This window comes from Pyrgilauda ruficollis, unplaced genomic scaffold (genome assembly GCF_017590135.1).
Source record: "Pyrgilauda ruficollis isolate IOZ18807 unplaced genomic scaffold, ASM1759013v1 scaffold37, whole genome shotgun sequence".
NCBI classification, from domain to species: domain Eukaryota; kingdom Metazoa; phylum Chordata; class Aves; order Passeriformes; family Passeridae; genus Pyrgilauda; species Pyrgilauda ruficollis.
Window position 1 is genome coordinate 15,069,875 of NW_024525156.1, and position 144,179 is coordinate 15,214,053.

Consider the following 144,179-nt stretch of genomic DNA (forward strand, 5'->3'; position numbering starts at 1 on the left):
ACAAACGGGTCAGGATTTTTGGCTCTTTTATTTATGTGACAGTCCACCAAGCTCCAGGGCCACCTGGGCAGCCTGTGGGTCTCTGGGTTGTGACCAGCATGACCCTCCTGCTGCCAACAGTGAAGATGCAGCTGCCAGCAGAGCCTGCAGAGCTGCTGCCACTGATGGCAAGTGAAAACAACACAATTTCCCACTTCCAGCTGATGTGCTCAGCTCAACAGAGACAGTCATGTATTTAAAATTAATCTCAGTATAAGGATTGTAGGATGATGACCACTAAAATTTTAGGGACTGGAAAACAGATGAAGCTGTTGGTTGATGTTCTATAAAACATCTCAGGTGTAAAACATCTCAGGCGTGTAAAACATCATCACTTCTGTACTAATCCTGAGGAATTTGTTTAGCTAAAATCGATTCTAGAATTAGATTGGGAGCCCAAAATCAATTAAGATTTGGGGACAATTTCTGAAGAAACTGGTTGTTCATACAGAGACCAATAAAGTGGCATATCTCTCAAGGAATACATTTTGAGGCAATATTCCCCCCAGTGTATCCAAATTAATTTTTTTTCTACTTTTACAGATAAGTCCATTCTAAAACTCATACTGAAAATTCAAGATTAGTATTCCCCAAGAAAGCACATCAATACATTGTAAAAATAGGAATTTTCAAAAGAACTTTGAATTTTTCTTTGCCATTGGACATCATTTATTACAAGGATGTTCTTCAAATTTAGACAGTCTCTAACATATGACTAAGTCTGAAGTCACTTTTTCTCTCAAAAGGTAAAGGGCAAATGAGTTATCAGGGCAGCTGGGTCATCAGAATTCATTCTCTTTGGACCCGATGTAGTAAAAAATATCCTCAGTCTTCCAAACAACTGAAGTCCCAAAAGGCCACAAATCCAACAGGCCAACTTATCCAACACAAAGGTCAGCATCATTAAACAGAATAAACAAACCAATCCGAGAGCCAGAAATGACAGATCTGCCTGGGAGGGGAAGGAGTCATGCAGCTGTCTCTCTGGGCCTCCTTCACTTCCACACTTGCACAGTCCCAAACCCCTTTGCACACACCCACACTTGCTCTCCTGTTTCACTCCATACACATGTGCACGCATATGCCTGTACAATGGATGCACGCATGGGACCAGACAAAAATCCCTTCAAAACATGGGAATCCATGAGATAGGTCATTACCAAACAGTAAAGAAAAAGCAGCTGATGGAACTGATCCCTTCTGATCACGTACAAACCTCTCTGGCCCTCTAGCCTTACTCCTCACTGTCTTGCAGGAAATAAGTGTTTTGGTCAGGGGTTAACAACAGCTTGTAGAGTGGAGAACCTGTTTCTACTTCCAGCTCTCACTACCATCTCACCAGTTTCTGCCAGTCAAGGCTGGGCTAAAACCCATTCTCATTCCTCTGCTTGCCTTCTCACCAGCTGAAAAGGCACAGGATGTGTTCCCCCCAGCCCTGGCACTGGCACACAACACTCCCAGCCCGGGATCATGCTCCAGCCCACACCTCCGCCTTCCATTAGTGCCCTGGAGCCAGCAGCCACCAATCCTCCTGCAGCAGCCTGAAATATGGTGTTTTCTGCTGGGCTGTTGGGGTCCTCTGGCTAGCTATGGACCCTTGCCCACATGATATTTCATAGACAAAGGTAACAGATTGAGAAGCGCTCTTCTCCACGTGGGAAACGTTTCCTTTATTCCAAGAGACACACCAAGTGGACAAACCCATGGGAGGAAAAAGAGGGCGTTCCCTGGCGGCAGGGAGCTTTTATACCCCCTGGGATGGGGACAGAGGGAGAGGTCCACAGCCAATGGGACACCAGTGAGGAGTGGCGAGGGGAGGGGTAACCCAGGGGAGAGACCACCAGGGGGGTACTGGGGTGGGTGAGGGAAAGACCAAGTGATGGGGAAACGGGGTAACAAACCACCTGATATAAGCTATACAGTGCAATATAAAACTATTCTGTGCAAATTCCCAATCACCCAGTGCAAAAGAACAACTAGATAAACTAGTGCACCACAACAGCAACCAGCACGCACGGCAGCACAAGACTAAGAAGAGGGGATGCTTCTCTCTTTTTGTGATGTTTACTCACAGCTCTCTCTACCTATCTACAACCCAAAAATCTCTCAAACAATTAATTTTCAAGGAACCAAGGAAATAACTTAGGCACTTTGCAGCCAAGTACTTTTCACAGATGAGAGCACAGCTGTTTGCATGCTTATTTCCTTCTGTCACCACCCTGGAAATATATCCTGTGCTTAGAGTCATACTAACCTCTAATGAATTTGGTGAGGATACAGACTTAAAAAAACTACAGGCATTAGCAGCAGGCTGTGAATCCAGAAGGGAGACCTGCTTTCTCCTGTGTGTAAGTGTAACAGGGCCAAACCTCAGCTCCAACACAAGGTGACAATGCTGCTTGTTCCTACCAGAGTGACGCCTGTCACACACTGTCCCGAGGTGCTGAGCAGTGGCCTTGGAGCTGTGAGCTCAAGCTGCCACAGCAGGAGCTCAGCAGCAAATGTGAGCTGCCTGTGGAGAGAAGCTCCCACTATGCAGGACCAGCCACCTGCGTTTTCTTTCACTTTTTAAAATTGCTTTTATAAGCTTTGTTTGAAAGAGATTAGGTAAAGACCCATTCTAGGCTGCTGTGCATGACATTTAAAATACCCGTATTGATGCAGAAATAAACCAACTGCAACATCTAAAGCTAAATGCTGTAAATAAGTAGCTGTGCAGTACGAGGAGAGGACAAATCTCAGCTGGGACTCAACAGATTCAGGTTTTGTTCTCATTTCTACCCTTGACCTGTTCAGTGACTTTGAGTAAGTCATTGCTTCCTTTCTATTTCTTTCTGGGTCAGGGATTGCCTGTCATTTTGTGTTCATAGCAGCTGGCATGAAAAGCCCCTGTTACAGTGAAGATGTCTGGACACTACTTCAATAAAACCAATATCTAAATACCTGTTAAAAAAAGAACACAGGGAAGCCTTTTGCTTTCCTTGATAAAAAGGTGTCATGTTGCAATGAGAGAAAATTTCAGATGTTACATTAAGTAAATAAATATATACATGCATAACTGCATTTATACCAAACACACATATATTCAACTATGTTCCTAATTAAAATCTAGAAAACTATCTAGTTGTGAAGCTTTACTAGATTACTTCCCACCTCTGTATCTCTAAGATTCTAAAGTTTTATTGTCTCATTTCTAATAGATTTGCTATAACATACCAATAAGATTTATTTTCTAGCTTTTCATGAAACTCAACTCTGAATGCATTTTTTAAAGCCATCATTATCCCAAGCACACGGCACAGAATTGTATTTATGTTACAATGAAACCTCATATTTTTCAGTCTGTATTTGAGAGTAGTTAACATTTTTCTATCCAAATCAATCTGCTTCTCAGCAGCCAGTGCTGAAATAGGCTTTTTTTCTAGTGTTTTCAGCATCTGTTCTGCCTTTTCTTACCTCTCTCTCCTCACTTACACATATAAATGTCCATTTATAAGCTTCCAGCTGAAATAGATGCCAAACTTAATCCAATTGCATAAATCCACAACATAAGCTGCAAAAAGTGCATCACTGCATGCCTCAAGAATTCACAGCCTCTTTTAAAACATCTGACAGAATCCCTGAAATTGTACTGGAAAGATTCGGTACTTTATTTCCACAGAAGTGCAGCAAGGTTTTTGTTCTTGCTGTGGGCACTTGATTTCTGATATAAGTGTTGAGGTGTGACTTGCAAGAGCAAAGAGTTCAAGATCATTTATTTTCTAGTCTCAGTGAACAAGGAATTGATGCCCTACCTGCTAAGCAGAAGTAAGGTCAGGGAACCTTGAAAGAGAAGACAGTAGTGCTGTCGCATTAAGATCACATTAAGATCACATTAAGAACAAATAAACAATGAAAACACTGAAAAAATAATAATAATTAAAATAAAAGTAATGGGAGCAAAGGTAATGGGAAGCTTTGAAAACCTGTTTTTGGCTAAAGCCATGGAGTTCTCTGAAAGTTCTGAGGTCTTATAAGGTAGGAAGTGTCACACTATTTTGGATGTCTGGTCAAGCCCTGGTTCAAAAATTAGAAAGCAATAACTTAGAGATTGATTTTGATTGTTAATGTACAGACATCAACTGAGATGGGATATTGGTTGTAAAATCTGACACCTTCTGACAGGTGGAACACACATTTAAAGTGTTTGGGTTTTGGAAGAAGGAAGCAGACAGCAGCATTGAATGACAGAAATTTTAAACATTGAGGATAAGGAAAAGAAATATTTTTTTCCTTCAGATGGTATATTTATTTTTTTCTTAATGATAAAGTTTAAAGACAAGTGTATTTTGACAATGTTTCTCATCACAAGAACAAAAGGTAAGAGCAACAATTTTGAATTACTTATTCAATAAGATCATTAAAAATTCTTACCTTACAGAATTTTAATTTTTTTAATATAAAAAGGAAATTTATAATTTGATACCGCATAGTATTAGCATTTTCAAATGCTTCTGGATTGAGAAATGGCTTCTTTTTGTTTGTCAGTTCAAGTATCCGTCTGGAAACAGCTGCAATACCTGAATTGTAATTCTAGTTGGCAGCAAGAACTGGTCACCATGTCAGAACTGTTCTGACAGAGTAAATGACTGAAGAAGGAAACCTGCAGGGAAGTAACTTTATATTTTTTTTAGAGAGAAGTAACTTTATTTTTTTTTAGAAATGTTGGCTGAGCTTGCGTCAGTGGGGTCCCATGGGTTCCCCTGCCCACCATCCCTATCTTTAAATAAGTAACAAGCTACCTCCAGTGACAAACACTTACCCACCCATCACTGCAGCAGCACTTCTGGACCACTGATGCTTCTGCCACCAGCGAAAGTTCACAATTTGTCAGCTCAAGAGCCTGTCCTTTGCTAATGGATGACTTTTGAAATGTCTGCTCAAAGTGGAAGGTTTTATTTATTTATTTATTCTAAAGAGGTGTACAGGCAACACACTGTTTGGACTCTGATTCCTTATAGTAGAGTCCCCAGTATTCTTGATCATTGCTTTCCAAGTCTCCACAGGAAAAGGCAATGAGGGTGTCAGTGCCCAGCCTGCACAGCCAAGCTCTTTTTTCTCCCTTGAAGACCCCCTCAGGCCTGGCAAGAGAACCATAGCAGGCTTGCAAGGACAATACTAAAGCCACAGACTAAAGCATTCACTGGATAAGACATCACTGCCCTCCCACAGACATCCTGAGCCCTGGCCCCCCCAGTGACAATCTCATCCTTTTCATCTCTTAGTAACAGAATAAATACTCCCTCCACAAAGGCGCTGTGAAGAGCAACAAAACGACACGACTGACACTTTCAGGTACGACTGTATTGTAAGTCACAGGCAAATCACTTATACCCTTGTTCAGGAAAGGCTTTGAAATTCTTTTGAGGAATGCAGTGATGACTGAGGCAAAGGGAAATATACTTAGTTAGCAAGACTCTGGGTGCAAGTTGGTGCTCCCTTTGTCACCTGTAGCAGGCAGATGAAGAAAAGGGCCTCTAAGCTAAGCCTGCTCCCTGATGGATAGAGAAATATGCACAGCTGGAGCATGCAGCTGATTTAATCTTAGGGCCCCAGAAAAAATGTGAATCTGTGATGTGGGGAGTGGGTAGGAGGGAGAAGCAGGGTGGATGTACGGGTCACAGAAATGTCTGTTGCAACACCATCCTCATCAAAGACAATGCACAGTGGTAAATGATGCAGATGAACAACTCCCTGAGCTCTTACAGGGCTTTACAAACTTCCACCAAAAAGAAACTTTTTACAAGTGTACAAGTGAACCACTTATTTAATTTAAATATGTAGCCTGTATAATCAGAGTCTTTGAAGTAGGGAGACAGATGATCAGGATTTGCCTTTTGATCTTTCCAAATTGTTTTAGCAAGTAACAACTATGCCTGAAGTCTTTTCTGGGAAACTTTATTAGCAACGATGTTTACAACAATCTTAGAGACCAAGGTTCTCTTAGTACTGCTGTTAAATAATCTTCCAGAAACTGAAATCTTACAAAGCAAACTTAGGGTCTACAAATAACATCATGAATTTTATGTTAATTCGATTGAAATCCCCAATCAAATCAGCTACAATTCTATTCAGTGCTCTGTACATATTCACAATAAAAATATTCTCAGGATCTTTTGGATTCACACAGATCCCAGTCTTGTTCTCTATTCATCACTTGTACCCAGCTCAAGTCAGTGGATCTTGCAAGAAAACCTCTAGCTCAGAGAACAGGTTCTGAAGCAAAAAGACTGACTTTATCAGTAAACCAGAGACCCCCTCACACCTACAAAGGAGCAGCACAAGCTGCCTAGTTATAAGCTACAGCTGTTCCACTGATTAGCATGAGTGCAAGGATAATTTTTACCAAGGCAACTTGAAGAGGCTTCCCCTCCTTGGCGGTTGTTGTAAAGGACTGTGCTCACATTTCACATTCTGCACAACTCCTGAAATCAACAGGAACATTCACAGCCACTGCTTTTAGACAGTCCATACACAGAAAGACACTGTGGTTTTAATAAGGAAACAGGATTTTTTTTTACTTTTTGTTTTTTGTTCTGAAGACAAGGAAAACAAAATTGCTTCAGGCAATCTTCCTAGCCCACACTTATACAGCAAAAAAGGGAAAATAGCCCACTTGTAAAAACACAGTTATCACCAACACTTTATTGAGGAAAGCCTAAAACTCATTATCTGCAGTAACTGGAATGCAGGAATTATTTTAAAAGTTTGTTTTTTCCAAACAAAGAAGGGTCAAAGAAGAAAAAAAGAACAGTCCTGGGTTCCTCCCCCAAAACAGCCTATCTGATAAATTCAATCTAATTTAATGAAAATGTTTATTAATAAGACTGCAGTCTTCTTACAGCTGGAAAGTGAAATTGTATATAGGAATAATGAAAGTAATGTTAAACCTATGAGCTAACAATTCCACTGGGGTTCTTTGGTGATGTCAAATATGCTAAAATTTGCTAAGCAATTGTACACCTGAAAATGAAGTAATTTTCTATTCATTAAACATATGAAACTGGTCACAGTTAAGAGGGAAAAATAAAATAATGGTTTACACAATTACACTTGACCCTCTAGCACCACACCATTTAATCTTACTGCTAGAAGCAGATGGGTAATAATACAAAAGAAATACATTTTTGAAATACATTTTTGAAATACAAAAGCCTTGTGGACAGCTTGGAAAGCTGGTGCTTTCCAAGCTTCCTACTCATGAGAAGCGTTTCAGCTTTTTATTTACTGACTGAGGCTAAAAGAAGTTACAATCACTTCTCAAAAGTCAAATGGCAGCAGCATTCAGCAGAGAGCAGCTCCTTGCCTTTACCTTGTTTTTATTCCCTCCATTATTATCACTCTCTAGATTAGAGAATGTGTTTGTTTTTTTCTTTTCTCTCATCCTCTGAAAGGGATTTTAAGCATCAATCCATTAGGAAAAGGCAAATCATAGAGCTGGAAGAAGTGAGGTAGTGATGTGGGCTCAAGTGTAAAAAAACCCCCCTTATTTAAGTGCATCTCACATTGCAAGTGTAGAAAGGTATGCTTCTGAAAATACACATATTGATTAGCTCAGAAGTGAAACTTTGGGAAGACATTTGTGTAGCCTGAATTTTTCAGCTTCATTTGGTGTCTACTTTGGCACCTGCAATGAAGTGCTTCTCCTGATGTCCATCCCACACCTAGAGAGAAGTGCTTCAATCGCTGAAGAAGCCGCTCAGTGCAGAGAGGCCGTCAGGCAGAAGTTTTCTTCCATGAGGTGGCATGAATTCCTTGGGCCAAACTTGTGCATCCATGCTGCCCCATATTTTAACACATACAACTGTGGGACAAGTGGACATGCTTAAATGACTGGCCAAAAAGGATCTTTTCTTCTTCCAGGAAGAAAACACACAGCTAAGGAAAACAGGGGTTCAATCTGTTTTGCTTATCAGAAAATAAAGATGAAAAATCACAATACCTACCAAGGGACTGTATTAACCAGAATTAAGAGAACCAGCTTAATGGAAATGAATGGCTTGAAGCAGCAAAATTAAAAGAACAAACAACATCGATAACCAGTGGGAAAAAATACCAACAGACACAATGGATTTTTAATTTCTGGTGCTGTTCAGAGCTTTTATAGAAGAAACATCTGTCTAACACAAGCCACAGACACCAAAAAAACCCAAGGAAACTGGGCTTAAAACTGCACACCACTTTGGGGATAAATTTTGCCCTTCTTTTGACAAAAACAGTTTTCAATGAACCTCTCTGGAACAGCACCTATATAGAGTTTCTAATTCACCATTTCATAGTAATGGCCACACTGGTATCTTCCTGTCAAAGAAATCCATTAAAGTAGACACCAGTCTGACAGAACAAGAAGCTCAGAAAGAAACTAAACTTGTTAATGTAAACTACATGTACATCCTCTACAAAACCTGCCATTCTCTTGCTTCATAATTATCTTCTCCTTCAAGTCTTATAACAGTGATTTAAAAAAAAAAAACTACTCAATCTTCCACACACAACTGCACCACATTTCAGATGTGACATCCACTGTTCAAAGCAAAACTGAGTATCTCCTTTTAATTACTGCACCATTTTCTGTAAAACGAGCCTGAACTTTAAAGCTCTGGTTTATCAGACTCAAGAAGTAAATTTAGCTGCAAAACTTAAGTTAGGTACATGCCTAAGTGCTCAGCTGAATCAGTTTTTCATAATACTTTCCTCCCCCTCACAGCAGAATTCATGCAATAACTTGGCTGGTCACTGACAACACAGCACTTAGACATAGGAGACAACTGTTAAACAGCTTCTCTTCCTATTAGTTCTTGAAATTAATACTTTATTACTTCATACAAGACAGTAAAAAGAATAAAAATAATCAACAACTTTTCATAAAAATTAAACCCAAATCTTATTAAAAAGTCAAACTTAAAACCAAACTAAAGAAGTACTGTATTTGCACACACTTTTAAAGGAAGATATTACAATTTTCTTTTTGATATCAACAGGCACTCTTCATTCATCTGCAAGAAACTAGGTTAGGTCTCCATAGGCCACAGTCAGAGTTATTAAGTAAGTAAATATGCCACTGCTTCTGTGCCCTCCTTTTATTTCCTTGCTTCTTCAGTCTCCTCTGACTCTCTCTCTTGATGCTCTCTTTCCCACCTCAATTCCTTCAACTCTTGTCTGTACTTCCGTTCAATGAACCGTTTCTGATGGGCCATCTGGGGAAAGTTATCTGACAAAAGGAGAAATATTTTACATTAATAAACAAACTGGTAACAGAGAAAGCCTCAGCTCGTTTTGTTTTAAACTTTGATGTTATTAGAGGTAGGGGGGAACAATGTTGTTCCCATTTTTACTCATTTATTTCTTATAATACATAGTAAACCAGGACTGTTTCATAAGACTTTGGTTTCTTCATGATTTCTTTACATCTCTTTTCTCCTGCTACAAAGCACTGCTAAATCTAATATACTCACAAAAACAAAATATAAAATCCCAGTACAGCGACATGGCCAGGTATTACCTGGATTTTACATTCTGTTCCCTTAGCAACATGTGGTCGATACTGAAAAATGAATGTGAAATTACTGTAAATGCTGTCAGGGTTTTTTGTCTTGCTCTCACTCCAAAAAGTATGAGCCACTGGTTTCCAATAATGGAAACATTGCACAGATGTTTCCATTATTTTTATTATTGTTTTAGACCGTGCAGAATCAACTATATGCCCCACACTATGGCAGGGATCCTAATGGGAATGTAATAGTGCAGCAAAATGGAATGCAGTTGAGTCTGTTCCTGAAAAAGTTAATGCTTGGCTATGTACCAGAAGGCAGCCTTAGCGTAGTCTAAGAGCATGGATGAGTGAAGACTGCCTGAAACAGACTGGACAAGGCTGAGGTGATGGAGAAATAGCTGGGGAGATGGATGCTTCTGCTTTCAGGCATTTGTCCATTGGCTGATGTGTAGGTACACATTAGTACTGAGACTGCAAGAACAGCTTATGTAAGTGAACGGAATTGCTCTCACTTTAGCTCACAGCTCACAGAATGTGATGTTTTCTGCATGACCAGGGTGCTGACATCCACATGTGTCTGTGCTGTGGAGACCTGCATCCAGTCAGAAAGAAAAGGGGTGGCAGAGTATGTGACAGGCTGCAGCTGGTGGTGAATCCTGCTGGGATCACACAGCTCTGGGATCAGCACTGGCTACCTAACCAGTCTGAGATGAATGCAAAAGGTTACTACACTGACCTTTAAAGCGATAAATTTGGTAGATGTCTCTGCAAAGGACTGCTCTCTCTCTCTCGCTGGCTATTGAGAGAGAATTCAGCTGAGGCTTCTCAGGGAGGAGTACCTTGGCATCAAGCTTTTTCCTCCTTGGCACCAAGCTTTTTCCTCCTTTTTCTGGGTCCCAGGCAGCACAGATTCTCAGCTAGAGAATGCGGTGCAGAAGCCACATAAACTGCAGGAGTTTGTGATATAGCAGAATAACTTCCTACTGCTTTGTTTTATTGGCCAGTGAAATTTGTGCCCTTTATTATACATACTACAGGAATAAAAGGTTTACTCATCAGTTATTTACAACTTGAGCATAGGAGAGTATATTTATTTAAACCAGAAAGCAATCTAAACAAAATTGGTTTTAAATTGCTGCTGTTTTTAAAAGCACTATGCTTTGTTTAATGGAGTTCTGGGATATTTTGTTGTTCATGTGCCCCATAAAATGAAAATCAGATTTTCAGCAGTGCCTGTAACATGATTCTTTAAGAACTCAGCTTGGTAGCAACCTGTTCTAATATGTTTAGGATAGTAAGAAGGAAACTCATATAACAAATTCATCACGGCTATCATATAGATATATGAAAACTACTTTCACTTGAAGTTAACGACTTATGCATTGAAAAGCCCAACAAACAAACCAAACCAAACAACTCTACTGCATCACCATATACATAATACAACAGGGCCCTTAAGGGCTTTGTAACCTCCATCCCAAAAGACAATTAAAACTTGAGTGGGAAGGCACAGAGAAACTAACTTCAAAGTTGCCTCTGTTTTGAATTGAAGGGCAGCAGGAGCACAGACCCCTAGAGTTCTATGGTATTTAAACATACAAAATATGTATGTCAGAAGATAGCTTGGATTGATAGGCCATGAAACTCACAGCTCTCTTGAGTGGTGATACTGTCACAAGAAAATTCACTCAAAGAAAACTTCAGTAACATCTTGCAGATACTCAGCAGAGAAGGGAAGTTACATTCTTCTACTTGTCAAATCTACTGGTGCTGAGAATTATATGTTTAGTAGATGGATATAAAAACATATCTGAACTACACAGATTCATTGCCTTCTGAAATATTTAAGCTCTTGAATTTCCAGATGAAGAGATAACCTTTGACATCTGAGGAACTGCATGTGTTTCCTTTGAATGAAATGCAAAAAATGGACTTCTCATGTTCTTCTCAATAGACAATTTCTGCTGCACAAAATGCTTGTAATCTATTTGCTTACAGGTCACCCACATCTGGCACCTTAACCCAACTGGCCAAAGTTATTTAATATAAGAAGCTTGCCCACACTCATTCATATCACAGACTACATTTCAATGAAGGACTGCTCCCATGCTGGCTATGCAGCATGTAATTTAGAGATGTATACACAGATTCCTGGATCTGCAGCTGATATTAGCCCTTCTTGACAGATAAATATCAATTTAAATTGTTGGGGATCTGCCTCTTAGATTTTAACCTAGTCTACTGATAATCTGGGATCAAATTTTATTTTCTAAGTTTGCACTTTCCTCCTCCCTTGAATTAAAGGGTGAGACAACCCGAGCATCAGAGACTGTGCAGTCTTATCCCACTGCATGCATAAGCATGGAAAACCTCAATGAAACTTTACTGCACAGGGTTCCCTTGAAGTTGCACCCTCTGTACCTGATCAGCTCCCGTTAACAAATACCTGTTGGGATCATATTAACTTCAACTGCTACAAAACTGTCGTGAAAGTAGTAAGAGAAAAACCTGCTGCTTAGAAGCTGACAAGCACTTAGCATATGTATTCTGTTCAAAACTTATCCCCCACAAAATCTGCACCTTGTCTTACTAAAGAACAAGGAAATACATTACAAATTCTCTGTTGCCCAAATATCTTACATTTTTCAAGTGCGTCCATTGCAGCTCCCATTTCTGCTTGCTGAATACTGTGAAAGCCAAACAAAAACATGTTACAAGAGATCTAAGCTGTACAGAATAAACTAAAGTTTCTGACAAAGTGGAGCACTAGTTACTCTTTTGTAATGAAACTTTTTGGATAACCAGCAGCTTGTAAGTCCCAGAGTGTATGATATATCAGCCATTCCATAAATATGTGAGCAATAATACTACAGCTCCAGTAGAGTATTTCTTAACTTAGACCAGTAACAATAACAAAATATTCCAGTCCATTCTTCACTATTTACATTTGCTTTTCTTTCAAATTCAAATAAATCAAAATAAAATCCACACATTTGCTTTTACTTGAGAGAAGAAAAGGAACAAAATCACAGTTGCGTGAATGTTAAAAAAAGCAATGATATTTTAGAATACCACCACTAGATTTGATAGCATAAAATGAGGTTTTTGGGGCTCACAGTTGAAGTCTTTGAACTCTTAGAACCATTCCAAAATGCCTAGAAGTAGTAACCTCAGGAAAAGAAAAAAGCATAATAGTGTGGCACTCTTAACCTGCCAGTGTAAGTTGCATAGTAATCCAAGAGCAAATACCACGATAAAAATACTATTTCCTGAAAGCTGTTCTGCAGTTACTACTCCAAAAGCCACAAATAGTTAGCACTGCCAGCCACCTTGAAGGCAAGTTCACCAAAAAAGCTTAAGATCCAAAATTAAACCAACATTGAACCCTTTAGGTATTCCTAAAGCAGAGAAGTTTGAAGAAGGCTCTTCAGCTTTCCTTTCCTACAGCAGACCATACTAACAGTCTATCTCCACGGCTAGTAATTTTGAACACCACCACACTCCAACACCATGTGATTAATTTTTTACTATACCTTGGACCTTTACCACATCCTATTCTTTCCCCTTTGAAGTAGACAGCTACTGTGTATGTCCTGGCATGAGAAGGTCCCACTGTCTGCAGGGTCCTGAAAGAAGAAATATTTTATTAAATCAGGGAGGATTAAAACACAGAATTTGTTTGTGGCACATAGCTCACCAAGCTTTCAGTCTGGTCAATACAAATAGTGCAATTAATGCAAAGCATAGAGCGAGGGTTGAAGGATATCTGTATAGATCACATGAACCCAGAGATTACTGGAACAGTATTTCTATCAATCACCTTTTTTACTCCAGGCTCACTCAGGAGCACCACATGAAAACTAAAACTTTATTTAACCTAAAGGCAAAAATGCAAACTGTAACATGAAGTGTTCAAACACTGTGAAAACACTTGTAATAAAGTAATAAATTATGCATAGCTGTGCAATTGCAAGTAAACACACCCATGCAATTATGTGTGCACTAGAACTTCAGTCCCTGAGAGTTTTGCAGGTAGCAAGGTTTTACAAGGACTTTGTATTAGACAGGGTAGTTCTCTACACTGAATTATCACAGTGCAAAGAAATTTTCCATCAGCTTTGAAAAGTTAGTTTGTCACAAACCAAACTTTCCATTTGACCTAGAGTCTAGGACATACATCAACAACCATCTAAAAGGGAAAAGGTAATTCCCTAGATGTGCAATGAATTGCTTCTTTTGCAGTTTCTTACCGCTGTCCCAAATCTCTCCCCACTTTCAGATCAAGTTCTGTCTGCTACCTTGTTTCTTTTTAGAAGGAGCACAAATTTCACATCAATTTTTAAAGTATCTAACTAAAGTACTCTATCTCTCCATGCACTGTGACAAGAGCAAATAAAACCTACCCTGAATTTAAAAGCAATAGTACTGACTGTAGTGAAACAGATAACCCCAAGAAAAGGAATTTAACAAGATAATAGGAAGATAACAGCGTATTACTAGGTCTGAGCTGTACTATAAAAATCAATTTATCATCACAGCAAAACAAAACAAACATTTGGTACTTGATATTAAGTGTTTTTTACAAAAATGGGAAATTGTTTTTTATTGAATTCATCCCTCTCAGCCAAGATAAAGCCCTGAACTCTCACACAGACAGACAGAGGAGTCAGACCTGCAGAGCACTGGCTGCAGTGTTTAGGGGATGGCATTCTGCAGTGCAGTGTGTGTCACTGTCACTGAACTGCTACACTGCACTGGAAACCTTACTTCAGTACCTGTGACAGATGCACTTATACTTTCATTCTTCATATCTTTTTGATATAATAATCCCAACAACACAAGCCTTGAATTTTCATAGCCTTTATCTCTTCTTTTGGGGCTAACATTGCACCCTTTCCTACATTAATTGAATGGATATGGATGCAATATACAGCCTAAGGTTTATTATTTATTATCTTTTTGAAGCAGATGTTACACTATTTAGCAACTGGAAGTGAAAAGGAAGATCTATCCCATCCAGCTTCAGGTATCTAACCAAGATGTACAAGTTAAAAGGTTCACTGCCCTGAGCTCTCTGTCATTGAACACGGGAACATTTGTCAGCTGAACCACATAGACAAAATTGTCCAAAACTTGCGCTGCCCTTCAGTGCCTGACTGTGGATGAGAAACAGTGACTATAATGGGCAGGTGTAACATAAGATATTATTATTTTTGCATAATAATATCACGAAACTTCATATGTTAGTGAAAATAGAATGGAAATACCTTGACCTCATAAAAAAACAGACATTTCTTTAACTCTTATCATTTAATACTGCCATTCCTTACATTAAAAGAAAAACAAATATAGAATTATGCCAATTAAATACTCCACTCCAAAATAAAAACTCTATTTTCCCCTTACAACAGTAAAGGTAAAATGCTCATAACTCTTCCCTGTAATGGCCTAAACACCTATGGCTTAGAAAACAGTATTTTAATTCTTCAGACCAAGAAAGGCTATAGGGCTTGGATAACGACAAGAAAAGCAAACTATGGGGAAAATGTAGGGTGACTGATCACATTTTGCTCCATATACAAGGAAGATTTATAATTAGCTGATATCCATAAGAAGCCTGCTCTTACTTGTAGAGAGGAATGTCCGGCTCTTTTCCTTCCGTCCTGAGAGTCAAACAGCACTGCTGAAGCTGAGATTTGGGATCATTCCAATCTTGATTTAAAATAAATTCCTGTAGGAAGTCCACAAAGATGCTTTTATGATTGAGAGATTGCAGTAAGGATTTCAAATGCCACAATGTGTTAAAATACAGTGGCAGAAAAGTGGGAAACTGACTGATCTTACCTTTAGCCGTGGGAAAAAGCAAACATTCATGAAAGTGTGAACGTATTCCAAATCTTTATCAATGTACAGGGCAGCAATAAAGGCTGAGGGAAAAAAAAGGTACTGTCACTCTTCTAAGGAGAGCATTATTGGCTTGCACTTTTAGAAACAAGTATATCTGAGTACTTTAAAGCCATATTCAATTATGTTTCAGAGCAGTGATCTGATGAGGGTATTATCGTACATACTTGGGAAAAAATAAAAATCAAGTTGACCAAAAGATTAAGTGATTTACCCATATCCACCCAGTCATTTAAAGTGCTAGAAACAACACTCTGCCTCTAATCTCACATTTTAATCAGGAGACCATGAATACTTACAAATAAATCACTACTGGGTACCATAAAATAATTTAGATATAAATCACTCCTGTGTGCTATTTCCATTTGTTTACAGGATTTTGCAAAAGCCAAGTGGTCTCAATGGCTTGAAAATACAAGACAGGGATTAACTTTCTTTGCAGAATATTTATCACTCTTTCCATTTCATGGGAAAGAAGTCAGCACAACTTCCAAAAATCGACTAAAATTAATTTCATTTCCATGTAGCCTTTCCTCTTGTGGATCAACCATTTTAAAAACTCCTCAAAAGCAGACAAATGAACCACAGAATATTCACCTGCTGAAGGAACTATCTGGTCTTCCAACAGTGTCAAGAACATACTAATTAAACACTGAAACTGCTGTTAAATAGCTCAACTCAGAGTATAAGCTTCAACTTTGAAGACATGCTTTTGACCTGGTCATCTCAACCCCTCAATTTCTAAGCCTTCAACTTTCTATCTGCAATTATGCCTCCTTCATGCTTTTATACAGACTTCAAAAATCTAGGTTAGTCTTCAAAAATCTGGCTTTCAGAGGTGTAGGCATAAATCATTTGGAAACCTGAACATACATTTTTAATAGCAATTTAGGGGATTTCTAATGGCTTTCTTAAACAAGCCCCAAGGAAAAGGAAGTCATTAAGTACGAAGTTATTATAACCAAATTAACTCACATTCCAAGAGATCAGCCAAAGTCTTAGTTCGAAGAGTTACAGGTCTTTTTGTCTTGTCGTTAGTGATGGCAAACTCTTGCATGCCCAGCTCTTCTGCCACCTTGGCCTGTGTCCTGTTATTCACCAAAGAACTTCTTAACAGCTGCAAAAGAAAGAAGTTCCATTCCATAGTAACAATTACCAATAACAAACTACAAAACCTGGGAGAGCCTGGGGAGAAAAAGTTACTTTTATCCTTGAGGTTTCTCACTTCTCTCAGTTTACTGATTCAGGACAACTCAAGTGATTTATATAGAGACACACTCTTTCACTCTTTCTACTGGTGATTTTTCTTTCTGTTTCAATTCTTCTCACCAGTCTTTACTTATTCTATGGACACATTACTTCTGTATATATGTCATGCATTTAAAATGCTTGTTTGTGAGCTTCCTTGCAATTATGTACCATTCATGAGTCCTGTACTTTCTCAGCTAATCTGCAGTTTTTTAGTTTAAGTAATACACAGTTGTATACATTTTCCCACATAAAGTGTAAGTAAACAATATTCTGGAGTCCATGGAACAGCCCCCAGTGTCCACTAAATAATAAATAAATAAATAAATAATAAATAAATAAATAAATAGGTGGTGACTGAAACAAATACACAAGATAGCTCAGTGTTTCAGAATGAGCAGATGAGGAAGCTGCTCCATTCCTTTGGCCAAAGAAAAAAATACACAGATGCACTCTTTGCTCTGCAAGAAGGCAGCACAGCTGAGCCGATGCATCCCAGACACAGATCTGCCCTAACGTGTTCCATATATGACAATGTCAAGGATGTGTCATGAAAATACTTAACCTTGGCTCCAGACAGATTACTTAAACATAGAGCTCTAACAAAGACACAGCTTAAAGGAGTATTTTAGAATTTTAGGGAGAATTTCTGAACCTTTGGAGAGGTCAGTGTTTTTCCTGCTTGTTTGGTTTTTTTTTAGATGGAACAGTATTAAAGAAGTTACAGTTACTATAGGAGGTAGGAGTGAGAAGCAAAGAATGTCTCTCTCTTTTCTACACTTTATGTGCAATCTAGAGTTGAGATGCTGCACACACATTTTTTCCTTTTTTTTGTCTTCCACATCATATTTGCTCAGCTTATTAGATACAAGTTATATGCTACCTGGCTCCAGCATGTCAACTGAGCTTATGAAAAATCAAGATTTATTTGCTGCACTTGATACTTCATCTCTCACAACAGATAAACAAAGAACAGTATGTTCATAATTTGTTTGTCAATGATATATGAAGCAGATATTCATAACCTGATCTTCGTAAACCAGGCAAACTGTAGATAGTATTATTAGCTCTTTCCCTAACCTTTGTTTAAACTCATTTACTACTTGTTCATTTTCAAAATTCTTTCCTTTTATGTCCTTAAGATAAATAAACTATATTTTCCCCAGCAATATGCTAAGTACAGTATCCTAATATGTAACCTGTGAGACAGAAGTGCAGTGTCCCATGACAAAAATCTGTTTCTTGTAATGGGAGAAGAAGGATTTCTTTTGTTTTGTTTGCAGACTATTTATTTTGATGGGATCCATAATCATGATTAGTAGTATCATAAAACAAAGAGCCACATAAACGCTACCCAGTGAATTAGAGGTAGAAAAAAAAGCCCAGTTATCCTCTTAGCACTGTGGTTATCAACTTGCTCTATATTAGAATTTGCATCCTCTACAAGTGTGATCAGGCAAGAAACTCAATTCCTCTTAATGATACAGAGAAGACACAGACCCTGTGCTTTTCCAGCAGCTTTTTTAGAGTTAGTATCTACACTGGTAACACACAGCCTATGTCACTGCAGATGCTGTGATACATGATATGCTCAACTGGAGCTTGATTTTAATTACAAAGCAGTTTTTTTCCTAATTCTTCCATCTTCACCCAACATACCACTACTCACGACTGTAGCAGAAGAATGTATCCATAACTCAGTACTGGAGAAGCTGTATCTTCCAACATTCAACAAAATGTCTGCTTCTCTTCTGGTACACTATTTGGCTATCTCCAAGTATGTAGATGAGACTACGTTCTCCTTTCTTTTTCTTAAGTATAGTTATTTTAGACATCTCTCCACAAGTAATCACTTCACACTGGGAAGCCACGGCATTGCCAGTCAAGTAGAATCCTTGACCAAAATGGCCCTCAACACACCAGACACCATTTAGTTGATGTTCTATTATTACTTCAAATTTAAGTATGTTCTCAGATTACAGGAGAAAGAGCTTATAGTGTTTGCAGTTTCTCTTCAGATTCCACTTTATCAGCCTCCTTTCTCAGATGTCTTGTTTCATTTGTCATCAAATTTAAAAACATTTTAAGATAATTTTCATTTTCTCTACACATGAACACGTCTCCACAGTTCAAATTTTATTTTAGGCATTGCCCACTTCTTCGTATTTTTATGTGTTTTCAGCATCCACTCCACTCTAACTTTTCAGTTTTACCTAAAAACTGAAGTGTGCAACTTGTACTTTCCAACTCACTAATCATTACATTAAGCAACAAAAAGACATTTTAATCATTGTTCTGAGAATTTACATCCATTAACAGCAACATCCCATATCCTTCTGGTCAAACAGTTCTTGCAAGAGTTATAAGACCACAGATGCCTACATTCTTAAAAGTCATGTAGAAAGCAAAAAACCACACCAGGCTTTATATCCTCTCTCCTCAATGGTGCAGAAGAATCCATACAAATGTAACTGAAACTTAGGAAATGGTGAAGAAAAATTCAAGTAACTTTGAGTCATAACATGTACTTTTTTTTTTCCTCTTGTAAACAGCTTTAGCCCAAAAGAATCAAGAATCATATTCTTGATAACACATTGCCTGCTAGAGACTTAGCATTGTCATGCCTTTATTGATCTGAGGAAACCACTTTAAAATTCAGCTAGTTCCTAACTTTAACTAGAAAACTTGACTCACATTACTGATATATGTATTGCTTTGCTGATCGAGTAAACCAAGAAAATTTAGTAAGCCCAAAAAAATTTGTTACTTTCAAACAAAGCCACAACTCTCCAGCTGCAGAGCTAAATGCATCAATCAGGAAAAAAAAAACTACTTACACTATCATGTTGTGTTTATAGTACTGTAAATTGTTGAAAGTTCCCCAAACTTAGTTGTTCAAAGCTCAGATAAGAGAGGCTAAAAGGCTATAGCAATCAACAGATTACTATAAATATATTAAAATTAAATTCAAAAGCTAGCTCAGGAAGTCCAGATTCAAGACAAGAGGAAAACCAGATTAAAATAAATTGTAAAAACTTTTTATCAGGATGTATAACCCTGCCTGTATGCATGTTCAAAAGACTAGAAGACAGGAATAAAAAAAAAGTCATGTGATACATCTATTTAAATAAATGGTTTAAGACATCCATCTTTAAACAAGAACTAGTCTTAGCCCTCAATTTCATCACGGACATCTTTAAAATTTTTGATCCATGTCACAGACTGAACAGAAATTATTGCAGTGGGCTCATAAATCACCATTTTCTATTCATTGCAGTGCTCATGACTTAAAATTAACAAAGCCTTATTAAGAGCACTGGCTGCTGAAGCTTCTTCTATTAATCAAACTCAGAACAATTCACTGGTTGTTCCAATAATTTCGGTCTCCATCCCACTCTTGCTCTTATGGAGAATATGATTGATGGCAGTCTCACCGTTAAGTGCCCTTCATGATGATCGGGGAAATGTATGAATAAATACTCTGTGGCTACCAACTGCATTATGGAGTCACCCAGGAATTCCATCCTCTGGTTGTGGCCTCTGAAAAATGAGACACCAGTGCAGCAAAATCAATAAGCACTCATGAGGAAAAAACCAAAACCAGCATGCTCACACAAATTAAAATGAAGAGTGATCTGAAAGTGAGCCTTGCTCATTTCCAAACACATTTAAGACAATTTTTCAGTGTTAATCAGGTGAGATGAAAACACAGCTCATTACTGTAGTAACACCAACTTACAGGCAAAAAGCAAATCGGGATAGCTACAAATAAATGCAATCATTAGATTACAGATCACAGACTAAATGAAGGAGAAGAGCAGTTAACATCAAATCTGTATTGGGATAAGATCTCAAACTTGTTTTAAAAAAATTAACGAATGAATGCAATACTTCAACAGAGAAAAATGTCCAGTCACAAGAAAGAAAACAATCAGGGTTTAAACTCATACAAGATCCTGGGTAACCACTGGTATGAAGTTTAACGAGGGCAAGTGCCAGATTCTGTGTCTGGGACAACCTCAGTAGTGTGTATAGAGTGGGGAACAAGAGGCTGGAGAGCAGCAGTGTGGAAATGGACCTGGGGGTCCTGGTCAGTAGCAAGCTGAACATGAGCCAGCAGTGCCCTGGCAGCCAGGAGGGCCAAGTGTGTCCTGGGGGGCATCAGGCACAGCATGGCCAGCCAGGCAAGGGAGGGGATTGTCCTGCTCTGCTCTGCACTAGGGGGGCCTCACCTCCAGTGCTGGGGGCAGTTTTGGGTGCTACAATATAAAAACAACATTAAGCTGTTAGAGAGTGTTCAAAGGAGAGCAACTGTGATGGGGAAAGGTCTTGAGGGGAAGCCATATGAGGAGCAGCTGAGGTCACTTTGCTCAGCCTGGAGGGGACTGAGGGGAGACCTCATTGCAGAGGGGAATGGAGGGGCAGGTACCGATCTCTTCACTTTTATGACCAGAGACAGGGCTCAAGGAAACAGCATGAAGCTGAGTCAGGACAGGCTTAGGTTAGATATCAGAAAGAGGTTTTTCACCCAGAGGGTGGTTTAACACTGGAAAGGCTCCCCAGCAAAGTGGTCAGAGCACCAAGCCTGTCTGAGTTAGGAAGTGTGTGGACAACACTCAGGCACATGGTGTGATTCCTTGGGCATCCCATGCAGGGCCAGGAGTTGGAATTGATGATCCTGATGGGCCCCCTCCAACTCAGCATATTCTATAATACTGTTTGCTTGAAAACAGGGCCTGGCAGCTTTGCAAGCAACAGAACACAAGGGCTGTGCTTGGTCCAAAGAGCATAGTTTTACTTCTTTTCTCTGCCCAAATGTACCTCCAGGTATGTTTTGCTATGGTCTCAGGAGTGATGCACAAATGTCAGTCGTGCAGAAAGCTCAAAATAAACACCAGGATAGGTCTCCAACACCTTCTACAGTCTTTCCCAAGGTATTTGCTACTGTCAGAGGTCAGAGGCGGCACACTGAGCCAGGTAGGCTTGTGAACATAGCTGCTCTATTCCAGGAAATAAATGTAACATAGTTTGTTTACAAACTAGGCAATCTGGAATACTGAAGGGCCAACAGAGCTACATGAGGACTCTTGCTATGTACTCACAGAGTCAGATGGTTAAAGCCTACTGTCCTCAGAGTGAATGCACGTGCTAGAAGTCGAACATGAGTAAAGATGACTCCAATTGCCTCCTCAAACTCCGTAAGCTTTTGAAGAACTGGAGAGGTCTCAATGAGTTGCCTGTCAGTATTGGACTCCTGCAGCTGCAAGAAAAATGAAGTGTAAGTAATGACAGAACTGCTGCAGAAATTTTTGGAGAAAAGCAAGCCTTCTTTAAATCAAGGGCAAAGTATACAATGAACAAGTTCCATAGACAGCTGAACTGAGAAAATCATGTTTCCTCTGTCTTTTGGTCTTGAATAATTACCGCTCAAGGAAGAGATGAGCTCTGAGGTATGCTTCTTTAACAGCTGAGGCGTTTGAACACATCACTTGCATGTCTCTACATGTGGATGCATTGTAGCATAATACAAACTTTCACAAAACATGTACAATTGTATATTTCTGCATTTTCTAACATTATCACATTGTTTGCAACTAACAGATTAAAATATTGTTAGAATAGAGCTGGCAGACTGACAGCACGTCAAATGAGACAAAACCCAAAAAAATTTCTTCCACTTTCCTTAAGTATCAAAGATCAAGAATAAATACTTTAAGAAATTCAAAAGGACACACTAACACAAGAAAATTAAAATTATTGCTTTGGGTCAATATCTTTTCTCATCAGTTTTTTGTCTCATGTCCTTATTGTGATGACACTGTTAAATGCCTTTATGGAGCTGGGAAATGGCTTAAGCATTTCCTCCACCCATTCTGAGCATCTCTTTGGTATAGTAATGCTTTAGAGGAGGAATTGTCCAGAAGAGGATGCCTAAAAGAAATGTAAGAATAACCACAGCTTTTTAAACTGGCATTGAGATAATTTTTGTTTTGTTGTCTGCCCCTTTTCTATTAATTGATTACATTCAATTTGTCTTTTTTCTGTATAGCGTGTTCAGGCCACACTTCCATACAGCTACATACCCTTGCACCAAAGTTCCACACTTGGGTGATAATTGTCACTTTGGAGTTCAGCTGCATGTGGAGCTGAGACTGCTTTTTGCTTCATCATGCACAGCCCTTTCTATTTACCTACACAGAATTTCTTCTGCTTTTTTAACCTCCACAGTGAGTCACCCTTGCATTCTCACAACCAGAGTGCAATTCTTCAGTCTGCTGTTGTCCCTGCTACCTGAAATAATTTGGTACTGTCAACAAACTGCCACCTCACTGCTCATCCTCTTCCCTAGGCTGTCAATGAGAACAGCCTGTACTTTAGCAAAGATCCCAAGGGAAATCTGCCAGTGATCACCATTCCTTGCAAGATGTGGTCATTTCACTCCTGTTCTCCCTTTCTTATGTTTCAGCCATTCCTTTGAATCTGGTAGGGACTGACATTTTTCATTGGAGTTGCTTTTTTTTATTGCTTCTTGAAAAAAAGATAACAATTTTAAAAGCCTTTCCTGACTGTCTTTCCAGCAGCTCCTCAGGAAACCCAGCAGACAGTATTGTCTGCATTATCACATGCTTTTTTGTCTCCTAAAACTTCCCATACATCTGTGGGAAGATGAGGTAGGACTCATCTTCACATGTTGACTCTTTCTAGAGTATGTATCCAGGTGACCACTAATTATTTTTTAGACCATTTCTACAGACTTGGCTACTGCTACATACACAGAACTGAAGATCTATAACTCTGTTACCTTACCCAGAGGTTTTCTTTTTCATTGATTGGGATCTCATTTGGCATATTGTTACAGCGATTTTTAGTAATTTTTAAAAACACCGTTTTTCAGGCTAGCTGTGCCAAAAGGCCAGCCCGAGCTGCCTGTGTTTTACATACTGGCAAAACCTCCTAGGATCGTTTTGGGATGTGGAAGAGAACAATTTTTATCACACAAGTCAAAGCAGTAGTAAGAAATTATAAGCTTCCTACAATGACTTGCTAATTTCTAAACAAGAGTGCAAGTCTTTGTGAAAGCAGGGATGAAAAGGTTAAAATAAAGTAAAAGAAAGAAATTTATAGCAAGAACAATCTTCTTCGGAGCTGCGTGTGCCACCACACAGCACAGCTAGTGCTGAATCTCAAAATGTTATCTTCCATTAAGAGTACTTTGTATTTATACTCAGAGGGATGTGGTTGTAAAAATTCTTCACATGCACTGATTTGTTGCTGAAGATTTTGTCTGTGCATTTACTGCTCTTCTTGCAGCACCCTTGCACACTTCTGCTTGCACTGAAGACAAAGAGGCACACTGCAGAGAGGCTCTGACACTTGCTCTATGTCTGCTCAAGAATTCGGTAAGGGAGAATGGACTGGGACATCAATCTCCCAACTTCCCGTCTCATAAACTGACAGGTTGTGAACTTGTATTCTTCGATACATGGAGGATAATTTAGTCTTCAGACACTTTCACAATTTTTGTCTTTACATGGTATTAAAGTTACTGGAATCACTGAAACAACCATGCTATCATTGCATGGGCAGAAACACACAAAATCAAAATAGAGTCAAATCAAAACTTCTTTGGCATTCAATTAATGTGCCTTCCTACTATTAAGGTCTCAGTCCTAATTTCAGGTTAAGAAAATATGTTCATAGATTGTTTTTGCACCCTTTTCCTTCAACTTTGAGAAAACAAACAAGAAGCTGTCAAAACATTACCTCTCATTGGATTTACTGTACAGGCACAATTATACAACAAACATAAGCCAAGGAAAGGAGAATGAATAATTCTCAGAGAGGCAAAAACTCACTACTTATTTAAAAATGCCAAACAAACAAATCACAAGCCAAACACAAAGGAAAACATATATATATTCCTTTGGCTACTCTTTAGCACAATTTCTGAGATGTCATCACAATGGAAACATATGGAAAAGCATCCCTGAAAATAAAACAGAACTGTGAAATTTATTACAGAAAGGGATACACTTACTTGGAGTGGGTGTAGTGGATAATTAAGCCATACATCCCGCAGGTCCTGCAAACATCGAGAGATGCCTTTAATGCTCAAGGGAGTCATTTAACAAATTCCACAGTACTAAATAAAATGTCATTACTTGAAATACTGAACTATTTCAGATGCTGACTCTGCTTATTGCAAATTCAATAGTGCTGGCAAACTAATTTTTAAAATCGTGTATTTGCTGTTCAAACTGCCTGTAGTTCTCCCAATTAGCTTGTGTCAAAGAGGTGGAAAAATCCTTGAACCACATAAAAAAGTGGTTAAAGGAAGAAAAAGATTTGTTTAAGCCTCAGGACTAACTTTATTTGCAAGTACTCCTCAGTAGCAAGTTTGACTTCTTCAAAGGAAAGGACAGAAAAAGAAAAAAAAATTCCACTTATTTTCCTCTATTTCACAAAGGCTTTCTTCACTACAGCCACTGAGCAGCAACTAAACAGTGAGTTACAATGGGCTTCCAAATACTTTTATTTCTAATAAGCTTGTCATTTCAAAGACTTAAAGGAAGGAAAATAATATGCAATTCATCCTCTCACCACTGCCACGTGTGCTGTCCCAGCGGTGGGTACTTTCCTTCACCTTTACACAGCACAAGTTCTAACTAACAGCCATCTAAGATACAGCCTCATCTATTCTTGCACACCGTAATTGTGCAATTGGGTAAATGCTGAAATAAACACCCTCCTATTTTTTTCCTCCAAATATATGTTTAAAGCTTTTAGGGTAGGATGATTTAATTGATGAAACAGAATAGCTGCTCGACATGTGCATCATTCCCTCAGAGCCAAACACCTGGATCTGCAGCACCCATTTATGTTTTCAGGGCAGCACTTTGAATGGAAGCTGTCAGGTTTCCCACACCAGCCACCCTTTCCCTACCTAAGCCAAGCAACCCAAAGCACACCCGAGAAAACACCATATTTTTTTGCCTGGATCAGTATAGCTTGCTGTCCTAATTCAATTTCCAGGAACTGCATAAAAGAGTATTTCTGTTCATTTGTGATCCTTAAGTAAAACAATGGAGACGAAAGCACGTCAAGTTATTTTTGAACTGGAAATCAAATCATGTAAGTACGTAAATACCTTTTCATTGAAGAGCAAGCGTCCAAATAATTGTTTTGCTTCTTCTAGGCTTCCCTCTAGATAAACAGCTCCTACATGCGAGGACCAATATGTCAAAGGTCAATAATGCAATTAGCACTTAGAAAATTACTAAGCATGAGAAAGTCAAAGATCTTGGACTTCATCTCCAACACATTCATTTTTAAATGCATGCTTTCTGTAGCAACACCTATTTTTTGGAGAAATTTAAAGCACATTAAACATCAGTGTAAATCAACAGTCATAAAATGCAAAGAAAAATCTGAAATAATTATATCAGTGATAGAAAATGATACATCCAAAGAGCAAAGTTTATACAAATTAACCTCTATTTCCAGAAGTACTTTCCAGTAAACAACTAACTAGACAATTGTGCAGGTTTCAGCTGAGATAGAGTTCATTTTCATTGCAGTGACTAGTATAGGGATATGTTTTCCATTTTTGCTGGACAGAGGTTGATAAAACAGAGATTCTTTTGTAATTGCTGAGTAGGGCTCACACAGAGTCAAGGCCTTTTCTGCTTTAGGTATTGCCACACTGGAGAGGAGACTAAAGGGTGCTTGGGACATTGGGAGGAGACACAGTCAGGACAGGTGACTCAAATTGACCAAAGGGATATTCCAAACTGTATGACATCATGCTCAGTATATAAATTTCAGGAAAGAAGGAGGAAAGGGGTATGTTGGGAGTGATGGTGTCTGTCTTCCCAAGTCACCATTATGTGCGACAGGGCCCTGCTTTCCTGGAGATGGCTGAACAGCTGCCTGCCCATGGGAAGCAGTGAAATGATTTCTTGTTTTGCTTTGCTTGTGTGCACAGCTTTTGTTTTCCCTATGAATCTGTCTTTATCTCAACCCATGACTTTTCCAGCTATTATCCTTCTGATTCTCTCCTCAATCCCACTGGTGGAGGAGTGAGCAAGCACTGCATGGGGCTTGGCTGCTGGCTGAGGATAAACCACAACAATATTTGCAGACAGGGAAACCCATGAAATACATTTCAATAACTAGCAAACAATTACCATTTATTCTATACTTGCAACAAGATTTTACTCTGCATATAAACGATGTGTCTGGACTATTGCAAAGCTCAAGGTCTTCCTGGAGCCTCCTTCCTTATTGGTATCATAATAATTTATTGTCTGAGCTGGAAAGGGCATCTCTGTACATTTAAATTTCAGAAGATCATGTATGTTTTTTTTAAACTTCACACACAGCCCTCACTAGCTCTCTCCACATGTTCATCAGTAACAAGCTCTGCAAAACTTAACATTTTTTTGGGTGTACCTGATATACTTTAGATCTGCACAGGCACTTCTTAAATTAGGATCAACATTTTGTCCTCTAAAATGTTTTACAGGAGAACTTCTGAAAATCTCAAATTTGTTATTGTAAGCATAAAAGCAAATGGAATACACAGCTACATCAAGAACAGAGAGAAAGGGAGTGCATGCTCCCACATACAGGAAGAACATGATTTGCCTTGCCTTTCCCTTCCCCTTGATTCCTCCCTAGGTCAGCTACTCTTTGGACTCTTCGAAGAACAATTTGGGGGTTTATAAGACTAATCTTGAAGAGGAATATTATGAGAGCACAAAATTTTAAACAATTCCTAGGCAGCCTGCTCATACTTCTGTTTATGTTCATCACAGGGACTTTGTGATGAAGCACCAGACCTTGTAGAAGAGCCTCAAGTAGGAGATCCAGACCCTACATATACTTTTATAGTCTCTTAACAAGCTCCCACATTTTAGCTACAGCATTGACAAAATCTTATTGCTCAATTAACTTGCTGAGCAGCTTTGTATTGGAGGTTAAACAACAAGCCTGCTCTCTCAGCAAATCTCAATGCTTGCCAAATAGTTCTCATCACTACATCCTAGACAAGCTGAAGCCTGTGAGCAAAGACACAGATACATATCTAGTGTTCCTCTTCTGTTTGCTTTTTATTTTTAAATTAAAGATCAAAGCGTTCATGGAAAGCAAAACAGAGTTAAAAAGAAAACTCTTATTTCTTGATAAGAGGAAATGCAATCTGGCCCACGGCAGAATGCACAGAACTATTGACATCTAAGCCAACTATGATCTATTTTTCAAAGCAGGACAAAATGCTTTAGGAGCTCTTGTAGTACATAAAGACCTGCATCAGGGCTAAATCATTCCCATAGCTAGTAACTTGTACAGTACATCTCGATGAACATGAAGTCAAACCAGTGAGACTAACTTGTCTTGTGTACTCAAACAAGTAAAGGTTCATAAAAATATGCTATTTAAAATAGAGCTTGTGCAGATGTAACCAATGAGATTTTCACCCTCCTGGCTTGGTAACTGTGGTCAGGCCCTGATTTCCTCTGCAATATAAACCTATAGACCAATGCAGCCAGTTACTAATCCGCATCTTAGTGCCCAACAGCAAATTTGACACAACTCTCCTTCACCCTTAGCTAGAGAGTAGCTTTATTACACCAGCCATGGCATATTGCCATGGTTTTTACCTGTAAGAAAAATGCAAAGACTAAAAGGCATTTACTTTGCAAATTCACAGAAGGCTAGCAGGGCACAGAGTCTGAGTCTTCTGACTCAGCTGGGAGTGCCTGATGCATTCAGAAAGCAAGCTGCTGCTAAAATTCAGGGCTGAGGCTGCAGGTCTGTTCAAGCACTACTGGAAGCAGTGAACCTGCTTATCTTCTGCCAGGCCATGGTGACTGAACTGCTCCCCTCAGACAGGGGCAGGTGTCATGCCATGTTGGCACAGGAGAGGTGGAGTTCTGCAGTGATATGAAACGGCTTCACCTCCAGTGTGTGGGAGCCAGGATATGGAAGATGAGATTTTCATGGTTGTACTACACACTCGTGTTTATACACGTGGCATATGTGCAGGAGAGGGGAAAGGACACAGAAGCTTTACTATTGCCTACTCCTACTAGCACTGCTCAACAGGCCCACATCTCCTCTATAACAGTCAACATGGCACACAGACACGTATAAAACGTATCTGCCTGCACACACAAATGCAAACACGTTACCTATTAGGGCTTCAAAGCAGTTGGCCATGGCATGGCGGAGATCTGACTCCCTGCAAAGGTCTGGACCATGAGCATAGAGCATGAATCGTTCTAGTTCCAGCTTCTGCAAAATATGTAGAAAGAGGGAAAACCACGGCTTTAGAAGTACAAGAGTACCAGTTTAGTCACTTAAGTTCAATTACACTGTCATCATGCAGCTACTAGGTTTGAAGGAACTATGAAGCTTTTCTCCAAAGTTTCAGTTTAGACACAGGATAAAATAAAAAATTTCCTTTGTTTATCAGAGGTAAAAACTGGAATGTGATACCGTGGAAAAACTAGAATTATCAAACCAAAAGAAACTAAAGCAGAACAGTGAGGAATAGGAAATCTGGTATACACAATCCATTGAACATCTGGCTTTTCCCTCGAAGACCATCAACAGGTGGTAGCCCCTGGGCACTGCAAGAGAAAGCTCATATTTTAATCTGCAGTGCCACCTAGCTTCCTTTCTCCTTTCAAAAGTGCATCATTAACACTTTTCTGTTGCCTGAACTAGAGTTCTGCTTGCCAGTCCAAATCTCAGACAGTAAGGTAGATATTTTCTATAATACATGATAATTCTGCTACAGAAATGCAGACAAGAGCTCCTAGATTCTCTTTACATATTTGTCTTTTTGACACAAAACCATTATTGGGATTTTAAAAGAAGAGATTCATGCATCTTGCAAAGTTTGTATGAGAACAGGTTCTTCCCAGCTGGGTGTAAGTTTCTACTGATTAATTTCTTGTTAACTTTTAACTTCATCCTCCCAGAGTATATTTAAGAGGTAAAGCTGGAGACTAAGTTGTTTGAGATGCATGGTTTAGACAAGTTTCTATTGCCAAAAAGAGTTTTCCATTTTCAATGAATGGCAGCCTGTTCACTGCTCCAGAACACTGGAAATTACTACTGACAGTGTTCCATCACACTTCATAATGCACTGTGAGCACTTCCTAGAGTCAACATTAGAGCAGGATATTAATTGTTTTATATAAAATTTCAACTTCTTATACTCATCATTTGCTTCTGAGTTATGAACAGCATTCCACAAGTTCAAGAGACATTGAGAGGCTGAGAATTATATGAAGTGACCTGAATGCAACATGACACCGCAGGGGATGAAACCAGGAACATCATATAAGACACATGAGAGGAAAATTGGCAATATACTGGAAGTATATTGGGAATACATATTAGCTGTAAATCTAATATTTACAGATGCATCTACAGTTTTTAAAATATTGCAATAAAAATTTTCAAAAATTGTTCTTGTACAATGATAAAGATTGTGAACAGACTTGAAGAATATATGAGCTTTCCTGATGCAGGTTTAAAAATAGTATCATTAATTGAAATGTCAGGCAACACCATATTTGTAAACAAGGCCCTGATATGAAATGTTTCAATCAATTCATGCTTATCTAAATTAATAAAGAAAGATGTGGAAGAAAATTATTCTGTTCACTGCCTACCCTATGCCTCTCCTGAGAGCTGAGCAAAAAGATGATATGTTAGAAATCCTGCAGTTTTTGCCAAAATCCCAAGACTGGATGAGCTTGTTTAGGGCACTGTGTGATTACACAGAGGAAAGATTAAAAGAGCCTCTTGAAAACTCTCAGCAGTACACAGTGGACAGTGTGTGCACATGTGTGGCATAATCAATTACATCAGAAAGTCTCAGACTGTCTCTTAAAAAAAATCTAACAAAATCAAGAATGAATAAGGGAATACCTACCTATTTATGAATACATTGAATCAACTTTAGTATCATAATACCATGAACCAGTATTGTATATAGAAATATAAAAAGCTCCGTCATTCACAGAACTAAATTAAATAAAATTCTAAGGCAACTCAATTTTTCCTAGGAGATAACACAACTCTTCTCCAAAACCCTGTTTAATATAATGCTGACTAATCTGCCAGTCTACAGCGGACCTGAAAATGACTGCATAGGTTATGCAGCAGATGCCATTCCCCCCCCTTATTTTCTAGCTCCTGTTGCCATGTTCTCCCTACATATTCTATCAGAAAGTTCTCTTATAAACCACATGTTTATAAGTTTGATTATTTTCTTCACTAAGTTCTACTGTCAGCTTGTGCAAATTAAAGGCAAGTATAGGCACACCTTCAACAAAGGTTAAAAACGTATCTTTATGCCTGCAAAAATCACTTTTCCCAAAAGCATGCTTTGGAGAAAACACAAAGTTTTCCTTTATCTTTAAAACCTACTTTCAGACTGAAACGGGTTCCTGCATCCCCAATCTTGTACACAAAACACAGCAAAGAAAGTGATGTTCAAAGCAGGCAGCTCCCTCAAGAAGCAGCCCAGACACTCATAGTATTCCACCCATGGATGTCAAACACAGAGACACAGAGAGCTGTACCTTAGCCAGCATGGCCAGGTGCTGGTTCTGTACGATGGCAGTGCGGTACGTAGCTAACCCTCCTTCCTCTAGAGTGGGAAACAGGTAGTATAAGTGGACACTGGCAAAACAAAAAGCAAACCAGATGCTGTTAGCATGTGATTAAAGAGGAACCACGCATAGAGAACTGTGCCCTTCCCTCAGACCCTAGTGGGTAATATGGGTGGGTCTCTTCCCAAAGTGGAACTCAGCTTGAAGTAAGGCAAAGATACAACATTCAAACAATGCCCAATCCTATCTGATGGGATAGCACTGGCAGCAGAGTAGGAAGAGTGCTGCTTCTCTGCTGGGCAGCACATAATGTCTAAATCCCTGCAGTTCCCAGCCTGCAGTTCCCTCACCTCAGGTTTCTGTCTATCAGCAGCAGCAGAGAGTTCAGCACAGCTGACACCCAGAGGATGCTGAGGAATAAAGCACAAGGGAAGCCTCAGCCTCGAGAAACGCTGTGCTGTGGGAACACACTGCTTTCCGGTGCTGCTGCTGCCAACAGGATATCTATCTGTTTATACATGTTTCTTAAAGTACTTTAACAGATGCTAATGGAAACAAAGAACAGAACTCAACAGCCTGGATTTATCAAATGTGTGAAGTCATTATACCACAAAAAACTGAAAAAAAAAAAAAAAGAAGTAAAAATCACAGGCTTTTAACAATCTTTAATGGTATTTGTCGTCATGCTAGAAGGTACTTCATAAAACAAAAAATAAAACAAAACAAGTAATTCACTGATCCCATCAAGATCTGAGTAATGAATAAATGATTTTGGATACTTTCATCTATGACTATCTAACCCATGTCGAAAGAAGTTAATACATAGAGGGTTTTCAACATTCCAATTAAGGCACTGTATGGCACTAATTATTAAAATATTTTTTTAAGCCAGTACACAGGGAGAAAAATGCAGATGGATGCAAGATTATTTAAGGACAAAAACTGCTATAAAACTTAGAGGCAATCCAATCAAGCATCATAATTCACAACAGCAGACACCTGAAGTTAAGAGAGGTAGAAAAAAAAATCAGACTTAAATAGTTGCTTACATGCTCTACTGAACAAAAATCGAGCTCATTTTTTTTCTGAATCGAGACAAAAGTTAGCTCAGAAAGTGAACTGATGGTTGATGAACAATGACAATGAAAAATGCAAGACATTTTAATCAGCAAGTCTTCCATCTTATCAGCCTGTACTGTTGTATGAGAGAAAAGGCCATGAGTTTTAAGGGCAGTGGAGACCTTTATAGGCTAATAGTTTTTAATATCATGTAACTAATGGCTAGTAGAGAACAAAGATATAAAGGCAGTTTTGTTGTTCATGTAACAAACTGGCTTAAAGAGCAAATTAGCAGTAAACAAGACTACACCTCTACTTAAAACAGTAGAACAAAGCAGAAAATAGGTTATAATCTTCATATTGTGCAACCTGTTTGCCTCTAGTACGGTAAGGTAGAACAATGGAGGTAACTAATAATATATTAGTATTGTTCACTGATTTCGGGATATTCAGGCCAGAACTGGAGAAATTTTTGATGAACCACGGACATTTTTTCATTACTTTTGATTAGATTGCATTTCTGCTTAACTATTTAAGTTGTTATGGAAGCTACAGCCCTAATTACTGGAAATACAAGAACTGCAACACATTCAACATTACCCATAAATGCTTCTCCCTTGCAACAGGACAAAAAGAACTCATGGAAACAAAACAGCATGCTAGGAAAAATATCTTTCCTTCAAAAAAAGGCTATAAAGTTCAACTTGTCTACAGCTGAATAATCACTAACCCAAATCAATTTAAAATTGCACTCCATGAAACAGAAACTCTAACTTTCTATTTTGTAATCTTTCTTGTTTTATCATGACCTCTGGAAGAATTATCAAGAGAGTTGTCTGCAGGTGTGCAGGTCTAAATATCAGGCAGGACTGCAAACATTCACAGTGAAAGTAGACACTGGAAAGTTCAATAAACACAACACTGTAATAATAACACACAAAGGTGAGAATTGTTGAAGAATTCCCCATTTACCTTGTTAAGAACTCCACCACAGCGTCTCCCAGAAATTCTAAACGCTCATTGTGGTTAATCCTGAAAAAGGCATTTTAAAGTTCACCATAACCTAAGCAGCACATACTGATTATTTACACAACACAATTAAAACAGAAAAAAAAAAAATCAGAGTTGATTGCTAATCAGTCATGATACTAATTTTTGCAGCCTCCCACACCCTCTCTGGATTACAATCCTTTCCAAAACAGAGTAATAACTATGTGAATCATGAAACTCAGGACTGACACCACCACCACCTTCGAAATTTCTGTATGTTCTGTTCTGAGCTATTGTCAAAGCTTCACAAAATGGGAAAAGGAAACAGGACTGCTGCCTGGCACTGAAGTCAGGTTTCTCTGTCCTTCAGAGGGCACCAGATGATTGAAACAAACAGCCTGTTCCAAGCCTTGTGCATGACACTAGGGAGCTCTACCTAATTAACATCAACACCTGCAGGGCAGGATGACCCTGCAGCAGATCGTTGCTATGGCAGAGAGAATAGGACCTTTTCATAGCACCTTTAAATGCCTTGTTTTCTGTAACTTCCTCTGAGCTCAAAAGAAAAAATGGCTGTACCAGGAGATGCATCCAAAGATGTCATTAAGTTATTAGGATCTTTTATTTCCTGTTTTCTTTCATCACTGCTCCTGATTTACCTTTGTTTTCCATAAAGTTTCATTTCCTTCAAGCTGTCTGCCTGCTTATATTCAAAGGACTAAAAGGGCAAGCAGCTGAAAAAGAATGTGAGTTTGTCTTTGAATACATACAAATTTCTGCTCTAGACACCAAAGCAAGTAAGCAACACCGTTTTTGATTTCACACATGACTGTAAAAGAATCTAGGCAATTGCCACAGGATTTTTTTTTTAATCCAGAAGATCCTTGTCAAGTATTTGGCAGCTTTTATTGTAATTTTCATTCCTCCAACAATTATATAATTAGTGTAATTTCTGAAATAGCAGGCCTTTGTTATGGGCTGAAAGAATTCAAATACTTCTGCTGTATAAAACAGTAATGTGTGAGCAAATCTACACCTCTGTGTGGCAACATAAGTGAAAACACACCTCTCTCAGAGATGGGACTTTACCTTTTTATGTTATTTCACAAGAATTAACACAATTTAGCCTTATATTATCTTTAGAGGACTCAAATAAGCTTGAAAAGAAAAGGGCATGGTCTAGCTGAAACAGTATTTAGGGAACAGTGCCACAATAATTTATGCAGAATTAATTTTCTCCTATTCCCAAGCTTCTTCCAAAATGATGGCTCTTGAACAGTCCAGCTACAGCACTAGCTGACTAAAATACACACTGCTATCTAGTTCATGCATTTAAGAGATTGCACTTGCAACTGTTTCTTGCATTAGCTTTGTGAGCTTTGTTTATTCAACTTCAGCTCAATATGTTGCCTGTGGCTGTAAACCACATCTTAAACAATATTTATACGCAGAGAATTCTTAGTGGTCATTTACAGATTATTGCATTAAAACATTAATGGGTTTTGCATCTGTCTTTAAATTGGAATAGTAAATCAGCAAAGCCCATGCTCAGCACCACACTCCTGTTAACAAGGTGCCATGCCAGGAAGGCGCTACTGTGAGAAAAAGTGATGAAGAATCCAATTTATAGCACTGATACCAACAACAACAAATCTTATTTTTTATTCTGCAGAAAGCAAAAAGGTAGCCTTTTAGTCCTCCTCATTTCAAGGATCAACAAAAATGATAGAATTATCTGTTAAAACCTTCCTCAGACATTTTCTGCAGGCATGACCAAACATTTACTATGTCACTACTAATGGAGGTTCAGCACACCTTCATAATATAAAAGTCAATTCAAAATGACTTTTCACTTCAACTATTTGCCAAAGCTGTTGCTGGTTGTTTCTATTAAATACATCCCACTGCAGCAGCTTCCCTACTTGCAAACAACTATTTTCATTACCTGGAAGGAGCTGGATCATCCTGTCCCAAACGGGACATAATATTTATCAGGGTGTTTATCCCTAAAAACATAAACAATGCACTATTAAGTAAACAGCCACTAATTCACTTTGAATAAATGTAGAAAACAATTACTCAAAATGTTACTTGTAATTGCTGAACACAAGATTATCCTGTTATTTACAGGGCTCATTACATAAAGTATAGTCCTTACCAATGCTCTCTGCCTAACTGACCACAGTTCCATTACAACAGTATTGAATTTTTACATTCAGGGAGCCAGATAAATACCACCTTTGCATGAAAAGGACATTCTAAACATTACATAAGCAACAAACAATTTACTTCATTATCACTGAATATACTTCAAAGGGATGAGGAATGTTTTGCAGCAGACAGACCACATGTGCACATTGGTAAGACACATTTACAAAATATATTCCAGTTTGTTCACCATGTTGAGCAGCAAATTAAGAAAACAGTACTTGCCAAAAATGTAAGCAAATACATCCTCCCACTTATTACCCTTCCTTGTTCTCAGCTCTTTACTTACTGACTAATTTGCAAAATCCAGTCTTTTAGAAAGACTCCACCAGTGTCTGCATATAATTTTTGAAATCCTCTACTGAAGGTATTTCTCAAAAGAACAATGGCCAAGGAAATGATAATGGAACAAAGGGTGTTCTTACTGATTAAACGTGAGGTAAGAGAAAAATGTTAGTGTTGTAAATAGCATACCTTTTTTTCTCATGTGTATATGGTGAACTTTTCTATCTCCATACTTGGGCTGTCGAATCCCACAGTTGGATAAGGAATTTCTGGCATGATCCGGATTCATCCCAAAATTTAAATGATGGCTTGGATGAGTCATGGCAAGCTATAGTGTAACACATACAGGAAAAAAAAAGGGTTAAATGTACTTTTAAATGTACTTTTGCAAATGAAAGAAAAACATTATCTTAGACCGGTAGCTAGTAATAGTTATTTTTCAGTTTGAAGAAAGGTTACAAAGTGATGCAGTCAATCAGAAACTTGGTTCCAGCAATTTAAATGTAGGGTGAGCTATTTCAGCTGTCAAAAAGAAGCAACATTTATGCTCAATCATCAGTTTAACTAATTAACTTTCATAATTTTTTTCTTTAAAGAAAAATTAGTTTAGAAGAGAAAAAGCATGAACTATCAATTTGCCTTAAGACTTTTGCTTACCAGCTTTGCTGACCTGATTTCAATGCATTTGCTTACTTAAAAATATAGTCACTCTAACACTGAACTATAAATATTCGTATTAAAAAAATAAGCCATTAAAAGAGCTTCTCAACCATCCATATTTACATTATTAAAATTTCTATAAAACTCTCGTAGCTCAAAAAATGAAACAACAACAAGTACATTATTCTTGGCAGAGTTAATCACAGAAGATCTCTTTCCCTCATGACTGTAGAGGACTCATTCTTCAAATGGAAGAGGAATGACAGGATTTGTCCTCTGTTCTACCTTTGTACCACCAAGGATTACCAAAAGTTTATACTCTGTTGCTGACACCACCACTGCAGAAATGGCAGCAGTAAACAGAACTTGTTTTTCAGAACTCCATCCTGCAAACTCCTACATTTTCTCCTTCTTTACACATACACAGATCAAAATATTGTGCTTGTATAAAAGTATCGGCACACAAAACTTGTGTATGAAAACGAGGAAACATTGGAAAATGCAAGCTGCAGACAGTTACTTCTGACCCACATGCAGGACTGGTGCTGCAGACTGCGAGCAAAAACATTCAGTAATTCACTCAAACATTGTCTGTTGCTTTCTAAGCATAAAACTTAAAGAGTAAAATTATAGTTAATCAACAATAAGAACTTTCTCCAAGTCCTTTTTAATTCCTTGATAGCATTACTAAGTTTGTTGTAATTGCACATTCTCAGATTCTGCTCCATCTGGATTAGATGACACATTACAGCTTTTCTGAATAGATAGCTCAGTGTAATCTTTTTTTAATCTGCTTGTACTTTAAAAAGAATATACCATGATAAAATAAATAGCAATCAATGCAGAATTATACATCTAACATTGCCTATGCTCAAGCAGATTACTGATACTATACACATTTTTAAAAAGCTCTTCCTATTATGGAAAATGTTTTTAGGTTTTAAATAAACGAGTGTAGGGACAAAGCATTAAAAAATACATTTGTTATAACCAAACATGACTAACACTTGATTTTTATGCTCTCAGCTCTTTCTGATTAGAATATACTTGTTGGTTTGTGTGTTTGGCCTCAATATTTTGAAAGTTTTGCATCGCTGCATTTTTATTTTCAACATTAAAACAAAGACAACTTGCCAACAACCAAATCCTAGAAAATGCTCAATGTTTAATATAACTTGCAGTAGGAAAAGGCCTGGAAAACAAATCCTAGAAACCAGAAAAGCTGCGAGAAAAGACATTTCCTTAAAATAATTTGGGAGTAAAATCTCTAAAGAAATGCAAAAAACTGCCATGTTTGAACTTAGCCCAATCATTGGAGGGAGATGACGCTTACTTTGAAAGAAAGTTCTGAATAGAAGTCCCCATTTTCCTTCAGTAAACTCAGAAAAAGTCTAAGAGGAAAGGGGCCATCATGCAAAGAATCGGCCTCAGAGGTAATTAGTTCCAAATATGCACTAACATAAAAGGTTGGTTATGTGACATGGATGTATCCAAAACAAGTAAAAGCTTCTCTTCTCCAGTTCCTGCTCCTGCTTGTTAATAAAAAAATTCAATCATATTCTTGCAGAAATCAAGAGCTGAACAGAAGTTTGCAAATTTCCATTCACTAGCTACAAATGCAAAAAAAGGGCCATGTTTTAACTCTTCTCGTTTGGAACAACTGGCTATAAAAACAAGAAGCAAGGCACATCCACTCATCTGCAGAATAACATTGTATTCTCTATAAATACCTGAAAAAAGGAACTTACCCAGAAATGAGTACTTGACAGTCTTTACAGTAACTGCATTTTTGTCTTGCTACACATTACAAGCAAATCCAGCTCTACCATGGGAGCAAAGGTAGGTGTAATATCTATGTGAACAATAGATATCTCTACTTAGAAGTCTCATGGGAAAACTGAAACTTTCAAAAGATCTGCAGTACAAGTAATCAGGTCCATCCAAGCTGTGGCAATGCTGTGCACTTCAGCACAATGGATGAGCTCAGTAATATCATGGAGAAAAACCAGCAAGATGTTGGGGTTTTGTTTTCATATCTTACCTGCAGTAAGCACCTATCTCGAAAAGTGTAGCCTATCAATTTGTCCAAGTGCATCAGACACTGATGGTAGCGAACATGGTGGGTGAGGACAGGAAGCATCATTGCATGCTGAAAAAATAAATGCAATAAGCAAAACCATTCAACTTTAGTGTACGGAGAATTCAGTTGATTGAGCTAAAAATACAGACACTTCCCAACTGTGACAACATCTAGTTTACTGGTTTGGTTTAAATGAGGAAAAAAAAAATCAGTTTCCCATCCTTCACTTATCAAAGCACTTAATTAATAATATGTTTTTATCACCACAGCCCTGCCCAGTCTACAGGAATAAATACATAAACCAGTCTTCAACTTAAGCAACATAAGTAACAGAAAATTTCAAGAAGCTACGACTGAATACAACGCTATATGTTTGTACCTTTTCATTTAACACCCTGCTTCAGAAATGAAGAAACATCACTTCCCCTCTGCCTCATTACATTATGGAAGAAACACTTTACACCACTATAGCCAGCTTTCACCAAACTACAGTAGGTACTCAATTTTCAAGCACCGTTGTGCCTTGCTTCACTTCCTTTTGAGGAAGAATTACGGGATTTTTGAAATGCTGCAGTTTGGCACATTTGATGTGCTAAAAAATATCAGAAAGGTTGCTGTTTGTCTAAGACAGATAATGTTTTTCTGTTGGGGAAAATATCAATAAAATTGAAAAAAACAACTCTATTTTGTAAGAGTGGCAGTCCCCCTCTCTCAGTGTTTCGAAGGAATTCTCCACTAATATTGACTTCAGATGCATCTGGGTTGAAATAAGCAATTAGTATAGTTTATCAGTAGAGTAGTATAGCAATTATTATATCAACATCCAAATTTTTGCATAAAAAGGAAGAGAGAAACAGGAGAAATGCAGAATTTGAAGACTTTTATGCATGTGAGCACTTGTGAACTATTTTTTTCTAATTGTTCCTATTACTGACATGACATGAATATATTCAAAATAAAGGTGTATTTTAATGGCATTAAAATCTGAGTGCTGTCACAATTAATTCAGAAAAAGGATTGTGTATGATTAGAGGAAATGAGTGTACAGCATGGAGAGAAGCATGAAAAACAAGCACATGAAGTAGATGATGTATAATTTATAGAATAAATGCTCTTACACATATCTGCAGGTCACTAACAACAGAACAGCAGGAAATACAAACTGGTGAATGTTACAAGATCAAAAATTAAGATTAACTAACGGCAAGACTTTCTGTTTAAGTAAAAGACCATGAAATTCCTGAGAACTGAGTACAGGGCTGGGAGGTAATCATGGAATCATTTAGATTGGAAAAGACCCTTAAGATGACTGATTCCAACTGCTAAAGTAACACTGTAAACTCCACCAACTAAACCATGTCCCACAGACATTTATAAATACCTTCAGGGATGGTGACTTCACCACTTTCCTGGGCAATCTCTTACAATGCTTGATCACTTTATCTGCAAAGAAATTATTCCTAATATCCAATCTTAAACCCCCTTGGTACAACTTGAGACCATTTCCTTTTGTCCTGTCACTTGCTGCCTGGGAGAACACACCATCTCCCACCTGGCTACACCCTCCTTTCAGGCAGTTGTAGAGAGTGATAAGGTCTCCCCCGAGCCTCCTTTTCTCCCAGCTCCCTCAGCTACTTCTCATGAGACTTGTGCTCCAGACCCTTCACCAGCCCCAGTGCCCTTCTCTGGACACACTCCAGGTCCCTCCATGTCCTTCTTGTACTGAGGAGCCCAAAACTTGTCACAGGATTCAAGGTGCAGCCTCACCAGTGCTGAGTACAGAGGACAATCCCTGCCCTGCTCCTGCTGGTCACATTATTGCTGATACAGGCCAGGATGCCCCTGGCCTTTCTGGCCACTTGGGTACACGCTGGCTCATGTACAGCTGCCTGTTGACTAGGAACTCTTCCCTTGTCCTTTTCTCTCAGATGAAATAAACAGACAATAGGCAAGAAAAAGACTCTCTGGATCTCCAAATGGCAGAGAAATATGAAACCAGTCCAAGCAGAACTAGGAAGTGATATTAGGAAGTTTTATTTTGTTACCATGTCACTCATTTACAGTTTTTCTGGGGTATTTGTAAGAACATCCCTTTTATCTCCATATAAACTGTACAGGTGTGCTTCCTATGTGATCCTTCATGGAAGCAATTTATTGAAAAACACCAAAACAACCAAATCTGAAACTGTTTCACAGGACAACTGTGCCTCCCTGCCTCTACGCTCCACCGTACTAGACAGAAAGAGTCTCCTCAAGGAACATTTAACATTCTTTACACCAATACATGTGTCCCTGCATTTGAGGACTGAGATACCAAGTTTCAGACTTTTATCAGCTGTGGTGCAGTGAAAAAATAATTGACAGACCCCTGGGAGCACACAGAAATACTTTAATTTGACTCTTGAAGTTATATTGATAAAATGCTGCTTTCCTATTTGATTGATTGATTGATTCAATCAACATTCGTCATCTTGGACTACAGTTATTCAATGTTTCTGATGTTTTATGTATTTATCTCTGTAGAAGAGATGTTATTAAAATATGTATGATTTCAAATACTTTGCAAGACCTTTTCTTACTGCAGCTGGCATGGCAAGGCAGAGACTCTCTCAAGTGCCCCCAGATAGTGCCCTCATCCCCCAGCACAGTAGTGCTCCTGACCTGAAGCAACTAAGGGGAAGCAGGTGAGGTGAAATATTTTGGAATGCACGAAATGCTGAACACTCTACACTGCTGTTGAGGGCTCACCAGCAACAATGGTGTGGGTGGAGAGGGGGAACAGAGGTGGTGTCTTCTCAGCATGGCCAGATCCTGCCACACTGTATATTACATGCTGCCCAGCTCAGTGGCCAAGTACTGCACTTGATATACTGGTAACTTCAAGTGAGCCTGTCAGAACTCAGACATTTTATTAAACATTCCACTCACCATTTTTCCTCCCCTTTCAAGCAGTTCATTTCTGAGACAGCAAAGACCAGTGTCATTAAGGCTACATGGAACTCAGAGCAAGTATAAGCTATCACAAGTGACTTAAAAGAGTTTCAATCTTCTAAACTGCAATGCTTTTAAAAGCAGTAATTTTAAATCACTGCACTTGAGCTCTGCCCTCAGAGCTGATTTATGCGTATTTAGTTTTAGTCTTCTTTAATCTGGGAAAAAGCATGTAGCAACAGCAGCAATCTTTCATTTTACAGACATACAGTTGCATATTCTTGGCCTCTCTAAGAAATCAAATCAAAGGACCTTCATAGCAGAACTGGCTGATTTAGATGTTACAGCTGCAGATTGGCACAAAAACTGTGAAATAGCTTTACTTTTATCATTCTTTGGTGTTTTGCTGTCCTTCAACAAAATATTCAAGAATAGGAGATGGAAGGAATATTCAAGACATTAGGAAATGAATCACAAAAGATATTATGAATAACACAGAACAGTTCCAAAGTGCCTAAACTGGAAATTTACACTGTTTACTTAAGCTGTAAAAAGATATACAGCTCATGACGCAAAAAATAGGAAAGGACTGTGATGTTCCTGAGCCATGTGAGGAGATATCGTGCCATTATTCACCTTCTACTTCAGAAGCAATAGTAGAATCACAAGAAATGTTTCAGATAGAAGAAAAGCAATTTTAATTACTAGCATGTCTCTCTAGAATATCTCCCTTTTGCCTGACCAGACTTCTAAGATTATAATGGAATTTCTACCTATACCCTTGCCTAGCAACCCCCCTAATTTATACTTCACATTGTTAAGCTAATATTAAGTTGCATGCATTTAATTCTTAAATAACATCACCAAATCAACAGCTAAAAAATAATGCAAGTATATCTCTAGCATAATTATTTGGCTGCTACTACTACTCAAATTTTACTAATATAAAATGAAATAAAAATTGCATTTATTCTTATCATATCACAAAGCTGGTTGCTGTCAACTGATTCAGAATAGGATCTGACAGAGATGTTCCTTGGAGATGTCATGCATATGAAACAGCGCATCTGAAAGATACCTTTCTACTGAGGCTCACCTCAAAAGGTAATTGTGGTGGGGTTTTAGGGGTTTTTTTTACTTTCTTTCAAGTAAAAAGATATTTCTTCATGCTTTACTGTAAAACTTGGGGTGTTTTTAAAAGCAATCTAAATAGAAAAATATAATAAAATTAAAATATATAAAACCAAGCCAGCTGATGGATTAAGAGTTCCACATTAGATTCAACATTTGGCAAACCTCCAGCCTTAACTGGCCATTCCTAACCTCTCTCCCTTGCACTAATCAACTCCTGGTAGAAAATTTTAAATTACAATTTTTTGTGTGTATAGAAGGGGTGGACAGAACACTAGAATAGTTCCCTAGACCAATAGATATTACTGAGATAATCATTTCCATTTGGTTCCTCAGTCTGGAAGAAACCCTTGCAAAGGTAAATGGCAGCTACCAAGAAAGAAAATACATCTCTCTGGTTCAGTCACCTGGCAGACATCAGAGCGTATCCCTGTTTTCCAGAAGCCCTGGCTGCTCAACTCCACAGTCACTTCACGTCTCATTGTGTTCTTCTGGCGAATTTTCTGCAGTGCTTCCTAAGCAGGGAGAGAACAGAGCTCCTGTGAAGAGCTTGCTACAACAAAGCACAGCAATGCACACACCAGTGTGTTCACAATACCCATGTGAGCTTCAGGTTTGGTCAGCAGTTTCTAAGGCTGGTACATATCTGATAACTCCCAGACACAGACTGGCAGATGTGTTGCAATACAGTGTAGGCAGGGGATTTTGGTAGACCAAGGAGAGAAAAGAGGCGACTACATTTTCTTTGCTGCAAATGACAAAACAAACCAATCCAACTCATACATCCAAGATGATACATGAGTAAGAAAGGTAAAGTCCTTATAATGAAAGCACTTTCTTTACCAGATATACAAAACAACTTCTTCATTCATGTCCATCACTGTGAGTACTCCTGGTCTGAACACTCAGGAGGAGCAAAACAGGCTTTGTTTTGTCATCTTGGCTACTTTGCAACAGTTCCTGTTCAGCTATGTCACTCTGCCCAGTCAGGCAAAGGGGTCAGCATTCACCAGTCCTGGAGACCATGCTGATCGAAATCAACCAATTTTATTTCAATAAGAATTATTAAAAACATGTTTTACCTTGACCACTGGCTATTTTGGTGGTGGGCAAACAATTTGTATCTAAAAATCATGAAAGGGTCAGAATCATTAAAAGATTTTGACAGTATCATTGAAAGAAAATATTTTCTGTAAAAATGAAATGAAAGAAAAATAGATAAAATAAATAAGCCCTGGATTAGAATCTCTTGGTTCCAATACTATAAAGCCCTGGGGTGTGCAAGCTCCCTACGCAGCATGAACTAACCCCTCAGTGCTCTGCCTTCTTCAGAACACAAAGCTCTTCAAAGCTGCAACTTATCCTGCCTCTCCTTCTCCTTTTCATTGCAGGGCACTTGCTCAAAGCTGTCTCTTCCCGGCTCCCAGTTTGAAGCCTGTGAGCATACTTGGGCAGGAACAGGCTCTGTTTTCTGATTTGCAGAGACTCACAGAGTAGTTCCAACAGATGCATCTGTCCAGACACAGATTCATCAAACCTCAGACACCCCAGTAAAGAGGTGTCTAGGGTAAGATGCTAGATAGCCCTGGTTCCTTTTATATTCAGTGAAGGGGATAAATGGCTTCAAAAATGCATTTCTCCCTCCACTGACTTCAAAGTGAGCCTTCAGGTCCTAATTTATTCATCTGCTGTAAATGCTCAAAGTTAGGTTAGAGGAACAAAGCCCCAGGCATGACCTTGTCACAAATAATATCATTGTACAGCCTCACAGCGGTGGATGACTGATGGCAGAGGGAACAGAGATGCTGCCAGCACTGCACCCCTTGTGCATTGTCAAAGGTGTGTCATTGAGTTTTTCTGAGAAAGGTGCTATAGTGTTTGCCAGACCTGGCTGTATTTCAGTCTGACTGGTTCAGAAGCACTCCATAATAAGTGATTCATAATCTTTAAAAGCCCATGTACTAGTCAGGTACAGTCCTACAGCTCCTTCTGAGTTAGTGACACCTCTACTGGCAAATATATAGATTATCCTCACATAAAGTTGCAGCTTCAGCCCTGTATGCCTCCCTCTTGGCAAGCTACTTGTAAAACTCATTATCCTAAATACAGTCTAGAAACAAAAAATCAGCACTCCACAGGAAGTGCTAAATAACAAAGGAACATTTTATCTTCTGGAGCAAAATATGATCCCACCCTTACAAACAATCCACTACAATTTTACAAATGAGCTATACATTACCCCCCTAATGAAAATATGCCCATAAAACAATGATCTTCTGCTTGCTCTGTGTGTAGTTGTGGCAAACAAAATCACCTCTGTAAGAACAAATCTTTTTTTTCCTTTACAACTGTGGCACAGTTCAGTCACGATGTTGTGGGTTTGGTTTTGGGTTTTTTTTTTTTTTTTCTGTTTACGAGTAAGGAAGCCAAGGGCTTATTTAATATCAGCGTTAAATAAAATGTTTACTAACACTCATGCTCACACAACAGCATACTATACTTTGCAACAATGAAAAAATTCAGGTGCAATGTCATATGTATCAAACACCAAACACTTTCTGCAACCAAAAGTAATTCTTCTGAAAGTGCAAATTCTGAGACTTCCCCAATAAACTGGGGAAGTCTCAGGAATCACACTCCTTGATTCTCAAGTATCCTTCCCAACTCAGGGTAGCCTATGATTTTATGAATAATTAGTGTTTCTAATGAATAAATAAAAATACAATACCACTTAATTAATTACCATCCTGTACTTGAGAAGTTATTTGTGTATTCTCTACACAGGTTGTCAAATTAAGAGTGCCTGATGGACACGCACCAGACAAATTCAAACCTTCAGTCCATGGGTTTAGAGAATTAGGTTGGTTTAGGCTATATTTAGGAGTCTTTGTTTTTCCGCTTTTAATTCCCAATTGGTTGAGCATTTGCACTTAGGAAATGCTTATTGCTCATCACTTTGCAGGGAAAAAAACAAAATGAGAAAAATATCTTGTCTATCATACAACAACCAGATGATTTCAAGTCAAAGATTCTAAGCAATGTCACCATATCACCTAATAAATTACGGTTCATGCACACAAGTGTGGCAGCTTTTATTTCAGAAGAGAAATGTTTAAAATTATGAGCCAGTTAAAAGTGCATTATGAAATAAAAAGTCCTTCTCTATGCTAATTCTTGAAACCATTAATGGCAACAGCTATAAAGAAGTTATGGTTCCATAACAATAATTTCTATAATTGGGTAAAAATCTTGCAGCAGTTTGACAGCTGAAAAAAGGGAAAAACCTCCACTCAATAACAAGCATAGATAAAAATAAAATCCGTGTTAAGAGTCTGGAAAGAAAATGTTTTATAAAGGATTTCTATTGTTTCCATAAACAGGACAGTCATAAAGCTTTATTCCCTCCCGAATTACAATGCTCAATAATCAATCATAGGAAGGCCCAGAATACCTCTCTTTGTGATAATTTCTGTTTATCAGCCTGTTTGACTTTGGGACTGTTAGCCAGTAGGTGACGCAGCTTCACATAACTCTTCCACAGCTTTTGGTATCTGAAAAACAAAACCAGAAAACAAGTATTTTGGTCAGTGAACAGAAGTGTCTCCCTGTTTGTCATTAGGAACACACCAATTGCTAATAATGCACACAATGTACACAAAGGATGTCTACAAGCACCTCTTTGCTACAGAAATAAAATAATCTCAAAGCTTTTTCTGAGCGGTGATAGTGCCTGGGTAGCTGCTCCAGCAGGGTGGGCCAGGTAGCAGAGAGGAAGCATTGGTGTGCAGAGTGAGGAAGAACAGCAAAGATCCAGGCAGACCCCAGGTGTCCCAGATACGCACCCATCCTCTCCAAAGGGCCACCTCTGCATGCTGAAAAGACGTGCCTGCCCCTTAATTCAGGCAGGTGAAAACTCCTTCTTTTCCACACGGTTTACCTATCACTCACTGCAAAGGAGTAGCACCCTTCCCCAGGAAGTGTCTGTCCTTACACCAGCTCAAACATTTCAGTGAAGCACATGAGGAAGAGCTCTACAAGTCACATGCAACATGAAGTTACTCTGTGAAAAGTAAAATGGAAGTTTTGTTCCCTATGGGTTTGTGCTGAATGAAAAGAGCAATTCAAGTTATTTCTGAGACTGGCACATACTTAAGTTTTCTGGTTTTCTCCAACCATCTAGCCTTTTCTTATTTTGGCAGTGTCTAATTACACATGAACCCCAATTACAATGTTTTCCTTGGTGGGAGTCCCTCAGTGATCTGGCACAAACTTTCACCAAATTTGTAAGAACTTACTCCATTTGAAAACAACATCTCAAAATTATATTCAGTTGCAATTGACCAACAGGTTCAAAAGTAATAGTGGGAAGAGCAACAAAGAGAATCGTGACAGGGACCCTGTGTCCTTAGGAAACAATGTACCTTCAAAATGTAACCTCTGTATTCAGGACAAACATAAATCAAACTTTGAATAGGAAGCAGGAAATTAGAGGCCAGAGGAAAGAAGTTTACCCAAGTTGATTTTTACTTGTATTTATATTATAAAAGACAATCTTCCCCAGCAACAACTTAGAGCAGTGGTTTTATTAGGAAGTTTTCATGTTAGTGGCTTAGTAGTCAATGAAGCAGCAGCTCTTACTGTTTCATAATCTTCCCAGCATCCCACATTTACAGACACATAAAAAAAACTTTTCTTATTGGCACTTTTTCCCCAGCTATTTCTCTGCAGCATTCTTGAATGTATACTCTCTGCCTCTGGAGATACTGGTATTTTTTCAGTCTACAAACACATCTGAAATGGTCAATCCATAGATTTTTCTCATGCTCCATTCACGGCACTTTTGCAATCTGCAGAACAGCACATCTATTTTTGATAAATCACCATCCGAAAAAGAAAAATTAAGTTAATGAACAAATCAACGAAAACAAAAAGAACAAATGCCTTGAGGAAGTTTCAACCCAAAAACAAGAACCTGAAACTGTGATCTACAATACACATTTTTCTGCATGTATTGACAAGGGTGAAACAAGCTTTGTTATTGCAATTAAGTTTGAGAATTAATAAACATATTACCATTACAAAAAATTCTGTATTAGAACATCACAAAGAAAAGACACATTAGAGGAAAATCTCTTCTGGGTGCACATACACCAGAGTTAAGGCTGACATTTATGACAGCACCACAGAGGTCTTTCACAAAAATGCTTTGTTACTTTGATAAAACAAAACATACCTACGTTCTGTAAGCAGCTCCAAGGTTAAAACCAAAAACAAAAAACAAACCCACGAGTAAATTTTAAAGAAAAAAAACCATGATTGGGAAGAATAATGAGTCTCTTTATACTATTTTCAATGAAAATACTAGAACTTTACAGTTACTAATAAATTCAGCATCAAAGTAGAGATAATTCTTATATTTTTGGGTCTAATTATTTCCTTTTTATGGACAAGAAAACTAAAAGATAAAGAGATATGCTAATGATCAAAGTCAAAAAACCCATCTTATTATCTGGGTTAGCACTCAATATTCCTACTTTCTGCCACGCTGAATTTAAAATCCTCAGGAGGCAGTTGCAAAAGAATAAAACTGTCATATATGCACGTGCGTGTTTGGACCTCAAAACTGCAGATCTGTTGACCATTTTGCACATAAATCATCCTTTCTTTCTGCATTTTTGTTTTTAGTATTATTGCTGTTACTGTTTATTTTCTTGTCTCATTGCTACTTCCAGTAAATCATTCTTCTCTCAACCTGTGGTCTCCAACTTTTTGTGTCTCTCAAAGGAAGGGGAAGGGAGCGGCTTGTGGATCTCTTATTAGTAGGACTACTAAATTGGGGAATACCATTCCTAAACTACTGCATTGAGGAAAAAGACAGCCTTAATTACACACACACCAGAGACAGGCTTTATACTGTCATCATGCAGAAAACAGATGTCCCAATCACTGGAAGAATTCCCTGAAATAGTCAGAGGTTAAGAAAAGAACTGGGAACAAAATCCAATCATCGCTTTTGCGTCCCTTCATCAATCCTCAGTGAAACACTATTTCTTGCTCTGCCCGAAGACCTGATTCCCTCTCCACTCCTTCTCTACATTCCTCCCAAATTCTATCAGGATATAAAAAGCACAGAAAAGTAGCAGGGGTGCAAGAGCTTCCAAGCTAGGAAACACTATGTAGACATGATCCTTCAAAGCCCAGAAAGAGAAAATTAAGTAGGATACAGCAGCATGCAAGGAACAAATATCATTAAGTAATCAAACAGAAAATCGCTATATTAGCTGAAGAACATCTAATCAAACAATCAAGCAGCAGCTCTGAAATAAAAATCATTATTTTTGCATATGATGCACAATAGTACTGGTGAAGCAATTACCTGAAATCTTCTCCCTGCCAGTAGCATAAGAAGACCCAAACAGTGATTTGAGAAATTTAAAAACATCCATTCAGGGCTGTTTAACAAAATTACCTAAATACATCCTCTAGCTCAGAAGTCTATATGCTACAGACATTAGGAAGCTTGGGTAACTACTTCTCCTTCTCTGCCTTCCTGTTATGCTATTCTCTCTCTGAAAACCCACCACTGGCCTCTTACAGAAATAACGTGGAGCTTGAGGAACACCTTTTGCTGGACCCACAAGAGCTGTTGTCAGGTTAAGAAGTTTCATACCGTATATGCATGTGTGTTTACTTCAGGAGATCCTGAACTATTCCAGAGTAAAAGTTACTCCTCATATTTTCCAACTTGCAGGAGTTTGTGTGCGATACCATAAGCACTAAGCTTTATATTGGACTCAACTATGCACACAACCAAGCCCTATTTAAGGCACAAATGACAATAGTAATGAGTTCCTGAACAAAAGAAAGAAGGAAAAGCATCTTACTGAGGATCTCCAGCATAACTGAGTTGAGCAGGTCTTATCCCGAAGTGCACAATAATAGGGAAAGTAATTACATCAGGATTGAATTGTTCGCGGTCTAGTTGATCAATACGAACTGAGCTGGGCTTCTAGAAGAAAAAAAACAAAATACAACTAAATTGACAGCAGCTCTATGGAAAATTTACTGCCTCAAGCCCACACTATCCAGGAAACACGAAGTGACAACATTCCAGACTTAGTAAGATGCACATTAAACTAATTATTAATACTATTATAAACACTTGGCAACAACAATAACTGAAACAAAGTTAAATGACCTAACACTCAAAGAAAAAAAAAAAACCAAAAAGGCCTTTTAATTTTAAACATCTGGAAATTTACTTTTACTATTTCCAAGAACTTAAAACAACTTTCTCTGGTCAAGCATCACACCAGAAATAAAAATTAGGATTAGCATTCTGGCATCCAAACACCCATATGCCTGAGTAGTTTGCTAAGATCAGGTTACCTCTCTAATTCTAGTTCATGATTTCCCAAAGCAAATGAAGGCATTATTAGATCCATTCAATCACACTGACTAAACAGCATCAAAAAAAATCTGTCACACTACTCTCACAAAAGGTTCTTAGGCTGATGTGTACAAGGAGGAATACAGTCTTGTATAATGAGGAGACTTTTGCCCTTTTAACAGTTCAAAACATAAGTTCTTTTCATTGCTAAAAAGGACAGTGCAAAAGAAGGCAACTTTTGCTTCAGCTCTATGAACGCAGAGAGTAAGTAATTGCACATCACTGTAGCAGACATGCTGCTCACAGAGCTTTTGATCACTTACCCAGCATATTTAAAAACCCAGCTGAAGGTGCACAGTTTGTCTCCAAGTAAACAACTTCTCCATTACCTGTCAAGCTGCTTTGTAAGGTGACTGCTTTCTCCCCCCTCTGCAATCAGCTGGAAGAGGCCAATATATTTTGCTTGTCTTAGGTTTCAGAAAAAAGGGCATTACTTCTAGTTACCTGCATCTTAGAACTTCTCATTTAGCACTATAAAGATGCACTCAGAGATGAGTTTCAGTGTTACACAAACAGCTCCCACCATTCTCTTCACAAAACAATAAAAACTGTGTCAAGAACAAAGCTTTTACCCTCCAAACCACCTTGGCAGAACTGTTCACAGGAATAATTTTCTGCACAGAAAAGCAAAGCTATATATGGCCACCATTTAATCTATTCTAAAAAAAAAACAACTTACTTAAATGCTTGACTTTTAGATAAAGAAATATTTTCCAAGGGAATGCTTATCAGCTTCCCTTTACAGAAGATGACTGAACATAAAGTTACATCTTCCCAGACAAAAAATAGAGGAAAAAATATTTATGTTAGCTAACAGAACAAGAGCTTGAAAGTCCTGTTTTTTTAAGGATAAAGTTAAGTTTATTTTTTAGGGGGTTGCTTTTCATTTTTTTGGAGATTGAACAAAACCAGCTTGAGAAGTTTTTGTACCCTCATAAGTTGTTTTTTGGTTCTCCGCACTCCTAATATTAAATTGAGGAACTTCTCCCATCTCTGTACCCCTTAAAAAAAGCAGCCTTGATACACCACTCCTCTGAGAACCAGGTCAGCAAAATATAATTAACAGAATATTAAACAATAATTGTACTCAATATACCAATTATAATCAATACAATTCAAAAAATACAAACACAATTTAGATACTTCAACAGAGGCAATGAAGTATTCATAAGTGCAAAAAGGACATCTTTCACTATGCATATAGCAGGGTCTGTGTTAAATGTGTGACCTCAGGACTACTCAAAACCAGATTCTTCTTCAATTCTGTGACACTGCCTTGCAGTTGTCAGTCAGTTACAGAGCTGCTCACAGAGGGCTGACAGCAACCAGGACAAAAGAACTTCTCCAAGACCTAATCACAACTGTTCCCTCACTGACAGCTATGAGAGGGGTGTAGCTGTGTTATGCTTTTTTATTTCATCATGAACACCAGCCTCCTCTCCAGTGCCCTTTCTGAAGGTTAAATGAACAAACAGCAACATACAGAAACATTGAGTATAAATTGCACACCATCAGACAGGATGCAAGCAAATTAGATGTTATTCTTCCAGAGCTTTATCCCTGTGCTCTTTTAAAAGTGCTTTGATAGACTATCCAATAATCACAACCTTGCCTTTAAAGTCACATCAAAACCAAAGAAATTCTAACAGAACAGAGGCCTGTTATTTTTGTTTCCTACTCCAAATCTCATCAATCAAGGCTCTCCTGACATTAGAACAAAACATGAAATAGCATGCAGATGCAGTACAGAAGTATATTAATATATGCATATATCTATGTAGTAGTGAGAAAACCATCAATATTTCAGGAAGAGTGAAATACGAAAGATAACTAAAATTTGTGAACCTCTAAATCTATTCCAACACAAAGTTTCATTGAAGTAATGAAACACCATGAATAAACAAAATAATTTTAAATAATGCTGAAATACTATTAGTTGTTTAAGTGGGATTTATATCCTGTTATAAGTTTTTTCCCTTCTCCATATTGCACATATATACACCTCACACTGAAAAAAAAATAAAACACACACATAAAACCTAGATTTGATCACAAGAGGAATTCTTATTTCTGAAGTGATGCTGTGCAACAAAACAAAATTCAGTGTTTTTACTTTGTTGTTTCAAGTGAATATAATTGAATTGAAGAGCTGTCATTTTCTAAAACAGTTTCATATTGTCTCTCCAACAGAACTGTTTTATCTTCTAATGTTGTAAAATGCATAGGTAATAGTTTCATACTCTGTTTTTCACTTACATTCATAATCAGTCCAATATGCTGCAATGTACAGGAAAAATCCACAAACTAAGAATGTCATTGCAATCTTGAGAGAAAAAACACGTTCTAATGATGCCATTATAACATGACATTTCAAAGCACTATAGATTTCTTTTATGCTTACATATTTTGATGTCCACACGTCTCTAAAAATGCTGCCTTGTAGAATGCAAGGTTTGCCAGTAAAAAATCACACAAGATCTCAGAATTAACGCTATGGCTCACAAATCACACTGCTTTGTACACACAGATATTTAGAGTTCTGTGACACAAGGAAGGAACACATATTCATTGCTCCATGCTAAACAAAAAAAGCAAGTTTTCAGCTAGCTGAAATCAGCATAACTTAAGCAAAATAACTGAAGTTATGTCAGTGCATATCATTCAGATGCTGACAACTTGTGGACAGGCATGTACCTTGTATCACAGAAACCACAGGCAAGTTAATGCTGTTCAGGTTTTCTAACAATTTCTATTATAGGATTCTGGTTTAACAATCATTTAAAGCAGCTGAGGTAGAATTTTCCATAGTGAAAGTTCATGTGTATTTTTGTATTCCATGTTTCCAGAAACAGGCTAATTTTCTTGTTGTTTCAAAAGTTTTACTTTACCCAGAATGATATCAAGGGGAAAATTATCTGACCCAAATTATTATTAGCTTATTAAGTAGTTTACTAATGTTATGCCGCTATACTTAAAAACATGAACTGAAAAAATATATTTAGCATGTCACCCAGGCTGCAGTTTGGGGACAGGTTTTTCAGTTGAAAAACTAGATTCCTTCTTAGGCATGGTACCAAGTTACACTTTTTCTTCAGAAACTAAGAATTTGAGCTATGAACAAAGGAGGAAAATGAAGTCAAAAAAATAAAGGTATTACTACCGAGAAAGCTGCATGTCAGTCTCAAATATTAGGTCCAAAATATGCCTCTAAGATACCCTTTTGCAAACTATACAGATACAATCCTGCAGTTTTTAGTGGACATTCATCTATTCTTGTGACCCACATTTCTTAAAAGGGAAAGTCAGAATAATGGGCTGAATTCACATACACACCTGAGTTGAAAGGAGCTGTGTTCAGAGAACATGTGCTTTAAAATACCAATTGTTCCAAAAATAATAAGGCCACAGGGGTTTCAAACTAGGCACTGAAAATTATTACATGTATTAATTAACATACACAAAATTCCTCAGTGTGAGTGAGAGCAACACAGAAACAATGTGGAAAAAACTACATAGGCAGAAAACACCTTTTCCATATTCAAGCCAGTGTTAGGACAGCACACATTAAATACAACTGTCAATAGGGGGTCAAAAGAGGGAAAGTAAATAGCAAATAGTTACTATTTCTCTGTTGCTGTGTCTGGGAAAAGAGAATGAGATCATGCACATAAAGACTGTCTGAGAAAATAGGAAATTTTTACACACATAAAATATAGCTCTTCCTTTTAACATGCACATTGAAACAGTGTCCATGTGAAAATACACTGTTTAGCACAGCAGCAGAGGGGACAATTCAGGGTTGGAACCAGTCAATAAACTGTTCCTATTGCAATCTGCAACTGCCACCAGTTTTCCTGTTCTAATTTAGCCTGTAACAAACTCTCTGAAAGAAGACATGTACATGTCACTGGATTGTTCAAAAAACCAAAAAATTATTTATTTGTTCTACCATGCCAGGGCTGGTAACGATCATCCCTTTGCATTCTTCTGCATATTTCTGCCATTCCAGTTCTTCCCACTGAAGCATGTTGGCAATCTCCTCTTCAGGCACCAGAGCTTTACTGCATCGTAACAAGTAGAGAAGAATCTGATGCATTGAGAGTACTTCTTTTCCTCCATCTTTAAACCACAAATAAAAAAAGCACATTTCAGAGATTCACTCCTAAAGCATGAGCATAAAAGAAAATATGCAGAACACAAAGCATTTGTATGAGCAAAATAAAATGCAAAATACTTAAGTGATTTGACAAATATGAAGACAAATGTTTTACTGATGAATACTGTTCATGCATAAACATAATTGCTAAACTAAAGCAGTAACAGCAATGGTGGCAAGAGTAACAGTTCCATCATACTGTAAACTTGAAGTTTCTAACTTGCCTGAATAAACTTTAAAATTAATAAGCAGAACAATCAGTTATGCTGTCCAGTTATATCTTCCTTTTCACAATTTTATCATTCTTTTCACAACAGCAGTTAAAAAGCCTTTAGGTGTTATGCAGCTTTTTTTAAGTACACTCAAAATTTTACAGGATACTTCTGGATGAATGTAGTAAGCTATCCCTGCACTTTACACTCATCTGTAGTGCTTACATGCCACAACTGCAGTAATGAAGACTAAAGAGCCTCATGCTGTCTTCTGTCACTAAATGAATCAAGGGCATGTGAAAATTACTAAACACCTCTGAGACCCCAGGAAAAATAAACAGCAAAGGCTTTTTGTAACAAAAGAAGACACTATAATCTGACTGGCTTCAGGTAGCCAGGTACAGATGTGAATAGGCAAACAGGAAAGGTGAGTGATGGTCCTGACAGATCACCACTCAGCAATCACTCAGATCACTGACTATTCAAATCCAGTAAATCTGCTCATGTCAGTAAAGTCACTGCATGTTCCCACAATGCTTTAATTTTGACATACATCTCTCTAATTCCCTCCTTTAATAACAGTGCTAATTTGTAGGTATGGAGGAATCTTCGAGTTTCAGCCCCACAGAACACAAACACTGATTTCCCTCCCTGAGGGAGCAGAAACAATCTAGTCCAGCCACTAAGTATGTTCTCTCTATCACTACACCCACAAAAGAGAAACAGTGACAAACCAGAAGTAAAACCTTAGAGCAATATGGGGGATGACACCACAGCGCAAAGAGTGTGATCCCAGGCACGGTGAAAAAGCCTTGCAGAGCTGCTGCACAACAGCAGCACTGCGTAAGATGATGTTCTCTACAAGGTATGTGAGGAACGAAGCCCTCCCTTCTCTTACTTCTGCTGGGATTACAGCACTACTGCATGGAAACGATGACAGGCAATGGTGTAACTTGGCCTCTCAGAACAGCTAACTCACTCCAAGAGGGAATCTTAAGTGGGGAAAATACAGTCCAAACCTCACTGGAAAAAGAAAACACTTCTAAATAGCTACAGGGACAGATGTTAAATGTGCAAAATTTCCCTTCAAATTAAAGGGGGACTCTGGTTACAAGACTGTTCTTTGTCAACAACTGGATTATACTCTTATGCAAAAGGTAGCCCCCACCCACCAGTCACTAAAATCTAAGTGTATCCTTACCCACAGAAGATTATGTACAGGTTGCTATAGATGACTGTGCTATGTGAAAGTCAGAGACCCTTTTTAAATCAGAATATGCAGTACTGGGGACCTCAAATGTGTTTTTTCTAGCCTTTACTCTCTGAATATATTTATCATCATAAAAACCTATGAAAATGAATACAATACAGCAACTGTTCTGCATGCTATGCATCTCAGTAAACCAGATATGACTAGGTCAGAGCTACTCCAAGGCCTGTCCCTAAGTAAATCCACATAGAAAACCTGACATCCCAAACCTCATTATTTTTAAACAATGTCAGGAAAGTAAAAAAGAAAAAAGTAGAAGGGATGGGAAATCAGCAATTCATTCCTATCTTTAAAGAGAGAGCTAATGGGTGTGTGGAGATCTAATGCACCAACATCTTCTTTCATTAGACTTAAGAAGTGTTCTGCAAACACACCTGAAGGAAATAGATTTTCACTCTCTGAAAATTAAAAATCCTCAAGGATACTTCAAAAAATAATCAATAAAAAATGAAAGCTTGATTAAAAAAAAAAAAACTGTCAAAAATATGCTAAAAGGCATCTACATATGCAGAAATATCAGGAAAAAGACATTTTTAAAAAAGAGTTAGAAGGCTGGTGACCTTAAGACGAAGCAGCACACATGAATACATATTACAGAGACTTATCTCTCCCTATCAGTAAACAACCCAACAGCACAGAAAGAGCTGACTTCTAATCTAAAATTTAAAAAAAAAAATCAGAATATAAAAACCCTGAACAGGAAAGCACCCTCAAGCTACACAAACTAGGCAGGACAAACTTGTTCTCATTTTGTGATGAGGTCAAGTTAATCAGCCACATGTGGCTTGATGGCTTATTTTGTAAATTGCCTCAGCAAAACCAAATCAATGTTTGCTAGCAAGCCTCAGAGCTCTGCTTCTGATTGAGTACTGTGTATCCAGGAAGAACAACAATTAGAAATACAGTCATCTAGCCGTCAGTACTCTCCACAGTAACAAGCCAAAACTCATTTTGCACCAGCTATAATTAATATCCCAATAAAATTTCAAAGCCCAGACCAGAAAGCACCTCCAGGTCACAGCTCTCTCGATGAAGGTTATTCCATATTTCATCTGCACCCTAAATCCCACAGCTGAAACACATCCTTCTGTCCACACAACCTTCCTGGAGCAATCACTGGCAGGATCTCAGCAGGACATGTTTTCAATGGAGCCGTGACACTTACATCAACTGAAAGTCTGTCCTGGTGTCTTAGGATGCGTTAAATGCCTACGTAAGCTGGTTGCTCAAAATGAGCGCAATGCTCCACATGGAATCTTGTCCTTGGCTGGCAGGCCAGAGTTGAACTGCATTGGAATGAAGGCTTTTGTCTTTAACTATTTGCTACAAGATCTGACCTTGCATTAGGATAAAGAAAGAATCAGAAAAATGCGCTCAGGAGTGCCAGTGATGCTGACCCTCACACATCAAGAATTGTGATCTAACCACATGGCACCCTGAAGAGCTGGGGGCACACGAAATGTGCGAGATTACATAACAGCACTCTTCAAATGCAAAAGGTCCATGACAGAGCATGGTAAGGAGGAGCCAGCACTGCCTAAAATGACTACAGACACAAAAGCTGGAAGCAAGACTTAGCCTGTCCATCTGAATTCCAGCTCTGAGTAAACCATCCATACTGCCAGCAAGCACTAAAGACTTCAGGTCTGAACTATATGACTTGCAATAAAGGTTTTTTTGTGGAGGTTTTACTTCTGAGGGATAGAGTTGTTTTCTGCTTTGTTTTTGGGCTTTTTGTAAGATTTTTAGATATGATTTGTATAAAGCTATATAATACAAACATTACCTGGGAGAAATCTCACAAACCGTGGCATGAAGTGATATCTGGGACAGGAAATAGAATCATTTTCAAGTGAAGGACCTTAAATACGAAAAAAATACAGAAAATTTATGAACAGCAATATATTTGCAAAAGGATAAAAGAGGCAACTTTGCTGCAGATAAAATCAATGAATGGTGTTTACATTTGATAGCGCTTAAATTTCAATCCAAAAAGTAACAAAAAAAACCCAGAGAAACAACTTGCAGTGAAAGCTTTCACACAGACAATTTAAAGGAAATCTAAAATAATTTAAAAATAATAAGAACCTAACAAAATACCCAGTACTTTTAAATAAAACAGTAATAGAAAAAGATTGGCTTATATAACCAATTAATTACTACACTTAAGCCTTACAGGTACAAGCACAAATTTATCTCCTCCCAATTAGTGGGGTGGTTTTTGTTCACCATAACAAAGAGAACATGGAAATTTCCACAGCACTGTTTTGTGGGGCTTTTTTTATTTTCCTATTCATCATATAAACTTTGCAAGAAAATAAAAACTGAGCCTGTAAGTACCTGGTGTTAAAAAAAGAAAGAACAATCAGAAGCAGTGAGAGGAGAGACAATACTGATATTAGAATATATTCAGTATATATTTAGGATCAAACCAAAGGCTGCACAAAATCTATTAAATCTGTGTGCTCTTCTGTTTAACTGCATAAAGTGCAGAGTGCAACTCCACAGAGAAGACACCCTACAGATAATGAAATGCAATTCCTCTAACACTCTCATTTCTCTTTTAGACCATGAGAAGCATTCTCCTTTGTTGCAGTCTTCAGAGAAACAAGCCTTTTCATCTTGTCAAAAGAGAAAAACATTCAGCTATAATGATAACCTTAACTCTCCACAGCTGTCTGTATGACACTGCTTTCTGAGTTCACTGCAAAGAAATACTGTATGAGCAACTTGTAAGCTTGTAAAATAAGAGAATAATTTACCTGACACCTTGACTTTCAAAATACCATGCACATGATACTCTGTAATATTAAACATGCAGTAATAGTTACTGTTTGATTAAATATAGAAGTTCTGGATCAAGGCAGAAATTCAGTTTATTTGTGAGAATACAGTGCCAAGTTTGTGCATTTTCATTGCTACAGCACACACCACGTAACTCTGATTTCATCTTCTTGAAGAATAGATGAACTTTGTCCCTCTCATGGAAAACAGCAGTTACATTGCTATTTTGAGGATCCTCTTAAAGAGAACACTACCTTTAAGATTCCAGTCATACAACTCCAAAATATCTTTAAATAGATATGAAGAGAACAGTTCAAGGCCTCTCACACAAAAATTCTGGGGAAACAAAAAGCAGACCAAAATTATAAATATATAATGCTGCAATACAAATAATGTGATTCATATCTAGTTAAATAAAACACAATGAAACAAACCAGTGTCTTCGTATCTGCCAACCATTATACACTAGGTTCTGGACACAGTATTGATATATTTGCAATCATCTACTCTAACACAGCACAGTGGTCTCTTCAGAAAGCATTGTCAAGAAAGAATGGTATTGAACCCTTTTCACTCAATGTCCAAATCAACAGTACAGGCAAAAATTATAAATCTGCAATAATCTGCCAAGCAGCAAAACCCCTTCCACCTGAGCAAGCTAAGCTCATGACACATTTCTGAGAAATGTCTTTTTCATAGTTCACTTTTTCCCACATGCTCAGAATAAACGTTTATAAATCACAATCTGTGGTATCATGATCACTTCCATAGGAAGCATGAGTACAACACAAATTGAGGATTATGGCCTAAACAGCCAATAGAAAAAAAAAGAAAAAAGATGAAACGGGGAAAAAAACCCCAAAACCAGATATTTTACATCAAGTGAGGAAGTGGCTCCTTCAGCGAACAAACATATAAACTTTCCTGAACAAACAAAATCAGGCCAGATTAGTATAAATTGTGCATGTATGATACCAGCCATAAATTCCAAACTCAACACCACAATCTCTTTCAAAAATCATTAGTAAAGATAGTCTGCAAATAATGCTGTAGCCATTTACCCAGAAGCCCTCCCAAATGGTGCCTCCTCTATTTTGCTTGGTGGCCATTTGTTGTTTAAGTTCAAGATGTGCAGACAATATAGCACATCCACTAACAAGAAATTCTTTTGATCATATTATTCTTTCTGAGGCATTTCAGGGCTGTTGCATTAATTTAGATGCTGTTGAGCAAAAAAAAAAAAAGGAGATAACTAGAAAGAAAAATGTAAATATACACGACTAAATTAAATACTGATCCAATTGTCATAGTTAATATGCAGGGGTGCTTCTGTACCTGTATACCCTGCTCCACTGCAGCAATTTACTTCGCAAACTGGCTCCACCAGGCATTAATTAGTAATAAAAAACCCCACCACAAACAGATTATGAACTCAATGTGCTTTGTTTGTATCCACAGGAAATAATATAAGCTGTTGCCAAAACATAAGTACTGATAAGCAATCTTCAGAGCTTCAAACTTCTGATTAAGTTTCAGCTCCGCCATTGTCTTATGCAGTCCTGGCAAAGGAGTACCTCCACATGCCTTATTTTTGTCAGATGTAAGAGAAGGGTAATGCCTACTTCAATTTACAGATATTGCATGTAACTTAAAATGAAAGGAACCTATGATATAAGCACTTCTTATTGTTTGATTTTAATATATGATAGCCTAGGTAGATGGATTTATGCTAGTACCTACAAGTTCAAGTTCTGTATCAGCCACTTGCTCAGAACAGAATCATCTCTTAAGACCTCACAAGGTGGGACACTAAAGAGTTTAATCCATGAAACATACCGACAACTCATAACCCACTCTGACTTTTAGACTAATTTCCATCTTACCTCAGGCATCATTTCCTCAATGAAATGAATTGTATAGTCAATGTTAAACCTGATTACTTTGCATAGAGGAATCTGGAAAAAAAAAAGAGAAAATTCTCATCATTAAAAACTATACAGCATCAAATGTATAGTTAATACAATTTTGTATGCAAAGGTATTACTGTCTGCTGAAAAGGGCCCTTACTAAAACAGCTGCTCTGGGGGATCATGCAAAGACAAGAACACAAGCACATGTAAATGCAGTACCAGCTCCAGCCTTCACCTCAATAATAAAACACAGTGCTGACAGGAATGATGGTGAAGGGAAGTTAAATAATGCCATCTACTGGAGACGAAATTTTCTTTAGGAGAAAAAGTAAACCTGTAAACCGCAGTAAACCTCTGTCTTCTCTCACTTGGATATTTGCAAGTGAATTTGTTTGTGACACAGCATGTCAGATTGATAGAGTGATCTGAAAGCAAGGTGTTTTTAGCATGCTGCCGATTGTGTCAGCTGTCTTAAAATGTCTCAAATTTAGGTCAAATGTTATAGCTTAGGGATAAATTGCAGTTTTATACTAATTTCATGCCATAAATATTCTCAATTTCATCCAAATAGCTAGCAAGAAAAACAATTCCTTTTTTTCACCTTCTTACAGTCCATAACTTGCTGAAGTTGTTTCATTTTTTTATGGGATTTTCTGAGGAAAAAAAGCTAAATTCCTAAAAGACTACAAAAAGGCCTCATTTTCCCTTACACATCTACAGCTCTTACCAAATTTTACTACTCAGTGGCCTCAAAGGTATGAAAGAATGTTAGAACAATTCTATGATCTGTGAGAGTGAAGCAACCCAATGTTATTTTACATTTATAAGCACACAAATAAATATCTGAACAGTGCTGGGGTTGCAATGAAATCAGTGTACATAGCTTAAGTGCACTATTCTGCTTGCATCTTCTTACAGCCTATTGTCAAACATTAGACTACTTTGACTACAAAAATCTATTGATGTCTGCATGATAAATTATGAAGCAGCACCAAACAAAACTGCATTTCTTACAATTTGATACAGTATTAAATGTGAATTCAAAACCCTCCCAAAACCTTGGAAGCTAAATACACCATTTAGAATCTGAGCAGATGAAAACCTGTCACACCTAAATCAGTGAGGCTTTTAAAAAAGCACAGGGATTGTTTACTTACTTTCTAGCACATAATTTAAACTAGAAGTTGAATCCTTTAGAGTAGTGACCACAACTAAGGCCTCCTTGAACTGGAGTTCCATGTACACAAGCAAATACACATTAAAAAAAGCACATGGTTGGTACTGTAAAATTGGTTCAGTATATATAATATGAAAATAATTTTTTCTATGACTAACCATCTTCCCTAATACTTGAGCTGCACAGTTATTACTCAGTAATAACAGTAGTAACTCAGTAATAACCCAAATTATGCAAACTTAAGACTACATACTACAGAAATGTGATTAATGCAAGGATGTTGGTGTTCAGATCTCTATTTTCACTACCTTTTGCTACCTCCATTTTATCAAATATGTTCCAAAGTGTCCTTCAAAGAGCAGGTTTTATGTTGTATGCCAACATAATCTCATGACATCAAGAGATTCCTTCCAAAGGGCTTTATATCTGTTATTAACAGGAATTGGCACCACAGTGTGGCTTTGTATTCAACTCTGTCAAAAAGAATCATTTGTAGCTGACCACTTCCCCTATCTGGAAGTGCATGTAAACATGCATTTTACAGTAAGCTTAACAGCTTCACCAACTACTCATATCAAAGAAGAGTTTTCCTTGTTGCCTGGATATTGAAGATTTCTATAACTCTCTGCCTTTCTGTCATACAGTAGACACAAAAATTTTAAAGATAAGGGGGTGTCTTTATTATTTAATGTGAGTAAAGCAAAACTGTTCCTATTTGCTTATTTGCAAAGTGAAAACATAAAGCCTTGAGATAAATTTGCCTTGAACCCCAAGGCTGAGTTAATGCTACTGGGCAACAGTGCTTCCCATCGCCATGCCAGGGGCTGAACTCCACTCTCTCACTGATTTCTCAACAAGACTCCCTTCCCTTGACCACCTGAAGTGAAGTGTTATCATCTCCATCATGTAAGCAAATCATCAGGGTCAAAGCAATTTCTTCTCAGTGCCTCTCAGTTCCAGTATCCTTACATCCCAGTCCTGTGTTCCATCCCTGTCCTGTGTTCATGACTATTCTTACACTGAGTTGTGGCATTGGTGATGTAGCTAGTAATAGGTATAAAAACCATAGAAACTAACACACACTGACCTTTTGAGAAAACCTTGAAATAACCAAGATAACAAAAAAATCTTCAAGTGTACAGAAATTAAGAATCTGCATATTTTCCATTCATGTTTGGCTAACTCAGCTTGTACTGGAAAAGCAAGGCAGTCAGGTACCAATCATGTCCTTTTCTTGTTATTTGTGCTTTCAAAAGACAAAATTAAACACCTGTACATACCTACAACTTTTACTAAAAATTATAACTTGCTAGATCCTGAAGAAGCTGAACAGCTGTTACAAAGTATTGGATACATAAGAGAGAAAACCCTTTCCAGAGAGAAATATCTGAAAATACCTGAAAAATTTCATTTGTCACTTAAAAGGAAAACCTTTTTTTTTGTTATTGCTATTTTTTTAAACTTTGCTAACTTAATAAACCCACTCAGCCAATTTAAATCCAATTAGCAGTCTTGAAAAGTTCTTCCATGGTTTAATTCACTTAAAAATGTGAAACACATAAAAACATTACTTCGGTGCACATCACAGCTTCAGTCACAGTTCAAAGACACTGCCTACCACAATCAGTCAAGACAAAACCTGAGATTCATTAGCACAAATATGTTTCTCCTGTGCCCAGTGCAGGTAAGATGTTTGTAGCATACATGTATTGTTGTTTTAGAGACAGTTTGCTTCAGGGCAGAATGAGCACCTTCTAAAGAAATCCCCTGTATGAAACCTAAAGTATTGTAAACCTAAAGTAATGCAGCAATGAGCATACTTACGTTTGTCAGCGGGGCATGTGCAAACATGGAGAACCCTTCAAAGATATATTCATGGTCATCATACTCAATAACAGTAGGTCTGTCTGTCTTAAAAAAGCAAACAAAGCCACCAGGGAGTAAGCAAGAAGCTGTATGACTTTTGTAATAGAAAACAAAATCGGAGTACTAGTTCGAATTATTTATAAAGTACTTACTAAGAAATTTGTGGGAGGTGACACAGTAATTCGGTAGTGGTATAGTCTTCCAGCATTGTTGGTCATGGGACGACATGGTTTAATGGGCTTAAAGAAAGAGATAAGTAGAATTATGTGTAGAGTCAAGGCAAATTTAGATTAAAAGAGAGAATAAAGCATTTCTAATAGCCATGAAATACGCATTAGGAAAAATTAAATAAAAGCAGGTAGTCATAATTAAGCATTCTGGGAAGGAGGAAAGTGTGGCCTTATCTCCATTTTCACATGAAGAAATATTTTAAGGCTGTTCAAATGCAAAAAAAAAGCTGCTATTTTTTTTTTCATCTTGCATTTAACTCTCCATCTCTCTTACACAAAACAGTTAGCTGTTCACATTCCAGACTTATTTTCCCTCCTATATAAATTTATTTCAGGAAACACATTTTAAAAGCTTACAAAGAGGAGCCTGGACATCATGAGAAGATCTCAAGGTACACCATCAAGATAGACAGGTATCAGCTCATTTACTTGGGGGAAATCTGAAGAGAAGGGATTGGTCTATCACCACAGAGGTGGCTCTGGTAACATCACTCTATCTCCCAAGTTGTAATGCTTGACTTTGAGGCTCAAAGGCAGCCAGACACCTGCAATTTCATGTTTCCTTCCAGCTTGTACTGAAGCAGTCCTGTGTAAAGACCTAAACCCCTCAACAGTCAGACAAAACCAGTTTTTCATATGCCCTACATACAGCTTGCAGTTCAGAGGCTGCCACCAGCCTGTTTGGAATACACTGGGAAAAAGAATAAAACCACTGCAGTGAGCAGGGTACTATTCTGAACGGCAGAACAAAGGCTGGCCTGTGGTGATAGCAAGACAGCTACACGACTATGCTGCTCTGGCAGTAAGGAAGATGGTTCTCCAGCCCCAAAATAAGCTTCTCACAGCTGTGACAAAGCAGCTGCAAACAAGCTAGTTCAAAAGCAGGCAGTTTCACCTATAGGACACTGTGAAAAGTATTATATCCAAGGAGATTTTGTGAAACCTGGGATTCCCAGATGGCATTGTTCCAGAGAGCAGCTGCCTTCATGCAGCAAGTTTTATATACAGTATAAAATTAAAAAAAATCCCAAACTACTATATACATAGTAGTTTTCTCCTCCTATATTTTCTTCCTTTTCTGCAAGAAGAACACTGGCTGCAGTATGGGGAGGAATAGATTCTGAACTGGAGAAATTTATAGCAAGCTTCAGACCAAAGTGAATTTTCTGAACTCAAACAATTCACAGAAATGTTTGTAACTCCTTAACTGCAGAAAAATAAACAATTATTTCAGTAAATATCTGTAAGAAGGCCAACCAAAAAATAAATTTTTTCAAGAAAAACTACGAAGATAAATGGTAAAGCCTACATGCTAAGGTAAGAATGCCTCCTTACAAGCCTTCTGCGTCTTTCAGCAGCAGAATTACTATTTACTTTTCTTTTAAAGCAATCACTTCACAAAGTGGGCCCTTCACAACACATTCATCCACTTGAAGATAGCAGATCTTTGATCACAACTTCTTTTCTATTAACATAATCATGCTTCAGAAACTTAAAAAAAAACCCCAAACAATCCTCAAACTAAACAAACGCAGGCAAAAGTTTTCTATAGTTTTCAGGTGGGTTTCATTACCAGTATTGCATTATAAATATGAGGTCACATAACTAAGTGATTTAAAGTTGCACAGGAGGTTTTTTTCACTTAGCCTGTAAATCGTGGGAAAACCCCCTCAAATCAACCCAAGAAGGAGTATACAGCTGCAAGTTTGTATTCATAATTGCAATCCTTAGAATTACTAATACCTCTTCGCCAGGATAAATGCCATGTCTTATTCCTGTTCGCCGGGCTTTAGCACTGCATTTGCACAAAGGTCCATCATTCATCTGTCAAAAACAAAATAGGATCCTGGTTTTACTGAAAAGTGGTTATGGAAAAGTATGTTGGTTTTAATGCCCCGAGTGCTGACGCTTCTAAAAACCTGTCATGCTTAGATTAAGTGGATGTTCTTAAGCCAATAAAACCAAAACCACTGTAGACTAATGCACAGCAGCATCCGAACTCCATCACGGTTTCAGAAGCACAAGATGGAAAAACATTCTCAGCAGAATTCTACCACCCTGCTATAATATACCTCTTTTCCATTGCTTATACACACAAACAGCATGCTGACTGCCTAAAAAACATTCAGGTCCTGAACATGCATGTGTCAATATTTACATGCTGAATTCTCCATATTCAAACAGTTCTCTGATGGAAAACCCATCCTCGACTAAGCCCTCTGCCATGGAACAAGGCTATCCTTTAAAATGCAGGCCAATCAAATATTTCACTTGGTACTTTAAAGAACTGATGGGAACACTTCAAATCCATCCTGTGAATAGATCAGTAAAAAAGAGGAAAAAATACCCACTTGAGTATTCTGTATGGGTGCATCAAGTGCCTATACCAAAAAGGGCCATTGCAATACATCATTGAGCTGGTGTCTTTCTTTTCACTTTTATGACCAAGATCAATGCAGACTATCAGCCACTGCAAGAGCCTTACACTTTCTGCTCTTACATTATGCTCATTGCAGAAATCCAACATAAGAAGATCAGAAACAAACACGAAAAACAATTTAAGTTCCCATCCCCAGTTTTTAATCAAAGCTTGAATCCAAGAAGTCAAAACTTCTTTTAGTCTTGGGGAAAAAAACCAACCAAACAGACAATAACTAAATAAACCAAACAAACCAACCAACCAAACAGACAATGCGATAGAAAAACCAGCAGAACTTTCCATGCTATTACAAGCAGTCTGAAAACACAAACGGCATCCAAGGTGGGACTAAATGGCATCGCCTCATGTTAGATATAATGTGAAGATACCACAGGAAGCAAGAATCACTAAACCACTGTTAATGTTAGCTTTAGGCAGCGGGGATAGGGATGCAACCTCTAAGTTTTGATGCTAACTTCAGTTTCTTCAGACTGGCACAATGTATATGTGCAAAGGAACATAAGAAGCAGGACACTTCCCTACTCCTTTGGAAACTTAGTCACACAATCTTAACAATGGAGTGACGTGACAGCTTGTTGTTCACACAGTTTTTCTCATACTCAGACCCTCGAGGAAAGAACAGGTTCAAAGAAATAGAATCATGCTCATAGACAGAAGCATACTTTCTCACTGGCTTGTACAGCAACAAAAGAGAAGAGAATTAAAAAAGCAGTCAACAGTTAATTGCTCATCACTGCTCTAAAACTAAGCATCTACTGAGGCTATTTAAATAATCATCACCTGTTCCTGAAAATCTGATGCTTAATTCTTAGAACTGCTCAGCACAAATTCGGCCTTTGTTATTTCAAATGTACAGGCAAAAACTGAGAGAGATGTAAAGCACCTGTAAAGCCCAAGACTTGAGAAACAATCAGATACATATTTATCTTGTCCCTAACAACACTGCTCACAGAAAAAAAATGCAGAGATTGCAGAGAGCTACCATGAATTGATGGTAAAATGACGGCGAGAGATCACAAATTTACATAGGCACTGCCTTCTCTGACCAACAGAGCAACAGAAACAAGCAGATCACATTTGTAAGGCAAAAGCCACTGTGGTGGCATTGAATTTAACAACTTATTTTCTGGCAACTGCCAGCACTGCTGGAGATTACCCAAATTAACAAACAAGCTTCTCAGATTGAAGGGTAGGGAAGATCCATCCCACAAATCTAGTTCCATGTCAGATGGTGTACCTGTATACGGCAGAGTGCATGGCAATCATTCCTGTTTTATTTATTGACAGAAAGCAGATAAATACCTATGAAAACTTCATAAAATGTTTTCAAATAAAATCTACACAGAAGTAGTACAGCATTGACAGGCTCACCATGATTGATTTTAGCCTTTTCAAGAAAGATCAAGAGTCAGTTTCAAGAAAGTTTTTGGCAAAGAACGTTTTTCAGCAGGAAACTCATATACCAAACATTCCTGGATCTATTCCTTCTACAGCTATTTCACTTTTTCTTCTGTTAATATTCTTCATAGAACATTACTTTGAAGTGTGCCCAAGAGCTACACAATTTTTTCTGTTAAATACCTAAACAGTTTGCTAATTTTGTTTTCCATACAAATAAAAACAGCTAGCTATGCTCAATCATTTTTTAACTAGAAGCATAAATATGAATCTGTAATAGAATATTCAACAGACTTTTGAATTACCACTGTGGCAATATGCATTCCAGTATCTCTTCACATTATGATTTGTTGCATGCTAAACTCATGCATCACACAAAGCGACAGAAAAATAAATTTACTGAGGTGCCACATGAAATGAGAGAATAGATTGTAAAATATTTAAGTAAGAAAGATGAAGATGATGGATTTGCAAACAAAAACTAGTCTTCTGTGCACTGTGTACATTCAAAACAGCACTTCATGAGCTCAGCAATTACATTTAATGAGAACTACAATCTCCATGCAATTACAAAAGAACCATTAGACAAGAAATTAGAAGCATTAACTGCATATTTAAAACATTATTTATCATTATGAGCTGAGAGCTTAAGGTGAAAAATTTGTAAAGGATGTAAACATATTGCCTTTTCTCCAGCTGTGTACCTTTATCTCAAGGCTAAAAGGACAGCATTAGCACATTGTTACCATTCAGTTTTTATTAACGCTGTCAGACATGATTCCAACTGAATAATCCCCAGGATTAATTAGCTGGACCCACACTCTTGAAATCAAAAGTGAAGGGCTTTGAAGAAGATGAGAGAGGAAAGGGAAAACAGGGGTAAAGAAAGAATTTTGAAAGAGAAGTCACTCTGCATGTTTGACAACAAGGCAAAATTTTCAATTTATTGGGAGAATGACCTTTGGACACCCAGTACTTTCCCCCCACACCCTACCTGTCCTGGATCATTGTACCACAATTCCTCGTGGAGACGGTCAGGGTGTGCTTTTTTACGCTTAATTTCTGCAATGACGTCAATAACATCCGAATCGGAACTGCTGGAGCAGCTGCTGTCATCTTCGGAGTCACACTCTGACTCACTGGAGCTCTCTGATTCACACAGAAGAAATAAAGATGGCTGAAAAACATTTCCATGTGCTCTCTTCTCCATAGTAATGCATTCTCTATCATTAATTAATGTCTGGAGTTAATATTAAAAAAAACCCCACACAAGAACCTTGATCTCAATATCTCTAATCTCCTGTGGTACTGTGGAGTGACTTCCTTTCTCATGCATGTAATTTTAGTCACTCATTTCCACATATATCCTCAGCTCCAATTTAAATAACTGCCTTCATAGCCAAGGCATTTATCAGTATGCAAGTAAAGCTTATTTTATTCTTGGAATAAAATGCAATGTTTCTTCCATTTTTTAAGTTTTGACATAAGAGCAAATATATTACTATTCAAATACTGTGAAACTTTGGTTTCAAAGTACACATTTTTCTGAATATAAGACTCTCCTTAGCTGAAAAAAAAAAAAAGAAAAAAAAAAAGAAAAGAGAGAAAATGAGAAAACATCACTAGGAAAATGTTTCCATTTTTTTTTATCAAGATATATTTTTACACAGTTCATAATTTGGCATAAGGCATTATTAATATATGTCCTTGGAACACATGGTTTACATAGGTTATCTATTCTCAGCTGAAATAGAATTTCCTCACAAAGTGTGCATGTGTATTCTTACAAATAACCTAAGTTTCAAAAGTTCTCTGATATACATCTGATTAATACTGAAGTCTATTTTCAGGTGCAAAATATGCATGGAATCTGTGAGAGTATGCTGGAGTTTCAAAAGACTAACACAGAACTTTTTGATGTAATGTATTGAAATTATACAACCATAGCATGGTTTGGGTTGGGAAGAGCCTTAAAGACTATCTCATTCCATTCCCTTTCCCATGGAGAGGGAATCCTCCCACTAGACCAGGTTGCTCAGTGCCCAGTCCAGCCTGGCTTTGAATACTGCTAGGGATAGAACATCCATAATTTCTCTGGGCAACCTGTTCCAGTGCCTCACTGCCCTCACAGTAAATAATTTCTTCCATCATCAGCCATTCACCATCTAAAAGTGCTCCTGGAGCACACTGCTATCCCACTGCAACACACAATTGCTGCTAACACAAGCCAGAACATAGACAGCCTTTACTGAAGTACTAAATAAGACAAACTACTAGACACTACATGGCTGTAGAAGAAGCTGGCATGGACACCAAGTCATCCCAGTGGAACAGTGAAGACATAGAGCCTTAGGGTTCTCCAGAAAGAGTGGGAAAAAAATGCAGAAGTTGCCCTTGGCCCTATCATATTTTAGCCTGGAGCAGCAGGCTTTCCTCAGAGATCTAAGGAATGAGGGCTTTACACAGGTATGTTGAGCATAGCAGCCATGTTCTTGATTCATCCACACATGAAAAAACACCTCCTAAAAAACCCTACAGTTAACTTTGCTAGAGATTCTTGAAGGAGTTTAAATATATGCAAATTCACTCTTCAAAAAAATGTGAAGAACTTCTTTACAAAAGTGAGTTCACATTTTACTTCATCTGTATTTAGTTTTTTTATTTCCTCTTCATTGCATCCTTTTATATCATCAGCATGTAACCATGTAATTATGCCTGTATTTCAGCTTTGAAATTTTTGATATGTGACTTTTTAATGAGTTACTGAGACCTGAGAGTTTGAGGCAGCTCACCCAGCCAACATGAAATAATATTTAAAAAACAAACCCAACAGAGTATCTAAATTACTGTGATATGCCTACAAATTTCTTGAACTAAAGCAAGGGACTAAAAAACACACTATGAAACACTGAAATGCTGGAAGTATGAAAAGAACAACAATTTTCATAAAACAAACCAAGAAAAATAGCTTTCACTGACTTCTGAGTAGACAAATTGCTATAAAAACCTCTGCCCTGCTAATTCAGCCAGTATTTCTCCAGTACTTGATGCTGCTGGATGTATTTCACTGTCAGAAGATCCATATAGGTGGAACAAGATAATGCAGATAATGTATGTCATGAAAACTGATAATTTTGCAGATGTCTGATCACACTAAGCAGAGCTGCACAACAAAAATACAACACTGAAGAAAAACTCAGATGTTTGTTTTTACAGCACAGATTCTATCACCACTACTCCTGCTTGCTCTTCAGAAATGTAAAACCAGGAGCTCCTTAAAGCCTCTCATGCGCCATTCTCTGGACTATCTGATCATGCTCAGGGTGTTTTATGCCATGGAAGAAACTAGCATTTGGTACTGCTCGATACTCTCTATTTCCCCCCATGCTTTCTGGGTAAAGAATCTAGCCCTACTTCCACCAAAAGCTACAGTAAAACTCCCATGGATATGAAATACAAAGGAGGGATTTAAAAAAAGACTTACCAACATTATTAAATACACACAACTGCCTCAACAGGTTAACTACAGATTATTCCATTTTAGAGCTTTGTCATCATGTCAGCCTACCTAAATCTTCATCCAGCTTGGTTTTTGGTGGCTCCCATGGTGGCCTGGCTGCTTTGGCCTTTGCCTGTCGCTTTCCTAACTCCTCGTCAAACTTTTCATACAGATCCCGGAGCTTGCTTGTTCCTACCACAGTAGAGTCCCCCTGTTAATTACAACATCAACAGAACAAAAAGAATTAGAACACCAACAGAACAAAAAAAAGGACAGTGTTAAAATAGCACAAGAAGTCAACATCTACCAGCATTTCATGAAAAAAACCAAAAAGGTGGGAAAGACAGATCTTTCAGTGAAACATGGAAATACCTATTACATTTCTTCACCAGGTGAACTAGCAGAGAAATTATTTCATTTGCCTGTATAGCACTTCTCTAAGTTTGCAGGAATATACGGTGCTTGAGGCATCTTTGCTCACAGGTTAAACACAATGTATAACAGGGAAAAAATTGATCTTTCCCTCCTGGAGACAAAAAAAAAAAGTACAACTTGATGTACCACTTATCTGAATGCTAACAGACAGAAGGAACTTATGAAAACAGAGAACAGCAACAAATGAAGCCCCTAACAGGGTTAAAAGATTGAGATGCCTGGGAAGAGATAAGAATTAAATGACACAAAATTATGAACCTGCTGATGGGTTCATAATATAAAGGACTGTCTGCAGTCATTTTAGAGTTCTCCCTGACATACCACTTGATCCATAGGGTCATTGGAATAATAGCTTTCAGAATGGGTACAGCGAACCCAGACTGGCTTAAGCAATTCCTCATCTTCCTCTTCATTTTTTTCAGACGCATTCTCTTCTGATTCTTTGTCTTTGACAGCCGTATAATTTTTCTCTTTACTGGAGCTCTGGTTCTCAGACCACCTTTCTCTGTCCTCCTCCCACCGGGTTCTCTTTCTCTCTCTGCTTGGAGAGCGGCTTAGTGGGAGAAAGCAAACAAAAGCAATTTTTTTCATTATTTTAAAATGATAAACAGTTTGCTTAGATAGTAAGTCATTCTATCATATAAATTGCAGCAAAATCCAGTTTCCTTTCCAGCTTTTTTACTCTTGCACCATAAAGTGTACAAGAGTAATTTGTAGGTTTGACCTACTATAAAAATGACTTCAAATTCGATGTGCTTTTTATTTTAAACCATATTCAATAAATAAAATAAAAATACATGCTATTTTAAATTAAAATTCCCACCTGCATTCTAGGTGAATTTCTTTTTATTTTAAGTTAGGAACTCATTGGTAAAAACTAAGTCACATCATTCACAACTAGAAGTTACAACAAGAAGTTTCAGAGAACAGCCCACAAACTATTGGTATGACAAAAAGAACTTGAGTTTTATTAAAAGGATTATACAGAACCCACACTTCTGTTACTTTAACACATCTTTGAACAACACAAGGTGCATCGTAAGAGCAATGCTTTTGAAAGAGGAGTAAGGAAACTACCTACTTTTTTTTATCTCCTCTGCCTACAAAACAAATAATGTTGCAATATTTCCAACTATCCAATATTCAAAATAATATAAGAATATAATATAAGAATATTGTATTATTATATTATAATATAAGAATATAAGAATAATATAAAAAAAGCCTCTAAAAGATAATCTAAAGTGACTTTAAATATTTTTGGTACTTTACAGACTAGAAGACTTAAGAGAAAGTCTTTAGGACATAGCAGTGAAACTCTCCAGAGATTAATCCTGTTTCTAACTTTACAAGGCCTTGAGATAACTGGCATGATTATCACTAGATAATTATAAATTTAAGACACTCATTTTTTTCTGGTTTCAGATGCACACACAAAACCTTGTGTGAATGGATTCACAGAGCCTCAAATGCTCATGAGACCACACACAACCTTCCTTACCTTCCTGCTCTCTTGTATTCCTTTTTATAAGATCTGTCTGGTGATGGTGATCTTCTGCTGTCACGGTGCCGATGCCTCTCCCTCTCCCGCTCCCTTGAAAAGTTCAAAACATAAGTTAATGAGAAATCTGGTATTTCTTACATTCTACACCTGAAAGGAACACAAAAGCAGCCTAAGATCATGTTATGCAGGACGACATCCACATGCTGACTGCTAAAAACCCAGATGTTGTTAACATTGACCTTCAAGAAACTTGTAAAAGGCAGTCAAGCGTCCATGTCCTCCACCTCTGTCACAAAGCCATCTATCTCAATACGACAGTTAATTCACACCATGCAGAGGTGACATTTATGGATTCCTCACATGACTTATTAACACTTTTCCTCTTCTTCTGTTACAAATGGCAAAGCAGGAGGGAGCTGGGGTTGCATCCCCTGGAGAAAAGGAGGCTCAGGGAAGACCTTGTTGCTCTCTACAACTGCCTGAAAGGGGCGTGTAGCCAGGTGGGGGTTAACCTCTTCTGCCAGGTAACAAGTGACAGAATGAAAGGAAACAGCCTCAAGTTGCACTAGGGGAGATTTTATTTGGATAGCAGGAAAAATTTCTTCACCCAAAGGGTTATTGAGCAATGGAACAGCTGCGCAGGAAAATGGTGGTACCATCATCCCTGAAGGCATTTTAAAGAGATGTGGATGTGGCACTTAGGGACACAATTAAGTGTAGGAGTTAGCAGCATTAGGTTACAGGTTGGACTTGGTGATCTTAAAGACGTTTTTCAATCTAAATGATTCTATGAAATTACTGTATTTATTAGGCAGGAAAGATCACACAGGCAGCTTTTTACTCTGCTAACAGCTGGTAAGCCATTATGCATCTGTTAAAACTTCTAGTCTGCTGATACACTAGGAATTATAAACAGCTGCCTCAAGTGGCTTGGTAGGTTAACAGAATGAGTCAAAATTGTTTATGAACATATATATATGTGTTTGTTCCCATGCTCATAATATGAAACAATGCAAATTTACAAAGCAAAATGTTCAGATAAATTATCTATTGTTTATCCCCAGCCCCATCTATCCTTGTTTGTTGGTGTCTTGCTCAGGCGTGGATTCAGTCTTCAGAGAGAGCGTACTCCACGCCACCTTATTTGCTTGAGAGACAGACGCTGCACAAAAAAAAATCAACCCCAAGTCTGGCAAACAGTTTTGAATAAAATAAGTAGATACATTATAAAGTAGATCTGGAAGCTATCGGCCTAAAGCAGTAATCCAAAAGCGTTTGAGAAAGAAGCTACTGAAAACATGCATTTTCAAAACTTAAAACTGAAGCTTGAAATTATGCAGAAAAAAGGAGAAAATTCCACAAGCACATCAAACAGAAAAGACCAGTGCCTTAATACCGGTTGCATTCAGTTTTGGAAAACCCTTTTTTGAAAATCAAAATAAACCTCCTGAGTGCGAGGCTCGGGTTGCGTTTTTGAATGAAGATGTCTAAGATTCTGTAATTAAGTCTCTGCATATCTAAATCAAAGGGGCTTCATTTACACAGGATTTATGTGCAAATTCATGTTCCACACGTAGTATGAAAAAATTCTGAGCTTTTAAAATTAAGAGTATGTAATCCAGGAACTCTGATAAATACTTAACTTTCCAGTAGCTCTTTGAATATTTTGGCAAAGCTCATTAGACACATAAATAGCTACAAACAGAACATACCTAAGACATGAGAAAGATTTAACTGATGATTTGCTCTAAAACACACCACAGCAGACTACATCAGGTAAGCCCATAATTTCCAAGCTATATGAAGAAGAGGTGTGGTGGCCTACAGCTGGCCTGTAGGCCTCAAAGTATAAATAATTATAAAATTATAAGGGAAATATGTGAACAGTTACATAATTACCTTAATTATATAATTTGACCAGTAAGAGCAGGCCCAGGCTATTGGAGACTCAGGCTTCTATTGGCTGGCTGAGCAGGAAGTAACTGGCTCAGCCAATGAGGATTAACCTCATGGGCTCCTAAGATACATAAGGGAGCAAGATCGGAAGGAAGTGACCTGTTGCTGCATGAACTCAGCGTGTCCTGTCACTGGTCTGTCTCCGAAACTGTGACAACTGGTGGACTCTGATGTGATTGCAACAGCTGCTGCCAACAGAGCGGGGAGACACACAGGGCAACCAGGAGGAGCTGCCCGCAGCCTTTGAGCTGCAAAGAACGGCATATAGAGCCGTGATTGGTCTGGACCCCCCCTTAATTTTTCCTTTAATTTTTCTTTTTTGTAAGTGCATGACACCGCCAGCCTGGCAGCAGGGGCTTCAACACCAGACGACCCTCTCCTGAAGGTATGGACTCCCATTTTAAATAAAAGATTTGAAAAATACAAGGAACGGGCTTTATTAGCCCTCACAGTGTGGTGTGAGAGCCACAGACTGGATGTATCAGAAGGGGCCACCCTAGATTTAAAAACCTGGGAGTGGGCCAGCCAACATATCCTAACAGCTGCCTCCACAGGAGATGACTCTGCCATTTGTGTTATCAAACCACGGAGACTCATAATGAACATGACAAAAATGTTGCAGAGCGAGCGGGTGGTGAGAATGGCAGAGGGATCACAAAGGGTGCCATCTGCTGAGGCAAATGGTGAATGGGTACTGAGGGAGGTGGTGGGGCAGGCAGGTGCTGTGCCAGGTGTGAGAAGGAAAAGGATGGGTACAGAAAGCACAATGCATCGGGAGGCTTATGGGTGGAGTCATGGGGCCTCCCCAGGCGAGGGTGACCTACCTGGGGAGTGCCCTGACAGCCTCCAGGACCAGGATCTGTTGGCGGATCATCCCGTTCCTGGGGCCATCAGTGAAACCGCCCCAAGCAGCTGTGCTGTGTTAAATGGGCCCTCTACAGCCCCTCCGTGCCCTGCCATGGCTGCCGAGGCCTCTGAAACAATTGGCCACTTTCCCGCTCTGTGCTCTGCTGCCCCTTGCTCTGCCGTGCTGGCAGAGACCTCCGTAAGCACCCAAGACCAGCGCGCGTTGCCAACTGGTGTAGAGGGCAGAGAGACCCCAAGTGCACCAGAACCGCTTTCTCCTGAGACCAACTGGACCAGCTCCAAGACCACAGCCTCAAGCCCACTTCTGCAGGGTGTGACTGTGTTTTCTGCCCAGCCTCCAAGGGGTGGGGATGTACCTGCCCATCCCAACGACATGGGGGTGGGTCTGAGAAATGCGTCACCAAGAGTGCCCAGAGACCTCATACACGGAAGTGGTGCTGCTGTCCCAATCACTCCGATGCTGCTGGACCGAGAATTTTCCCTAAATTATACACCAGCTAAGAACACAATATACACCAGAGAAGTCACCTCTGCTGCTGCTGAGCCACGACAGCGCAGAACTTTCCCTTTCGACCCTGGCAAACACAACTAAAATTGTGTTCTCAGTTATCCAGAATTGTGCAGATATATTATTTAAGGATAAAAGCTGTTAGACAAATTTATAACTAGCCAGCCAAAGGTACAAATAAAGTTCTAAAGCTTGTAGGGTTATTAAGAAAACACCAACTCAATATGCTTGTAAAAGAAAGCCCTACATACATTATTCTCAAGCAATATTCATGATAATATTTACCTAGACTTTATCACCTTATATCTAACTGGACATACCTTGTGATAACTCTAAATAATGGCAACATAATACTTAACTTTGTCACTTTCAGTTTAATGATTATTCAGAATCCTTCAAGGAAAAATACACCTTGGGCCATCAACAGGACCCTTAGAATGACAGCTCACTTGTAACTTTACTCAAATACTTCAAGAATCAAGCATTTTAAAGACTTTACCAACACAAAGATGTGTCATTTTTGCTCATGTGCCAAGGTGTGGCCTGTGAAACCTGAGATGCTTCCTTTGATAATTTTGAACTAGTCTTGTAAAAAGTACTTTCAGAAGCAGCTGTATACCTCACTAAATACAATTCTTACAGCTATAAGGTGTGTTACACCACTAGTATGCCCTACACAGCACTTTAGAACATACTCTTTAAACAAAAGAGGGGGAATGCCTGGTGCTGTGTACACACTAAAACAGGTGACACAATTAAAAAGATTTTATATATTTAAAGAAATGAAGACTAAGGATTTTATTTATTTAAGACTATAGATAACAGGACTGAACTAATATCGTTTTTCTTGTTGTTTTTCCCACTGTTCTGAGAATTTAAATGTTTCCTGTTTCTAGATTAAGCTGTTTTTTATTTTAGAGTTAAGTTGTAAGTTTGTAACCATGGAGTTGTTTCTTAGTCTTAGAGCTAAGTTGTATATTTGTAACTCTTGAGCTGTTTCCAGTTGTTAGAGTTAAGTTTCAAAGTTTATAACTGTAAAGCTATAAGCCTGCAGCATGCCATATTGATAACTTGTATCACTAGTGGTCCCACCTAACAGATCTCTAGAGTGAATGTTACAAATTCCAGACTATATAGGATACATCACCAACTAAAAGGAGGCCTGAGCCTCTTAAATTGAGTTGAAGGCCTCAATCAATGCCTGGTCAAGGTTTTACACAAAGCCGTGTCTGTCATCTGCCTGCAGAGGATGACAGACACTGCTTCTGTATTTCAAAACAAAACAAAAAAAGGGCAACTGTGGTGGCCTACAGCTGGCCTGTAGGCCTCAAAGTATAAATAATTATAAAATTATAAGGGAAATATGTGATCAGTTACAGAATTACCTTACTTATATAATTCGACCAGTGAAATTGTGACTGGTCAAGATCTGAATAAAGTGAACTGTTGCTGCATGAACTCAGTGTGTCGTATATGTGGTCTGTCTCCAAAACTGTGACAAAGAGAAACAGATATTTCATGATAAATCCCAAAAGAAGTAGTGCACACACACTCTGAATGACACCAGTGAAGCCTACAACTGACCCACGCTCTTTTTGACCTCAGTCCTCTCTTGAGGTTGGCTTGCTGAGGTCTTCACCCTGAACACAACATGCTCTTCACTAAAACACATAACTGCAAGTTTTAGCTATGGTCCCCTATCAGACTATAAACCCCACCAAGTCAGTATTCGCTGCAAATAGCTTATTGAAAGAAAGTAACACCTGGCACCCTAACTCTGCTACCTAAATCTTGAAATTTGAAGTGCTGTGGCTTAATTGTTTGTAAGACTTAACTTTCTATAGTCTTAGAGTGCCAACTCTATTTTATGCCACATGTGCATAAATTTCTAAGGTCAATATGTTGAGCATTACTCAACAATCCATTCAGTGGGATGCAAAGAAGCTCTTGTTTGAAAACTATCTCCATGGACAAAAGCAACAAGTCTGCCAGCTCACAACCGTGAGGCAAAGCAGTGTTTAGACACCTGGAAGGTGTCTAAACAGTAACTTTTTCCATGAGACCTGACTACTGGCTACTTCCCCAGCTAAAGGGACAAACAAGGGTAAGGGAAGAACATTGATGCAAACACATATGGGGGATGGTATCTCTCCCCCTGCAGGCAGATAATAGTTACCTGTTTCGCTCGTAACTTCTGTGATGAGGTGATATCCTTCCTCTGTCATAATCCGTCCGGTGCCGACTGCTTTCCTGCCTCCTCCTGTCCGGACTGCGGCCCCGATCCCGACGATCCCCGTGGTTAGCGGAGCGATGCCTGTCGCCGTGAATGTGACCGTGCTCGCGGTGCCGGTGCTCATCGTAGTGCTTGCTCCTGTCTGGGGAGCGCCGGTCACTCTGGGACTTCTCTCCCTGGTACTGCCCCGTGTGCCGGAAGTGGCTGCTGCTGGCGCTGCTGCTGGCAGTGCTGCTCGGGAAGGAGCTGGAGCTGTGCTGGTAGCTGTTGAAGCTGGGCGGCGGGAATGACTGCTGCGAGTACCCTGCTGAGTACACGGGCTGGTAGCTGACCTGCTGTGGCATGACTGGCGGGGGGGGAGGGTGTGGTACAGTGGGGGGAGGCATCATGTAAGGAAAGGTGCTTTGTCCAGCAGGTGTTCCTGGCACGGGAGTGTTGCTAGGGTTTGGCACTGGTGGAGGGGTGGGAGGGAAACATGGAGGCACTGGGAAGCTCTGTCTCATCTGGTGGTTTGGAAACGGTGGCCTCATGGGACACTGGCTGATGGGATTTTGTGTGGAAGGGGGCACTGGAGGAGGATAGGGCACAAAGTCTGGCCTGGGAGGCATGTAGCCGGTGGCTGGAGGGTTGGAGTAGGTTGTCGGAGGGGCAGTTTGCTGCTCATACTGGTACTGCATGGAGGGCTGCTGCGGGTGAAGCTGCCGGAGGTTCTGAGGGCGGTAGGTCTGTGTTGAAGTTCTTGCTCCTGGTCCCCCCTGGCCACGGGGACATCCTCGCCCAGAATGGAAAGACATGGCTCACCTTTATTGAGGGAAATAAAAATCCAGAGTCACACAATTTTTGTCAGATGTCCTCAATGCATCTGCAGGAGCTACTCCTGAAGTGCTGAAACTGCAGTTTCCTTTAACAGTAGCAGTAAATGATATCCACCTTCACTGGGAGCTTTGTGCTCCTCAGACCTCTAGTGCAGGTCATTTATGCCCCTTTTGATTCCTTCAAGCCTCTAATCCATAAAAGCACTTACTGTCTTTAAGCCAGAACCCAAGCTGGATCATGCTGTACGAGTTAGGGCAATGTAATTTCAACAAATTATTGTTATGATTTGATATCCTTGACAGGTCAAGGATACAAGCACCTCCACTTGTACTTCGACACGTTGATATAAAACCTTTGGATATCCCACACCAAAGAAATCACTCATTACTAAGAACAGCAGTAGTCATCCAATGTTGCATACATAACAAGGAGTTCTCTCTAGAACACAATTCTAAACTTTGGGCAGAATGACTTGACTAACACCTCATTGCATGCCACCTGGCCCAACAAATTTTGTAAATTTTAAATTAAATACTAGCAATTTACACTCATTATTGAGTCCCCAATGTACTAAAGGACTGAATTCAACAGACCCTCCAAAGTGTTTTAAGTGAAGTAGGCATATTTTAATGGAAAAACAGGTTACACCCCTTACAGATTATGAAATAAAAACCCATGTAGACTGTGCCATTCCTTAATTTAATTTAATTAAATAAATGATTAATTTAATTAAATAAATGATTCCCAAGAAATCCCTCATCTGCCTTCTCAGCCCTAATACCCTTGAGAAACTATCACTGCTTAAAGCAGGTTTAAGTGTTGCTCAAAACTAGGCATATATTTAAGGCATGAACATTTATAAATGAAAGCACTGTGCTTCATTGAAGTTTAAACTGATTCTTTAATTACAATGTTAAGTTTCAAAACCTGAAAAAAGAAGAAAAAAACATTTAAGAAAATCTATGGCTGGAATGGAAGGAGTGGTGAAAAAAATTATCTAAGCACCTGCAGAAGTCAAATCCTGTTTTTCTTAAGGGGAAGAGAGAAAGAAAGGGGAGACACACACAGCCACAATTGGAAAGATCACCAGAGAAAGAAAACAAAGCCTCCCTTTCACTGAGGCTTTGCTGATGCTGAAGTGCATGCACAGAATATTCTCCCACCTGCTATAGTGCAACATGGCCAACCTGGACTGCTCAGAGCACTACTCTCAGCCGCATTCCGGTCACACTGCAGTAAAAGATGTAGCACTTGCTGAGAGAGAGTAGACAGCTTCTGGTGAACTGGAGGGAGAAAGGAAAAGAAACATAGGGGCAAAGGACTGATATCAAAGAGGACCCTCCTTAAACATGCAGGGCTTAGTGGAAGCCACTGGAATTGGTGGTGGTCATCTCTCCAGAACAACCAAGGGCCAATGTGAGTGAGAATCCCACTCACAGGAGGAGATGGCAGCCATGATGGTATAAAGCCACTTGCTCCTTTCAGTCAGCTTGTACCTGCTCAGTACCCTCCAATATTGCAAGGGTTCTCAAAAAAAAAAAAAAAAAAAAGCCACCACAACAAACCAGGGGAGGAAAAAAAAGAAAAAAAAACAAAGTCAACATGCATTTTGTCTGGCAATAGTGCACCCTTTTGATATTTCTAATTATCATCCAACAGATGCTGAATTAATTTTGCTTTGGTTCTCCTGCTGTGCTCTTACACAAGTCAGGCTTCTAACAGAAGATTGTTTCAGACTTTGCTAACATTCACATACACATTTTATTTAAACAGGCTGTACCACAGTGCCTTGTCTTTAGGTGTGTTTCTTTCTAACATGTCACAGCTTTCAAACAAACAGTCTTTTTTATCAGCGCTCAGATCTCCCTGATGCCAGAGAACTGCTCTTGTTCTACCACTAATTTCAGTCCTTCAGGATGCACAGAATCACAACTGGAAAAAAAAGATTCAAAAAGACACAAAACTATTTTACATGGTTACAAATTTTACATGGTTATGAATTATTTTAAAGCTCCCTCTGCTGCAAACTCAAGTCACATTCAACTTTCATTCAAAGTTAAGTAACTTCGAAAACACTGAAAAGGGCAAACTCCCCTTTCCCCATCACCTAAAGAGGAATTGCACTGGCAGGAGACAGTCCTTTCTAAAGCAGCACTGGACCCCTAAAAAACACTGAATAAACTCTCCCTGCAGATGCCGTGCTGAGAGCAACAGGGCACCGACACACCGAGAAGAGAGCACCGAGAGGTGACACCATCAATGCCTGTAAATGTCTCAGAGAGGGCATCAAAGAGGATGGAGGCAGGCTCTTCTCGGCGGTGCCGTGCAACAGCACAAGAGTGAATGGGCAGAAACTGATGCACAGGAAGTTCCACCTGAACATGAGGAAGAACTTCTTTAACTGTGCGGATGCCCGCGCACTGAACGGATTCCACAAAGAGGTTGCGGAGTCTCCCTCACCGGAGATATTCAAGAACTGTCTGGACACAATCCTGTGCCATGTGTTCTGGGATGACCCTGCTGGAGCAGGAATATTGGACCAGATGACCCACTGTGGTCCCTTCCGACGTGACCCATCCAGTGGCCTCACCCCACCTCCGCCTGCCGCTGGCCCGGGGGCGGGGGCACGGAGCCGCTGAGCCGCCCCCGGCGGGGCCCCGCTCCCCGCTCCGCTCTGCCGCACGACCCCGCCAGCCCCGCGGAGCCGCCGCGCTCCCGACCCCATTCAGAGACTGAGCTGCTTATTGCCCTGATCGCATTTTGGCATCTTTTAAAGCAATCATTGCTGAATGTTCTTTTCTTCTTTGTGTCGTTAACTGCTGTGATTTAAACAAGGCGATTCAGAGACTGAGCTGCTTATTGCCCTGATCGCATTTTGGCATCTTTTAAAGCAATCAATTGCTGAATGCTCTTTTCTTCTTTGTATCGTTAATTGCTGTGATTTAAACAAGATAATACCTACCTAACACTGCTGTTAAAATTTGCTAGCTATTAGTGGGGTGCTGGGAAACTCAACCCTACCCAATGTATGACACGTCAGCAGAGGATAAGTAAATATAATCCCATCTCAACTAGTAGATCGACTCCCACTTCATGAAATGTTAAAAATCTGGAGCTTTGCTTTCTTTCGTGGAGTCATTGAAAAAGAGAGTGAAAAAGGAATTGCTTTTGAACTGCTACTTCTGGTTTCTCATGTTTTTGTGTTTGTTTTTTTTTTAATAAAAGCATAAACTGAGGCTTTAATCAAAAAATAACAGATTCTTTACTAGATTCTTTGCAAAGAGAAAATATTAGTGTAGTAAAGTTTATTAAAGACAATAATTTTGCAACTTTTTAAGTGGTTTAATGCAATTCATTTTTGCTAAGACTCACTGAATATGTGATGCTGTGACAGCTGATTTTTCATGGTAGCCAAGGATTTAGAGTGTCATTGTGGTAGGAATTCTAAGATAATGCCTCTTAATGATCCTTCTTTGTTTTAGTATCTATATTTCTGTTTTCAATTAGCTTAAAGTTCTACTAATACTATATATTTAATTTAAAAATGTTTTCAGTGTAGGAGTGTGGATGCAGTGGTCTATCTTGCATAAAACATAAATGGCTTTTTGTCCCAAAGTGTAAGAACTTCACAGAAAATTTTATATCAGCCTTGCTGACAGTGATGTTCCTCCAGAGCAAGTTGTCAGTAGCTGCATCATGCATTGTTTAATAATAACAGCTTGTCATAAAGGAAATTTTGTTCTAAATCCAAATCAGGAGAACTTGCAAGGTTAGAGAACTTAGTCTTTCTTGTCTCTTGCAATTGGTAGTTGCACTTACCTGAGGGGAAGCTTCAATTTTAATTGAAGATACTGTAGGTTGTTTAGTAGGCCAGATTGCTTCTTTTTTACAAAGAAGTAAAAGCCGTGGGTCAGGGAACCTGTTTGTTTTAGTCTTGTTTTATCTACTATTGCAATAATATACATATATTTTACAGTTATGCCTATGCAGTATGCAGGGATTGTCATCTTAATCAGTTTTATGCCAAAAAAAGTAGCTCAGTTGCTGTTGTAATGAAGAGGTCACTCATAATTTTTGTTGCTTCTCACAGTCTTCACATCCCCTCTACAATAGGGCTGTGATTCACAGGCAATCCTTGTTGGATTTGCTCTGGCAGCCAAGGCAGTGGAAGAGAGTCTGTGTACTGCAGCTCCAAGAGCAATCAACCATCAGTTTTCTCATTTTTACCACCCTATGTTATTGCAGTTCAGTGGTTTGCTATGCTGTAAATTGGTGAGTTGCCTCATCTCTTGTTTTTCACTCTTCTGAGTGAAGAACTTCAGCAGAGAATAAAGTTGGGCAGTTGAGAAAGGTAGTCTCTATTGCAAACACTTAGTCATGGAGGGATTAGGAATTAATTCTTCAAGAGGAATAGGTTTAATGGTCAGCTAAAGTTTAAATCATGGTGGGGTCAGTTTTCAATCTATAGCGGTTAACTTATAAAACAAAAGGAACAAACTGTTTTTATCTCCACAGCACCAGTGCATGATGAGGAAGCTTTATAGCATGGGGAAAGAAATACATGGGCAATGATCTGCAGAAGAGGAAAGGCTTAGTAGTAAATAGAAAAAAATGCAAACATCTGGGAATTGAATTTAATGGTTAGTGAGAAGAGCTGCTGCAAACAAGACTTCCTATAAAGAAGGAAAAAGGGTGTAAAGCTGTGATTCTTCAGCAGTTTTTCATCTGGAATGCTTGGGCCTATATTGATTGTTGTTCATGGGTTGACTTGCCACTGGAGTTATTTCCCCTTTGTATTGTTTTCTGTCTCCTCCTCCCTCTAATCCAAATTCTAAAGGAATATAAGTGGTACTGGTGTTTTTGCTGCTAAAGCTGTCGCATTTTTCAGCCCACTGGCTATCATAAAAATGTTTTTATTCATGTTACTTTAGGTGCTGCCTTTCATCTATCGTGCCATTGGTTCAAAGCATCTTCCTGCCAGTAACATCAGTTTTGTTCATCTTGATTCCCATCCAGACCTTCTCATTCCTGTGAATATGCCTGCAGACACTGTATTTGACAAAGAAGCTCTTTTTAGGTAAGTCCTGGGTACTGCATCAGAGTAGACTTTAAGTCTACTTCTTGCTGCCTTTGATTCACAGTGAATATTGCTATGACTGCCTAGGAAGGATGAACAAAAGAGGTATCCTAAGTCAGATTCGAGTTGCATCTTCTGTCATTTCACTTTTGCTGAAACTTTATTTTTTAATGGCAAAAGTTACCTTGCATATCAAGCAATTTAAGATGTGTGAGTTTGCTTTGTGTATTGGATCAGTAGTGTATGATGGTATTATCCTAAGTGGTTCCTCTGGGTAACAGGAAAGCACTCTGCATGGATTCTTTGTCTGAAAAGCTGTAATTATAAAACACTCTTTCTCTCTTCACACTGAAAAACTGACTTTGAGGTGGAAAAGCAGATCCTTTGTTGGCATGCTGAATATGTGAAGTAGAGCAAGATGTTCCTATTACAATCGTAAATACCACTGTTTTCCCCCACCATCTAAAGTAGGTAGGTATGTAATAAGCCACTATGATCTTTACTATTGTCTTCCTCTTCCTGTTTTAAAATAAATACTGTTTGCTTCAGTATTATTGCTTCAGTATTATTATTGTGATTTACAGCAATTACAAGCTGATGCATTTGGTGTACTTGAATCACCTTAGCCAGAGTCAATATTTCATTCTCTTTGTTGGATGAGAGGTTTTGTGGACTCTATTGCAAAATCATTGAATGCTTTGGGTTAGAAGGAACCTTAAAAATCATCTAGTTCCACTCCCCTTCCATGGGTAGGGTCACTTTCCACTAGACCAGGTTGCTCAGGTCCCCATCCCACCTGGCCTTGAACACTTCTGGCCATGGGTCACCTACAATTGCAGTGTCTCACCACACTCACAGTGAAGAATTTTTTCTTGATATGCAATCTAAAAACACATTCTTTCACTTTAAATCCTTGTGCTGTTGCTGCATGCTGTTGTATAAAGTCCCTCTCCAGCTTTCTTGTAGTCCCTTTTGAGGTACTGGAAGGTACTATGAAGTATCTGTGCAGCTTTCAGGATGAACAACCCCAACTCTCTCAACCTGTCCTCATAGGAAAGGTGTTGAAGCCCTCTGATCATCTTGGTGGCCTTCTCTGGACCTGCTTGAACAGGTTATGTGGGGGGCCCAGAGCTGGATGCAGCATTCCAGGTGTGAGGTTTCACAAGAGCAGAAGAGCAGAGCAGAATCCCTTCCTGTGACCTGCTCATCTTGCTTCTTTTGCTGCAGCCCAGGATACAGTTGGCGTCATACACCTAAAAAAATAGGGTCTTGATAATGAGGAAAGATGCTAATCCTGTGGATGTGGATTGACTCACTTTAATTACTGGGATGACATTTAAAATACACTTGGAGCAGTTCACAATAAAACACTCTCATGAGGCCAGCTTGAAGTTATTTGCAGCAATATTGATGATGTTCCTTGCACTTTCCTCTGTCTGATGTATCAAGAGAAAAAGGGCGTAGAATCGCAGAATCAGTAAGGTTGAAAAGGCCTCTAAGATTATCAACTCCAGCCATTAACCTAACACTGCCAGGTCCACCACTAAGGAGTTTATAATCAAAGTGCTATGCTAAGAGTGAAGGTGATTCCACTCTATGTCCAAACTGTTTTATATCTACTACAGACATTCTTGGTTTGTCTTATGAATAAAGATGTCCCTCTTTTTCTTTCTTTGTTGATGTTAACCTTACATGGAGTACTAGTTTTAGATGATTTGCATGGGGGACTTCAAGATGTGGAAGATATTTGTGGTGTTCTTGACCATTTTTATTTATAGGGAAAGTAACATTGCTGTCTTCTGTCTTTCTCTACTGATTACAGTGAATTAAGTATTGAAAACTGGATTATGCCTGCTGTTTATGCTGGCCATATTTCTCAAGTAGTGTGGCTTCACCCTCGCTGGGCTCAGCAGATCTCAGAAGGGAAACACAGTTTTCTTGTTGGGAAAGATGTATCAACAACAACGATCAGGTAAATTGTCTGCTGACATATACTGGTAATATAAAAGTCATCTCTATAGCTTTTCATTGGAGTTTTTTTGTTTCCTTAAACAAAACAAATAAATAAAAATAAAAAGAAACATTTAATTTGTATTTATAATTTCCTTAGAACCTAATGCAGTTACACTTGTGTCAATTTGGTCTTCGGTCTAACTAGTGAAATTGTTACTTGGTATCAGCCATGACTGTTTTTCTAGTGTGAGATGGGGTTTTTTGTTTGTTTGGAGTTTTTTTTCTGTTTTTTGAAGTTAATTTAGTTAAGTACTTAAAACAGGCACTCAGGTAGTGAATTCTCCATCATTTGATAAAGGACAATTCACCTGAGCAACCTCATCTGTCTTTGAAGTCAGTTCTGCTTTAATCAGACGATCGACTATAGAGACTTCCAGTTGTCTCTTTGAATCTTAATTATTCTGTGATTCAAGTTCGAATCAGAGCCCCTCATCATTCTGCAGAATGCAGTCCATGATAATCTTACATTCATCATATTCATAGTGTTGTGATTTTGGGCAGCTTTAGGGGATACATGCAAATCATGTCTCTTGTGGGCATAGCAAAATAAATATTTTGAAGCAAGTTTAACAGAAAACAGCAGAGAAATGCTTTGTTTTGCCACCTTAAAGATCTACAATTCTGAATCTGAAGCCTAAAGACAGCCTAAATGATTTTTTTAAAAAAGCTAGTGCTTTCTGTTACATTTAATCATTTAGCCAATATATAGGAATAATTCATTATGATCAAATAGTTCTCTCACTGTGGCCTTAGCAGGCATGAAAACAACATTTCAGACTTCCTTTTGAAGAAAGTCAGGTACATTTTCTTCAGGTTCTAGGCTTACCAAAGCCATGACGGAAGAAAGAGAGTCCTCATAAATACAAATGTCCTAAAAATTTTGATGACGGGATTCATAGGCAATAGATACACCCTCATCATGAGTGGCCACTAATGTACTATGAGCTCTTGGTGAACCCTGCAGAATTTCTGGGAAGATGTGCTGTGATTGCCTAGTCAACAAGATGGGGTTGTGATCCAGCCCCTGATCTTGACAAACTGAGGGTAATCTATCCACAAGACACTGGGGAACTGAGCTTCAAATTTCTTCTGCTTAGGAAATGATTTGTCTTTGTGGTTGATTGATGGTGATTTGAATACCCTGTATTCAAATGAGGCCTTACCACAAGCAAGCCAAAGTTCACACTTCCTAATCTTATTTGTAATTTGGGTTTATGATGCTTGAGGCTTAATGTACTGCCATACAGGTTGAAAATTCTGTTCTTTAAATTTTCACTGTAAGCAGAAGTTTTATTGTTGCTTTTGGTTGGTTGGTTGTTTTGTGGGGTTTTTTAAGGTGGATTCAGTTGATAGTTAGCTATTTATCCTTTAGTTATCATGTTTATTACTTAGGGAATGTGTTGGGGGTAAAAAAATGTTGAATTCTACTTATGAATTCATAATATTGTACTTTCACTAAGTCAATATTTATGCATTTCAGGGCACTTTGCATACCCAACTATCATAATTTTCCCAGAAAATTATAAAACCAAGACAAAATATCCATAGGTTTGCAGTCTTATGTGCCATAGTATTGATAATATCTTGTCAATACTGGATGTTGTCTTTAAAATGCAATTCAATTTCAAATTAATCTTAGTAGCATATAATGCATTATCTTTTACTTATCTGTTAAAACCTTGGGCTATCATAATAAATATAGAGGGAAATTTAATATATTCCACAATAAAGAAGTAGAAAAAACTTCAGTATAATTTAAACCTGAGGATTAAAATAAATAATTTTGTCTACACAGTTTTATTGCTTTCATTAGCCATCAAACACCTATTCATTCTTCTCTAGATCCCTAAAGTATAAAATGCTTTTTCCTAAGCTCTTTGCCAAGATGTGTATTAACTGGGAGTTACTGTCAATTGTAGGGTTTCAGGCACAGATAATTACTTCTTAAGTGATGGTCTTTATGTTCCTGCTGATCAGCTAGAAAACCAGAAGCCTTTAAATTTGCATGTCATTCTCATCAATCCTACTGAATCATCAAACAGCCGTGAAGGAAATGGAGAAGCAGCATCTGCTAAAAGACTGAAGCTTAATACAGATGACACGGCATGTGCCACTTCTGCCTCTTCAGGGGCTCCTAATGACTTTGATCCCATCATCCCGAGTGTGAAGAAAAAGGAAATACAAAATACAGATGCCCTAAATGGGGCAGAAGCTTTGGCAGAGGGCTCAGCTTCAAGCTGTCTTAAAAACAGTGAATGCCCAATAAGGGACATTGCTAAAGATGTCTGCCAAGTACTGCAGAAAGGGGATGCATATGTTTTGGACATCGACTTAGATTTTTTTTCAGTTAAAAATCCATTTAAAGAAATGTACACACCGGTAAGTATGGAAATTGAGTAGCCTCGTACCACTCACAAGAGAGTCCCAGCCTTAATATTTATGTCTATGGAGAAACTCTCATCTAAGCTAAATTAGCAGATTAGCTGATCATGGTTAATGATTCATGGTAATATTTTAAAGAGGTATTTACATTTTAAAGAAATATTTCTAAGGGAGTGTATGTGGTAAAAAATTTCAACCACCAAATAGGGGGAGTTTCTTACACTTGGTATCAATATTGAGTGTATGTTGAAACTCAGGGGTATACTCAACTTCTGCTGGTTGCTTGGGACAAAATGTTATGGTTGGGTTTCCAGAGGTTACTTTCCAAATACCTGCAGCAAGATTCATCAGGGGAGATGAGAGCCTTTATCATTTTTTACCCGCTATAACCTGTGCTTAGAAAGCATTTACTCCTTACCATTACATGATGGTATCAGGAGACTGCCTTTCAAAAGGCACAGTAGTGTTGATTATCCAAAGAGTGGTAGCTTGTCCTGATGAGAGGCTGTTATGCTCATTATTGTCTGCCATGCTAGAGCAGGGAAATGATCTTCTTTTGAAGGCTTTGAGGATTGGGTTTCTTATTTGAAGAGTCATTTTCTTCCTCTTTTTTTTCTTTTTTAAAGACAGAATATGAGCTTTTGCAAGAGTTGTACAATTTCAAGAAGCCACATAAAAATGCAACAGAGGTATGATGCTTCCTTGTGGAACATATGAAGGAATGATTCTTTTTATTTACCCAATGAAAATGAGTTACGACAGCAGGAAGGAACCTATCAAAGGTGCTTAATGAAGTGGTCTCACATTAAGCTATGCAGCCGAATGCTAATGAGCAGCATCTTGGAATTCTTTTTGTATTAAATGTTTTGATTAAATATGTGAACTGCATAAATGTTTAGTATGAGTGTGAAAAATTGCTTCTGTAAACAAAATGGTAATTGGCGTGGAAGGAATGAAAAGTCCTAGTAAGTCACCAGCGAACTTGTTCTTTTTATGGTTTAACTGGGCTTAGGTTTGGTGGGGTGTTTCTTCTTTGGTTTTTTGGTGGCTGGTTGTTTTTTCTTTTTTTTTTTTAATTCCTCCCTCCAGTCTTTCCCATTCCTTCCCTTGCTGCTCTTTCTTGATAGTCAGAGCTGTGATGAGTGTGTAATTGGTATTTTGCCTTTTTGTTCAGATGTGGAAAGGATGGTATTATCCTGTACTTGAAGTACTGCAAGAAAGTACTGTAATGTACTTTTCATTTTATGTGCTTCTAAAACATGGAAATACAGGCTTTCATAATCTCATCTGAACACTAATACAGAGAGATTCAACACATTTAATTATCACAAATAAATGAAACCTAATTAATATATGTGTATAGAGAAATAAAGATATGTTGAATATTGGCAGATTGATTTTTATATTTCTTAGTTAATCAGGAATAAAAACAGGTACGTACTTAAAAGGTGGCTTTTTAAATTTGTGATGGGAAAACCAGAACAAAGTGAGATGATTTATTCTGAAGGTGTAACAGTTTTTGCAGGCATTTGCTGTGATCCTCTTGAAAAGATGTGCTGTAGGAATGAATCGGTTGTTTCTGATTCCCTACTTCCAGTAGATCAATCATTACAGAAATTAAATCATAGGATAAGTCATGATGTTCTTACCTCTTTTTTTTTCCTAACATACTTTTGTCTATGCTTATTTAAAGGAAGACTTGCTGGATTGTGTTGAAAACCGTGTTCATCAGCTGGAAGATCTGGAAGCAGCATTTGCGGATTTGTGTGACAGTGATGATGAAGAAACCCTACAGAAATGGGCTGCATATCCTGGGTAGGAGTTTTCTGAGAGGCCTAAATTGCAAATAGAGGTTTGAGAACTGATTAGTCCAGCATTTTGATAACAGAAAAGGATAGGATCTGTGCAAGTACACACTTTTTCCTTTAGTTGTAGAGGAAAAAGAGACAAAAAAAAAAAAAAAAAGAAAGTCAACTTACTGTCTTCTGCACTACTCTTTAAGTTTTGGAAGCTTAGTCTTGTACAGCTTCATGCAAGTTTTGTTGTCTGTGGATGGAGGCGTATTTGGTGACTAAAACCTTAGTCATTAATGTGTAGCACAGCTCTCAAAAAAGGCAACAAACCAAGGAGGACGTGGAGAAGCAGTTCTTTGGTGCTTCCAAAGGTTCTGCTTTCTTTGGAGAAACGGAAGTTAATGGAACTGTACCTGCGCAACAGTCTCCACTAGACTGAATTGCGTCACTCTGCTTTTGTGCTAGATGTTTTCACATGAAAAGTTTTCAGATGAAAAGAGACAGGGAAAGTCTGAGCTTTTCCTTGATAGGAAAATCACTCACTTTCCACATCAAATGCAGTAATTACTGTATGACCTCTGTAACACTGACAAGAAGTATTTCCTGTAAAGTTCATATGACTTTTGAGCTGCAACAGCTTCTCTGCAGATATAGCCTAAAAGAAGCACAAGGAAGATTTGCCAGAGGCAGGTATAAATATAGGGACTTTATAAGAAACCTGGTGAAACAGTACAATAATACTGATAATTTCCATTTTTGCAGGTGCAAGATGACAGAGGAACAAATTTCCTTTTCAAATCCTAGGCCATGATTTCTATGCCCCTCTTTTTTCCTCACATTTTTTTCCTAGCCATTTAAGGTATATAAATGCTTCCAACTGTTTGTAACAAATTTTGGTTTTGTTTTAACTCCAGAATGAAGTCACTTGTTCAACTAGTTCACAGTTTGAAAACCAGGATGGAAAGCCCAGACTATGAAATGGTAGGTGAAAAAAAACAAAAAGCAGACATGTCAAAAGCATGGCTTCAACAGAGAGGGAGAGAGTCATACTTCCTTTCAGACTTGCTCCTTGATTCAGGACTTCATGTGTTTTTGGTAGTTTTCCTCAGGTTTTATGTCTTATTACTTAAACCAGCTTTTCCTTTCAAAGCTGCTAAAATTCTAGTCTGCTTGTCTGTCTATATTTAGGCAACTTTAGTATGATATCCCAGGACTGTGATGTCTTGGGCTGCATCCTATGAATGGAGGCTAAATTTCACCAGTCTTTTGATCTCCTTTGCAGAACTTAAAATAAGGTACCTATTTATAACATATCAGAGCTATATCATCTTTCAAGGGCTGCAGCATACTCTGAATTCATAAGAAGAGGTACAGTGTACTGGAGATAACAATCCATACAACCTCCAGCATATTACTTGTTTAAAGAGCAAGCTGGGGGGAAAACCACCCTGTCTAAAGAGGTACAAGTTACCTGACAGGCTAGGCATGGTATCCTAAAGACTTTCTACATGCATAAGCTATATTTATAATTCATCAGCAGAAATTAAATCTCTCTTTAATTTACCCACAGGTCCATCAAGCTGGTCTGACCTGTGATTATGTGGAGCTTCCTCACCATGTTAGCACTGAAGACGAGATCCAAGGCCTCATACAATCCATTAAAGTTCTACTGACAGATCTGCCCAAGCCCACACTGGTGACAGTTGCTCGGTAAGACTGCGCAGATACTTTCACTTAAAAATGTCCAGACTATGTTTATGAAGCTGTATGATCCTGTGAATATAGCACTTGTTCTGTTAAAGCTCTAGCTCTGTTAAAGTAGAAGCTTTACGGTGCTTCAGCACAGGTTATATAAAGGCTGTGATGAGGCCTTGTGTATGTTGGGATTGATAGCTGTCACTGGAGCTTGTACATCTCTACCTGTGTTACTTGAGCTAATTAGAGCATAGGTGGCTTGGGCTGAAATCCCACCTTCCTTACTCTCTTGCTCTAGGGTTTATTGTACTACAGATAGGATTTCTTTTTTTCAGTGAAACTTTTGCTGGAACAGGTTTTCATCTAGTAGACTGAAAGGCATTCATATTCTTTAAAGCTCTAGTAAAACTTTATTATGGAGTAAAAGTTAGGCTTCCAGGACTGTAAGGATTTTACTTAGAGGCCAGGAACCTGGGAGACCCAAAGAACTGGCCTGAAAAAATCTACTTTGAAGACCACAGTGTGGCTCTTGACAAATTACTGCAATTTAATCAGTCAGAAATACTAACTGTGCTCTTAAAGAGCCAGCAGCAATAGCAGAAGCTGATATGAAACTGGTTTTGGCAGCAAGAACTAGTATGGCTAATGCCTGCAATTAAAGAAGAGTCTATTCCCTGGGCCAAATTCTGGGTTATTATCCACTGCTGTGGAGAAACCAGAATCGTCTCTGTAGATCTTAACAGATAAAAAGTTCAGGAAGTCAGTTTTTACTACTATCTGTTTGAAGTTCATTAATAGATACTGTAAAAAATGCTGTATGCCAGGTATTGTGAAGATATTTTTCAAGTTTTCCTACCTACTTTACCAGTAGCGTTTCAATTTTTCAATCTAAATTTTCCATGTGTCCTTTAAGTAGATAGTTTGCTTGAACTTTGACTGGCAGTGTGTTCTGTGCCAGATTCAGGAAGAGAGTAGAACAGGAAAGATTAGATCCTGTTCCTGAGATGCTGCAGACTTTCTATTAAACTTAACATGTAGTGATAATAAGTACAGCACTAGGCTTCAAAGACATAGTGCCTTTCCCTGCTTTGCTGGGCGGCAAAACTTGCTGCAGTTTGAAATATTCTCATGCTTCCTTTTTTTTTTTTTTTTTTTTTCTTTTCTTTTTTTTTTTAACAGCTCAAGTTTGGATGACTACTGCCCTTCAGAGCAGGTTGACATCATTCAAGAGAAGGTTCTCAATTTACTACGTTCTGTGTACGGCTCTCTGGATGTGCACTTAGATTACTCAAACACTTTATCTTCTTCGTGATCTTTCTTCATGTGTTGCTGTCTAATGCAGAGGATTAATTTAAATTGTTCGTTAGCTGTGATTGCAAGGGGAAGACTGCTGTTATTTCAGCAGGTGGCAGTAGAACCCAAGCTGACCCAGCTTGGGTTTGAGTTGCATTGCTTTCTCCACATCGGCTGCATCTGAACTGTTACCTGTTTGGCTTTGTTCACATTAGTGCTGTAATTCTTATTTTTACCATCTTGTTTCTTAAAATTGGTGCAAGAGAAACGACTTTTTGTCTGTAAATTGAGGGATTTTGTCCCATTTCTTTGTGTCTGTAAAAAAAAAATTAAAATATGTAATTTCTTAAAATGGTTTTCTATTATGTATGTTTTTTTGTAATTTGGTAACAGATTTGCTCCTGAGTTGCATTATGTCTTTTAAAAACTGGTTTTAAAGATGCCCTTAAAATTTTTAAGGGCATTGTTGGCCTATGTAGTGATCTTTCCCATCTCTTGTGCTGAGATGACCCTCTCATTTCTCTAGAGCAGCTCTTTGCTTCTGCCCCATCCACAGAATATCATTTATGTTTATTTTCTGTCTCACTAATGTCTTATTTTGCCTTAGAGTATTTTATTGGTGGCTTAGATAATATCCCTAATGTACAGACATTGGGCTCGGTATTTTCACTTTTACATTATTTTGAGGATAAAAAGTGTGTGTGCATATGTATGCTTTTATGTTTTAAATCCTGTAAGGAATTGATGGCTTCTTCAGAAACAAAGATTTTACTTCACTGAAGTCATCAGCAAAACATTCTGTACCAGGTTTTCACTCATTTTTGGTATTGCTATTTAGGAAATAACAGTTTTAGAAATACTTAATTTAGAAGTCAATAGAGTTATAGAGAATACTGGCACTTCAGAGGAAAAAACCCCACAGGATTTATTGGGAATGAAACTGAAACAGGAAAGAAAATGCTACCTAGAATATTGTCTTTTATTATGAATAAATTTTGCTTGTAATTTCTTCTGAAATGATGGAGTTCATTAGCTAACTTTACTCTTTTCTTTAGAGAGACTGTGCACTTTTAGAGTTTCTTACTACTGCTGTTGATATAAATGAATATATTATAGGTTGTAAGTATATCATTCCTTTAAAATATTTGTTCTAGTAGAATAAATTCCATGACCATGGATCCGTTTTGTTTGTGGTTTTGTGACATGCCTGTCACAAGGAGCCAAGGAGCCTTGGAGCCAATATCCTTAATACTTCATAAATTATAAACAGCCATACATCACATGCAGCAATGAAGTGCAGTCAGATTATGTGCTGCCTCTGTAAAGACTGGGTGTTTTTTAAAGTTAAAAATCCTTCATGGTTGGCTTTTCATAAGGTTGTAGAAAACAAAAAACCCATGTGGGGCATGGTTGAGCCCCTCCTGGGTGGGCCGGGGAGAACCAGTTTTCCTTGGGGAAAGCCTGGGCAAGGGAGGGCAAAATGCTTCCTGGCAGGGCTGCAGGATCCAAGTTGGGGAAACTTTTAGTATGGGCCAAATCCAACAGTGCCTGCATCTCTGCCTGGGTGCTGCTCTGGGGTGCCTTGTTCGGAGAGGTAACAAAATTAAACTTACCTCTTTGCCTTTTATCTGTGGTCTTCTGGTTGTTTCTGTGCCCTGCCTATGCTGGTTCATGCACACGTGTTCACCATGGTTTTGCAGAATCAAAATAACATCCTGAATTGTCTATTTGTTTTCCAAGTTAATTAAGAAATCTTCCTTTTAAGCATAGTTTTTGTTTATGAATGTCAAATTGTTATCATCTGAAATCTCTGACTAACACAGGCTGTGTATATGCCAGAAAATGCCGGTCTCGCATAATAACAAAGACATTCATTTCTACATTAAGGACATTTGAAAGGTTGTTTTTTACTTTGGTGAAAAGTAACCAAGCCATGCCAGAAACAGGTGTCTGTTATTTCTCACTTTTGCCCTATATGGCATCTTTATTAACCAGATGCACAAATCCTCCATTCTCTGTGTCTGCCTCATTTTCCTCTCAGCTTATTTCAGTATGTATTATGCAGAACCAGACAGTGAAATTGCAATGCTTAACTCCTCTAATCAGCACTGCAAGGATTGGACATGAAGGCCCATTAGAAATAAACCCACCTGAAGATATTAGCATAGCAGAACTGTATAAGTCAGCAGCTTCATATTGTCTCCTGTGTCTAGATGCCTCTGCCTGCTCTGCTGCCCCCTTTGGCAGCACGGAGGAGTAAGGATGCCCACTGGAGGGCATTTGCAGATATTCCTCAGTAGTAGAGATAGTTCTGTTGTAATTGTGGCTCAGCTTCCAAGATGCACCATCAACCTGAGCAACCACACACACATTTTGTGCAGAATGAAGTAGGACCTTAAACCAGATAAGCTGAGCAGCCTCTGCTTTCCCTGTGCATCATCAGCTCTGTACCTCAGCCACATTGTGGATTCCCAGCTTGTCACTGTAGAACAAAATTAGCTTTTCCAAGAAGAATGAACTGGGGATGAGTCAGATGGTGGAGGTTACTGTGTTCTCTGTTACCATTTCTTCCCCTCCTTGAGGCTCCTGTCTCAGTGTCTGTGGCAGCTCTGTCCCTTCCTGTCTGTTGGTAATGATGCTGTGAGTCAGTCACCCTGGACTTGGTCAGAGCTGGACTGTGGGGGCTGAGGAGTCAACTCCATAAATATCTTCTTTCTGCTGCTACTGAGGAAGAAGAAGATAATTCTCCATCAAGATCAGTCTTGGGGAAGAGACCCTTCCCTGGAAGTATCTAAAAGATCTGCATATGTGGCACCTAGGGCTATGGTTTAGTGGTGAATTTGGCAGTGCTATGTTAATGATTTGACTCAATGATCTTAGAGGTATTTTCCAATCTAAAAAGTTCTATAACTTTTTCTAGGAGACCCATAATATGGGTCCTTTTCAAGGAACATCCAAGGAATAGCACTGGGAGGTCCCCTCCTGTCCTGTTTGATGGCTCCTGTTGTCCCCATCAGTGCTATAAACCCTTTGTAAGTCCCAGCCACTCTCAGGAGGAAGGATGAAAGACATTCATTTTCTGCCTTCAGCTTTCAATGTCTCTTGCAAGAGGAAACGCTCTGTCATAACAGCAGAGGTGCAGCTCCCACCCCACAGTGTAGATAGTCAGGGATGCAGTAAACCCAGTCCCAGCTCCTGCTTTGGCACAAATTCCCGCACTCATCAGGTTCAGCCACAGACCAGTCCTGGGAGAGAGGCAGTGTGGCTTAGGTCTACAGTGACCTCAAGGAGAATCATATCAGCCTCCCAAAGCTATTTTTATTCCTTACCTGCCTTTGAGGCTGTGGACCACTGTCTGCCCTGCTTCTCTGTCACAAGCACAGCTCCGGAAGGTGCTGGGTCCCTTCACTGGTGCTCACGTCCCTGCAGACTTAAAGTGACTCCCCCCTCTCTCAGATAAGGGAGCTCTCATCTGCAAAGGAAAGCTTTACTCACCATAGTCCCAAGAATTCAAGACATGGCTCTAGTCTAAATTTTTTTCTGGTTTTGTGCAGTGGTCGAGTATTATTTTTACAGTTTTATTGCAATTTCCTTTGAGCTTAAATAATTTCAAACAGGGATATTTACCCTCACAAGGAAGGAGCCATCTCACTGGAGAGAGAAAAATCATTCCAGCCTTCCCTTGCTAAATGCTAGCTATGTATTTTCAGCAGCTTCCATGAATGTCCTGATGGTTTTGCATATCTTCTACCACAGGGGATTGCACTGTCTGCTGGGCTGCATTCTTAGGGATTTCACGCCTTTAGCAGAATTGTTAGCATACCATTTTACTCAAGTTCTTGCCAAAACAAATAAATACTAATTTGTGTTTGTCTTTCACTCCTTTACAGAATGAGGTCCATTGCAAACTTAGGGTTACCTCTCCCAAAACAAGTCTAAAATATGTCCATCTCTTGCCTGCCCTGGGCAATACTAAATCTTATATTTATTTAATGTATGGTGTCAACATTGTACAGTCAATAAATAACTGCCAGCAGAGTTACTAATACGGAGCTGAATATTGTACTGAATATCACTGTACTACATTATTTTCTAGTGTTTATGTGCTTTGTACTCTGCTTGCTACCCAGCATCTCTTCCAGCCTTTCTTGTAATTGCTTCTAAACATATTTTGGACAGCACAAATTTAATAAGACTCCAAGGTGTACAAAAGACTTCTGGAACACTGTGCCCTGCACCAGGTGGTCCTTCCCGGCTGCTTGATTTTGCTCAGCTCTGAATACTAATGGCCAAGCTAACTCAAATCCCTGACTTTAATGTATCAAAACCTGCCTTGGGACTTTCTTATTTTTTACTTCAACTTTATTTATTTTCTCACTCTAAGTACAAGTCACCAGCTACCCAATTCCTACTAATACCGAATGTCTGACATAATTTGTGTAATTCCAATTGCCCAGATTCAGATGCCCCTTGTTGCAGTAAGACCACTAGCTTCTCTGAGTTACTCCCTACCTTAGCTCTAGGCCAGTCATTAAAATGAGGCTTGGCTGATCCTCCTCAGTAAATCCTGATTTTTTTTTTAAGTGGCATTTTAGAAATGTCTGTAACTAAAGTCAGAATATGGATGCATTTTGTTTCCATACCTCTAGGTGCTATTTTATTTCAATTAATATGGCACTGCTCAAAGCTAGCTCATAAAAGTTCCTTAGAAGCAAAAATCAAAAGCTGATGCATTAGTGACTTGCATTTCCCAGATAATCCAAAAGTGTCAGTGAATGTGACAATATCATGTCAGACAGAAATACTTCACTGACAAGACTTTTAGTTTCCTTGTTTATAAGTTGCAGAAATAGAAATACATTTGTGAAATACATTTGTAAAGTGCATATAGTACTCTGGTTTTTATAGGAAATTTGATAAAATTAAATCTGCAGATTAAAAGTTCTGCCTTTGATGAGGTTATGGATGCTGCTTCTTTTCTAACAAGTCACTCCATGTATGATTAGACAGTGCAGGAATATAGAAGTAGCTCCCTTTTCTCCCTGTTTCTCAGATTTCAAGGAGGCTAGCAATTCTAGCAATAAAACTCTCTTCCCTCCCAGCTATTAATTCTTTTTTTTTTTTTCCCAGCTACTCATTCTGGATTTTTTTCTCATCTACTTCCTTATCTTGGTTCTCTCCTTTTTTCCTTCTAAGCCTTTAATTCTTTTGATATTTTCTCTCTCTAGACAGCAGAACAATACTAAACTTTAAAAACACATAAGGCACAAAACACCTCTGCACCCTGAGTGCCATAGTGTTAAACATTCTACTTTAGCCACTTCTAATGCCAGTCTTACATATCATTCTTTAAATCGTAACCTTGTGCACAATGCAGAGCAGGTGACACTAAATCATCAAACAAGAAGTCTTACTAAGAAACTATTTATACAGCCATGCTGCTTAAGCCTGTTGCCAAAATATCCTCCTAATTAGGCCCAACAGCTGAAAAGAAGGACCATTCAATGAACAAAATACCTGGGACTGCCCTTATGGAGAATAAACACTTCTGAAGCACAGAATGCTATTGGGGATGTATTCCCACTAGTATGTTTATTTTTGCTTCTGCCTGTGATTCATCAGCTTTCTGAGGAAATCCTGATAAATGCCTGGCACAGCTCAATAAATGTTTGAAAAGTGACTGGAAACAGAAGAGAGTCTGCTTACTTAAAGATTTTTTAGGAGAGAATTCCAAATATAAATGTGATCTATAATCCCTTTCTTTTGTGTCTTTCATCTTTTCCCAACCTGCCAAAGATACTTTCTTAAATTTCCATTTCTCCCTTTTGTAGTTTGTGGTCTTATTTTTGGTGCCTAATTTTATAATTAATAATTGGTAATTATTGTTTAGGTAAGTAGAAAAGTTCACCTCTTCTTTGATTCACTGGTGATAAGGAAACGTTGGCATTTTTATCTGTAATTTTATTAATCTGTAAAAAATTTTCATACTGGGTTGGTCAACATTGCTTATGTTTTTAATGTATTTGCTTCAATGTAGAGTCTAATTTTTTGTATGATTAAGGAAATGCATGAATATAAGCATTTTCATCTGAAAAAATTAATACATTAATTGAAATAAGATCAGAATGTTAAAACTTGCATAATTCAGAAGAAAAATACATTAAAAACAAAAAAATCCTAACAGTAGCTAAGAACAAGAGTATGCCTGGGACAGCTGACCTGAAATGGCCAAAGGGCTATTCCATAACACAGAATGTAATGCCTAGGATATAAACAGGAGGAGTTACACAGAAAAGAGTCTCATTGATGCTCAGGGACAGGCTGAGTATCAACAAGCAGGTGCTGAGAAATTGGATTGCATATAATTTGTTTCCATTTGGTTTTAACTCTCTCTCTTCCTCTCCTTTAGTATTATTGTTGTTGTCATGATCATCATCATTATTATTATTATTATCATTATATTTTCCTTAGTTATAATTATTAAACTGTTTTTATGCCAAAACAGGATTTAAATTTTTTTTTTTCTAGATTCTCCTTCCCATCCTGTAATGGGCAAGTGGCAGCACTTTTTATACCTAGGCATACAAAGAAAACTATCATTGTATTGTATGGTATATTACTAATCAATTAAGACAAATATGCAATTTAACTTGTGAACATGGGGTAGGTATGACAAATATGTCATCAATGTCTTTAGATATTTGCCCATAGAAAGCATTTTAAACAGTTATCAACAGCTTATTGGTCTCTGGTCCTAGAAGAACCTGTAGCTAAATTCCATAACTGGATGCTGTACAATGCAATTCCTGATGAGTTCATCAGTGTGCACCTGCAACTGTAGTCACAATCTGTAATGACACAGTGCACTGCAGTGCATCTTTTATTAAGACTAATTTTAAACATACATCAATCTTCATCAACCTATACTTCATTGAACCTTCACAATCACAGTGAGTGTTCCACTTAGAAAAGGAGAAAAGGAAGAGGGGAATATAATTCAATTATTTGTCATGTTTGTTGCTGCAAAATTTTTCTGTCTGTGATTCTTCATGTATTTGTGATTTAGCAGTGAAAACACAGGATCTAGTAAGTTGTTTATGAACAATGACGACTAAGTACCTTTGACATTATTTCAAATTTGTTTATGCTCTCAGAGTTCTCCCCATGGCCAGTAGGACCAATGCTGTGGCTATGCTTTGATGGTGCAATTTTGATTTTCAGAATTGTGTATTTCCTGAGGCTGGAATAAGATTAGATGCAATCAGTCTGCTGGTAAAGGTCAAGTTGTATATATGTTTCTTTTTAAACAATGATAACTATAGGGAGTGAAAACATATTTGTTTTCTTTAGATGACAAGAATGTAAAATGAAACACAAAAGAAAAACAATGTGTTGTTTGTATTTGGCACATTGGGAAAACTGATTTTCCAGTGACAAAGCATAAGACTGAGAAGAAATTTCTGGACAAAACAATATTCTATGTTTTCCCAGGAGCAAGAATTCTATATGGTCATACACACAAGTCGCACTGGTATTTGATGGGGCAGAAAAATAATCCCAGCTTTAGTCTGGAAGCTTTAATTACATCATAAACTGAGGAAGATTTCAGGACAACAAAGGCTGTTGGTGGTGATTCTCCAGTGCTGGAAGGAAAAGACCATGACAGACCTACTTACCTGCCCTGTGTAATAGACCATCATGTGAAAGGATGTGAATTAACAGTTTAAACCCTGTTCATCCATAGATGGAAGACCAAGAGAAACAATTTGGTCTGTAGCAGAGCTAGAGAAGTTCTCAAAAATGTGTAGCTTTCTAAAGAAATGAGACATCTATCACCACCATATGGTGGGACTGACTGTGACTATTGTTCTCCATCTCCTCTTCCCCCAGATGAGTGCTGGCTGGCTCTCTTGATCTTCTTCCAGTAAATTCTGGGGTGGATTAGCAGAGGTGAAAGGGAAATTAATTTATCAGCAAACCAGAGGTTTTTGGAACCAAAGACAGCTCCAGAACATCTGCAGCAGGAAAACACAGTTAAGGTCAAGATCAGCAGCAACACGTGCAATGGACACAGCTGTTCTCTGAAACACAAGTTGCCCAAGATAAGATATTTCCACGCAGCGCTGAGCCTGTGAGAAACACATGCTTTGATTACACTTATCTGTGAATATATTTTTCCCTAGGTTTGGAGGTTTTCCTAATAATTAGATAGAGAGATGATAGGAAAAAATGTGGGCTCTTACACAGAGTTTTCCAGGTAGTCTGAAATTGATGAGTTTCACATTGCTGGAGATTGAGAATAAATTGTCTGACAGTCTGAGGAGAATTTTGGGCATCTTAACAGCAGCAGCAGCAAAGGCAAAACCATCTGAATCAGCCCTTTACTGAAGACAAGTTATTTTCTATGGGTTAAATGAAGGTCACAATCTGCATGATCCTTTTGCAAATTGAGCCATTTTTTTTGCTTTAGAAGACTACTTTATTGGCAAATAAAACAGCTGCTAAAGGTTGTCTCACCAATTTGCCTTGCAAAGTGAAACCTGGGACTTCAAGATATTTAAAAGGGCTGGACATTACCTTCTACAAAATAAGTAATCAGTAATATGTATGTACAGCAAATTTCATTTCCACTAGTTTTTAATTGCACACTGAGACACAAAACGTGGGAAGAGATCACAAAAAAAAACCTACATTTTTTTTATTCTCCTGGAGTATTGTGTGCTAATTTATGTCAGGCTTTCCTTTTTCAACCATCTGGAAGCTTCTTCATCTGTAAATAAAATTACTTTCTTTGGTCTTATGTGATCTTATACCTCTTTGCTGACTTGAGAAAATGAAAGGCTCTTCAATGGGTAGCTTAATGCTTCATTTACTTTTGCTTGCAGTGCTCAGTGTGCCACTTAGCGATGTCTAGGTACCAAGTGATTGCAGTCATTAAAGCACCTGCTGTAAGGGCAACAGCTGCTTCACCCAGGGGGTATAAATATTTTTCTTTCCATTTCCCCAGCTCAGTGTAACTAGTTATAGCTCTCTTTTTAGTTTTTTTTTTACACTTCATTAAATGTGTATATAGTTTAACATTTCTCTGATAAAAAGGAAATAGCATATTAAGAATGGTGACGGAAATTTCAAAGGACATGCCCCAAGCTCTGCTTCTGCTGGGTAAATCATATAATTGAGGGTCCAGGGAGTTCAGTGGGTGAATTGGGAGTTACATGAGACAGAAGTAGTTTTTAGTGGCTGTAGCAAGTGGTAGATGTTGAAGAGGACATGTCACACAGTGAGAAGGCAAAAGCAGAAGAGGGTGAAGAAGCTGTGGGTGGGTCTCAGGAGCTGCTTGAAAGTCAGCCGCCTCTCTGGTTGAGTGCAGAGAGGAGCAGAAAAGACCCTGACACTGTGCAACACTGCCTAGGTGTCCCCTACCAGGAAAAGTTCAAGGTCAGATTGGATGTGGCTCTGAGCAACCTGAACAAGTTGGAGGTGTCCTGGTCTTTCCAAGATGTTGAACTAGAAGGCTTTTAAAGGCTCTTCCTAGCCCAAAGTATTTTATCATTCTATTCCATGAGGAAAATTAACATGAGGCTGTTTCACAAAAGTTTTTCCCGTATTTGATAGTTAAGACACTCAATGTCATGTACCACTAAATTCCTGGTAGAAAGAAAAAATGAGCTATTGTTTGCAAAATGTGTGCATTGTGCCCTTGTCACGGAGATCTTTCTCATATTAATTATATCTAAGTAAGGTTTTATTTCCTGTACTACTTCATCATAGTTGGTCATAAATTTCTCTGTCTGCATTCCATGTCCTTGAACAATGCCATATACTCTTCACTTCTACTGCTCGCTAGTTAGGGGGATTGGCCACTATTTCTGAAGTAAGAGAACTTCAATCATGCAAAGACTTGGCATATGAAATCTTCGGATTCCTGATGAGGTTAAATGGTACTTAATGTCTGTCTTCTGAGGCAGAAGCACTTTAGTGTACAGTTTATAAGAGGGTAACACAGCCTGGAAGCCCAGTCTGACTCGAGTCTCCCTACACAAGCTTTCAGGAACAAAGAGATCCCAAACACCAGACAGAAAGAATCAAGTTTTTTCACTGATCTCCAAAAGAGTTGAGGGAGAACTGTTAGGTCCTCTAACCCAAAGTTTTTTGGGTAACTAGCCTATTAATAACAAGAGTTGGTTCAACAGGACCAAGTGCATGGTCTTACACATGGGTTGGAGCAATGCCCAGAAAAGATGTGGGCTGGGTGGAGAACGGGTTGAAAGCAGCCATGAGGGAAAGGAATAGGGGGTGTTTGTGGACTAGAAGTTCATGGGAACATCCCATGTAAGTTCCAAGTCTTATTTCCCTCTGCTGACAGCTGTCCAGGAGGTGCTCCTAAGCTATGAATTGAAATGCCAGAGAAGTATTAACAGTGATAGTAAGAATATCTGTTTCAGATCAGACAGAAACCTTCATAGGTCTGCAAAAATATATTGCATTCTGAAGTCTTTACTTACTAGGCCATACAGACATTTCTAGGGGAGCTGGCATTTCTTTAATTTCTAGAAAATTAGGATGCTTACCTTGGGAAAATATATATTCACCCTGTTTCCTCTCATTGCTCATTTTTCTCTGGATGTAAATGTCAGTGAAATACATTTAAGGGAGATTATTCTGAGTGAAATTTCAGGATGTTTTTAGAAAGCATTACCTCTCACTAAGTATAGAATTCTTTGAAAGATCCTAAGAGATGCCTCATTGCCCCAAAAAATTTTGTTTTGCATTAATCCATCCTGCTGCATCTGTGTAAAATGGTGAAACTTGAGAGTTTTGAACCCACCAAAACAGACAAGGAAACTTACCAGGAAATATGGTACCTTTCTTATTTTTAAAAATATGTCTAAGTACTTGTTCAGACTATGTTTAGCTGAAATGGCTCAAGAATTGGGGAAGAACTGTCAGGATGTAAAAACATTTTGCTAGGGAACATTTCTCCTGCTACCCACTTAGTGAGGCAATTGTCCCCACAGGAAGTAATGTCTTCAGACACAATTTTAACATTCCAGGTTAAACAGTTCTTGTTATCTTTGTTCACTGCTCAAGAGGTTCTCATCTGAATGCTTATGAGAATAAAATTATACTAGAATAACTGCAGCAAATTACATTAAAATAGGAATATTAAGAATGTAGAGTAGCTTGAGATTGCACACAAAAAGTGAGTTGCTCTTTAACATTAATTTGATTTTCATTGTTATTTTGAAATCGATCTGTACTGAATCTCTCCTGGGGAGACAGGTTGAATGAAACTGGCATTTCTCAATTCTACAGTTACTGTACCAACTTACTCTCTTCTCCAAGACAAATTATTCTTCAGGATGAAAAGTGCCTTTAATGCTTACCCATTGTTGCTCTGTTTCAAGTAAAAGCAATTTAAAACTATAATTACATTTTGACATAGAACAAGTATGAAAATGTTACTGGAACCCATAAACTTGATAGAGTAAGATTAGACTTTCACAAGAGAAAGAGAAATTCAGATCTGTGTTGCTTGTTTGGAGAGTTATAACATCCAGCAAAAGGTTATAGCAATTAAATATAAGAATAAAAATAAAGATGGGTTTTCTTTCCAGAATATATGGAAGGGAATAACATTTTTAAGATGTGCTTTTGGACTATAGAAATATAGAAAGAAGAGTGTACTGCAGAAAAAAACTAAAAATGGGTGTTTTCACTCTTCATTTTGTAAAAGCTACTGCTGCATGTGAATTGTCTATTTAATTCAACAGTGAACTTTGATTTCTCCAAGGTATAAATTATCATAATTATTGTCCTGGACAAAACAGCTTTATGGATTTTTATGGATTTTGTTCTCTATATAGTTGTACATGCTCTCTCAAAATGTGATATGCTTTCTGAGTTTTGGAGCAGGGCAGCAAGTAGGAGCCATGTTGGCTAAATCAGAATTTGCTACCATGCGGATAGGAGTTGACTCTGGACGTAGTGTTATCAGCTCCAAAAGAAAAGCAGTCAGACATCCTGGAGCTGAAGGCTATTTCCCAGGCTAGAGGCAGTTCCCAAGTGCCATGCTACAGTGTTAAACCCTCAGGATGATCCTGATCTCTATCCTTGCGGCCTCGACTGAAATTAATGATTTCTGACTTTGCGATTCTTGTTTCATGAAACAAAAAATGAAATGAAGGAGGGTTAAGCCAAAGTCTTTTGAAGTTGCTTTTGTCTTACTATGCCTGGGGAAAAGTTGTTCCAAAAAATCCCTGTTTAGGCTCAGATCTCCCAGTAACCAACCTGTCAGGAGGGTGATGATAACTGGCTGCAGTTATCTCTGGTGAACAGGGTTTTCTTCATTACTTTCTGCTTAAAAAGTTCTTCTTCAAAATATATCTGTCTGCTGTTGCATATCCATGAAACATGTGTGATAAACATTATCTTGCTTTAACAATTAAGCAGTAGCTGTTGCTCTTGAAGATAACATGGTGTATACATATCTGGAATCTCAACATTTCTGTGCAAGCTCTTTCATTACTGTAAATATCTTCCTCTCTCAAATATATGAAGTTTCCTTCTTCAGTAAATATTCCTTTGTTGAGGCGAACTCTCTGTGTGTGGAGACACGAGGCTTGACTCCATTTCAGAAGGCTGATTTATTATGTTAAATAGTATATTAAAATGCTACATTAAAACGATACTAAAGAACAGAGAGAACAGAGAGATCAGAAGGCTCAACAAGAACAGAATAACAAAATCCTGTGACTGCTCACAGCCTTGGCACAGGTGGCTGTGATAGGTCATCAATTGAAAACAATCCATATGGACCAATGGAAGATGCACCTGTTGCATTCCACAGCAGCAGACAGTAATTGTTTACATTTCTCTCCTGAGGCTCCTCAGCTTCTCAGGAGGGAAAAAATCCCAACAAAGGATTTTTCATAATATCATGGCTGCATTCCTTCTTTATTTCAGGAGTTGGAATTGATTATCCTTTTGGGTCCCTTCCAATTCAGGATGTTCTATGACTCTTTCATAAGTAAGGAGAAATCACTGAGTTCAGAAAACTGTCTCCACCAACTCTGGGTTTGGCTGTGCAGATCTCTAGCCTACAGTCATAGATATAGTGATTTCTTAATCAAATGTTATCCTCTGTCAACAAGGAGCTACTCTCTAGTCTACTCTCTACTTTATAGTAGTTTATCTGAGCTGAGACTCTACCCATGGTACCTTTCTGTTTAAAAGCTTCTTCTCAAATTATCATCTCCTTACTCTTACTTCTGGGAGGGTTTTTTTCTGAGTAAATTTTAGAAAAAATTTCAGCCATTTGTAATTTCTACTGCTTACAGTAAAGCATATGGTTCAGCAGAGTAAAAATCATTCTGCACTTCAAGTGGCATTTCAACTTGCATTTCTTATCCGTAAGTGCATTTTTTAAAAATGTGAACGCTATGCATGCTAAGAGGTCTACCAACTGCAATATGCAGGACTGAAAGTCGTAAGTGATGGATAGAAGTTGTAAAATGGTTAGTTTGCTTATATGAAAGTGAAAGGAAATGTAACTTTTAGTATCTGTAAAAATCACTCTCACTATTGCAGCATAATCTTTTTTGGTTATTGCACAGAACTTAAAACTCAATGTCAATGGTGAAGACAGAAGGTGCACTGAACATAGGAATGTAATATACATGGCATTAGCAGTGGCCTATAAGTGGCCTCATTAGAAAAATTACTAGGTATGGAATGGATTGTTCTTTCTTAGTTATAATGTTCAAGTAATAGAGTGGAATTAACATTCACTTTGGAGGACAAGACATGACTCAAAAGTTAATTGACTTTAGTAACCTGTTGTATTTGAAGATCTGAAATGACTGTTCCATCACACTTAATGAGCTAGAGTTGTTCTAATTGGAAAAATATTAGTTAGTTCTCCAGCTGTTTATATTATAAATGCCTAGGGCCTGCTTTTGTTTAATTTGTTATGCCCTCATTTAAAGTTCACCAGAATGCATTGTAAATGCAGTGACATCTGAATCAGGGGGGAAATAAATCATCTCTCACAGAAGATTCTTCAAAGACTGAACAAAACCAAGCTGCAAGCCCTGACAAAACTATAGAGCAGACACTAAGGGTGGACTATTGCCTATGGAGGGGGACAGGTCTTATGTCAAGAGACAAACACCCCAGTTTGAAAAACGATATTTATTCTCTAAGGAATCCATCTGAATATTTTCTTGCAACGGAAAGCATATCTCTGGGATGCTGCAGTTGTTATTAAGTTGGAAGGGCAAGGGAAAAAATTGTAGTTTGGTTGTATTTCAGTGTATTTCAGTTATAATTCCAGAACATGTCCTTGCGTCTGTTTGTCTTATAAAATAAAAATGTCTATAAAGTTTCTTTTTTCATTGTCTTAACTTTGCAAATGTTCAATCAGGGTTTAAATCTGAAGGTAGCTAAAATATTTGTGAAATGCTGTTTAGAGGAATTGATTTTTGCCACTTGTCATCCAGTTCTTTCCCTACATCATTATTTATTGCAAAAATAATTATTTACAAGTACGCCCCAAAATTCTTCTTGACTAGGACAGACACCTGTAATTGAAATTTATTTCACATTTTTGGCTCTTGATAAGAAGTGGTGGCATAAGAAATAATCAAAGTTGTCAGAACTCTAATTCATCTAAATTTGTGAATTGTGCTTCATAACTAGAAACTTCAGGGCAGACTTTCTCAATATAACCAAGGCATTTACTTAATCAGAGACTAAATTCATGGCTTTGATTAAGTATTCACACTGTGGTTCAACATGTGTGCTTACAGCAGAAATATCTGAATCTTTAAGTTTCTCTATCTTGCTTTATGCCTGCGCGTTCTTTTAAGGGAAAGAAAAGTGTTAGCCATAGCATACATTAAGGAGGAGCGACTGTGCTACTCTCTTGAGTAGAACCCCCAAGCCAAATAAGTCAGAAATGCTATGGACTTTCCAAAGAAAGTCATAAGAACACACTGAGTAAAGGATACCTCATACAATTTTCTGTTTCTGTCAACATCACAGTAACAGTGTGTGTCAATTCATGACCCTGTTAACATTTATAACCTTCCTAAATCAGTTGATACATGCAGTGAAGAGACTGCATAATCCCTTTCTTTTTACTGCATTATCTGCCCTAACGTGGGGATTTTTGAGCAGCAAACATGGATGTAATTTTGATGGGCTGGAGTATGAGTTCTTCAGCACACATTAAAATGCAGAAGATTAGATATCTGACTTCAATAAGCAAGATCATTAAGTTACAGGTCATCTGTCTTGCAAGATATGCATTCCCTTTAAAATTACTGTGCTTTGTAATGCTTTGCTTGTAGCTGTTCAGTTGTGGACTTAGCATCATTAGTTGCTTTGGAGGGAGTAGAACTCCTGCCTGAGGATGATTTAATCAAGTGTCACTTCAAACCTCTTGGCAGAAGTAGTGGCACCATTTTGTAGCCAGCACATTCCCTTGAAATGTACAGATCATCCTTCAATTCCCAGCGGTGTTGTAATTTGATTCGTAGCAGAATCACATATACTCATGAAAAACAATATTAGCAGTAATCCTCAAAGGCGGCTGAGTATGAACTTGTACCCTGTTTCTAGAAAATAATAAATTTAATATGGTATTTATGCATAATGGAACATAACTTTTCACCCATCATCTCCTTGATAGAAAGAGTTGTGTTGTCTTTACTGGGTCAGATGTCAGAAGCCTGAAGCAAGAGGTTCTAATCTACTTGGTACAATTTATTTATTCAGAAGTAAGACTCTAGATTACAGCACTTCAGTGTGAACAGACTGAGACAGGTCATTCCATTGATTTGTTTTTCTAATGGAGAAGAAATAACTGTAGGTCAATATACTTCAGCAATGGATGAGCTGACTTCTTACTGAAAGAAACTACTTGGAAATGAGAACCCGAGGCTTGTTGAATAGATGAATCTCAAACCTATTTATTATTTCTGCAGGAAAATACAGGCCCCTAGCAGTTGTATTTGATGTTCTGCTATGTGGTGATTTGTCAGTGCCATGACAATTGCTTAACACTTTTCGGATCATCAAATGTAATGTATGTATTTCATCATTGCACACAATCTGCATTGAAAAGGAAATTGTGATATTACAATGCACTGAGCATGTCCAATTTCTGGCAAAACAAATTACTCTAAACATACTTGCATCCCCTGCTAATTTAATTTTACAGCTACCTCTGGGTATGTACTGAAAAGTATCATTAAAAGAAAAGGGAAGAAAGTGTTCAGTTCTCACCAAGTTCTCACATTTCAAACAGTCTTTTACAGGGACACAAGGAGGATGTGTGATATGTTGCTGAACTTAAACAAAAAATACTCATTTTTCTAAGGTTGCTTAAATAAATAATAAACTGTAGGTATATTTAAACGCAATACTGCTTGGCATAAAACCATAGAAAACTGCAGCATGAAACAGATACAAACCAAAACTATGACCAGAGGCAAAATATACCAGAAATAATAAATAGCAGAAATAATAAATAGCAGAAATAATAAATTATATCTAAAATGCAGATTGACAGAGATAATGGATATCTTAGAGCTTCTTTTCCATGTCCTGTGGCACTTGGGATTAATAGTACCTCTTGCTGGTCTCTGAGAATCTGAAATATTAATGAAATGTGTGCTACATGTCATGTGGCAATAGTGTAAATTCTGCAAATTTCATGATATATTGACTGGAAGATGTAACCTCAAGAAATTATCATAATTGTCAAAATGTCACAAAGAGCTTAAAATTTATGATCCCTAAGTTTATCTGACCATGAAAACTTGAAGTATATTTGGACTGAGAACTTAACAGCTCAGTTAACTAAAATTTTCAACATTAAAATGTTGTTGCAGTCTTTTCCAAGTGTATTCAGATGGGATGTTGTGGCAAGCAAAGGAAAAAGGCTCACCCCAAAAGTCTATTCATCAAATATCTCAAATGTACTGAGACAGAGTATAGTAATTTTTGCTTCTGACCTCCTGTCTGAGCTCTTGATGCACATGTCACTCCCTCAAAAGAGTAAACAAATGCTGCAGTTTGGTTCATGCTGTCACCGTAACATCCAAAAGCACTAGGAATTTCTAGAGCTTCATGGAAAAGAGAAAAATCCTGTGTTGATGTCTCCTTGCCAAACACCTTAGGTCTAGATATCCTTTTGCCTGAGCTGAAGCTCCTTGCCAAGGCTGGAGAAGAAGAGCGTGACTGACAACTGACCATATTTTTCATTAAACATGGAAAGTTCCATCATCCTGCCCTTTGTATTCTCAGGTTTCTGAGCAGAGGTGGTAGAAAAGAAGCCATATCAACAACTTAAAAATAAAGTCATTAAGAACCAGTATTGACATTTTAAAGTTGAATTTTACTGTTACTGTCTTTGGTAAGGAGTTCTTCTCTTGAAGTCTGGTTGTCTGTACCATACTTCTGAAGGTTCAGGGTCAAATCCTGATCGCAATGGGGTTTTGAAGTCAGGAAAGAGGTTTTATAACTGCATCAGAAGACGTAACCTTTGAAGAGATGAAAGCAGAATATAGTTGCTTCTCATATACCCTGACAACCCTTCACAAGTGGTATTAAGTCCATTTTTGTGCAGGGCTCTGAAAGAAGGACATGTACCTCCCACCACCAGAAGAGAGCAGTGCTGTGAGTGTCATTCTGCATTTTCTAAAAGTCTGGGATTTTTCCCAGCAGCAACTTCTGATAAATCAAGGCTAAATAGAGGTATAAGAGCCTGGTGACTAGACTTTTGCCAAACTGACATCTGAAGAAAAGCACATGATATGATTAAACTATCTGAGGCATGAATGGCTGTAAAAGGCAACCTTTGGCAAGTCATAAAAACTGGTCCTCTGTTTTCTTTGCATTTCTGAGGATGTAGCTGTAATGATGAGGAATCAAGATTCTGAAGGCTCAATTTCCTTCTGCATATTCCTCTTGCAGCTCTGAAAACTGGCAGTAAAGTGGTCTCTGTTAGACCTCACTCAGTTCCACTAATGAACAGACTCTCTACTTCCCAATAATGGTTGCTTAAGAATCAATTGATTTGGCTTCACAGAGATGCATTGTGCTACTGCAAATTCAACCAGCCAAGAGGTTTTTGGCAGCTCTAGTCTGAAAATCTAGATATCTTTGTAGGACTTTCTTGACAGTTCAGAGTGCCTCAGTGAAATATAACAAGCTCTTAAGAATTGTTTAAATGTCACACCACTGTACAGTAAGTTAGAAGTCCAGTGGAGCTGGATATAGAGCTATTGGTTTACCACAAGAAATAACATCTGTTAAGATTTATCTTTACTGTTAAGACCCAGCTCAACTATAGAGTACAATATTTCTAACCACAAATTAACACAATGGCTTCAAATTCAGCTAAACCTGTGTGCTCATACATTTGAATACACTTCCTATACAGATGTAATAATCTGTTTTCTTGGTTTTAGTAGCATTAAAGTCATGTTGTCATGTTTAACTTTTCTGTACAGTGTTATCCTTATATGTATGTGATAGGTAGATTTTAAAACCTCTACCAAAATTACTTTACTCTAATGAGTGAATTCCTAATGATCTAAAAAATCAGTAAAAGCTACACATGGTTTAGTACGTCAAAATAACCCATATTGAGAAGACTATGTAAAACTGTTACATTAGTGACCTAGCAAACCTAATAAGAGGTGTTAATTGTAGCACAAACATGATTTTTCATGCCAAGGGATATGATAAAAGAAGTGTCAAACCCTCTAGTTTAATACTAACTACCACTTTGGTTAAATCCTCAAGTGGGGCTAATAACACACAAGACAAGACCTGGGAAAAGATTGTGAGCAATGGTGTACAGTGCAAACGAGACTCAGCTGTGCTGGAGATTTATGGCTTCCATTAGATACAATTTCTCAGGGATAAAAGCACTCACTCACATGGTAACAGTGGAGCCAGTGACTTTCAGGACTCTGCTATGGTTTGTGTTTGTGTCAACAGTGTTATGGTTCAAACTCAACCAGCAACTCAGCATCATGCAGTTGCCTTCTCACTGTCCCACCAGTGGGATGGGGCAGAGAACCGCTCAGATAAAAGTGAGAAAACTTGTAGGTTGAGATAAACATAGTCCAATAGGCAAAGCAAAAGCCACATATGCAAACAAAGCAAAACAATGAGTTAATTCGACAGTTCCCTTGGACAGGCAGGTGTTCAGCCATCTCCAGGACAGCAGGGATTCACCTCTGGTAGAAGTGACTTAGGAAGACAAACAACATAGCTCCAAATATCCCCTCCTTTCCTCTTCTTTTCCCAGCTTTATATTTTAAGCATGATGAAATATGGTCTAGAATATCCCTTTGATCATTAGGGTCAGCTGTCCCTGCTGTGTCCCCTTCCCTTTTGCACCCTCAGCCTCTTCACTCGTGAGGTGGGGTGAAAAGCGGAAAAGATCTTGGTTCTGTATAAACCCTACTCAGCAAGAACAAAAACACATCTAGATTAGCAACTCTGCTTTTAGCACAAATCCAAAACACAGCTTCATACCATCTACTGTGAAGAAAACTAACTCTCTCCCAGCCAAACCCAGCATAAACACCTGCTGTCTAAGTGCTTACTCTGAGTTATTTCAGTGGATGTACATCTCTCAGATTAATCCAGGCAACTTCTGTTATAAACACACAGATATTAATAAACGAGAAAACTGTGATGTTCTGTGTAATTAGTTTCTGTCTGTCTGCTCAGCTTCCGAAGGCACAGACACATAGATCACAAAAATATACTGTAGCAAAGATACAGTTTGATAGCTGAAAATCACTTGAGATAAAACAACTTGAAGTCTTCAAATCATAGTCCTTTGACCCTCTGAGTCACATATTCATAGTCAACAGGTAACATTTCAGCTGCTTTATAACTTCAGGATGTGAATTTCCTCTGGCTAGCCTATACATCACTGCTCCTGACCACTGTTGCTTCGTTGATTTAAAACTTCTATATATGTAAGTAAATGTACCTTATACTTGTCTGACACAACTAGAAACAACAGGCAGTTGGTTTTTTGTCATTTGTGGTTATTTTGGTTTTTTAAAATTTATCTTTATTTTAAAAGACCTTACAAGAAAACTTTGTATCAAATCTTCAGGAAACTGAATTTTCATTATTATTCTTCCCTGTCTGTTGTTACTTGTAGAACTTGATGGAGAGAGACACAGGGGTAAGGAAAACACTTTATACTCAAACTTCTAACACTCTGAATGCAAAACTATGAGAATTTTCTTCAAACATCTACAGAAGTTGGGCTAGCCATTTATCTAATAGATTCAAAAGAATTTCCTAGCTGTGGCTTAAACATGCTCAGCTGAGATACCAAGTAAACCATTACTCTCAGAATAGATAAGGAGTACTTGGCAATTCTTCAAGCCTACGAAGAAAATTTTGACATATCAGGCAAGCACAAAGCTTCTCTCACAATGAACAAAAATGAAAATCAATTGTCACAGTGAAGTTATGGAAGTGCAGCTGCGTAAAGTATAAAACCAGAAAGGCTGCATTGCAGGGGAAAGAAATTATGTGCAAGTAAGATGAACTTCACTTTAAAGTCTAGCAAGTTCAAAAGTAAAAAAATGGTGTTGGTTCTCCAAGCTAGTTCTACATATTTACCTTGAATAGATGTTCTAAGTGAACATTAGAAATTCACATTGTAGATTAGTCTAAACAGATAAATGGAGACCCCACCAATAGCTCACTTTTCAGTCTCTGCAAGATGAGTTGTTTCTTGTGTGCATTGTAATGACCTTTCAGTTAACATGAAGATTTAGGAACAAAAGCTGCCTTTGTTAAAAAGCTTTGTTACTGTGCATCTTCATTGCACTGCAGCACGGGTGATTCCAACTACTTCTTTTATTTCTGGCAGTCAAAGTTTATCTGGCTGGTAACAAATTCTGGTGATGGTGGTGAACTCTCATTGAGACCAACATTTGCTGGAGTTTAGTTCTACAAGATAAATTCTCTTGCCTGCATTATACTCGAATCTGTATACCTGTTCACATGGCAACATAGGTCAGTTCACAAAAGATAATTATTTCAGGTTCAGTGAGATGTCAACAGTCATGCAGGGCTACGGGTGATTTATTCCTTATTACACAGGTTGAAAAGCAGGAGGAGAGATTAAAATGAACACAACAGTAACTGAATTGATAAGTTCTTCTGAAGTGTCACCCAGAAGCTGCAACCAAATCTATTAAATATTAATCTTGTTGTGAGACTTTGCATGTTCTTCCTACCCCGAGGCACCACTGGAGTTTTGACATCCTTCACACAAGTCTCTTTCTGAATGGTTGCTGAGGCTTAGTGCAGACTACAAAAATCTCCAGTGGATTTTGTGGTACTAAACTGGTAAACAAGGTTATAAGCTGAAGTGCACACATTTCCTAAACTGTCTACCTTGAAACTATCAGTTATCTAAGCAAACACAAAGATATAGAGATATTGCAGGGTGGGGAGGTGTGTTACACGGAGATTTTGTGGTGTGGTTTTTGTGGGCTTTTTTGTTTGGTTGTTTGTTTTGTTTTGTTTTGTTTTGGTGTGGTGTGGGGTTTCTGTTGTTTTTCTTTTTTTGTTTGGGTAGTTTTGGTTGGTTTTGTTTTGACTTGTTTTGGTTTCTTGTTATGTTTTTTGGGGTGCTTGTGCTTTTTTTGTGGCTTTGTGGTTTTTTTAGTTTGTTTTGTTGGTTTTGTTGGGTTTTTTTAATTTTTTTTTTTTTTGTGTCAACTAAAATTAACAAGCTTTGTTTTGAAAAGAATACAAGCTCTGTGTTTTATGTTGAGACGCTGCTGGCCACAGCCCTACCCGAGAACTGTGAGTTCATAGCTGAGGCACCCTGGTATTTCCAGCTGGCTCTTCTCCCCACTGCTACAGCACATCCCAGGAGATGGCAAGACATCCACAGCAGGAGAGGACCCATTTACTTCCATCTGGTATCATTGTGGATGTGCACCCTTGCCTTGTGCCTGTTACAGGGTGGTGAGTGCAGGTCTGGCTGACACACTGCAAACTGCAAAACCCTGCAAAACAGCTTTTTCAAGTCTGCTTTCTTTAGGTCCTTAGTTAAGTAGAAAACTGTTCTTCCTTTATCTCAGTCCCTTGGAACAGTTGTTGTTTAATGCTCTAGCTCTAGCTCAACACAAGGCATGGCTTTATGAAGTACAAGTACAATCACATTTCTTTTCCCTCGCTGAGTTGCACACTGAGAACTCCTGCAGGCACTCATCCTGTAGGGACCAGCAGCAAGACAATGGTGACTGCACCATTGGCTGGACTTCCTAAGGCAGGGAAGGCACTTCACGCTTGAGAGCTGCCTTGGAGCCCCAAGCCCTGCTCCTGTGCCAGCCACTGACCTCCCTGACTGCTGAGCCTGGCCTGGCACCCACCACACCATCATCTCTCCAGGACATTGGGAGCCCTGCATGTAGGAAAGGCCAATGTTATAGCTATAGGGGAAAAGGTGCTGAACTGCATACCACTGAAAAGGATTTTCAGGAGAAAGAGCGCATCCTTTTTTTTCTGACACCTTCCATTCTCAGCAGATAGGAGTCTTGTTAAGTCTTCCTAAGCAAGTCAGCTGTCCTAGCTCACCATCTTTTCCTTCCTCCTCCCTGGATAATGCTCATATGGTCCATAATATGCAATTCATTATTCCATTGGAAAATACACTCAGATGGCTGTGGTTGGCTGCTTTTTTCCCCTGCTTTCTCAGAGTGGGAATGAGTGTGCTTTCTCCTTATAATTCAGAGGAAGAACAGCCAGAATCGGGGGAAAATGCGATCCTAACACCTTTCCATGCCAGCTTTGGAAGTGGGAGGATCTTGGCTTCAGCACATCTAGGCTGCTGCTCTAAATTCCCGTGTGGGAAACTCATGAGTTGTTTGATCCACAAGAGAAGCCTAATACACAAAGTTATGGCTCTGATTTTAAAATCAGGATGAGGGAACTGGTTGCTGTTATATTTCCTTAAAATTGATTTCAATGACTGTTTGTTGCCTCTCCATGTGAGTTGCCTTTTCAAATAAATTGCAGTCACTGAAAACATACACACACAAGTATACAACTAAAAAAATAATTTTCAACTACTAGCCGAAGGATTTTTATATTAGATAATAATCCTTGATTATCCTGAGATTAAATACTGTGCTTGGTGCATGCTGATGCAAGCTGAACAAAACAGACTGTTTCACTGCAGTGGAAGAAAAAGGCCAGTAATTACACTTCCTAAATGAAGTGCTCTCAGCTCAAGTTACAGCTTTGCAGCTCTTCCAAAATCCTCAGACTCAAATTTCTACATATGACGACTCTGATATTCTGAGCCCGCATTCCAGAGTGCCCAAACTGCTGAAAAGTAATTGCTCTGCTTTTGAACTCTCTCAAAACCACTCTACTAGAACGTTTGTTTACCTCTAGTATTTAGAATCATCAGGTAGCTCAACCAAGAAAACAACTAGAGAACGGATGTTAAACAGCCACTATTTTGCAGAAAGATATTCAGAAATACTCTGAGATGAGATTCTATCAGTTTTATGTTTCACTATGAGAAAAAATATACCTGATTGACCATCTTCCTTGTTGTGCTCTTCCAAAAAGGTTTTAGGCTCTCTTAATAAGACTAGATTTTCAAGCCTAGTGATCAGAAAGTCAAGCATCACTTCTCATAGCAAAAAAGTAGAAAATTGATGGATTTCCATCTCCCATTTTTCAGGAGTATCCTTCCAGTGAGGAAACCTTATGGACTTTTTCTCAATTCTCCTGATTTTTTTTGCAAAAGAGCCACTTGGAGAGATCTGTTGGAGCTGCTCCTTAAAAAAAGAGTATTGCATATTAAAAGTTGACTTTATAAACAGCATTAATGTATGTTTGTAATACTTCAGTCTGGCTGAACAAAATGAACTATTGCAAAATTATTACTAGAGCTCACAAAAGTTGGGGGGTTTCTTTGTCATTTATGGACTCAAAGTACAATTTTGTTGATACATTCCTTTTGCTTTTAAAACTTTGTACACGATTGGACATGGATCATTGTACTACTACAATGATATTGTCTATGAGATAATAACAGAAAATCCTACTCCCATTGCTAATAAGCCTCCAAGCTTCTTCTGTGACACCTTGCTGGGCAGAAATGTGTTAAATTGCATGTTTCTCTTCTTATTTCATCCATTTTGGTGTATTACATCAAATAGTTGTGGAAACTACAATGTCTGCTCTTGGGCATGAAATGTATTTTTTAGCTCTTTTGCTAGAGCAAAGGTTGAAAAGGAGGAAAGAAGGAAGCAAAATGCGAGAAATTGTGTTATATGTATGTAAAATATATTTTTGTCCTTACTGAAATTCATAATGACTTTACAAGGAGAATTTTACTTTCATTTATTATGCAATTTTATATAGTTGACACAGATTTACCAACAGTAAATGGATATATCCTTTTTTATCATAAGCATACAATTTTATATGGCAAATAAATGGAAGGACAGGGACACGAATTAATCAAAGCTGTAAAAATGAAATGAGCATGTGTGTGATGCATATTTGTTCATTTTTAGAGAGTTATTGTTTGACATGGTGATTATAATTCTACATTGTACTGGGAAATTAAATTTCTTCTACCAAAGACCATGAAAATCCGCTAATAGTATCATGTACCAAGAGCCAAAAAAAACTTCTTTTCTGCTCAGCCATTAAATATGTTTGAAATTAATTGTCTTTGTAATTGTAAAGCTTGATATCAGACTATTGAGAAGACCATATGTGGTGAATTGAAGGAACATACAGGGAGGAGATTGATTCTTTGAATAATTGGACTCAAGCCTTTACAAGTTTGTAAGGCTACATGTAGAAAATCCATTGACTGTATAACCTCAGTTAAGATTGTATAGTTACTGTTCATAGAAAGTTACATTTGTGTGTATAGCTAATGTACAGTTATTCTACAGCCTTTTTCTCTGTTGCTGAAACATGAAAATCAAGAGAAAGATCACTTGCTGACAAAAATATAGGTCCCATTTACTGAAACTTGGGGAAAGCAATGCCCTATATCCTTTATTACCATAATTTGATCTGTACTGCATCAGATATAACAGATTTTTTAAAAATGCAGTTGCTTCTGTCAACCATGCTGAAGTCTTTCATAATCTTCTTCCCTACCTTCTGTCCTTCTTCAGTTGCATTTTAAAAAGAAAGGAATAAGGTACACCAATTTTAAAGGATTGCGTATATCCATTTCTAACAGTTTTAAACTGAAATTAGCTCAGTAAAAACCCTCATTTCTTCCTATATGCTAGGTCAGGAATACTATTTTCCTTGTTATGCCATTCTTTCACAACCTAAAACTAAACTGACCCTACTTGTTACCCTATGTCTTAGTCTTCATTATGATTCCTTCAATTGTTTTCACTCAATAAAATAAATTTTTAATACACCAGTTTAAACTGTTTATAAAAGCATCTTAGTAGCAAACATAATGGTGAAGAATGACTTTAGGTTGAATATGTCAGTATTTTACTACAAGCAAAATTCTCAAAGGGCTCCAAAATTCCACTTTCGTAACCACAGAAGCAGAGAGTCTGACTCCCCTAAGGTGCTGGAAGAAAACAAAGCACATGAGCAGCGGTATGAATGGCAATAACTTAATTCCCAGCTGATTCCATTCACTGCCAATGGAAAGATGGACATGATAAAGCATTAGCAATTTTCATCTGTTAGTATAACTAGTTTTTCATTCAGAATTTCTCTCTGGAGAGGGAAAATGTGCTGGAAATTTTCCATCATTTCCTCACTTGCCTTGCTACACAGGCAACTGCCTGATTGACATTCAGCTTGGCTGCAAACCGAAGTGGCCATTTATGTGTGTTTCTCATCTGTTTGCAGATGTGACCCTTAGCTATGACTTTACTTGCAGGTTAATGTCATGCTGATGTAATGGAAAATGTTCATGCAGCCCAAAGCTCAGCTTTTCAGGCCAGGACAAAATAGCGGCTGTTCATTTTTGGAAAGGTAGTCTTTGCAACCAGTACAGACAAGCAGTTTTCTCTCTCATACTTGCATGTTAGGAAGGAACAACATTTATATAACATAAGACAATTTTGAATTGAGAGTAACAAAAATCAGATTGTTCAGGCAATTCCAATTAATATTTATTTATAATTCTTACACAAACTGATCATATCCTACCTTCAGCAGGACCAAAGGCTTGTTGTGGCTCTTGTTTAGACTATTAAAAAGTGAGTTACAGGGAAAAAAATCTGTTGGACACTTCCTATTTGATGCTTCTTTTGGAATCCATCTACAGTAAGACAATAAGGAAAAAGTTTTTTGTTAAAGAGGCAACTAAATGTCCCTCTGAAGATCCTCATTTTGTGGCAGAGTTCCTATAAGGTGTTTGGAAATTTCTTCAAGTATTTTTGTGCATATTCACTAATAGCATGTTCCCTGTACTCTATATGACTAAACTGATTCAGTTACATTAATGCTAACCTGGGATTCTCTAGAATTAAAAAGATTTTGAGCAAACCCAAAACACATTTTGCATAATACAAATGTTCATAACAGTACCAGAAGTATAGTTTCTTAGTTGGAAGTGAGTTGCAATTGTTTGTAGACTTAACCTTCAAGTGTTAAGTAAATAAGATGTGTAAATAGTGTAACAAATTAGATTTTGCTTTGACAGGGATAAAAGATGTACAATACTTTTAATACTTATTATTCTAGCCAATTATTTCTGGATGTTCTGCATCAATAATGATGGGTGCTTGAGGACATATCACACAGAAAACTCTATTCTCAATAAAAAATCATATAGCTCACTTATTATCAAATCTATCCAACAAAGAACTTGTGGCTGTCCTCCCAGTAAAAAGGAACAACCCTGATATGAACAACATATGTTGGCTTACATTTTTCACAAGTGTTATCAGAAGGTGCTTTAGAATTTGATTGTGCCCAGCACCAAGGATACCAAGAGCTTCTCTATACAATATTATGGTTGTGTTTGAGGGTGCCAGGATGAGTGAAGAGATGGGAATTTTGATTCCATGTCTCAGAAGGCTGATTTATTATATTATGATATATATTATATTAAAATGTTGTACTAAAACTATACTAAAAAGAATAGAAAGAAAAAGATCCATCAGAAGGCTAGAAAGAAATAGAAAGGAATGAATAATAAAATCTTGTGACTGCTCACAAGTGGCTGTGATTGGTCATCAAGTGAAAACAACCCACATGGACCAAACGAAGCTGCACATGTTGCATTCCACAGCATCAGATAGTTAATTGTTTACATTTCTTTCCTGAGGCTCCTCAGCTTCTCAGGAGAAAATCCTATCGAAAGGATTTTTCATAAAAATATCATGGCGACACAATATATTATCTACCTATACAACTGCCACCCCTCCCCTGGAACATTTATTAAATTTCTATGGTGCATCAGCTGTAAAGCATGAATTATCCTAATTTCCCTTAGAGTATTTACCTTTAAGTTTATATTAATTATATTTTTTTTTTAAATACTAGTGTCTTTTGTACAGCAGTCCTTTTAAAACTACTACCTGAAATAGAAGATAACTGAAAACAGATCAGGAAGCAAAAGTAACATGAAGATTGCCAAATATTATTTTTTTCTGTGTGCTACTGGGATTTCAAGTAAGATTCAGTTCAGTATATTAGGAACTGGGAAAGCCAATTTCTGAGATTAACTTCACTGTTGCAGCAGCTCTGTGTATGTTACCATGGAAGCATATTTCGGAGGGAAAAGGTAGCTGGGGAGAGGGAACTAACTCTCTCAATATAGCTGAAAATAACTGTTATAATACTGATCTCCTTCCTCTATAAATCTCTTTGCAAGACAGTAAATCCAGACCAATAACCGCTTCATGATTAGCCCCACTCATGAGGATAATAATCAACCAGCTGTCTACAGAATCGAGCTCATTCTATAAAATGGATCTCAGACAAAAGGCTCACATTTGGGCCAAATAGGAAAAACCACTCTAGCAGAAAACGGCAATGCCAAATCACAGCGAGAAAACAACATGAAATGGCAACTTAATTGGCGAGGTATTCTGGGCAGGGGTGGGTGGACAACATTTGTACAAGACAGGAGCAAAAGGTGCTTTTGCCATTTGACTGTGTCTCCTCATGGTTTCAGACAGCTGAGATATTGGAAAATTTCATATATATGAAATTTTATATATATATGAAATTTTCTTATATATAAATATATATATATATATACACACATATATATATATTTCAGTACTGTTTTAATGTTCTGGGGACCTCATCCTTGAGATAAACTAAATTTAACCTGACAATTAAGTGGGTATTATATAGCTAAATGTGCAGAAGTACACTTTGCATATTTTCTTCAAAAATACAGTAACACTTAGTCTTCCATCTGCTTTGGGATGACTGCCAGTCCAATGGAACTTTGAAAAAAGTTTAAAAAACACTTGAATTACTGTTCCATAAAAATGCTGCTGAAAAATTCAGTTTTTATTTGTGCTGGTGTATCACATTTCTCATGTGTCATTTACAATATTTCCTAAATACTCTCTTATCCTTGGGAGGTGCTGAGTATATTTTTTTAGCATGGCTGTCTTAGCTGGCAAACCTTACCACTGCTAATCTCTCATTTTATAATCCATTATCTGAGCATTTAGTAGAGGGATTTCCCTTACTTATTGGAAACTACGTTTAAGAAGCCTTTTCCAATACAATGCTGTTGTTTGGAAGTTGCAAAATAAGTCCACTTTTGATTCACTGTGTATGTTATCAGTGAGATGAGAGTGACAATGGTATATCAGGGCTGCAATCTAACCAAAAGCTGAAGAATTTATAGGAAAGGACAGAAGTCTAATGCTTAATTTCTGTCAATTAATACAGACAGAGTGTATGTAGTATCAGCCTGTGCCAGCAGAGACTGATGTATGCTCCCCATTAAATCTGATCACACATCCTAATTAAAAAAAAATAAAAGTTTTTCTCCTGTCTATATATTTTGTTACAATGTGTTTGCTTTTGTGGTCTGAAAAGAAGACAGAACTTAAATAACTATGAAGAATTACTTAATTAGTTTTATAGCTTCATCAAAAGGGACCAACCTTGGCAGCCCATTAGCAAAGACAAATGAATAACAAGCCAAAACTTAAAAGAACTGAACTAAAAAATAATGAAAAGAAAATTACACATTTCTCTCCCTACCTACAATAAACATAAGAGTGAATAGCTGATGAAGCTTTGAGATGTTTGATAACTCAGAATATTTTTCTACCTTAATTATTGTCTCTGTTCTGAGGTTTCATTCCACTAATTCTATCGCTGAAGCTGTTAGGGGTCCTTGTGGCTTACAGCATTATCTGCTCCCTAGGAATTGAAAATGAACTTTCTAGCTGGTGGCTGATGCTAGCATAGCTGAATCAAATCTCAGGTCACAAACTGAGTACTGTGGGTCATATAGATCAACCTCCTGCTCAAAGCCAGGACTGCTGCTGAGTCTGGACCAGCTGTGGCTATGTCTAACCAGGTGTTACAAAGCTTTGACACAGTCTCTGTATAACCTCTTTTTGTGTTGCACTACTCTGTCACTGAAAAGGTTTTTCAAATCTGAGCCTGTGAAGTAACAGTTTGTGACTGCTGTGTCCTGGTGTATCATTTGGTGCTGCCAGGAGACTTTTGGTCCCATAATCCTGGTTCAGCTGTATAAATAGAACAAAATGTCCTTAGCTCCCTCTCAACAAGTTTAACCAATTCAGCTCTCTCCACCTGTCCCTACAGGACACTTGCCCACAGCCTCTGTCCATCATTCTTGTTCCCTGCAGGACCTTTTCCTATTTCTCCATATCCCTTTTGAGGAGGGAGGCCCATGACTGGTTTGCAGTCTGCCAGGGCAGTCTCACCAGTGCTGAGCTGTCTCAGTGTCTCTGGGAGCCCCCCAGGAACCCCGGCCAGCCCCGGCTTGGCAGACAGCGGGGGGACACTCTCTGGTGCCCCAAGGGTACCAAGGCATCTAGGCTAGTCGCCTTTGCAGCAGAGGAGATGCTAGAGACATTGGTAGAAGATAAAAGGGCTGACTCTTAGCAGGCATTAATCCAAGGTTTTATTCGGAGCTCCTGAGAGCACCCACACCTCAGAGGGCCTCCTGCTCAGGGTACCTGGGAGAGGTGCCAAGATTGCATTTTAAAGGGAGGTGTGAACCAAAAAGTAGATAATTTCGCTGACCAATAAAGAAACTTCAGGGATGAACACTTAGGGAATGGACATTTCAGACAGCATATGGGGTAGCACTTGCAGGGTTGACTCCTGGCCTCTGCCTAATCACTCAACGACTTGGACTGAAAGTTCTACATAGAAAAGATGGGATGCTGAGTGATTGACAGAGAGCCAGGGCAGGGATTTGGGGATGATCTCAACAAAGGAGAGGGACTACACATATAAAGGGAGGGTGTACAATCAGGGGTAAACCATTTGGGAAAAATAAGGGGCTACAAAAACAAAATCATTACAAAGTATAAAAACACAATACAACACTGAGCAGAGTGGAGATAAAAGCTTTCCTAAGCCTGCTGATCATCTTTCTCCTAATAGAACCCTGGATTTATTTTATATAATTTGCACTGAGACTAATGTAATTCATAACAAACTGAATGGATTCAGAAGAAATTCGGTATGGATAACAAGAAAGGAACTGTAAGCAGCTCTGTGAAAAATAACTGAGATAGCAGCTCAAGGACAAGAGATGGGTTTGGCAGGAGTTTCATCTAGATGGAATAACAATGGCATCTGTGCTCAGAAAGTGACAGGGAAGGTATGAAACAGAAGTGAGGAGATGGAGGGATACCTTGAGATGTGTTATTAGATCTCTTTTGATAAAAATTTGCAAGAGGCAGCTGTTTAATTTGAGTCACTCCTGTTCAAATCATGAAAATGTAAACAAAACAAAATAGATGAATCAAAGCATTCTCAGTACAGAACCTCTCAGGAGGTTCAGCTTTTTTTAACCTGGAGGTAGACCACTGAAATAAATGTCTTTAATACTTCCCTTTCTGTAAGGTCACTAACTACATGATTATGTTGATTTTAGGTTGGGCTCCATTTTGATGCCTTTTATTCCTGCATTCTCCTGTGAAGTGGTTGAAATAAGGACAGAGACAGAAAACTCACCAATTACCATCAGTACCAAAACAGACCCAGCCTCAGGGAAATTAATTTAATTTATTACCAATCTATCCAGTGTAGGATAGGGAGAAATCAAATCTTAAAATACATTCTCTCCCAGCTTTCCCTTTCTTCCTGAACTCAACTGCATTCAGAATTTTCTGTCTCCTCCTCCTCAGTGGGAGAGGAGTACAGTGAATGGGGGCTCTGATTAGTTCATCACATATTGTCTCTGCTGCTCTTTCCTCCTCAAGGGGAGGTTTCCTCACAGTATTTCCCTGTTCCAATGTGGGGTCCTCACTGGGCTGCAGCGGATATCTGACCCACCATGGACTTCCCTGGGCTGCAGGGGCGCAGCTGCCTCGCCGCGGTCTGTACCACGGGCTGCAGGGGAATCTCAGCTCTGGCACCAGCAGTACCCCTCCCTGCCCCTCCTTCTACATTCACCTGGGTGTTTGCAGAGCTGTTCCTGTCACATATTCTCACTCTGGCTTTTCTCTGGCTTTTGTCACTCTTTTCTCTGGCTGCAGCTACTCTATTATTTTTCTCCTTGAATACGTTATCCCGAGGAGCAACCATAGTCAGGTCTTGGCCTTGGCCTTGGCCAAGAGGCTCTTCCTTGGAGCCAGCAGGCACTGCCTCTATCAGCAATAGGGAAAGCTTCTGGCAGCTCCTTACAGAACCCAGCCCTGTAGTCTCACCATCCCCTCACTATCAAAACCTTGCCATGCATCCTACTGCAATTTAAACTTAACAAAATATATAAAAATATCCGCTCCTCCTCTCTTTTCCATTTCTACGTAACCAAAGATGAAATGAGCAATGCACAGATTAATAAAAGTCTGGAAAATGAAAGGGAGAAAAGTTTGAACCCTTGAAGTGTGAATGTGGGATGATTTTTTATCCATAGTTCCTGTTTAGTGTTATGCCTAAGGTTTATGTTGAGCAGAAATCTGCTCAAGACCTTGGGTGACACAGGTATTTGTAAGAGTCATGTTTTCTGTTTAACTGCACTGAAGGGTTAAGGGTTCTTCTACCAGAAAAGTGTAGAAGGTGTTTTCTGGGTCATGGTTCACCATGCAGCTCTATTCTCTTAACAGAGCCATATTTACATAACTAGTTACCCCACAGGAGAAAAATATTCAAATAAGCAATCATTGACGCCATGAGTAGCCTGATCCCACTGAATGCTGGAGCCAGAGAGGGAGCTGCTAACACAAAATGTTTGCATTTTTGTTTTGTTGTTGTTGTTGTACTAGGTTTTTTTTCACCCACCTGAAGCCTCTTGAATATTAATCAAATGCTTTTGCTTGAAAAATTCAGTGTTGACCAGTTTGAGCTGGGTGTACAGAGCATGATTAATCTTCATTCACATTTAGTCAAGAGTTGCAGCTAATGGTAACTCTGGCATAGAGATTATTAATTCAGGTTTACAAAATGTGAATCAAACAGCTAGATTTTTCTAACAAATCTCATACTTTGGAGCTAAGAGTTGTTTGATACTGACAAGCTGAAGCCAGTCAGGTAGAGATGCTATTATTTTATTTATTTTTATCAAGACTTTTATCTTTTGCTACTATCTAAGTCTTCTTGCCTCTTGATGCAAAATACCATCTGAATAAAGAAAAGGTAGTTGAAAGTTCATGTGTAGAGACTAAGACAAAACAGCAAATAAACACTTTGAAAGAGATTACTCAGGAGAAGTGGGACAAGACAACAACTTCATTCCCACTTGTGTATGGAAGGGCCATTGATTCCAAGGAGAATTATGAGGCAGGATTTGAGTGAGGCCAGTGAAATGGAACTAGAGCTTTAGAGGGCTCTTTCCACTCCATGGTGCCAATGCAGACAGAAGATTGAAAATGAAGAAAATTTGGTGATAATAACCTTCCTGGTGGTACAGAAGACTGGGTGATTTTCAATATTTTTTCGTATAGCATCATATCCTCTTAAGTTAGCCAGTGTCTCTGCACTGTTATATGAAGTACAACAGTGTTTATCTGAATCAGGTCATATAAATTTCAACAGTTCTCTTTCAGTAGAAGAAAAACACACGTGGGTAGAAATGTATCACAGCAAATGAAGCAAGAGCCATACTAACAGTGAATACCTAAAACAGGAGCAAGGTGTGGGTTTCTCATAAATGGCACAGTCTGAGAGCATATTGTAATGAGTTGTAGTTCAGAGGAAGCATTCTGCAAGTGAAACAGCACAGTCCTTTACAGTCCCATATAATCTTCTTTTCCAGTTGCTTATATGGATGGCAGTGCACGAGGGCAGAAGCTCATCTGTACTTTCACAAATATTACATTCTGTATGCAGAGTCATGGAAGCACTTTTCTGAGCACTGCTGACAAACCACACACCATATCTAATACTGCAAATGTTGTAAAGAGTCCAAATTCATTTGCTACTTCCAGATTTCAGGATTTTGTGCTAGCTGAATTAATTTGAAAGGGAAACTCCTTTTTACCTTGATACAGCTTGCTGAAGAGGCACTGGGGATGAGACTTGGGCAAAGAAGCAAAGCCTATTAAAAATAATTAAAATGAACAGACTTGATGAGGAACATATTGCTTCTATGAGCTGATGAGAATTCACTGCATGAGAAGAAATCTGATAATGCAGAAGATAATGTGTTCTTAAATGGGAGCTCAGGAGTCTGCTTAGTGGAACAGGTGATCAACAAAATTTGGCTATTAATCTCTGAAACTCTTCTCACTTTGAGAACAGTTTTCCATACGTGAAAATGCTTCTCTACATGGCCCATCAAGGTGGAAGTTAAACCCTTTGCTCCTCACTATGATAGGGAAGAGTGCAAGTTTCTGTACTGGTTTCAACTGGGATAGAGCTAATTCTCCTCTTAGTAGCTGGTACAGTGCTGTAGTTTGGGCCTAGCATGACAGTAGAGCTGGTACTGATGCTTTGGCTGTTGCTTAATAGAGCTGACCCTAAGTCAGGGATTTTCAGTTTCCCATGATCTGCCAGTGAGGAGCTGCACAAGAAGTTAGGAGGGAGAATGGCCAGGACCCCAGCTGACTCCAGCTGACCCCCAACTGGCCAAAGGGATATTCCATACCGCAGAATGCCATGCATAGTGTGTAAACGGTGGGAGTCATCCAGATAGGGGTCTGATTGATGCTCAGGGGCAGGCTGGATATCGCTCAGCAGGCAGTAAACAATTGTGTCATGCATCACTTGTTTTTCTTGAGCTTTATTTCTCTCTCCTTTTCATTAAAATTATTAACATAATTTGTAACAGTAGTAATAGTAATATTTTATTTTAAAGCATTCTTATCTTAACACACAAAATTTTCCCTTTTCTTTCCTATTCTACTCCCTACCATGAGTGTGGTGGGGGGTGTTTGAATGAGTGAGAGGCTGTGGTGCTTGTTGCTGACTGGAGTTAAACCACAATAGTTTCTTACCTTGCTTCTTGTAAGTGCAATCTGGGAGAAAATTTACAAGGAAGGAGCATAGTTGGGTAAATCAAGTCCATTCTGTATTGGATCCTGCACAGCAGGGTCCTTTTGCCTTCTGCTTATTTATCATACTGCTCTAACAAGAAAAAGATGTGTCTCCCTCAGGCTGTTTGGGAAGGAAGGTCAGACTAGTTCAAGACCTGAGATTTGACCACAGACAGTTCTTGTTACTCTCTCTGCTGCCTGTCAGCCTCCCTTACCTATGCTTTCTTGCAGGAATACCTGTGCCCTGCCTTTTGCATTGCTGACTCTGACTTTGTTTTTCTCTCTTTGTTTTCTGTCTTGAGAGCTCATGGCTGCAGCTTACCTGGCAATTGCTGGACTGCAACCAACCCTGGGCCCCATCCATGGTACCAGCCCTCCTTAACCTTGGCTTCCTGGGGCATGGTGGGGCTGTGCCTCACGAGAGAGGAAGGTATGGTTCTGCTGCTGCTGTTGGCATCTGCTGTCACAGCTGGCCTGTGCCCCATGGCCTGCACTTAACTCTGACACCCACCTGCCAGCAGGGATATTTGTGTGAGCCTGTCTTAACTGACCTAAGCAAAAAAGAGAGGAATTGTTTCAAATGGCAAGTCTCTGGTCAATTGGTTCTTTCTGACTGTTCTAGTTTAGGGGAACAGTGAGCTCATCCTATGGAGAGCAATGTTCCTTCAGATAAGGAAAGTTGGTGAACAGCTGGTGGTACACTTGAGATGATGATGTCTTCACTGGCACATCCATGCCAAGAAGATGTATCCATGCCCTTCTCCTTTCCTGTCAGAGGGTGACTTCTCAACTGCTGCCTAGCCCAGGGCACTCAAAGCCAGCTGGGTGGGTGGGTGTGTTCCCCAAGTACCAAAGCCCCAGTAAGCATGTCCAGAGATGCTCTACTGAGAACCACTTGATGCTCTCGTATTTAGGCCTAGCAGGGTGATGCTCTTGCAGTGTTTAGACCTAGAGCTAATAGACCCTGAGGTGTTCCTCAATATCTCCCCTCAGGGTCCTTCTCTGGATATTATGTCTGAGATATCAACCCATTACTGTGTCTGAGATATCAACTAGAAAACACAGCTCATAAAATGGAGCTGTGGCTTATTCTTTTTCAAAGCACAGACACCTTTTTTTAAGCATAACACTGGAGCATTAGGTCATGAGGTTGAAACTTGCCTATATTCCAGTAAGAATTTTTTATTCCTGGCCCTCCAAAAAGTTGTATGCAAAGGGTATGCAACTGTATCACTTTCTATTAATTATCTTTCAGTATAAACACAATGGCATTTTTTTTTCCTTTTCTACCATCTTACTATACCAAATAAGATTTGTTCTGGCAAATCTGAAAGTATGCTCTCTTTCCTGGTATTGTGAAAGAGTTTCAGAGGCTCTCAAACAGGAATGGGCAGAGTGGTTATTCTTGGTGGTGCAAAAATGCTGTGAAGTGTGAGAATTGGGTCTCTATCCACAAAGGAATTTATGTGAAGTGAACTTCTGTACAAACGTCTTGAAGCAGAGTTTGTGATGTATCATCTACTGGTGTACAGCAAAAATAACTTCTTTCATTTAAGCTTCTTATCACAATAGAGAGGTAACAGTGCTCCAGTGTACATTCTAAAAGAAACATGCTGAGAAATTTTATTTTATTCAGGGGTGAGACTCATATGCTACTTTATTTTGAATATTTAGTAAAAACCATCTTTTCCCACCTTATCCCATTTTAATATCTTCCAAATAATTTTCACTGTTTCGAACTTTGCTACTGATTTTTGGCCAAGTTTCATAATAAAATTCAAGTCACAATGAAATGTTTCTCCAGATAAACAGGAATTGAAAACAAGTCTGCTCTGTTGCACCAGTACTGCATCCTGTCATTAGATGTTGTTCAGTAAGATGAAAAGTTTAAAGGGAATAATGTCATTTCTATTAATGGTAATTTCCAACTGTGCAGAATTGTAAACAGTTTTTCACTGTCTCACCAGTAACAAAGGAACTATCAGTGAACATAACAAAGGTCTACCGAACCAAAATCTGTCACATTTTTGGAACCTTTGCATACTTGGAAGTTTCCATTTTATTAGCACCCACTGTCCTTCATTCTTTGGCATACAATTCACATAACTAAAGTACAAATGAATTATTTGTTGTCAATATTCATAATGCACGGTTTCCAGCTGTTTTATACAAAACTACTCCTACAAACATATTAGTTTTCTTCAGCTTTTTATAAAGTGACCTTAACTCTTCAGGTAGCAAACAAGATTATTTTGTTTACACTCCAGTGGATGAGCTATTGCTGTGTGATAGCTGGCCAATGTAAAAGGAATTAAAAAACTAGTTCCCTCTCAGCTCATTGGTGTAAATGTTGACTGTATTGCTATAGCAACAACCTGAAATTAAGAATTCATTAGTTCCTCCCACTGGCATCTCTTAAATTACTCAGTGTTTTGGGGAGGAAGGAGATGGGTTTTATTGGTTTTGCTCAGCAGCAGTTTATTAGCCCTTTTGATATGATCCAACACAGGCTTGTGCATATTAGTGCTAAAAGACTTCAAACTAAGACACCTGAAAAGCAATCAAGAGCCTTGTGGCTGCTGGGACAATGCCTCACCCCAGAGAAGTCCAAGGCTTTTTAAAGTCTGTATTTGGTAAATGCATGAATAGATGAAGATTTGCAGTCCTGAAGGAAATTATGTAGTTTTCCTATTGGCACTGCCCAGGATGATGGGGCAGCTCTGGGTCATAGAGTTCCTTATACAACAGTATTGTTGCAAATACACCTTTTCTCCTGGCCTAGCAGTTGCTTATGAGGATGCCCCAGAAGCCTTTGTGATGAAATGCTCTGCTGTGCTGAGTTGACCACTCCTCTCTAGAAAGCGCATCTGCTTGGTGCAGCAGGAAAATTAAATACTTGAGGCGGTTTGACTAAACTCCTCCAGACAATTTTCTCAGTCTAGCATAATCTCTTAGTGTGATATTCTCATCAAAATGAGAAGCAATTGGAAAACACAAGCATCTGCTGATTAATCAATCATATCTTCTTCCTCACTTCTTTTTAAAATGCTCATGAGCAAGATAGCTCTTCTTGCCACTGCAAGAAGGCACCTAGTTTAGAAAGGAAAAGACAGGGGACAAGTTTGTTAACCTGGAAGGAAATGACACTGCTATAGCTCAGAATTAATATTTAAAATCAGTACTTCTGATTGACTTGTGTCATATCTCTGCTCTTTGTCAGGAACACGGAACACAGATGCCTGGTTCTTGAACAAATCTTGACTTTGCAGTTGCCTTTGTTAGCTTAAGTTATCTTCCACTATCCACAACTTCAAACTGAAATCTAAATCAATAGAGTAATAGTTGGACCAGAAATTTCCTGTCTTTCTATCTTTATTGAAGAAAGGATAATTTAGAACTCCAAGCAAGAACTTCTTTAAAAGCACCTGGTGAATTGGATTCAAGCCTAGACATCAGGTTTTTAAAGACATATATTCCAGTTTTAATTTAGTATAAAAGCACTGACTCCAAAATCATGACAGTAGCAAGGAGAGCAGAAATCCTTGTTTGACTAATCCCTGGAGAGTAGGAAAATGCTAAGTATAAGACTGCTAAGAGTTAAATGAACAATTGCAAATATGTTGTAGTGTCTGCAGTTGATTTGCAAGGAGACTGTGACAGTAGGAGTGAGATTTTCACTTTCAAAATATGAGGCTCTGTACTTCAAGGGACACCAGGGCCAGAATCTATTTCCTGTTCTGTTAGTTGCCTAATGTTTAGATCATATGAGCAGTGTGTTAGATCTGAGCTTTCTGTGGTTGCACTTACATTCTTCTGAAATAACAGCAGTTCTCACACTGGTGGAGAAATTGATGCTTTAACCTGTGCCACGGTTCTTCCATCAGCAGAGAGATATGAAATATTATCAGCATGTGCAGTGATGCTGTGATAAAGGAAGATATCAGAACGTGCTTCATTAGATGTACATTTTTTGGAGAGTAGGAAAAATACGTGCCTTATTTTAGCAGTTCAAAATCTCTGAAACATAAAATTTTGGGGAAAAACTGAATGAAGGCACCTCATTTTGAAGAGTTTATTGGCAGAGCATTCTTCATACCTACTCTGCAGTGTAGCCAGTAGGTTTCTACTGAATTCAGTTAAAAACCTCAGGCTATAATTCCCTGTGTTACTTGATGCCTACACTCATCAGCTGGTGCAAATCATGTGAAAAGTTAGATGCCTCTGGAAAGCTATGCAGTATGAGCAGCAAGTCAAATGACTTTTAATGCGTGATAAAATATCTCTAAATAAATCTATTAAATATATAAATAAAAACAAAACTGAAACAGATACTTAGGAAATAAGGGTTCTTTTCTATCCAGAATTTTTCCCTCACTTCTATGACATGAATACACTAGAATTACATTCTTTCCCACTTTCCAGCATGCTCTTCATCAGATACATTTGATAACAGATACTTAATCCTTTTACTGAAGCTCCAGTCAATGTTAGTTTAAAGCAAAAATAGAAACACCTCCTTAGGATTAATTAGCAGTTTATATGTTAAGAAGGATTTTGAACACAAGTGGGAAAAAGGAGGTTTCCTGTTGTCCTCACTGTCTCACTGAAAAAGTTGTCTTGCTTGCTCATTCTTTAATCCATGTTAGAATAAGATCTGAAAATGAACAGCTCTGCTTCTGGAATGATTGACATAAGGACATGTTTACTACTTTGTCTGATGTCCTTAACTCATGTTATTTGCTCAGCATCTTTTTAACTCTCCTCTTTTTCACTGAAACACTGCAGTTTCATTCTAGATTCAAAAGAACGGTTATGAAGTCCTTGTTGAGGAAAAAAAAAAAAAAGATTGACTTCATTATTTTATTTCCTTCAGTAACTCTTTGTAATAGAAATGCTATATACTTTCCTCTTAGCCTAGACAAAAACAAGCAGTTTTTGTAGAGAGGAGGGAGAAATTCTATTTTTAATTTACAGCTTCCAAAGAGTGAGTTTTATTAGATTATCACACAGGCTGCGATAATCTATATGTTGCCAGTGTGACTGTCTGTTGGATATGCAGTAGGGTGTAAGGATGAAACATGATATACTGTTGTTGTGGTTTATCCCCAGCCAGCAGGCAAGTACCATGCAGCTGACTGCTACTCTCCCCTGCTGTGGGATGGGTAGGAGAATCAGAAAAGTGTAAAATACATGGGTCAAATACAAGTTTAAAAATTGAAATAAAATAAATTTTTTTTGGAATTATTATTATTACTAGTACTGCTACTATCCAAGGGGAGATAAAGAGAGAGAAAGTACTAAAACACAAGAAAAACAAGTGATGGTCATTACAATTGCTCACCACACGCTGACTGACGACCAGCCTTCCCCATACTGTGATCAGCCACTCCTGTACAACTCCTCCCCATTTAAATATTGGGCATGACACTTTATGAGATGGAAAATCTCTGTGTTGCCCATCATTGTTAGCAAGATAATGAAACAAATCTACTGTTTGCATTTCAGCTGTGGTTTAGTGGTCACCCTGGATACCAGTATGTGTCTATTCATGCAGTGACGAAATTTGGAAATAACTACTGCATATGGTAGACTCCTGTAGCTCTGATTTTTTGAGATTTTCTAAACCTTCTGATGTTTGCATTCTTGTAGCAAACTTACACACTTTTTGTAAACAACATATTGTTTTGCATTCTTTTATAGAAAAAGAGAAATTTGATAGACTGTTGGTTTGTCCAGTGTCATTGGAGAGGCAGCACTTTCACCCTCCAATCCACTGTCACCTTTAGAAATATATAAATGTTAGAGTCAGAAAATAAATTACTTTTTTTCCTACCTTAAGAACAGCAGTGTGTCTGCGTCGTGTTGTCTCGTATCCTATAGTGACAGACTCTCAAAAACCAAACCTTTCCAGAGAAAAAAGCAAATACTGCAACCTTGGAAAGGCAAAAAAAAGGACTCCAACTCATTGTATATGGTCAAATGACGGAAGAGAGAGAAAGAGAGGGAGAGAGAGAGAGAGATGCAATATTAATATTTAATATTCTGAAATACTAATTTTATGCTTAAAGCATCTTTCACGGCATTTATTCAGAGAAACTGATGCAGAGGAAAAGGCATCAAATTTACTCAGTATTTGAGCTTGGGAGACAAGTCTTTTGTTAAGAAAAATATTCATTATTATGGAAAATAAGAAAATGTTAGTGGAGAAAGAGGACCAAACAACTGAAGTGTGGCAAAAGATGGAATTCAAGAAGTTCTAGATGAGTTACTAGGCCTTTGAACTTTAGGTCAGTAATTGTGATCTGGGCTAGCTCTGTATTGATGGGAAAGTAATTACACTTTGACACATCTGAGGGGTCTGTGGGGATAAGAATTAAAGGTCTGTGCCGAAACCTAAGGAAAGGTTTCCTGTTGTCCTCACAACATGCTACAAAACTTCAAATATAATCAATTAAAACAAAAGGCTGAGAATACCTATTAAAATGTGCAAAATTGATTTTATGGAGAGAAAATGGCAAATCTGGTACATGCCCTAGTCCTGTCAGGAACCCAGGCGTTTCTCTCAATGTCTGATATAATGAATTCTGCGTTCAAGACCAAGTGTTTTATTTTCCTCTGCTCCCCCTTAGTTCCTAACACAGACGCTTACCCAAAAGGTCTGATTCAAAATCTCCAAAACGTAACAGGGAAGAAAAACAACTTCACAATCACCAATTTTGTGAGGTGTAGTTACTTGCCCGATTAGAACTGACCATTTGATTCAGTATTTTAACCACTGACTCACTAAGGATGAGCCACAGAAAAATGAGTGCTGAATATTCCTTCTGTACCTCCCACTCCCTGGTTTATTCTCCTTCACAGATTTTCTTCCACCAGAAGATCTTTGACCAGACTGATTAATAGTGTAACATCTGGAGAGGATTTATATGTTCTATGTGCTTTGCTTAAACATGTCTCTTTCTCCGCCTACTTTGAGAGAATGACTGAGAAAAATCTGACAGCAAGATAAACTGCACTTACAGAAATCAATGAATTGTGAAATTATTGTCTACATTTTACAAATAGTGATTTAGTCCAGTCAATAAATATTTAATTGTATTTTTAGGTCAAAATTAAATGGGGCAGGAGAAGGAAGGAAAATTATGCTTTTGATATTTGTTTCCTATTGTATGATTATACCTGTGCATCAAATGGAAAGAAATTTCCCCTGAAATTGTATTTCTTTATGATTTCTCAGCAATAACACTTGGCAATATTTTACAAAGGTATAAAAAGAATTATAGGGCTGGATGCATTCATTGCTCTTGAGGTATGGGACACAGCTCTTCCTCTTTCTCAGGAAAAGAAAATCATAACTACTTGCCTAAAATGTGAATGAAGATTGCCATCCTGATTCTGTAATCTAAGTTTGTATTGAAAGATAAAGAGATTTACCATGCAAGGAAAACAAATTGAAGGTAATCCAACTGTGACAATCTGCTCCCAGATATGTGTCCTATTCACTGGTCTTTTGTGCTGGTTTTTCTGGGGTAGTGTTCATTTTGTTCACAGTGTTGGTACAGGACTGTGCTTTGGATCTGTGCCGAACACAGTGTTGATAACACAGGGATGGTTTTGTTACTGCTGGGCAGAGTTAAGGTCTTTTCTGCTTCTTGCCCTGCTCCTACAGCGAGGAGACTGGGGATGCACAAGTGTTTGAGAGGAGACATGACTGGGACAGCTGACCACAGCTGATGAAAGGGATATTTCATTCTATATGGTGCAGTGCTCAGCAGATAAAGATGGGGGAAGAAGGAGGAAGAGAATTCTGAGGAGGAAGTTCTGAGTAATGGCTTTTGTCTTCCTGAGTCACTGTTACACATGATGGATCCCTGTTTTCCTGGAGATGAACACCTGCCTGCCCATGGAGAATGATGAATTAATTCCTTTTTTTGCTTTGTTTGTATTTGCTTTTGCTTTCTCCATTAAACTGTCCTAATCTCAATCCATGAATTTTCTTACTTTTCCAATTTTGTACCCCATCCCACTGGTGGGGCAGTGAATGAGCAGCTGTGTGGTGCTTACCAGCTGGCTGGAATTAAGCCACAGTCATCTTATTATCCAGAATCCCATATACTACAGTTAAAGCTTGTTTGTATGCTTTGGCAGAGCATGTACTTTGGAGTTTCCTTTAGACTTTCTGCAGCAGTAGCAGCAAACCAGCAAGGCTGAATCATAAGCCAGTGAAATCACTGAGCTAGAAAACTCAATGTCTTGTCTTGCATAATCTTGTGGAAAAGGGTGTTTTGAGTTGATTTGATTTGTGGCTTATAGTAGTTGGGGTTTTTCATGAATTCAAATTAAAAGTATTTTCATGTGAATCACTGAATCTGAAACTCTTGCAGTTCAGTCTAAATTGAGGGGAATCATTTCAGTCTTCTAAGATACAGATAGTAGAAGTAAAAAGAATGGCAAATACGTGGCGTTAAATCTGTGGTACTAGGTAAATAACATCAGATGAGTGACTGATTAAAATATAGCTACTTAAATTATGATTTGGCAGGAACCTATCCGATCCATTAGCAGTTACACTATTGGGGTGTCTCCTCTGAGATGAAAGGCAGCAGGTTTGTTTTTTTTTTGAGGTAGGAAAATTTGGTGGTTTGGCATTAATAGAACTAAACTGTAGCAAGTACTCAATTTCAGTTACCTGTACGAAAGGCTACTTTCTAGCCAAAGAAAAATTAGTGAAAAAAGTATGGCAGTAGTTGGAGGGAGGAGATGGAAAAGTGGGAAAATTATTTTTTAAGCGCAATTTCTCAGGTAGAATAGTGACTGAAAATGCTCTTAGATTTAGCAAATAGTACAGGGTTCAAAGCTGTGAAGAGCTTCCCATCAACTCCATTGTCCTGTGGGCAAGTTTGGGCCAATAAGTCAGCTCCTTACAGTAAGAAATCCCTTTCTTCTCATTCAAAGAGCTATTATTTCTCTTTTCCAAAGACGATGCGTCTTCTTGATACAAAAGGCACGTTGCCAAAAGATATGTCATACCTTGTCAAATACAATTGCCTAGAGCCCATATTTGAGACACATGAAGAGAAGAATCTAACTGAAAATGCTTAGATATCTATACAGACTTGAGTTAAAGTGCCTTAGCTTTTGTGTGGGTTGCTAGGTGAATCCACACATGGCCCTAGAGATACTTCACATTTTGTTCACCACGCAGATTCCCTCCTTTCTCTTTGAAATCACATTCAGTGTCTGGCAGTACCTAGCACAAAAGACCCTGGAGTTCTTTAGATACTCATAAACCACAGTGGTAAACATGCTGCTTCACCTAGCGCACTTTAAGAGAAAGTGAAACATTTCAGAAATATACCTTTTCTGGAACTGGAAACACAAAGCAGAAACAAAAAGCATTTAATCAGCCATGCATAGACCACCAGCAGCCAGTACAAAAAGAGCCAAGAAAAGCCATTATTGCATCAGAAATATTAACTGGAAAAACAAAACAAAACAAAACAAAACAAAAAAAAAAAAAAACAAAAAAAAACCCAAACAAACAAACAAAAAAACCAGAAAAAAATCTCATCCACATTTTCACACAGAAAAAAACAATCCAAAAACCCAAAAAACCAAACACAAACCCTCCCAAACTTTGCATGAACCACAAATTTAAAGAATTCTGAACAATTCTGAACAATTCTGAAGGGCAACAGATCATGGTCTAGGATGGAAGCCAGCATGCTTTCCAGACTCCAACAAACTGCCTACCAAGCAGCAGAGAAATCCACAGATCAACGAGATACTTCTTCTTAGCTCACAACAGTCCTTCTAATTTAGTGACTAAAATCTTTTCAGGAACTGCAGTAGTAGGCTGGGCGACTGAGTCTTCTTCCCAAAGCTGAACACAACTTCTGACATGGCAAAATCTCCTATGCCAGAATCACAGGTCCGCACTCAGCACTGCATTCTCCAGAGCTGGAATACTGCTTAATGCCCAGCTTCAAGAGAAAACTCTAGTTTAGGAGAGAAAACTAATACCAGGAAATCCATATTTAAATCAAATCAGACTTTAAATTAAAGATTTTGCTCAGTAGTTTCCTCATAAAATTACTGCAAGCTACCATGTAAAGGATGCCTCTCCAGTGGAAAATTATGTCGGTGGCATAATGTGCTTCTGATTAGCTACTGTATTTAGTGAAATGAATGCAAGGACTGAGTCTTCAGTAAACCAGCTAGGTGCAGTCCAGTTCTGTCAGGAGTAAAAAAAACTAGTATCTATTCTGGTTTTCCTACCCTCACCTTCACTTCCTACTTTATAGTTAATCTATTTCTAATTGTATTTGTAAACTAGAAGCAGTGTACTAAACAGTGGATGTAAAGAAATGAATAATCATTCCTAATCTAGTCACAGCTGCACTCCAATCAAAGAGCAATCATGCAGATTAGGACCTCAAGAGATAGGTAGATTAATGGCTAGGTTTGTAACAAATACAAGGTACTTTACAAAATAGTACAAGGCCAGCTATTTACAACGAAACCTCAGCAGCAGCTTGACACAGGTGCAAGTTTCAGTTTACATTACTGAACTTTTTAAAATGCTATGCTTTTTCTGGCATTGTTGCATATTTTTTGCACTTTTCTTAAACAACAAAAGCCATTATTTATCATGTTTGATGTTCTTTCTTAAAAGATCCTTGTATCTATTTTTATCCCCCAAAGACAGGAAGCACAGAACCAGTGACTTGTCTCCTAAGTAATCCAGGTAATATTAAGAAACACAACTGATTTAACTACATTTGCCTTTTATGTGTATAGATGCCTAATAGTGGCAAAGATCTGACTCTTTTTATTCCAAACAGAAATGAAGATTGAAAGTTTCTTTGTGCAGTCTTAGAACAAAAAGATAACCATGTCCATGGTAATCACTAAGACAAACATTAGGATTCAGCTGCAAGCTTCTTCCACTACACATTTTCACTCCTGGTTAGTGTTTTTATAGCAGTGCACACAAGAATCAGTTCGCATGTGAATTATGCCTATTACTTCCTAAGTACTGTTATTAACTCCCTTCTTATTACTTTGCAAAACATCTTCCTTTCGAATTCCAGTGATAGAGGAATGCTCTCACCCAACTGTTCTCTCACTCCTCATAAATTCCCTGCATCAAGCCTCAATAACTTCCATATTTTTCTTCCATTTCTAATATTTCCCTTGTAGTTCTGAAGTGCTGTGAGAACTTTGCTTGCCCTCAATTTGCTCCATCTCCACTATACCTCCATGGCACTCCACAGCTGAGGTAAAAGTGTTAAGAGCTAGGAAGAGATGATGTCAACTCAAGATGTCAGCAAGGATTCTCTTCAAAGCTCGCATTTAATTTGAAATGGAATGGCAGATGTATATGAATGGCTTAATTGATAAGGGAAGGTAACTTTCTCCCTTTACTTTAGTAAAGCCCTGAAAAATATTAGGGCCTATGGATTCATTGGAAATATTTTGCTATATTTGATTGTGTTCTAATTGTGCTTAAGGTATTGTTGGGGGTGCTTATTTTGGCTTTAGGTTTCCTTTTTTATTATTAGGCATGACTTTCTATTTGGATTGCTGTTCATCACTCCTGGTTTGGGATTTTGTGTGTAGTCAAGAGGCAAATTATTATTGTTTACAAATAGTATTATAAATCCTCAGATTTCTGAGTCACTTTTGCTGGGGTGTCTGTTTACTGTGTGTGTAGACTTCAAAATAAAATTATACCCATGACTTATTAGCATCCAACATTTTTCTTGGCTAACTGTCCAGTGTGTTGAGAGCAGTATGCCTCAAGGCCAGACATCTGTATACTTGCCTTCCCTCATATCTGCTGTCCAAGCAGATATGCCCAAGTAGATGAAGATGTGCCAACCTTTGTTCCTGTGAGCAAGCCAATCCCTTGAGCTCTCTGAGTTGCCATCTTCTGACCTTCCACTTTCTTGTTAGTTTTTTGTGTCTTTTCACGTGGGTGTTTCACTTCTGAATTCTGGAGTTACCAGCTTGTTATTAATTCAGCAGACTCACTCTTGTGCTCTGTGTTCTTTTCTTCTTTCTCATCTTGCCTGATGTGATATAGTCTGTCTTCCCTACTTATAAACTACTATGGAATATATATATATATGGAAATAACCATAGCTCAACAACAATTTTTTTTTTTTTTCAGTAAGGCAGGAGTGACAAAATTCGGTATCACATAATGTATGCTTGGACACAGGCTACAACATGAAATGACAAATAATAGCATAACCATTTCCAGTGAAGAATCTAGGAAAGATTTAAAAGGAGTAGAAATGAGGGTCAGTAGCTACCTCAGACTGATCACATGGATATTTGTCAGATCCTAGTATGCTTATGGAAATTCATACCTTTTTCTGAAACTACAAATTAATTTCTCTGAATTTTGTAGCAAATCTATTTTCTAAGAAGCAATTTCTTTTTCACTGCAGTAGTCTGTGACTTTGAATGGTTTTATTTACTGCACAATGCTGCAATACTGTGTGCTTCATGAGCTTAGTAGAAGAGTTAAAACCTGAAAATGTTAAGATCGTTGAAAACCCTAAATACATCCAAATTTCCACCTTTTAAAAAAATATACTTTATTCAGGGCCTGTTGGAAAACTGCTAGATGTTATTCTTACTGTTTTGTTTCTGATGTGTTTTGAATGATTTCTCATATTAATTTAATGCAAATTTTCTTGTGTTAGGTGAATCTTCTTCAATGCACTGGAATAGGTGGAAACTAGAATTAAAAATGCTATAAACATATGCATGAATTTCCAAGGTACTTATTAATAAAGTAACTTTTAAAAGCAAACTGTTCAAGAAAATTAAGTTAACAGGGAAGGATTTTTCTACCAAAACAATAAACACAACACTTCTGCCAAACAACACACAATTTCCACAGATGTCTTTTATCATTTCAAGTGTGGTCAAAATATGTGATAATTTAAGTGAACACAAAACTGAAATAGAGAACTTGTAAGGTTTAAAACCAATTCTATTTAAAAAAAAGGCCAATATAGTAGAATAAAATTAAATAAGTAATTCTTTTCTAAACAAGTCAGAAAAGCACCACTGCAGAATACTGAATAGTAGACAATAGAAAGTACATTTATGTGAGAATACATAATGGTGTTCCATAAAACATGTGAGTTAGCAAACATATGATGTGCTATTCTGTCCAAGCTAATGTACCTTGAACACTGTTCAGAGATACTGTTTTGGAGCAAATACTGTAATATTCATGCAGCCAGCTGAAAGTGATGAACATGTAAAAATCTACACCTTGATTTGTGTAAACTTGCATAAATAATGTGAGTTTGTTTTCACTGTGACATTGGTAGAGGGCAAAGCTACCAATAAATACAAGGATAACTATCCCGTTTTAGTAGATGAGGACAGTGCTCAGCAGCATACAATTTAGAAGGGCTTTCTGAAACTACCCGGTCAAAAAATCTTCTGAGAGGACTGCCAAGTTTCTGAAGGCTGTCAAAAATATTTTAATTAGTTCTCATCATGTTGAATGCTGCAAGTTTGGAATTTATGTTGCATACACTTGAGATACATTAAATTATTAATCTTCACAACTCTATCTGAAAGAAATTTCCTTGAATGTCCCTACAACTGCCAGAAGACAAGTAAGAAACAGGTCCTCATATGAAGCCCTTGTGGGACTGAAATTAGTGATTTAACTTTATCCTAGCTTCTCCAAGAAGCCTATGACTATGACTTCGCTAGGACAATAAAATGACATTTAAGTTTAGAAAAAATTTTTTTTTTTTTTTTCTTAAAAATCACATTACTTCCTAGGAGACTCACCATGGTCAAAGAGATACACAATTACACCAACTGTCCTCAAGTAATTTCATGTTTTTGAATGCCCTGTGATGTGCTTTGGCTCTGTAAAAGATGTTCAACATAATTTCAAGTGCTCCTCTTTCAGGTCATTTAAAGAAAAAGTAATTTACCTAGTATTGATGTCTGCATTTATTTATTTGCAATACAACATTCAACTGGTTCTTTTGGCATGGTCCATTTATTGTTCATTTATCTGAGCACAAGCACTTCAATAGAGAAGATTTCTGCAAATTTTTTTTCAGGAAACAAACTTTCTCTTTCTTCACCTAAAAGCAAGAACATAGTATATTTAGTGCTCAATTTTGTCAAGTAAAAGGAATTAAGATTAACACTCCTTGAACCTTCTTTGCAATTCCAAGGGACATTTTCTCTCAAAAAAAAGATTACTTACTTATAAGAAAATATGTAGATTGAAAAAGAATATGTTTCTCTTTCAGGAACACAGTCTTCAAAGCAGTGAAAGAACACACATATAAGATTGCCTCTTCAAAAAGGTGCTCTTGATATCTGATGCCTCCTTTCAGTGAAATTTTTGCTCAATCTTATATGATATATGAAGGAAACAAGAAAATGGTCTTATACAAATGGATGAATATGAAGAGTATTTTTATCAATTATTTTAACAAAATGAAAAGGGATTCATAATTTTACAATATGAAGTTGTTTAATGAAGACAGTGGAAGGTTTTTCGTTTTTGTAATGGGCTTCTCTCTTGCACATGAAATCAACACTATATTTCTCTGTTACTGGAAGGCATCCAACCAAGTTTGCTGCTTTGAATTTATTTTAAATACTTCTTACTAAAGGGAATTGCAAGAGGTTTTCAAAAGCAGACTAACAATCATGCCTATGGGATTCCTCTGTCTAGTAACTTGGCCCGCTGGAGCTCTGACACGGAATCTTGTATGTTTTGTTTTTAATTCAAATCCTTGATATTTACAAAAGGTTTTAGAATTTCATTTTCAGAAGACAAAAAAAATAGCTAATTTTTTTTAAAAGAAACTGTTTGGTGCTAACTTAAAAATAACTGATTTTTCTAGCTTTGGGACTCAAAGTTTTAGCAGAAAGAGGAACTAAGAAGGATAGTGGACACAACTGTGAAGAAATGAAATACACAGACTGCAGCAACACACTTTGGGAGTGGCTAAACAGTTGTTAGTCTCCATGAAAGTGGGTGCCAATTTTTCTTTGTTAAGAGTCAAAGTTAAAATGGTAGCATTTGATTTTCATATTCAGTAGAATATTTGACTGTGACACAGTAAACCATCTTTGTGGAGAAGTGGTTCTGTCTGTCTAGAAAAAAAAGCTTTATACTTAACTAAAACAACATTAGTTAATTAAATCCTTAAAATTCTCAAATTTAACTTTAATTTTGTAGAATATTTGGAATGCCTCTGGCTTTAGGATGTGGTTTTTGTGACATTTTTGGAAAATCCTCTGTATTATTTTTAGGACAGTCAAAATCTCAGGTAATCAAAATTTCTGTTAATTTTCTGAAAATGCAGATCAAATGTTCTCAGGCAAAAGGTTGATGGGTTGGTTAACTTAAGCTGAGATCACATATTTAATATGGATTAGTATACTGCAATTGTACCCCATTGGTATACTGTATCAATATACTAAGGATTAGCTTCATATAGAACAGTTTGGCCTATCTCTCAGACTATTTAAGTAGAGAAGAAAGCTTTTTCTAAAACCCCAGTTACATCTTCTTGGGTCCCTATGGGTTACACAGAAAAACCCTGAATTCTCAAGCCCTGAAGAATATCTATTTTTTTCTCTTTTTCTGCCATGAAACATGTCTGACTCCAGCACTCTGAGCCAGGCAATGGCACTAGTTCCAGAGGTACAATGAAAAATGGACTGGTTTGTTTCTATTATTGAGGAAAAAGCTCCCAGCGTGGTAAGCAATTAGTCTGAATTTACATAATTGCAATTTGAGTCCAAATCTGGTCTGAAAGCTCATAAAT

The 144,179-nt window shown here is 38.2% G+C and overlaps 2 protein-coding genes across 2 annotated transcripts; one reads left to right on the forward strand and one right to left on the reverse strand.

Moving 5' to 3' along the window:
- Nucleotides 1-6,703: 6,703 nt before the first annotated feature.
- DROSHA (drosha ribonuclease III) lies at nt 6,704-81,905 on the reverse strand. Its single transcript, XM_041475936.1, has 33 exons — nt 81,869-81,905; nt 80,572-80,691; nt 78,536-79,393; nt 73,026-73,118; nt 71,846-72,077; nt 71,159-71,300; nt 68,585-68,739; nt 65,496-65,576; nt 63,675-63,761; nt 63,481-63,567; nt 60,453-60,524; nt 58,824-58,905; nt 57,572-57,646; nt 54,097-54,266; nt 49,582-49,706; nt 46,149-46,248; nt 43,105-43,212; nt 38,597-38,704; nt 36,085-36,223; nt 35,348-35,408; nt 33,385-33,444; nt 31,324-31,423; nt 28,915-29,017; nt 25,872-25,942; nt 24,762-24,806; nt 21,826-21,983; nt 20,158-20,263; nt 16,451-16,592; nt 15,416-15,498; nt 15,199-15,302; nt 13,105-13,197; nt 12,212-12,258; nt 6,704-9,289 (listed from the first exon to the last, which is right to left on the reverse strand). Exons 3-33 carry the CDS (start codon nt 79,384-79,386, stop codon nt 9,159-9,161), a joined length of 4,011 nt encoding a protein of 1,336 aa, XP_041331870.1. The 5' UTR covers nt 79,387-79,393; nt 80,572-80,691; nt 81,869-81,905; the 3' UTR covers nt 6,704-9,158.
- CUNH5orf22 (chromosome unknown C5orf22 homolog) lies at nt 80,758-95,251 on the forward strand. Its single transcript, XM_041475882.1, has 10 exons — nt 80,758-80,824; nt 81,602-81,747; nt 84,340-84,485; nt 86,308-86,457; nt 88,418-88,877; nt 89,507-89,569; nt 90,574-90,695; nt 91,588-91,654; nt 92,244-92,383; nt 93,548-95,251. The coding sequence occupies exons 1-10, from the start codon at nt 80,758-80,760 to the stop codon at nt 93,678-93,680; spliced, it is 1,494 nt and encodes a 497-aa protein (XP_041331816.1). The 3' UTR covers nt 93,681-95,251.
- The last annotated feature ends 48,928 nt before the right edge of the window (nt 95,252-144,179 follow it).

What these genes read in the sequence shown, in the direction of transcription:
- DROSHA (XM_041475936.1), bottom strand. Translation starts at nt 79,386, where the DNA reads ATGTCTTTCCATTCTGGGCGAGGATGTCCCCGTGGCCAGGGGGGACCA. An exon ending in CACCTCCCACAAATTTCTTA is followed by an intron (nt 63,568 to 63,674) that starts GTAAGTACTTTA and finishes TGCTTTTTTAAG; the next exon opens with ACAGACAGACCTACTGTTAT. An exon ending in GGATGTGGTAAAGGTCCAAG is followed by an intron (nt 12,259 to 13,104) that starts GTATAGTAAAAA and finishes TGGCTTTCACAG; the next exon opens with TATTCAGCAAGCAGAAATGG.
- CUNH5orf22 (XM_041475882.1), top strand. Translation starts at nt 80,758, where the DNA reads ATGCAGGGCTTAGTGGAAGCCACTGGAATTGGTGGTGGTCATCTCTCC. An exon ending in CACATAAAAATGCAACAGAG is followed by an intron (nt 89,570 to 90,573) that starts GTATGATGCTTC and finishes GCTTATTTAAAG; the next exon opens with GAAGACTTGCTGGATTGTGT. An exon ending in ACACTGGTGACAGTTGCTCG is followed by an intron (nt 92,384 to 93,547) that starts GTAAGACTGCGC and finishes TTTTTTTAACAG; the next exon opens with CTCAAGTTTGGATGACTACT.